At 40.1% G+C, this 144,179-nt stretch overlaps 2 protein-coding genes across 6 annotated transcripts in view; both read right to left on the bottom strand.

Annotated features, from left to right (window-relative positions):
- Positions 1–35,516: 35,516 nt before the first annotated feature.
- Memo1 (mediator of cell motility 1) lies at positions 35,517–136,715 on the bottom strand. Of its 4 annotated transcripts, none has more exons than XM_059248196.1 (10): positions 126,207–126,321; positions 83,485–83,566; positions 79,693–79,761; positions 70,078–70,190; positions 66,909–67,020; positions 58,050–58,095; positions 56,784–56,926; positions 48,002–48,078; positions 37,441–37,545; positions 35,517–36,070 (listed from the first exon to the last, which is right to left on the bottom strand). In XM_059248196.1, exons 3-10 carry the CDS (start codon positions 79,757–79,759, stop codon positions 35,939–35,941), a joined length of 795 nt encoding a protein of 264 aa, XP_059104179.1. In that variant the 5' UTR covers positions 79,760–79,761; positions 83,485–83,566; positions 126,207–126,321; the 3' UTR covers positions 35,517–35,938. The 4 variants fall into 4 exon arrangements, with proteins under 4 accessions (XP_059104179.1, XP_059104180.1, XP_059104182.1 ...); XM_059248197.1 differs by having other exon boundaries at positions 79,693–79,753; XM_059248199.1 differs by lacking the exons at positions 58,050–58,095; positions 126,207–126,321 and adding an exon at positions 136,303–136,715.
- Positions 136,716–141,644: 4,929 nt separating this feature from the next.
- Dpy30 (dpy-30 histone methyltransferase complex regulatory subunit) overlaps positions 141,645–144,179 on the bottom strand; it is a 19,443-nt gene continuing 16,908 nt past the window's right edge. For both annotated transcript variants that reach the window (XM_059248570.1, XM_059248572.1), the window contains exon 5: positions 141,645–141,974. In XM_059248570.1, the coding sequence (XP_059104553.1) occupies positions 141,902–141,974 (73 nt within the window). In that variant the 3' untranslated portion in view covers positions 141,645–141,901. The remainder of the gene's footprint in view (positions 141,975–144,179) is intronic.

The following is a 144,179-nucleotide window of genomic DNA, read 5'->3' as shown; positions in this document are numbered from 1 at the left end:
TTTTAAACTACAGCATTTGATGCCATAACTCGCATTCGAACCAAGATGGCTACAGCCACGATGCAGAGTACTAACCACTATATGATCATGGTGAGCCATGTGCCTAGCGACAACATTCGGTGCCGTGCAACATTTGGTGCCCTGCTCAAAACAGAGACCCTCCTGGTGCTTTCTCCTGCCTGCTGGCAGCCTGAGACATGCTAGGACCCCTGGAACCTTCAACACTCACTTCATCCAAACACCGGCGTAATTGGTAAGCTCTACCTCCACAAGTGAGGCCTTGTCTGTCTCTCGGGCTTTCTGTCCCTTGGGCTGAGCCCTTTGGCCCCTACGTCTCTGAGGAAACATTGAAGAAGCCTGTGCCGGCTCTGGGACCTCAGCATCCTTCAGCGCCCCGCCCCCTCCGCCCTGTTTGACGAATCGCTCATCGGCTTGCGTCCTAATTGTTCTGCCTCACTCCTGAGAAATAAGCCTACCGCCAAACCCCTATGCTTAACACCCTTTTTAAAGGCTCCTCATCCGCCTTTACAGTCAGACTTGGTCCCACACCCCTTATCTTTGCAACTGCTGCCAGAGATCCAGTAGATCCCAGGATTCCTGGGCTATGCCCACCCCCCCCACCCCCCCCACTGCTGCCGACACCACTGCATCAGTCTCCTGTCTCGTCTTCGCTCAAAATGTCCAGTGTCTCCTTCTTCCACCTGTCTCCGTCTGCTCCTCCCTCTTGTGGCCAGGGGAAATGTAAGACCTGGGCTTGACTGTGCTTCCAGTCCGAGGAGCCAGCTGCTACTCTGTTTCCCAACTTCTCCTCCTTCCTGCGATGCTGCCGCCGCCGCCACCGCTGCCTACTGTGAAAGTTTCCCGGGACAGTTTGGTCCGTCTTTCTGCTTAAAAAAAGGTCTATTCCGTATGTGCAGACGAAAACGTGTGACTGAGGTGGCCACATGACTGTTTCTGACTGATTTTTGAATGCTTGAATTTATGTGTTCTCTGGTATGTGTTCAGAGGTATGTGTCACCTCGGTCTTGGAAAAAAGAAAAACGCGTGACCATGTGGGCAGGTGCCATCTTGACTAAGGTCATTTGGCTTCATCGCCATCTTTGATGAGGCTGGGGCCTGCCTCTCCCAAGTCCCCGCTCCGACACAGTCTTTCACTCTTTTGCTCTCAAACCTCTTGCACGAACTCTGTTGCATGGGGCATGTTTGTTTTGAAGGTGTCCACTTCACGCCAGGACCTCACTCACCTGCTCCACTCACGGCAGATCTGCTCTCGTCTGCCTGTAACAAATCTCCTTTCTTGTTCACTGGCAGCTTTGCCTTCCATTCAATACCAGCACTCAGGTCTCTGGCGGGGCTACCCACCTCTGAATGTGAAGGCCTAGACTTAACTTTACAGGCTCAGGAATGTGCCATGATAACTCGAATGGATACAGAGCAGTACCCTCCTGCAGACATCCTGTTTATACAGGAAAGGAAAGCTTAACAGGATCCTGTCTGTGGTTTATGGCACTTGGAGATATCTAGATAATCCTGCTGAGCAGTCCAGATAATCCTGTTCAGTGAGTTGTGGTTCCCCACCAAAAGTCTAGACCAATAGTTTCAAAAAATGACCTTGCCTCTTCTACCCAATCCCAAGTTGCCAATTCCTGGCTTGTGGTTTTTCCCTATAAAAACCCTCCACACCTGGGCTCGTGGCCATCACCACATTTCCTTCCATCTGCTGTGCAGTGGCCCAGGTTGAACCTGAATAAAAGGACCCTTGTGTGCTTGCATCAGAAACGGGCTCCTTGGTGGTCTCTGGGGGGTTTCTCAAAACGGGTACAACATGATCATCCCCCTGGATGTGAGATTGGCCTCAGTATTTCTTTGGGCCAGACAGTCGGGGAACCAAGAAAGATTTCCCCACTTTCTTTTTCTTTTCCTCCAAAGACCTGCTTATGTCTGTCTGTCTGTTCTCTCTTTAAATGTGGCAGAACAGCACGCCACTGAGCTACAACAGCTCATCCACCCATCTGGTTCTGGTTCTGGTTGGGAAGTTTTGTTTGTCTTGTTGAAAAATTTTGTCTATTTCTCGAAAAAGTTGTGTATGCTTGTTTTGTTGAAAAGTTTTGTGTGTTCTTCTGGTGTGTTCGTAAGTTTTGTTGCAAGCATGGAGCTGAAACAGAAATGGTTTGGATATGGATAATGTTCAAATTGTTCTATGCTGTTCTTCATTGGAGAGCTGGCTCTAGAGTGGGTGACTCCCATTCCGCTCTCCGAGCCTGGGGTGATGCTGCAGGTAGCAGGTAAGTCCATTGACTTTCTACTGGACTTGGGAGCTACCTACTCTGTTTTACCATTTCCCTCACCAAAACCTGTCACGGGGGTGGATGGGATCCGCTCCATCCCATTTAAGAGAAACCTGGGACGGCCTACCTACATAGCTGAAAAGCTGTCTCACTTCTGTTCACTTACTTATCCTTCTCAAATCTGTGGGTATTTGGCAGTTTTACAGCTCTCCCCCAACCTCAAGGCTACAAGCACTCTGGCAGCTCATTAATAAGTTTCCTGTTAAAAGTTCAGACAGGTATGCCTCATTCACAGACTCCATGGTACAGGATAAACTGGTTTCAGATGTAACTTCATAGGTTCCAAATTTTAACACTGATAAATGCAGTTTTGATAAACTGATAGAGCACTGACTACAGACAGTCCTGGGAGCCCTTAAATTTCTGTGGACTTTACTGGTCCCAGCTTTTAGAGACAGGTTAGCATTAGAGAGGGTGTGGAAGCCTCCCTCACTCATTCAGCCACTTCCATTCAGTAAATTTCCTCTGGTTATAGATTTAAAGATGTCTTTCATGGGGCTAAAACCAGGTCCTAGAAAATGTTCATACATTTTAACCCAAAGCCATAGCTTTTGCTATGACACCAAGATGTAAATCTGTTCCAGTTGTTTTATAGACACTTGCAGGTTCCTGCCAGACTCATGCCAAGGTCAGACCCTCAGAGGCCCTCCAGATGCACCAGCAGCCGCTGCACCAGCTGAGGATATCAACTGGGCAGATATTGTCAGGATGGCTTCAGCCACAGGCCTGCTCATAAAAACTCCGTTATCTCCTAATTCGTTGACACTTACAGGACAGATAGAGGCATTTTCCCCCTCCAGGGACAGCAGATGCTATGGCTCCAGTACCCTTGGAACACATCATCCTTCGATTTGGCATGCCATCTCCCCAAGCTCCTGGGACTTCACTGCTGGTAACACCTCTCCAGGCTCAAGTGGGCACCTACCCAGCAACTGGAACCTGGTTTTCCAAGATGTCCCAATGAAGGGCATATCTGCTCTCATGTCTCGTTCATTCACTCTTGCCTACTCTATACAACCAGGGTACTTCTCCAGTCCACTCTTGGTGGCAGTTATCACTCTTCCCATGGCTAGCCCTGCTCATGAAGCCAATGATAACAATCTATGTTTTTCCTAGCAACCTGCCTTCTCAGTTCCCTCCAGAATGACAGCTAACTGAATGCTTCCTCACTCACACTTCCTGCCTCCCTACTTCTTCCCAAAATCATCAGGAAGCAGCCTCCCAAATTCAGTGCCCTTATCCCTTCCCCACTTGCCATCCATAACTCACCTTTTTATAATAATCCAAAGGGAGGAATGTCAGCATTCAGACCTGCCCCTTAGGGACGCACTCAGCATCCTGACAATGTCATCTTATGTCAAGTCCTCTTTAAGACAAACCCCTCCTCCTTCTCTCTCTCTTTTTCCTTCCTCTCTCTTGCCACCAGAGCACATGCACCTCCGCTCTCTCTCTCTTCCTTTCCCTTCCTCTCTCTCTCTTTTCCTCTCTTCCCCTTTCTTCCTTTCTCCCTTCCCCCTTTAATAATAAAAATTTCATGTGAGTGCTATCACATGATGGGAGTGACTTTCCGCCATGCTCCTTGGCTCTATTCCACCAAGGCTGCCACCATGCCATTTTTTAAAATACAACAAGAGCGAGACCATTTACTCCTAAAATCTTTTTCCTAGCTTTGCAGTTCCAGAACTCCCATTTCCAGCCCCAAGCTGCATATGCCCCCCTGAAAAACCCACCCACACCTAAAATACTCAAACACATGTTGCAACTATATCTTTTTTTCACAGTTTTCTTGAATTATTTTTTTTTTGTTTTATGTGCATAGGTGTTTTGCCTGCATGGGTATCTGTTGGAATTCCTGGAACTGGAGCTACAGGCAGTAGCGAGCTGCCATGTGGGTGCTGGGAATTAAACCTGGATTCTCTGGAAGAGCAACCCATGCTCTTTTTTTTTTTTTTTTCTTTTCTTCTTTTTTTTTTTTTTTTTTTGGTTTTTCGAGACAGGGTTTCTCTGTAGCTTTGCGCCTTTTCCTGGAACTCACTCTGTAGCCCATGCTGGCCTCGAACTCACAGAGATCCGCCTGGCTCTGCCTCCCGAGTGCTGGGATTAAAGGCGTGCACCACCACCGCCCGGCCGCAACCCATGCTCTTAACCACTGAGCCATCTCTCCACCCCCTCACAGTTTTCTCGAAATGCAACGATAAACTGCACTGTTTTTAAAAGTGCAGTTTGAAAAACCAAAAAAAAAAAAAGTGCAGTTTGCTATGTTGATGTAATATAAACTCATGACGTCATCATCATCACAGAATAGTAAGCGGGTAGGTCACTGCCAAGTCTCTGATGGACCTTTGTGGCACCCCCTTTCTTATTTCATTTGTTTTTTAGGGTTTCTATTTATTGGAGGTTGGTTGGTTGGTTGGTTGGTTGAGATGTGGGTTTCCATATCTATCTCAGGCTGGCTTGGAGCTTGAGATTCTACCTCAGCCTCATGAGTGTGAGGACTCCAGCTGTGAACCACCAAGTCTAGCCTCTTTCACCCTGCTCTGTCCTCACCCACGCCCTCAAATGCCCTTTCTAGACAAATCAATCTGCTTTTTGTCGGTATAGACATATTTGCATTGTCCAGCGTTTCATGTGAATTGAATCATACAGTACATGCTCTTTTTAGTTGACTTCTTTTGCTCAGCATGTTAGAGTCTTTCTCGGTCATCTATATGCATTACAGGTTATCTATATGCATTACATACAGTAGTATGTCACAGCAGACTTTAATCTGCATTCCTCTGATGAGTGATGATAATGGAGATCTTTTCATGTGTTTGTCATTTCCTTAATGAAATGAAACAGGTGCTGAAACAAGGTTTTACATTGGATTGCTTTTTTTACTTATTTTATGATTATTTCACCTGAAGGTATGTGTGTGCACAACATGTGTACAGGAGCCCAAGGAAGCCAGAGGGTGTCAGATTCCCAGACCTGAAGTTACAGATGTTGTGATCCAACTGAACGTGGGCTCTCTAGAAGAGCAAACTGTGCTCTTAACCTCTAAATTGTGTCTCCAGCAACTGGGTTGTCTTATTATTGCTGAACTTCAAGGGTCTCTCTGTCTTTGTGTGTGTGTGAGAGAGAGAGATTCATTTTTTTTACCTATATTCTCAGTGTTATCTTAGAACAAGGCATTAAAAATTGAGCTGGGCATGGTGGCATGCCTTTAATCCTTGGCACTCCTGGCTGAGGCAGGATGATTTATGAGTTTGAGGCTAGCCTAGTCTACAGAGCCAGTTCTAATCTATAGGCTAGACAGAGAAACCCTGTCTGAAAAAAAAAGTCTGTTGAATAAACACAGTGAATTAATGAATGGCCCATATACACCTTCCTATCTAGATTGTAGGAATACAAAAATCAAATAACCATACAAAAGCTTTTTGTGGTGTGCTACATAAATACTCTTTGTACTTTTAAGCAATATTTATGTGAATGTGCATTATTTTCACAAAGCCAAATAAAGAATGCCAACTCATTCAAGATCAAAGATCAAGAAAAATACCTGTGTTTTTCATATTTTAGTCCTAGCATAGCGGCACTGACTAAGACATGAGAAGCCCATATAATACCAGCACTCAGAAGATTGAAGAAGAAGGAGCCTGAGTTTGAGGTCATCTTGGGCTTCCTAGTGAGAACTTACCTCAACAAAACAAAACATAAGAAACAAAAAATGAGGCACAATACCCTACAAAGCTAAATACTTTAGAACTTTCAAATTTCTCATATCAAGAATTAACTAGAGCCAGGCCTGGTGGTTCATGCCTTTAGTCCCAGCACTCAGGAGGCAAAAGCAGGTAGATCTCTGAGTTCAAGGCCAGTCCGGTCTACAGAGCGAGTTCCAGGACTACACAGACAAGCCCTGTCTCAAAAACAAAAAATAAAAAAAAAGAAAGAATAAAAGAATTAGGTTTTTTTTAAGTCTTCAGAATACTAATGTTTCAATTTTTTTTGTTCTACTATAAAACAAATACACAAGACAACTCAACCTTGAGTTAATAATTTCTCAAGCTGGTGAAGAGGGCTCAGTGGGTAAAGGCACGTGCTGCAGAAGCCTGGTGACCTGAGTGCCAGGAACTCATGGAACAGAGGGGAGAGGGAACTGACTTTTCACCAAACTGTCCTATGACCTCCACATCTGTGCCATGGTTTGTGCACACTAGCAGTCACACACAAAAAATAAATGATTTTTTAATTCATAATTTCTCACACCCCTCCCCTCAAGGCTTGGAGATCTATCCAGAAGAGGGGAAAAAAGAAAGTAAGAGTCTGGGACTCTTGCCATGACAGAGATGACATAAGGAAACAGACTCCTACTATGACAGAGATGACATAAGGAACCAGACTCTTACCACAACAGAGATGATGTAAGGAAACAGACTCTTACCATGACAGAGATGACGTCAAGCAAACAGTGCTTTCCAGACACAATAGTGTGTAGAATATTATTTTAACTGGGCAAAGATGTGTTACATTTGTTTATGCTGCAGAATATTACTCAAACTATGTAAAGGTGTGTTCCTTTTATTTATGCTGCATTTGCTTATGAAAAGCTGTTTTACTTTGCCTGACTAAGGCACCTGATTGGTCTAATAAAGAGCTGGATAGCCAATGGCCGGGCAGAGAAAGGATAGGCGGGGCTGGTGGGCAGAGAGAATAAATAGGAGGAGAAATCTAGTCTTAAAGGATGAGAGAAGAAGGAGGAGAGAATGAGGGACACACCCTGGGCCAGAAGCCAGGCAGACATAGAGACAGCAAGAAAGTAAGAAAAGGTAAACAGCCCCCAGGTAAAATGACCATCAAGAGAAACAGGTTAATTTAAGTTAAAAGAGCTAGCCAGAAAGGTGTCTAAACTTGACCAAGCACTCAAAACTAATAATTAGTCTCCGTGTCATAATTTGGGAGCTGGTTGGTGGCCCAAAAGAAAAAGCCTGATGCACAACAGGGCAGAGGCACATACAAATTCACAACGAGGCAGAAGACGACACGAGCTCAAGCCAGACCACACCCCAGCATGAAGGACCGGAAGTACTCACAAAGTCCCAGCCCTAGGCAAGATGCTACTCTCCCCCCCCCCCCACCATAGCTGCTGGGAGAGGGAAAATCATTTTCTTCAGTGGAGTGACATTGGGTATATCAACCACACTCCAGGACAGACATGATCAGTAGTTGGCCAACACAAATCAGATCCCATGGTTTGGGATTTTGTTTGATTGCCTGGTTATAGGGTTTGTTTGTTTTGTTTTGTTTTTTTTTAAGAACATGAACACGAAGTTAGGTGGGGAGGATCTGAGAGAAGTTGGGGGAGAGAAAAGAATCTAACTGAAATATATTGTAGCAGGAGCTAGAGAGATGGGTTAGTGCTGAAGAGCACTGGCTGCTGTAGTGGATACCTGTTCTACCTACCCATGACCTTGGAGTACCAGCCCCTGGGGCGTGGCCTCGGGATACCTTTAAGACCTGAGACGCACAGAGGCTGCTCTCTTCTCTCCCTCGTGGGATTGGATGGTAGGATAGGACCTCAGCCTTCCAGAACCCTGCGACGATTCGCCTATTCTGTTTCGTGAGTTGTCTTTTCCAATTTATCTCCTAATAAATTCCATAAAACTCTTAAGCAGACTCCCTTGGATTCCCTGTTATAGGCTGCTCTTCCAGATGACCCTGTTCCTTTCCCAACACCCACATGACAGCTTCCAACAGCCTATAACTCCAGTCCCAGGATATCTGACACCCTCTTCAGGCCTCCTCAGGCACCAAACATGCATACAGTGTACAGACATCATGTAGACAAAATACTCATACACATAATTATATATAATATATATATATATATTGAAAGTCTCAAAGAAAAAATTAAAACATTAATTTCTCATTAAGATCAAAGTTATTTACCTGATTGAGGGGCCAGATCCCATGTCAATCTAATTCTTGTACTGGCGAATCTTTTCTATGACTCCTCTTTAAAAGATTTACAGAAGTGGTGAAAATTCTGAACAGCATAATTCCCTCTTAGGTGACTTAACAACTTTAAACCTCACGAGCTCTTGATTTATGTCAGCTATTTATTGATTCCAGTCTCGTGCCAAGTAATTAGATGATCTAAGGAGTTCCTGCCTTTTCAGAAGAGATATTTCATTTCCTCTGAAGTTTTGAGATCTCCGGATGAGAGAAGAGAGCTGATAAGACCGAAGCCCTTGAAGTCCTTCCCAGTTCCTCTTGCTGCCAGAACCTATCTCAGGATGAAAGGTTAAGGACAGCCGAGTGACATCTTTCAAGGGAAGCATTTAAATGAGCAAGTGAGCAGAAGGAGTTAATCTTGTCTACAAAGGCCTTGTCCTTACCCACGAGGTTTTCATAAAGCAATCCCAAAAGACAGCATGAAGTTGACATTGTGCTATTCTCAGCACACACTTATAAAGCAACTACAATTCTCAGGGAGCAAAATTTGACTTCTTAGGCCAGCCTATAAAAGAGCCTGTCCGCCGGGCGGCGGTGGTGCATGCCTTTAATCCCAGCACTCGGGAGGCAGAGCCAGGCGGATCTCTGTGAGTTCGAGGCCAGCCTGGGCTACCAAGTGAGTTCCAGGAGAGGCGCAAAGCTACACAGAGAAACCCTGTCTCGAAAAAACCCAAAAAATAAAATAAAATAAAAGAGCCTGTCAAAGTCTCACTGTGTATCCCTGGCTGACCTGGAACTTACTACATAGACCAGACTGGCCTCCAATTCCGAGATCTTCCTACCTCTGACTCCTGGGTGCTGGGACTGAGAGAGTGTGCCACCACACCTGGCCCAATTGAGTCTCTTTTTCCAATGTCTAGTATATAATGGATCCTAAGTGACTGGGATATGCATGTTGGCTTTCTTCACATGCAAGTTTAGACCCATGAGTCCTCATAAAAAGAATGCTATACTAAATATCACTGCAGCTAGGCCAAATACTCAACTTAATTAATTATTGATTGGCAGTCTATGTTAAAGAATTTAAAGGAGGGGGCTGGAGAGATGTCTCAGGGGTTATGAGCACTGGCTGCTCTTCTAGAGGACTGGGTTCAATTCCCAGCAACCACATGGCAGCTGGAGTCTATTACCAGCTCCAGGGGATTCGACACCCTCATACATGCATACATGCAGGCAAAACACCAATGCACATAACAATAAAGAATAAATCATTAAAAAAAGAATTTAAAGGTGTTTTTTTCTTCCATAATCACTCTGTAAATCAGTGTAAGCATTGTGAAATACTTTAGACTAAACTGAAGATTAGTCCTCTTGTGCAATAGGACTCTAAACAGTGTTTCGATAATTTCAATCCATTCACTTTGTCTTATTCAATGGAAATTTTACTTATAAAATTTGAGGCTTGGGGCTAGGAGGCAGGTCCTGCCAGGCACATGCTTGCTTCCAAAGCAGGAGGGTCTGAGCCTGGCTCTCCATTACCCATGTGCTGGGCACCTGTACTCATAGCACTGGAGAGGCAGAAACAGAATCTCTGGGAGGCACTGGTCAACAAGTCTAGCTAATTGGTGAGCTCCAGGTTCAGTAAGAGATCCCTTTCCAAAAACTAAGGGGAAAAGTAACCCTCAGGAGACACCCAACCGGACTCCACAGGCACACCCATAAACACATAGACACACACTATATATACACAAAACTATATACACAAAACGTTGAAGCGTCAAGCTGCATGTGGTAGTACATGCCTGTAATCCCAGCACTTAACTATGTAGTGAGTTCAAGTTCTCAGAGCAACTAAATTCTAAGTCACATCTTCTCCCTCCTTTACTTTTTCAGGTGTGTGTACATGGTGTGCCTCCACGTGGGAGCACGTGTGCTTACACGTGGAAACCCAGGGCTGGTATCAGGAGCCTGCCTCAATTGCTCCTCCACCTTGTTCTTTGAGGCAGAGTCTCCCGATCAAACCCAAAGCCCCAGGTACAGCTCGTCTAGCTAGCGAATTTGCAGGGGTGGGAGAGAAAGGGGTCCCCGGTCTCAGCGAAGAGGTGATATGCCATGCCCAGCTGGCATTGCGTGGGTGCTGAAGACCGAAACCTGCCATCTTGTTTGTGCAGGAAGCACTTTTTAACTGCTGAGCCATCTCCCTAGCCCCTACTTTTTTTTCTCTCAAAAAAATATATGGACTAACATTTATTTCAGTAAGGCCTTTTTCAAATGTGTATTTTATTCTCCAACTGACCTTCTGATTAGATGAGCACTACAACCTATTTGGTAAGTAGTCAAGACATGATTCCAACAATTCTTCTGTAAGATTCAGAATCTAAAGGTGAGAAAAATGCTGGCACCCTAGATGAAGCTAAGATTGGTCTTAACTTCTGGTCTAGGGGGTTTCTAAAGACAGCAGATACCAAATAGGGTAGGAGGCTTATTTTCAACAGACAGCTAGTTTGGAAAAGTAACTGGAGCTTAGTAGCCTATGCCAGTACCTTGCTGTGTCCTCCTTTTGCTGTTTTAGGTTTCTGATCTCCCAGCTCTGCTTAAGTACTCTTCTATCCCAAGCTACTTCATCTTGGATACCCTCTAAGTAAAATTAGAGTAGGCATTGAGCACTTTATTTGAAGCACAACGCTGACACCTAGTGTAATGACTGATTTCCTTCCCTCCTTCTGTCTTCTCTCTCCCACTGTTCTTTCCTCCTCCCTTGCTCTCCCCACCCCTCCCTTGGGGCATAGTTTAATAATAGTAAACATTAGTGGAAAATGCACCGGCTAAGTCTGTGATAGCGCTTTAAATGCATCCTTTTATTTTCAACTACGGACACCACTTTTATCACGTCATTCTTTATCACGAATAACAGAGCCTTGAAGAGTTTAATCAAACTTTATTTGGGAGGAAACTAGAACTTAAATCCGGATCTACCTGATTTTTGATCGGATAATGATCATTACCTTGAAAGGAATCGAGTATGGCCACGTTATTGGACAGCTTAGTTTACACTTTTACAGACTTCAACGTTGCCGATATGGCTTCAGGTAAATGTCAAAGACCTGAGGCTTGTAGCTTTAGCATTCTCCCCTCCCTCTCCAGACAGGATGTGAGTCTTAAGTTTCTCCGGACTTCTCTCTCTCTGAAGGCTGAACAATGTCCCTGGGAAGGTTCTGGGAACATTTGTAAGCAGTCTGTCAGAAGGTAGTTCTTGGAAGAAGGGGAGGCTAGTCATTCCCGATGCTTTCTTGTTTGCTCTTGTAAATGCTCCAGGAGACGAGAACTTAAGACAACATACTTAGTATACAGCGGGTTCTCTATCATGTGTGAAGTGCACTGGGCTATGCTAAGAGTCTGTATTTTTATTATTGCCCTTGCACTCTACTTAAGATACGTGTAAGTTCAGCTGTTTACTACCTAATGCTGAAAAGGCTGCTGCTCAATGCCCCAGTGAGCTCATTAGCTTCTCTGTGAGAAAACAAGCTCTTCTCTAGGGCTTGCCAGTGTCTCCCTGCTACACTACCAACTCTACCCAAGAGCTCTTTCAGGAGATGCTTATTTCCCTTATTAGTTAAGATGGAAAAGGGGAAGGGACAAGCTCACAGCATGTTCTTAACGTGACCGAGGGGCTGCAATCCTTTGAAGGCCCCTGGGAACTTCCTTGGGTGACCTTGTACTTAGATTCTTGCTCTCAAACCTCACGAACCTGTTGAAATTCCTCTAGTTTTTCCTGTCCATGTCTATTTTGTAGCATACAATGGATTCTTAATGACTGAGATTTAACCTTGGAGAAATAGAAGGCAATACTCAAAAAACATTTGGCATATGCAATTCCACACCGACAGTGCATACATTATCTCTTCTCAGAATACAAAGTAAGCATAAATCTAACATACTACAAAAGATTCAGAGAAAGTAGCTCATCCCAGGTGAGGTTTCACATGAACATCGGACTCTAAACCAACACTCTTTACAACTATGAATCCAAAGTTCCCAGAGAAGCCTTCAACTTTTCTTGGTTTGGAGAAGCAATTTTTTTCCAGGCGACCACCAGGAATGGACTACAGTTTGACAATGTCCTCTTAATAACCACATGCTTAGGGAGATTAAGTACCTCATTATTCAACAAGACTCAGGTAGGACTTCCTCTCAGTGCAGTGGTTCTCAGCCTGTGGGTTACAACCCCTTTGGTAAACTTCTATCTCCCAAAATATTTAATTATGATTCTTAACAGTAGCAAAATCACAGCTATGAAGTAACAACAAAAATAATTTTATGGATGGGGGTCACCACAACATGAGGAACTGTATTAAAGAGTCAAGCGTTAGAAAGATAGAGAACCACTGTCTACACAAAACTCTCCCCTAACCTCAACATGGAGTGTCTTGTGACTCCTTCTCCAGAAAATGTGTAATAGGTTAATTAAAATTAAAATGTGACAAATGTGTTTGTTTAATATAGGGACTTTTGTGGAAAGTAAAGGACATTCAGAGTTGATTTTAAATACTATATTGTATCTGCAAAAGTTGAATGAATCCAATTTAGAAGTATGTTACAGAGGGCTGTAAAAAAGGCTCAGTAGTTAAGAGTACACATTATGAAGACCAGAGCTCGATTCCCAGTACCCACATTAGTTTAGTCATAACTGCCTGTAATTCCAGCTCCAGAGCATCCAACACCCATTCTGGTCGCATTTGTACACATGTGCACATCGTCAAAGACACCACACACACGCACGCACGCACACCAGCACACATCAAATTTTAAAACAATGTCTTTAAAGAAGAAATGTTACAGAAAATCAGATTTGATTTTACATCATGAACTTGGAAGTCTGTTCCAAGGAAGCAAACTCCATTGTCTGTAACTGCCCACGTTAGACATTCCATCCTGCTCCCAAGTGAATACATTTTGCAATTTCTATAGTTCTCAAACTTTAATGTGTAAATTCACACAGGAAGCTTGCTCAAAGTTAGGATTTCAGAACAGTCCAACCCAATGCCTGTAGTTTTTGAGCTTAAAAACATAAGTGCCAAATGGAATCCTGAAAGTGGTCCTTGAGTCACATTCTGAAATTTTTGGAATAAATAAAATTCAAGTAAACATTTGAGAAATATTTCTCAACAGTAAGTTAAGAAATATGGCCAGGAAAATGTAAGTTTTTTTAAAAACTAGGTACATCATTACCCTTAAAATGAAAGTTTTGGTCACTTTATTCTGTCATCTAAAAGACTTGCCTACATAGCCTGACATGATGACACACGCCTTTAATCCCAGTACTTGGGAGGCGGAGGCAGGTTGATCTCTGTGAGTTTGAGGTCAGCCTGGTCTACATAGTGAGTTCCAGGACTCTCTCAGGGCTACATAGAGAGACGCTGTCTCAAAAGAACAAAACAAAGGACTTGCCTATTTTTTAGGCCAAGACATACAGCCAAGAGTTTGATATGTCCTCAATAATTATGCAGAAATAATGGCCAAATTATTTATGTGTTTTATGTGAACAAAACTTAGGACAAAGATATTCCATAACAACTTTTAAAGAGATTAGGAAGGGGAAAAAAAGTGGGAAAGGGTATTGCCTAAAGATAGACACACATCCTAAGGTATCTAAATTTCAGGTACACAGAGGGGAAAAATAAAACCAGCTTAATTTTTAAAACCCTATTATTTAAACCCCATAGTAAAAAATGTACTTAATTTCTTCTGGATAAGCAGTATACTCACATTCTGACATTTTGGGGACAAGACAACGTTTCTCATTACATGCCCCACAAGAAGGATGGATATGGAAAAAACACAGATTGAGATGAACCTGTATGATATATTGGGGAAACTAGTTCACAAATTCTTCAAATAGACAAATGCCAGGAGATTTAAGTAACAATAGCAAAAACAAACAAACAAAGAACACTGAAATCAGAAGTAGTATTGGTAAAGTATGGACCAGATATGGAGACAAGACTTTGCTGTTACACAACACAATGTGGTTGCCAAGAGCTCCATCTACGCCTAACTTTAGATGACCTTTCTTTTACCCAGCATTTCTCTAACTTGCCTAATCATTAGTCTTACCCAAGGGAGGTGCCAAGGAGAGGTGTGAGTTCATGTTCCCAGGTACAGCACTCAGCTAACAGAGCCTGGAAATCTAGAGAGGCAGCTGTGTGAAAAGTTGTGGGGAATGTGGGCCTCCCTGGAGTTATTCTTGGCTTCACTGGCGTTCAGGTAAGAACAAGAAGAACCCTGAACGTCTGTCAAGGCTCTAGCCCACTCTTTTTGGTGTAATAACCTCAGACTCAGACTTGAGTAACTCCCTTTTGTCCTATACTCCAGGGCTTCCCATAAATTAACACTTTCCCCTCTAACCTTAAAACAGTTAAAATCTTAAAAAGGTAACCTTAAAAGCATCTTTCTGACATGCTTTTATAAACTAGTACAAACATAAACACAATGATTTTTTTTTTTTTTTGAGACAGGGTTTCTCTGTGTAGTCCTGGCTGTCCTGGAACTTGCTCTGTAGCCCAGGCTGGCCTCAAAGTTAGAGAGATCCACCTGCCTCTGCCTCCAAGTGCTGGGATTAAAGGCATGCGATACCATGCTCAGCCAGGGCCTTTTAAAATAAATTTTATTTTGTCTTAATAATCTTTATGTAGAAAATACAAGTAAGACAATAAATGTTAGAAATGTTCATAACCCCACCCGTCTTGTTAACACCTTGGTATAGCCTTCCTGCCCTCTAACCACGTGCACAACTGGTGTGTTACATGCTGTTCTGCTCCTACTTAGTATGTTGTCTGTACTCTCCTTTATACATACAACCATCATACATGTGCACATTGTATGAATGTGGCATGATCTATCCACTACTCTGTTGCCTTTCCTATGACAGATATTCAGTAACAACCTTACAGAACAGGTTTTACACTTTCTTGGTCATATCAACCAAACACTGTATACAATAAATACATCATAAAAATAAAATCTTCTCAAATTGAAATTTTTCACTTCCATCTTGCTATCTTCAAATAACATGATTCTCCTATTCAGAAAGCCCACTATTTCTCTCTTCAAATATTGTATTCAGAAATAAAGAGCCCGTGGGTCAAAACTACATGTCTACACATGTCAGGCCTACCTGCACGGATTTTCAAATGCCTCATCATGCTACCTAAGCATCTGATAAAAAAATAAATAAATCCATCTTTCCAGATGTTCCACAAAGATGGCTTAATTATATGCTTTGGCATTTTTTACCTAAAGGCCTTTTGTACAAATTCTTCTAAAACATGACAAATTTAGTCATGCTTTTATCTACCTCCTTCACACCTATTCACCTTTCTGCAAGAAAACATTATCTTTAAAAACCCCTGACCTGAGAGATCTGATCATCTTCCTTCAACTCACCACATAGGGCACAGATGTCAACGACGAGGTGGGGCCTCAGTTAGTGGAAGTCTTTACCTAACAATAAGGACACTAAGTTTTCTCTCAAATTTTTAGATGTCTAAGGTTTAGGTCTACACTTAATTTTAGTACGTATGATAGGAGGTTGCACCTGAGATAGTTTTTTTTTTTTTCCCCTTCACATTTAAGTTCAATTGATGCAGAAACTGTTAAGTCACTACCTCCGGTGAATTTTTGGCACATTTGCTGAAAATCTAAAGTGTAAGTCTACTTCTGGACTCACTACTCTGTTGCATTATAATTTTACAATACATTGAATGGTCTGGAATCAGGTAGAATGCACTCTTATTTTAATAAACATTGCTTTGACTATCCTATCCTTTGCTTTCAATGCTGTGAAATCACCTCATCAATTTCTACTTTTAATAGAAGGGTTGTGGGTGTACAGCTCTTGTCTAGCAATCACACGGCCCTGGGCTTGAGGTCTATGACTATAAAAGCAGTCAACCAATTAATCCACTCTGCTAGGTCACCAAGAATGCATTGATCTGTACGTAAATTTGGGTGGAGTAACATCTTAGTAATACTGTCATCTAATCCAGTATTTTCATGTATATACCCATCTCTGAATTTCTGCAAATTAAAAACCCTGTTTTCAGTGCAGAAGTTTTGCAGCATTAACTTTACCCACATAAAATAAACACTACGTATTGACTTTGTGCCCTAAACATTTGCTAAACTGTTTTGGTTGTGCTTTTCCCAAGATCTCTCTGGATTTTCCAGATGATGCCATTTACAGAGAGAGATAATCTCTCCCTCTTCCTTCCTAACCTGTATGCCCTAACTCCGTGCCTACAGCATCATCAAAAACATTCAATACAATGTACCATATAGGAACTTAAAGAGACAGAGTCTTTCTATGCAGGCCAAGCTGGCCTTGACCTCAATTTTCCTCCACCAGCCTCATGACCGCTGGAATTGCAGGTAAGCAGGTCCCCCCAGCTGCTACCTGACTTTGAGTGACTTCAGCAGTTGTCTTTTAGACTTGCCCTTTTTAATCTACCTCAACAAACTCACAGGATGAACTAGTTGCACTATTTCCCTGTTAGCTTTCCTGTCAACTGCAGTATCTGTAGTAACATCCCTTCATTCCAGAGAGCTTGTCACTTTTATCTGGTCTACTGACTAGGTATTAATAGGTTGAACTGACCACTAACATCTTTTTCAAATCAGTACTGAATCCACTCATAGGATTTATATTTGCTTTTCACCTCAGACCATCTCTCTTTTCTATTTCAGAAGTAGAAACTAAGGCTAATTTGAAAGGTTTATTTCCTAAAATATATTCTTCTCAAGAATACTTCAGCCTAACCCCATTTTGTTCAGTTTTCACATTGCTTCTATTTTTTTCTTGGGCTGGTTGGAATTTGACAGTGCATCAATTTCCAAACAGTTGAAATTTATCTAGATAGTTGTCAACTTTAATTAGGCTAATCCCAGAGAAAACATTTTGGGGGGGATAAGATTTCAACCTTCTAAGGTTCACTGAGACTTGTTTTAATGGCCCATCATATGGTCTAGCTTGATCAATGTTCCATGTGAATTTGAAACAACTGTGTATTCTATTTGGTGAGGAGGTCCATAAAAACACATTAGGTTAAACTGCTGTTCAACTCTTCTGTATTTGTCTCAATCCACTCTGTAAAGAGCTCTAAAATGTCTAGGATCATAAATCTGTCTAGACATTTCAACTACGCAAGTAATTGGATACTGCTCCATTCAACAGTTGGGAAATCCAGGTCACTTTTCATAATGGAAGTACGGATAGAGTTGAACTTAGCTTCATAGCTGCTTGTCCTATGACCTCTTTCTTTCTTCACCTCATTTCTTTTGGGTCACTAATCTACTTTTCTTTTTCATGAGTCCAATTTATCTCCTGTATTTCCTAATTAATTTTATTTAGCCCTAGAAATCACTAGGACTTCTAGTACACAGCTGATCTTCAAACACACCTCACACATGACATAAAGGCATTACAAATGTCTCATTCCCACTTTGTGATATTTTCAGGTGTTTTATTAATGACTAAATCCCTTTTAATGATTCCAGCATTATTTCTTCTTTGTATGGGTTTAAACTTTCTTCTGGCATTACTGTTGGAAAACCTCACTTTCCAAGAAAAAAATTAGTAGTTTGGGGGAGGCATCTTAGCAACCCCCTTCTTCCCTTTTTATTCATCTACCAACAATGGATTGTCACAGCTTCTATTTATCTAGAAAAGTCTTCCAACGTCAAGTGTTTCCTTTGGCCAAAAAAAGGTGTATAAATTTCTTTCTCCTTTATTTTTCAATACAGATAAACGCGGATTTAAGGTAGTTTTACATTTTTTTACATTTATGTGTATGGGTGTTGACCCTGAATGTACATCTGTTCTGGTTCCCATGAAGGCCAGAAGAGGGCATTTGATCCCCTGTAACTAGAGTTACAAACAGTTGTGAACTGCCATGTGGGTGCTGGGAATCAAATGCAGGTCCTCTGGAAGACCAATAAATATTCTTAACTGCTAAGCCATTTCTCCACCCCACCCCCCTTTTTTCTTAATTGTATAGTGATGGGAAACAATATGCACTCAGCAGAAATTGTACTTCAAATTTCTCCCCTTTCCCAGGCTAGTGCTGTATGGTATTATGACATTCTCTCATGATAACCAACTCTGGGGTGCATTTTACATATTCTGAATGTGTATGAAGTTGTTAGGACTACTTTTTAAATGTGTAAAAGATATTCCCCAAAACAGTAAATACATAAATTGTATTTATTACTGTATGTATCTCATTGGGTAATTGCAAGGTAAAACCATTACAAAGATTTATCTAGGTACAGTGGTGAGCACCTAGAGACCCTAGTGATTTGATAAGCTAATTCAAAACCAGCCTGGGCAACAGAACAACACTCTACCTGAAAACAAACAAAAGACTACAAACTAAATGATTAGAATGGAGAAAATACAAAACTCTTACACTAAGAGCAACCAGAACTTTGGCCCACTCCTTGTAGTATTCTGAAGGGCAGTTTAGCATTTCTCACAAAACTAAACATACGCTTATAATACAAAAGAGCTGGGGAGATCCATCAGCTGGTAAAGCACTTGTCGTGTAAGCCTGGGGGCCTGAGTTTAACCCTAATACTCATGGAAAAAGCCATGCATGGTTGCACTTGTTTGTAATCAGAGCTGGGGAATGAAGACAAGCAGGTCCCTGGAAGTCATTGGCCAGCCTGATCAGCCTCAATGGCAAGCTCCAGATCCCAGAGGCCTCATTTCAAAACATGAAATAGGCAGCTCCTGATGAATGTCTCCCAAGGTTGATCTCTGGCATCCACAAGCAGCAGCCCACACCCAGGTACACACACCCTGCACAGATGCACACAAACACAAGACACACATACAAAAAAAAAAAGTCCTTTCATAGCATTTTACCAAACAATTAAAACACACAAAAGTCCTAAATATGGGTATAGTAGCTTTACTCACAAATTTGAAAGCAACTAAAGTACATCTCAATAGGTGAGTAATTTGATAATTGTAATAAAATACAGAATGGATTATTCAGCGCAAAAAAAAAATTAAGTACCAATCATAACTACACATTAACATGGGGAAGTAGGCAGTCTGAAAAGGCTGCATACTGTACTACAACTTTGGCTGGCCCAGGGCAGTCTCATTACCTCAAATCATCATTCCTGCCATTTACTTCTAAACTTTTATTGCCTTTCTATGTATGGGATCCTCAACCAAGCACAAAACTGTTGACCATGATGAATGAGCACCTTGCAAAACACTGACAGCATGGCCATTATCCCAGTACACACAGAGTGCTGTATGATTAGCTCATGGAGTGGATGGAATCAGCAAAGGATTTGCTTCTCTTTTGCTTCTCTTTTGGGGAATTGCTTTAAAAGTACACGAGTAGCAGTACATCATGGGCAGAGACAAGCGACCAGTCATCAGTTCAGAGTTTTTACAAATAACCTAGGTGTTGGCCAAGGGACACGACCTATCCAAAAGTAACATTTAAAAAGGACAACCACAGTTTTATCTCTTCTGATATAGAATAAAAGAAATCCACAGAGAAATACTGTTTTAGGTTCGCAAAATTTGTTGTAGCACACACAAAGCAATCTCATTCAAAAATAACTTGAAAATAATTTTATTAGTAATTATAGAACCATACAACATAGTTACATGTTTATAAACATTTCTACAAAAGATATTCTTTAAAAATTTTTGACAAAACATTAGAACATGATTTGCTGTAAGGAGTGAAACGCAGTACGTTAAAAAATGATATTTCCTTGGGAGGCAGAGACAGGTGGATCTCTGAGTTCAAGGCCAGCCTGAACTATAGAATGAGAGCCAGGGTTATACAGAGAAACCAAACCAAACAAAAACAAACAACACATTATTTCTTCTACCTTATTTGTTAAATCCAACACACTGCCAGCTAGATCCCTTTAAATATCAGTGATACGTGGATGAATTTACGCTGGAATGATGGATGATGGCAGTGCTGGCAGGAGAAAGAGCTGAAGTCATGAGTGCTAATTAAGAGTATGAAATTCAATTGCATACCTGAGTTTTTCTCTCTGCTGTATCTCAAAGAAAGAAAAGGCAGAAACAGAAACAGGATTGAGAAGGAAAAGGGAGAAGGAGGAAGTGTTTATCTGGGCTGAACAGGAAGCACAAAGCATCCTAGATCTCTATTACAAAGAGAGAATGTGCCGAAAACTCTCTCTCACACACACAGGAAAGCCATGCGTCGGGCATCTGATCTCCTTAGCTCTGTGCCCACTTTAGTACGTCACTAAGGACACCAAACAGTGAATGCGTTCCCTCCTCTCAGAAACCAGACTTGCAGCTAGCTCTCCAGGTGAAGACTAGGTTCCTCAAGCAGACTCCTGCTGTTGTTTCCACTGTCTTTAAAGGAAGGGGAACAGCACGAGCTCCCTGTTTTCATCTTTATAGCGTTCTGAATGCTAAAGGAAATCTTTTTTAATGTAAGCAGGTAATATAACATTCTTCAAAGCATTTAACCAGCAATACTACAACTGTCGAATATCTGCATCAATTAACTTAAAAGAGGGGTGCTAAGATACATATTTTGATATTTACTGTATTAAATATAAAATCACTAAACTGTATTTTCCAAGGGATATGTAATTTAATTGATCCTGCTAAAACCCTCCACTGTTTCTATTCTGTTACTACAAGAGGGTTCCATACAACTAGGAGAGGTTCATTTTTTTCCTTTGGGAATAGTCAATGTCATGGGGGGAGTAAAAAGGATCTCCTCATAATAGTGTTCATCTTGGGCAGAAAGACTAAAACTCACTGTTAAAAAGAAACAAACCCCTTCATTCCCAAAGCCCAAAAGTCTGAACTGGGAGACATGGCAGTGGAAAGACAGCCATTGACTGATGGGGCAGGGGAGGAGAGAGGAGGGGCGGGGTGGAGGGGAAAGAGCTACCAAGTTCAAACAAAGAAAGCTTTTTGTTATCATGAAGGATTGAAAATACTCTAAAATTTGTGAAGATGTATTTGTCTAAACCACTTTATTCTGTTATATACAGTTGGCTCTTCAGTTAAAAAGTTTTTAAAAAAATTTAATTTTGCCGTATAAAAGCTACTTTTATATACTGAACCAAGCAAAGTGCTTTTCAAGTAAGAAACTAGTAATGGCTTAAATACTCTATATTTATCTGTATTTCTATAAATGAAAATATTAAACATGCATTTTAAAAAAGCATAAATTTTGAAAATTAAAAAAAAAAATTACAGCTGGCCATTACTACAAGTAACTGGCAACAGGAAGCTAAGGCGGGGACCACAAGTTTAAGGCCAGCTTGGGTTTACAGAGTGAAATATAGTCTCAAAAAAAGCAGGGAAAGCAACCTACCTGTAAATTGCGTAAATACCTCATTACATTTAAAGTATCCATTACAGTCAAGCAATGCTGGCCTTTAGATGCAGGTACAAACTCCACATAAAATGCCTTACTTAAATGTCAGCCTCAATTATTTTAGTACCAACGAGCGGTTCAAATTTCAACCTTCAGCAATATGAACACTTTGTTAAAATTCACTCTTTCTAATCAGCAGCTGTCTTATATACAAATAATAAACGTGGTAAGAAATCTGCAAAGCAACACCACTCACTGCTGCTTCAAAACAAAACAAAAACTACTTTGGAATAAACCTAAGGCAGCAAAAGCATCCACAATAAACACCTTAACCCACTGAAGGAAGCAGTCAAAGGATGCACTAGGAGATAAGGGAAAGGCCAACTATGATCGCAGGCTGGAAGAATTAATGTTGTGAAAATAACTATACTACCAAAAACAATTCACAGATTCAGTGCAATTTCCATCAAAACTACAATGCCATTCACAGACACAGAAACACACACGCACACTCACCCTGAAATACAAAAGATCCCAGAGAGTAAATCTGAGCAAAACAATCTTCCATAAAGTGTTACATCTCACTTCAAGTATAGGGCAAAGCTACAGTAACAAATCAACATGGTAGCTGCACAAAGACGGGTATAGGACCAGGGGAGTACAAGAGCAGTCACAGATGACATCTTCAACAATGGGTATCTAAATGTAGAATGAAATGAGACTGCTGTCTCTTCCGGACCCCACAGAAGCCTGGAAACTCTGAGGCTGACAGGGAAACCCTAGGAAATGGAAGCACAAGAAAGCAAGTCCTCAACAGGAGGATTACAGTTGCTCTGGAAATAATGAAAAGCAGCAAATGGGGCAGAGGAAACAGTGAACTGAGTGAAGAGATAGCCAGTCTTACATACACAACAGGAGAAAATCTTGGCCAGCTACACATTTGACTGAGGACTGAGAGAATAGCAAAGAACTCAAAAACCCAAACAATAGAAACACCACCCCAATCAAGAAAGGTAATGAGGGGGAGGGAGAAACCTCAATTGGTTAAAGAACTTGCTTGGCAAACAGGACCTGAGCTCGATCTACAAGTCACAGTTTAAAATAAAAAGCCCAGGGCAAAGGGAGGCAAAGCACAAATCCCGGGGGCTCACTGGACAGCCTAGCTGAGCTGGCAAGTTCCTAGGCCACTGAAAGACTCTGTTTTAAACAAGCAGACAAAGGAAGGTGACCACCACCTGAGCAATGACACCAAGGTTGGTCACTGCCTCCACACACATATGTACCAGCACACACACACCCATGCACATAAGAAATGGGTCACTGATCTCGGTGTGGTGGCACGTGCCTTTAAATATTTAATCTCAGCACTCTTTGAGTCTGAGGCCAGTCCTAAAGAAGGAGAAAGGGAGGGGGAGATGGGCTACTGAATCCTAAAAACCAAAAAAATCTCACATAAATGGGCAATAAACATACGAAAAGGTCTGCATCCTCACTAGCCCTCAAAGAAATAAGATTCTACCTCACCGTTCAGAATGGCAGCCTTGAGGAAAATAAAGAAGCCTGAAGTGGGAGCCATGCCTACAATTAAATGATGGAGAGACTAGAGGACCCACTGAAGAGTCACCCTGGTCTCCATAGCAACTTCCAGGTCAGTTAGGGCTAGATAGCAGGAAGCTGTCTAGAAAGGCACAAAACAACAAACACCAGAAAGAAGAGAAACAAATCAACAACAAAAGTTGGCAAGGAGAATGGGTATAAAAGGGAACCTCACAGGGTGCCTGCAGTAACGGAAAGCAGTAACTTCTTTTAAAAAATAAGAACAGATCTCCTCTACAATCCAGCTATGGCACTTCCGGGCACTTCCCCAAAGGACTCTAAATGTACATTTTCACGTCAATGTGTATTGCAGCACTGTCTACAGATGCTAAATTGTGGGATCAGCCTAAATGTCCAAAATGAGAAGAATAGATAAAAAGAAATGTGGCATAAAACACAACGAAATTTTTTCAACTATAAAGAATGAAGTTACCAGGGATAATCATGTTAAGTGAATGAAGTCAGTCACAGGAAGATAAAAAAAACCCTGTTCTCTCTCATTTCATTCAGATTTTAAATAGATGTATATATGTCATAAAAGTTGTCTCAACTGCCTGAGGAACAGGAGGTACACTCCTGAAAGACTATTATTCTGGACTGTTTCTCAGAAGTTATCATCAGAATGGTCATATTTAACACTCAACATTACTAATACTTACCACTTAAAAACTTAGCTTCCAGATAAATTATTTAAAGGCCATTTCCTATTTTTAATTAATGTATCTTAATATTTCCTTATAGAAAGAATTTAGTGTTCAGAAAATGGGCTAAGTATAGATAGGTTTTAAAATTCGCGTGTGGTTCGTATTAGATCTTTGATTTCCCATAATGAGCTACTTGAAATGGAAAATCCTTATCTAAGAATGTTGTAATAAATCAAGTAGTTGTTGGGATAAAAAGTCTGAAAAGTAACAAGCTTAATTTTTCTCTACTAACACAAGTATATGTACAAAGAAGCAATGCCTTTACCAAATTACAAGCTTATTCCAATGGGGGGGGAGCTTTTTTGTTTTGGTTTGTTTTGTTTTCTTAGCAGTGTGACATGTCCCTTGAGAAAAGCAGATTTTTTTTCCTTTAAAACTCATTTGTTGCCAGGCGGTGGTGGCGCATGCCTTTAATCCCAGAGCACTCAGCAAGCAGATCTTTGTGAGTTCAAGGCCAGCCTGCTCTACAGAGTTCTAGTACAGCCAGGGCTACGCAGAGAAACCAGGTCTGGAAAAGACAAAACAAAATAAAAACTCATTTGTTTTCTCCCAAATTGTATTATCTAGCTCATCTTTGATCATTTCTGTCAAATACAACCTCAAAGTCAAGAAATATTCTGTCATAGATTCAGAAGTATACATCAGAGTCTCAAAGGTCCAAAGGCAAATTAACAGCATCTAGTCAACATTTTCTGGTATTTCTGATGAAAGACTGACAGATGGATAAACAACAGGTCTAACATACCAGAAAAAATCAACTGAAATATATTTTTCAATGTGCTCTTATGGTTATATTTGTGTCCATACTCATCTTAGGATGGTCTACAAACGGAACAAAGTATTTACTTAAATTTCATCTATATTCAAACCATAAAACAAAAATCAATATATTGTTAAGACACATATCATAAATTTTATAGTAAAAAGGCTTAACTATATATCTAACATAAATACAAATGTTCTACATACTCCTTCAGTCGCTATTAAAATCAGCATTCTCATATTTAAAAGCAGCTATCAAAGAACTAAAAATGATGCAGGGAAACAGAAAAGGCAGTAGCAGAATATCTAAAGAAGAGTACATAAAAAACTTGGAATCGACTCTTCTTTTTTGAACCTAAAGATACATGATATTATACATAAGTAGTCCCAAAAATTCTACCAGGGAACTCCTACAGCTGATAAACACCTTCAGTAATGTGGTGGGATACAAGATTAACTCAAAAAAATCAGTAGCCCTCCTATATACAAATGGTAAACAGGCTGAGAAAGAAATCAGAGAAACATCACCCTTTACAACAGCCACAAATGATATAAAATACCTTGGGGTAACTCTAACCAAATAAGTGAAAGATTTGTATGACAAGAACTTTAAGACTTTATAGAAAGAAATTGAAGAAGATATCAGAAAATGGAAGGATCTCCCATGCTCATGGATAAGTAGGATTAATATAGTAAAAATGGCAATCTTACCAAAAGCAATCTATAGATTTATTGCAATCCCCATCAAAATTCCAACACAATTCTTTACAGACCTCAAAAGAACAATACTCAATTATATAGAAAAACAAAAAACCCAGGATAGCTAAAACAATCCTGTACAATAAAGGAACTTCTGGAGGCATCACCACCCCTGACTTCAAGCTCTACTGTAGAGCTATAGTAATAAAAAACAGCTTGGTACTGGCATAAAAACAGACAGGTGGATCAATGGAATCAAGTCGAAGATCCTGACATAAATCCACACACCTGATTTTTGACAAAGAAGCCAAAATTATAGAATGGAAAAAAGAAAGCATTTTCAACAAACGGTGCTGGCATAACTAAATGTCAGCATGTAGAAGAATGCAAATAGATCTGTATCTATCACCATGCACAAAACTCAAGTCCAAGTGGATCAAAGACCTCAATATAGATCCAGTTACACTGAATCTGACAGATGAGAAAGTAGGAAGCAGCCTTAAATGCACTGGCACAGGACACTATTTCCTGAATATAACACCAGGAGCACAGACACTGAAGTTGACAATTAATAAACGGGACCTTCTGAAACTGAGAAGCTTTTGTAAGGCAAAGGAAAACAAGACAAAACGGCAGCCTACAGAATGGGAAAAGATCTCCACAACATTGCATCTGACAGAGGGCTCATCTCCAAAATATATAAAGAACTCAAGAAACTAGACATCAAAATACCAAATAATCCAATTTAAAAATGGGATACAGATCTAAACAGAGAATTCTCACAGAAGACTCTCAAATGGCTGAGAAAGACATTTAAGGAATTGCCCAACATCCTTAGCCATCAGGGAAATGCAAATCAAAACAACTCTGAGATACCATCTTACACCTGTAAGAATGGCTAAGATCAAAAACATATATGACAGCTTATGTTGGAGAGGATGTGGCGCAAGGGGAACACTCCCCTACTGCTGGTGAGAGTGCAAACTTGTACAGCCACTTTGGAAATCAATATGGCAGTTTTTCACAAAACTGGGAATCAATCCTCAAGACCCAGCTGTACTAATCTTGGGCATATGCCCAAAGGATGCTCAATCATACCACAAGGACTCTTGCTCAACTATGTTCATAGCAGCATTACTCGTAATAGCCAGATCCTGGAACAATCTAGACGCCCCTCAACCGAAGGATAGATAAGGAAAATGGGGTACGTTTACACAATGGAGTATTACTCAGCTATAAAAAAAACAATGAAATCATGAAATTTGCAGGCAAGTGAATGGAACTAGAAAAAAAATCATTCTGAGTGAGGTAACCAAGTCCCAGAAAGACAAATAGTATGTACTCACTCATAAGTGGACATTAGGAGTAAAATATAGGACAACCAACCTACAATCTATAGCCCCAGAGAGGCTAGCTAACAAAGAGGGCCCAAAGAGGAATGCATGGATCTCCCTGGGAAGGGGAAATAGATTTCCTGGGTAAACTGAAGGCAGGGGAAAGTTGAAGGAAGGGATGGGAATGTGAGGGAGTGCGTTGGGCGGGTGGGATACAGGAGGTGGGTTGGAGGCAGGACAGAGGGGGAGAGTAAGGAAAGAGATGTCTTGATGGGAGAGAGGAATATTTGAGAGTTAAGGAGAAACCTGGCACCAGGGAAACCCTCAAGAATCCACAAGGATAATCTCAGCTAAGACTCTTAGTGGAAGAGAGTGCCTGAACTGGCCATCTACTGTAGTCAAATTGGTGACTACCCTAATTATCATCAGAGATACTCTATCCAGTAACTGATGGAAGCAGATGTAGAGACCCACAGTCAAGCACTGAGCTGAGCTCCGAGAGTTTTGCTGAAGAAAAGGAGGAGGGATTGTGTAATGTCATGGGCTTCATGATGGGGTAACCCACAGAGGCAGCTGACCTGAGCTCGTGGGAGCACACGGACTCTGGACCAACAGTTAGGGAGCCTCCAGAGGACTGACCTAGGCCCTCTGTATGCGTGATAGTTGTGTAGCTTGGTCTATTTGTAAGGCTCCTGGCAGTGAGATCAGAACCTGTCCCTAGCACTTGGCTGGCTTTTGGGAACCTGTTCCCCAAGGATTACCTTGTCCAACTTTGACACAAGGGGAGGAGCTTGGTCCTGCCTCAGCTCGATGTGCCATGCTTTGTTCAAGCCCATGGGAGGCCTGGCCCTTTCTGAATGGAGATGGAGTGGAAGAGGACGGGGTAGATGGGAAGCAAGAGGGTTGGGGACAAGACTGGGAGGAAAAGAAGGAGGGGAAACTGTGGTCGGTATATAAATAAATGGAAAAATGTTATTTAAATAAGGTTTTTTAAAAAGATTTGTATTTTATGTGTATAAATGTGTACCTGGCACATCTATATGAGCACCACATGCATGTCTGGTGTGCATGGAGGCCAGAAGAGGGCACTGGCTCCCCCAGAGCTAGAATTACAAACAGCTGTAAGCTGCCACGTGGGTGCCGGAAACTGAGCCAGGTCCTCTTCAACAGCAGCCGGTGATCTTATCCTCTAAGTCATCTCTCCCGCCCCTTAAATGGCCTTTAAATTAAACATAGAGCTCACTCAACTTCTAAAATGCATATCCCTTTTCTTTAATAGCCTACAGAAAGCCACAGTCTAACCAAGCTCACAGAGTAAATTCATCATCACGGTCAACACTACACAAGGCTAGGCCTGACCCCTGGTTAAGTATAAACAGCAGTGAAAGGTGTGAAAAAACTGAATCCAACTGGCACATACTGTCTGACCATGACCATACCAAGTTCCTTGTTCTGCTTCAATTTCTACCAAATAATCCACTTTGTCCATATTTATATGACCTCGCCATACCTTTTTAAAAGCACAAGTAGAAAAATCTCTTAGAGTTCTAAATTCATTGTAAGACCAAACTAAAGAAATTAAATTGAGTATGGATGTGATAAGACAAATTAAGATGTTTTAGATTTTTATCCAAAATAATTTTCTTTTTAACATATTCCATATATAATATGAACATTTCAAGTAAGTCCCAGAAAATAAGACTCAGAAATAGATTCAAAGCTAAGAGGCTTATTTAGGAGATAATCCCAGAAAATGCCTATACAGGAATGGAAGTGTCAGAGGAGGAAAAGATGGAAGAATCTGTATTTAACAGTTTCTTGTTGTGAACAATGAGGACCAGTCCTCTTCTGAGAACTCTAGGAAACAAGCCTCCAGACCATCCAAAAAGATGTAAAGACTGGAATCATCATCCACTAATTCCCATCCTCCTCAGGCACTATTTTCCCAGCACTCTACTGTGCTGTGTGGGCAGCTGAGAAACTCCATAGAGTAGCAGGTGCTTGGAGAACACTTTATAAAGGACCAGAACGAAGAGCTGGGCGTCTGTCTTCATCTCACCAGCACTAAGACTCACACACACAACTGTTGTCATTGTCCCATTACATAAAAGCAGCATGTGGCACATACGCACTAGAGCAGAATTCCAAAATTGTAAAATAATCCCCCAATAACAGAATATAAATGTCTGCAATTAAGGGATGTGCTGTGGGATGTTCTGTATGGCAAATGTGTTGCTGATTAGTCAATAAATAAAACACTGATTGGCCACTGGCTAGGCAGAAAGGATAGGCGGGACAAGGAGGAGAATAAAGCTGGGAAGTGGAAGGCTGAGTCAGAGAGACACTGCCAGCCGCCACCATGACAAGCCGCATGTGAAGATCCTGGTAAGCCACAAGCCATGTGGCAAGGTATAGATTTATGGAAATGGATTAATTTAAGCTGTAAGAACAGTTAGTAAGAAGCCTGCCATGGCCATACAGTTTGTAACCAATGTAAGTCTCTGTGCTTACTTGGTTGGGTCTGAGTGGCTGTGGGACTGGCGGGTGAGAGAGATTTGTCCTGACTGTGGGCTAGGCAGGAAAAATCTAGCTACAGGGATGTGAGCCCACAAAAGAAATTACTTTTACAAATTAAGAGGCGTTTCCATAAATGGTTTTCACTAAATCTGCAAAACCCCTTACTTTCTAAATTCAACACCGTACAACAAATAGCCAGTGCTAAAAACCAAAATATGGAATATGGTATAATGTTCAAAATACACAAAACTAAAGAACCGGAACCCAATTCTTGCCCTAGCTATGTCCGGGAAGAGGTGCTCATCGCCTAATGATTTGTTCCAGGAACCCAAAGGGATTCACCTGCAAAGCTGAAATGGACCAGTCGGGTGCTTCTAGCATGCCAGTGTCCTACTACAGACAACCTGGTGGCCCTGGTCAGGCAGCCACAGCTATTGCAACTAACTTTCAAAGTCTTTCCAATATTATGAGACTAGGATATATAACATGGGATACTGCATAAAAGTAAAACGAGCCAGGAGTCACGAATCAACGGTTCTGAACACACCAGACACTTCACTATCACTCAGTCCACTTGGCAGGACATATACTTAACAAAATAATTCTGCCCTCCTTTGATTTAGTTAGAAACTGGATTTCTACAGTTAAAACTGAAAAATGGAAAAAGCTTCCAATTAAAAGGTTTATATTGTAGAAAACACTTTATTGTATTCTTTTCTTCTCTATCTTTCAAAATTCACATCACCAGAACTGAACACCACCAGCTGAATGTCTATTCTGTCCTATATTCAAATAAATAAATTCCAAATAAAAAATTCTCAAAAAGAATTACGTTTATAAAAGTTAAGCTTAAAATACCTTTATTAAAACTGATTTTACAGTTTTTAAGTATTTAATTTTAAAACACAAAATTCAGTCAGTCAATATATTCTACTTCGCTTAAATTGTGTTTTAGTTCTTTTTTACTTAAATATATAGTATCATACTGAGTGAGGAATTCCGAATATCAGCCAGTAAATTTTGAATATTTTCCAGAATTTTTATATTGGCAGATTCAAAGATCAGAGAACTCATGCCCTGCTTATATGGATGAATATAGTTGGCCTTCAACTGCTTTTTATAATGGCATGTATGTTTTCTTTGGTTTCATTATTTGGGATAACAGGAATAATATACATGATCATATCACACAAATTTGACTTGGCATTAAGCAATGTACACATGAACGTAACTTATTAACAAAAAACCTAATTGCATTATATTATGGCTTTCAAAATTAGAAAAATTGGTTTTAAATTTTTTCCCATTGTTTTATAGGGTAATAGCCAAAACCCTGTATTGAAATTTAAAACAGCAACCCCCGCCCCCAAACACACAGGAAGGAAAGGAAAATAGAAACACAATAGACCCTAGATATAAACCAGTCTGAAAACACCAGTGAACTCTAGAATAAATGGTATTGGGAACATTCAACCTCTTAACACAGTACTAAAAACTCAGGAAGGTAAGGCTAGGCAAACAGAATTCATCCACAGCAATTTAAATAAGGCCAAGGTCTCAGATACCAGCATTACTGGAGGGGCCATTTATAAAACAGGATGGTCTCTGGTGATAATATGCCATGCAATGTGATCCTATTTGCAGGTATATGCTAGCCATAACAGGAAAATGACAGGAAAATTTATTTTCCTTTCTAATGTTAGTTCCTCTAGTACTTCATTTCAGTACACCATCCTGACACTGATAAAAGTTGATCTTCAGTTTGAAGAAGTGCCTGTTTGAGAAAGCAGCCATTTAAAAAATAAAAAAAATAAAAAATAAATAAATAAAAATAACAACTTCAATTTGTATTAGGGACTGACAGAACTTGCTTTGTATTGACATCTTTACATGAAAGAATTAGCCTAAGGTTCTAAGTATCATATTAACAATTCATAATCTGTTAGAAGTTAATATAGTTTAAAATCTATTTTGATTTGAAAATAACACTTCATACAAACTTCTATTAAATTATACTAATTCCATTGTCTTTTGTCCCTCCAAATGTACACACACATACACATACACACACACACACACACACACACACACACACACACACACAAAATTATTCATAAAATAGTTTCAATTGATATCACTGCTACTTTGAGAATCACTGATCTAGCTTTTATTTGAGTATTTCTAGTGATTTGAGAAGAGAACCAATTTTCATCATCAGAAATGTTCACATACCACATTTAATGTGGACCAGAAACTTACACTTCTTAACTCCTCTTTTTTTGGAGACAGGATTTCACTACATTGTCCTGGCTAGCGTGGAACTTGCTACACACACCAAACTGGCTTCTAATTTACAGAGATCCAGTTGCCTCTAGACCCTTGTGCTAGGATTAAAGACAAAAAAAGGTTTAACTTACAACAATTACACAACAATTCTATTCCTTTTGAGTGGCAGTCATACAAATATTTGAAGACCTCTTCTCCTTAAACTTATCCTCTTAAAAAACAAATGCCCCCTATTCCTTCAACTACATCATGTTCCACACAGGCCTGTTTCTCTTACTGTGTAGACGTTCAGATTTAATCCAATGATGTACAATTTCCAGTCTAAACAATAGCATGTATGTGGCTTATTAAGTCTCCTCCATACAGTTTGTAATGATTAGTTATTATTAGAATAACTGGCATCTCTGTAGGGCTAACAGCACCACGTGATGAGGTGTTCTGTGACCCTCAATGATGAAATAGTAGTACAACTAAAGTTATTTGAATTAAACTTCTCTCTTTTACTCTGAGTTTATTAGAAATCATTGTTTCAATAAAATAAGAGTGATAGAAAAGGGCACTTTTTCAAGTCTTTCCTAGTGACCTGAAATACTCATGTGAAACAGTTCACTGTAACAGGCCTAGGGGTACACACCTGAAGTCCCAAAACCAGGGAGCTAGAGGACAGCCTTGGCTACACAGCAAGGTCAACAATGCATCACTTCCACTCCTGATTAGTTTACAGCAGCAAAATAAACTCAATGTACTTTAGCAAATACAAGGATTTCAAGGTGCTCTGACAGGTATCTGCAGGAGTTCTTAATTTTCCCTACTTCGCACTTACCTTTGTGAGCATTCAGTAAGAAATTCAGCCAGTGACACTGCATCCAATTAAAAGAAGGCTCACATGGCAGAAACATATAACCACCTGTTGTATACCATCGCTAGATCATTAGCCAACTTTAAACTACAAAGGAATTATACCACCTAGGATAAGAATGTTAAATTATGGTCTGCAGGCCAATTCCAGCATTCCATCTTAGTATAAATTAAATTTTTATTAAACATATACATATGTTTGGTTACATGTTGTCTATGGCTGCTTTTGTATTACAATGGCAGATCAGAGACCACTGTGGCATATTAAGTCCAAAATAATTATCTGGTCCCTCACAGAAAACATTTACCAATCCCTAATCGAGGGGGATGAACTACATGCTTCCAAAGCAAACTATGATAACTATAATCATAACCATTAGCTACAGCTCAGGAAATAACATCCATACTGGAATATACAAATATAGGCATTGGATTTTCACTAGTTCTTTATTCTTTATATGGGCTTCTTATTTCCAGGGCAGAGTACTTACTTACCTGCTCAATTAGCTTATCTCTAGAGTAACATTTCTTAAGGACTAACTAGTGGGGGAGAGGGGACTCCACAAATACTATTTTCTGTGTGACCTAAGGTAAATAAAAGGTTGCTGAAAATAATTCATAAGTTCTTAACAAAGGAACTGTATTATAGAACTACATGATAATTTCACATTTTATATCTGAAATACAAAACTTTTAAAGGCACTTAAAATAGGAAGGCTAAGTCCAATAATTTAGATGTAAAGTGAATTAATTCCTGCTTTCTCTGAAATAACAAGGTTTTTACTTTCATTTTCATATGTAGAACTGAAATAAAAATATCTAAATCAATTATATATCTATCTAACATGTCACGTCAAAATCTATTAAAAAATAAAGTCATAAAACCTGGCACTCTGAAACAAGAAGGTGCTTAAGAGGTCATCTGCACCCCGCACAGACAAGGAAGCTTCAGCATGACACGGAAAACACCACTTCAGAGAATTAACTAGTGGCAGAGACAGAACTAGAATGGAACACAGTATCAGTTTAGAAATGTGTCTACTCTAAAAACAGGTAATTTAAAAAAACAAAAACAAACAAACAAAAACCCTGCTCATTTTAAGAAAGGACAAACTAATGTTGGAATATTCTAGTTTTAAAAGTGCAGTCCAAGCTAGGCACAGTACTGCATGTCTGCAGTCCCAGCACTTGGGAGGCTGAGGAAGGAGGCTCAGACATGAGTTTTGAGGCCATCCTGGGCTATCCAGGTGAGCATGGTCTACACAGGCAAACCATGTCTCAAAGCAAATAAATGAACAAACAAAAATGTGCAGTATAACACACTCTTAGGACTAGACATCTTTCTTATGTTGTTTCTCAAAAACCATTCTAAATTTATAGAAAGATAATAAATGATTAATTTGAAAGAAACTCAACAAAGAAATAACCAATACTTCTTTAACGATTTGTCAAAAGTTAAATGGATGCTGATGAGGGGACACTGTTATTTTGGTACAATTAGAAACGTAATTTGGCATATTCTAAAGGGTCTAAGAAATTCTTATCATGTAAACCACTTATTTCATTTTCATGATTGTATTCTGGAGAATGGGTCTAATATAGAGTTCAGACTTTATATAGAATGGCCTTCCCATTGTAAAATTGTGGAAGATTAGAAACAGCCTAACATTCAAAGAGAGAACTGATTATTTCCATACAGTGTTAACATATCAGTTAGCCATTTTTTAAAACCGAGTTTTCAAAAACATAGGTAGTAAGTACTTAGAATAACAGGGCATAACGCAACCTTATGAGCACTAGAATCTCACTCTGTTATTGCGCGCACACAAACACATACACACTCATAAACAACACAAGACTAAAAGTAAATACAGAAAACATTAACAGTGTATCTCTGGGTAGTAAGACAGTAGGTAATCTTTTTTCTTCTGAATTTTCAGTATTTTCAAATTTTATACTCAGAAAACATTTTAAAAATTCACTATTGTCAATTCAGAAATTTTTATAATCTATATTAAACAAAGGATAAATATTTATAGTACTCAAAAGCATATCTAAATAATGGAAAATAAATCACTAATGTATAAGAGTATAATCCCTACATGTATAAGTAGATAATTTTGAATCTAAAAGGTAGTATTATTTTTCTCTCATTCTTGAGTATATAAAATTGATTATTTAATAAATAAGAAATGCAAATTTCCAAAGAAAATTGGTGCAAGGCATCTAAAAATTGTGCTACTTGGGTATAACACTGAAGATATAAACACTCTCCAATGTGATATAGACACCCAGTGTTATGTTAAAATAGGTATAATGAAGAACATGCATGATGGCTTAATGAATTACACGGTTTTTTTGTCAAAATGACTAGAATAAATCTATGATAAATTAATACAACACCATACCATTATTTTAGTTGGAAGAGCCGCACCAAAAATCATGCCCACCCACCCCCAAAAAAAGCAAATTTGCAGGACTATTACAAGTCCAGTAGGCCTTGTTACTGTTATTGTCAATGAATTCTTGCTAAAAATTCAAGTAAAAGAGTCAAATTGCTTAAAGCAGTAAAAAAATACATAGTGGTGTGTGGTCTGCAATGACGTGAAACACACTAACACTCTTCAATGTTTCTTCATTTGCAGACTACCAAACACAGTACTTGAAGGAAAGGACTAAATCTATTTGTTTTTAAAGCATCCTTGAATTTATATTCTACTACAATATAATAATGACATGAGGGTATGTCACACACAAAAAGGCAAATGACTAATTTTGAAAGTTAACTTTAAAATTATATGACTATGATTTTTGTGATTTAAGAAAAATCACATGAATGTAAAAATAAAATATATTCCAACGTTCTTACATAGGAGCTGAGGCTTGCCATTTCAACAAAAATTCTGAGATGAATTAATAAAAATCAAATTTCCATTTATACCACAAAGCAATAAGTTTAAATCAGACTATTTTGAGTTGTGTAGCCCTTTATTAGCAACTAAAATAGAAGGTATCTGTTGTACAACATGGGTAGTAATTGTCTATAACTGGAGATTTCTTATATTCTAATACAGATCATTTATAAATGCAAGTTCCTTTATTAAAAAGCTTCCACCCTTTTTGTCTGTGTACAATTTGCAAAACTATTCTGAAAGCGGAATATATGTGCATGAGTCTGCAAAGAGTGCAAATTTCGGGTATGCTAAATGCTTTACGAGTCATTTTCGAAAACTGTGTGCCAATTGGGCCTTTACAATGTCATCTTATATTAATCAAAATATTTTGATTTCAGCCTTTCTTCCACAGCCCCAAACTATAAAGCATTTTTAAATGAGTTGAAATTAAGGAGGACTACACCTACTAGAAAAGAAGAGAAGAGAGTTCTGTTAGTCTGAGGTTTCAGAATCCCCCCACACCAGAACCAACATTGTGGTAAAGGCTAGGCTGGACCCTGGACAGAGTATGAGTCTGTGCAGGTGGCGTCCCTGAGGGTCGGAGCTTCAGTGGACCGTGAGTGCTCCAGCTGCATAACTCACTGAACTATCTTGCCAGCTTCTACACTGGCTCGACTGGGCATAATTCAAAAAGGAAAAGCTCATATTCATTCCATTCTTCTGGAGCTCTGTGATAGCCTAAAAAAAAAAAAAAAGAAAGAAAAAGTTGATTATGACAGACATCACATTAAAAAAACGAACACTGTAAATGTTGGGAGCTTAACTTTGCACATTTGAGAAATCAACTTGTATTACTTTATCTTTAAATGTCTGCTGCCTCATACTCCAGAAAAATCTCATTATTTCATTTTCACATGAGTATGTCCTAACCTAGCTTCTTAATAATTGGTGTATATTTTTTTCCGTTCTCTAGATCTCGGCCACCTCTGTCTTAATGTACAAAAGGCTTTTATTCATCTGACTTAGACTGAATCTGAAATGTCTATTTAACTCACAGATATAGAAGTATGCTATAATTTTTACTTTAACTGTGTACTGGTTTATAATTTCATACAAAAAACAAAACAATTCTATTGGATTCAATTCAGACTTTAGAAAATTAGTGCAGCATACGCCAATCTACGTTCCAGAAATTAATTTAGGTCCTTGACAGCCTTTCCCTTCATCAATCTGAACTCCTCTAACAAGATAAAAAGGCTTCCTAAAAATCCATCATCTACAACTGTCAAATCATGTGACCATCAAGCTCCTTGTTTCAACTGTTGGTTCATCCTTTTCTATACCTTGCCAAACCAATTCAATAAGCCCACTGCAGACTCCTCAGAAGACATTTTCTCATTCTTCTTAAAGAATGTCACATTTTCTTTAAGAAAATTCATGTTTATTTATTAGGAGGTAAACAAATATAATTTAGCTTTCTAAAATCCAACTAAACCAAAACTTCTTTCTTGAAATTCTTTTTTGTTTTGTTTTGTTTATTTTGAGACCAGGTCTAAACTATGTAGCTCTGGCTGTCCTAGAACTCACAATGTAGACCAGGCTGGCCTCAAACTCACAAAGATCCATCCACCTGCCTCTGCCTCCCCAGTGCTAGGATTAAAGGCATGAGCCATTATGTCTGGCTTCTCATGCACTTTTTAAATAAAGTTAAGTTTTATCATTATTGTTTAAGAGAAAAAGACACACACACAAAATCTATCTGTGCTTGTCTATGTATATGCACCCACATGTCTGCACAGACACACAAACCCAAAAATCAATCTTCTGAGAAAGAAAAGCCTATCAGTGCTGACTGAGTCAAGAGAAGATAAGGCAATCTTCTAAATAACTCCGTGTTAACAAATTATTGACCTATATCCCAGTGATAAATTTATTCAAATAAACAAAATAATATAAACCTATAATTATGTTAAAAGTTACCAGGAAGAAACTGATGCTATGTACACAAAGCCAATGATGCTATCGATGTACTGAAATGTAACCTTTTAGATATTCTGAAATAAGACAGCAATAGATGCTAAAGGTCAAGACTTCCTAAGGATACTCACATTTAATAACACCCCAATGGGATGTCTTCCACATATAGTATTATGGTATTTCTTCAAATAATTGCTAAAAGATACAGGATCTAATTGTTCTATAATACTCATACCCTAAAAAAAAGAAAAGAAAAAGAAAAGAAGACAAAATTTATTATTTAATTACATTTTAAATTTAGTTATAAGTTTCTCAATTAAAAATAGACAATATACATTAAACGATCCTTGGAAAATATCAAAATCATTCATGAAATGTAATCTCATAATAGTTAACCACTGGCAGAAAAAACTCCAGGTTTTTTTCTAAGTTTGGATACTTGCAAATCACCTTTACCAGTTGACATTTACCTCGCACCACATTTCACAATATTATGTTTTCCCTACATAAAGAATAGTTACAAAAGCAAATCTGTGAAATTTTCACACACAAAAAAATCTGAAACGAAATTTAAAGCTGTTTGAAGCTGTAAGCTTGAGTTATAGCTGTGTAACATTTTAAACAGTCAGAGGTTGTGGAGGTATCTGATAAAATACCATTGAAGAACATATTAACATAGTCTATTTCAACATTCCTAAGGCTGATGATGGGTTGAATGACAGATAGGTTGTTATAAGCCAGTTCTAAGAAGGAAAGCTTTTCACTATTTTAAACCAGTGTCTTTGAAGATAATAATTAAGTAATTTTAGAGTACTGCTAAACAAACCACCATGAACTGAACACTTGCTTATACTAAATTTTGCAGTCTCCAAAAGCATTAATATATTTTAATTTTTTGATATTTATTTGTGTGTATGCACACATGCACAGATAAGAAACTACAGCCATTCACTTGCCATGGCAAGTTGTGGGAGTCAGTTCTCTCCTTCCACCATATGGGTTCTAGGGACTGAACTTAGGTGGGCAGGCCTGGGTAGTGAGCATCTTTACCTACTGAGTCATTTCACCAGTCCACAGAACATATTTTTAATCCACTAAAACAGAGCAACTTTGTTCACTGAAGCAGGCAAGTAAATCACCGAATCTAACTAATTTGGACACTCAACAATATTATTATTTTATTCATATCAACTCCTTTTTATATTTGTATTTAATACACTAGATTAATGTCTGAGAGAAATGTAAGTGGTCTTAACTGACAAATTCTATGTGACTACCAAAGTCTATTCATGTCTTAACAGTCTAAAAGCACAGAGAATAACAGGATAAACGACTCTAAATGAAGTCATCTGGAAAATGGCAGCTGTCAATAGGTGACATAAAGCTTTACAGTGGAAACTTCAAAACCTTAACTATATAAGTTTCAAAATACCTACATCTTCCATAATCATTATCCAATGTAGAATAAGACTTAAGAATACAAGTATAGAATCACTTTGCCTATATATTAATTAGCCAATCTGTAACTAGTTTTTAATGTTTATTGGTTTTCTCCTGACTTTTTCAGGGCAACAACAACATTTGGTACAAGCTTAGAGAAATATTAAAAGTTAAACTTAATATATACAATAGGATGCAAAGAAACAGTGTAATTCTAAACCAGTTAAGTAGTAATACTAAGATGGAATTATAACTCTCTTCCAGAAACATGGATAGTCAAGATATAAATTTCCTATGCATGAAAATGGGCATAAAAAGTTCCTAATCCTAGGCTCTGTCTCAATAATCAATAGCTTTATCATAGTATAAAAAGAATTACACTAATGATTTCTCAAACATCGATGTAACTTCAACTGGTGTACACATTATGAGAAGTTTAGTGCTCCTGAACAAAGGCTAGGACAGCTAGCCATAAACAGAATCTACTTTAATAAACTCTAGGATGAAAAGTTCCAACATACATTTTAGTAATAAAATCTCCAAGCACATTTGGAACAAGCATCATACTTATATACTGATACGAATTCTAAGAGAAGAAAATGAATTACATTTAAAGCAACGAATTCTAAGTAACTGGCCAAGAAACCCTTAATGAAGAGATAAAATAATACTAATGTAGAGAAGACACTACTAAACAGGAGCTCAAAATAAAGATTAAACTGGCTCAATCATAAAGATTAACTGGAAAATACAACATGAAAAAGTGGAAGTCAAGAGATAAAGTGTGTTAAAATTTTAATTCTTTAAGTGTATTAAGTGCCAACTAGATAGAAACTAATTCCATCCCATTAAACCCTCTGACAAACATGATGATTTAATGGCATATCTTTATAAAGAGAAGACAGAGGAAATAGGAGCTTTTCTCATGAATGAACCTCTCCAACACAGAAAAGTTATGAAATACATAAATAAAAGCATGAGGATAAGATTATAAAATGGAACACCAACTGACTAGTACATAATAAAGACAAACATGTCACATATACTTGATGATAAGCGTAAAATTACTGGTACTAAAATTCAAAAAAGACAAAAATGCTAATTCAATGCTATTATCCAAACTCTAAGGCAATGAAAAACAAAATGCTTCCCAAATATGCCTAGGTAACTTAACTATTCTCAACAACCCTAGAAGATATGATTAGTGAGTCTAAAGACCAGGCGACAGAAAGCTCCCTAGGGCCCCGTAATTAAAAACTTGATTATTTACATAAACCCCATATGCAATGAAATGATTCAACACTTATTTCAGCTTCAAGTTAGAAAGAGATATTGGAAACACCAAAGCCTATCTATCCCTCGAGCATGGAAATACTTCCTAATTTGGCAGTTTTAGCTAGAACTCTGCAGAATACATGCCAAGTTCCTAACTTTGGGGGTAGGTATTGAATTAGCATTCTGCTGACTCTCTAAGCAATGGAGAAAAACCTGTGATGTCACGTCCCAAGGGTCAATCTGAAACTGAACGGACGATACTCAAAGAGCTGCAAATTCAGAACTCGGAGAACTACCTTTCCACTTGTAAAAAAAAAATTATCTGCATTAAACAAAATAGCTATTGTTACAACACAGAAGTAAATCTTATTAAAATAGCAAACAAAAAGACTAACATATTTTACATGCATTTATAAATAAGAAGAACCATGCCTTTTTAATAATGAACACATAATTAATAAGCACATCATCAAGTATCAGAACTGTAATCCATTCATTTGAAGATAGATACACGTTAGGGAAAAGGAAATGTCTGAGTTTCCTAAAGAGGAATCAAGATAAAATTTTAACAGTATAAATAATTCTATGCCAAAAACAAAACAAATCTTATCCTAAGGTAGCAGTGTTAAGAGTCAATGCATTAATAAGTGGCTACCTTACAGAGAATGCTACCAAACCTAATAAAGTAGGCATGGTATAAATTCAAGAGAAAGAAGCATGACTTAGTAAATTCTAACAATTTTTCCTTTCAAAATAGTAGGAAGAAAAGAAAGTAGCTGATATTCAAACTAAACAAAGCTATTAATAAAGTAATAAACTGAATGGCTGCGATGACATTTTCAGATTCTCCCTGCCAAATAATTTGCTGATGTCAGTAATGAAAGCCCCTAAATTAGCATAGTAAAAGGGTATACTCCCAAAAATTAGCATAGTGAAAATGCTACATACTACATATGGAAAATACATGTAAATATGGCTAATATTTCAAGAAATCAAAAATTTACATGATCAGTGTCTTAAAATATATTTGGTTTGTCAGTATAAACACTGAAGTTACAAAATACTATTTACCAAAAAAAGAAAGCCAATAAAATCATAAGACTTTCAAATTCAAAAAAAAAAAAAGAAAAAAAAGACTTTCAAATTCTACATATTCTATACTATAGTTATTTTCCCAACTATAACACTAATAAGACATAATTTTCCTATAAACATTTATCTTTCTGTGTTTTTCATAATTAGTTTCCCACACATTCAACAGTTACAGCTGTGAATATTTTTCAGAAAGAACAGGTATGCTCTTTTGCAACTTAAAAATAGCTTACTTTCTAACATTTTAACAGCAATATTAAGATTTTTCCAATTAAAAATCAAACCCAAACTTGACTAACTCAATAATTTTGTACAGATATAATTCAAACTCTTATAGATTTTTTTAGACTACTGATTTTGAAAACGGATAGCTCTTATAGGTTGAACATCCTTTAATCAATATTTGACAACAGAAATGTCTTGGATTTGTTTCTGGTAGATTTTTGAGTATTTATATGTAAATAAAATATCTTGGGGATGAGACCAAAGTCCTAAACACAAAATTCAATAATACTTCACGTATGCTTTATCCATTTCATTGCCTTAGGTGACACCTTTAACTGTGACCTGTCACATGAAAGCAGGTGTGCACTTCTCACTGTGTCAAACAAGTAAAAAGTCTCAGATCACTGACACTCAACTTATAGTATACTCAAAATTACTAACATTTTTATATGCAAAAAGCCACTTGAGTTTATTGAGAGCTAACCATTATTTTTTATTCATATACTCTAAGAGTTAGCTTATAAATCAAATATGGTAATAAAGGATAAGACACATTTATGAGCCTTTTTTAAATTCTACATAGAAATATACTTCAACAAGTGCACCACAAAATCAATCCAAGTCAAACATTACTGCAAATACTAAGTTCAGACATACTAATATACAACAAATACCCTATTTATTTTGAAGTTCTATTCCATGCTTTTTTAAATAAAAGTTTCAAGTAAGGTTTTGGTAATCTGCCATCTAATGGAAGGAAATCTGGGGAGGACTTAGAAATCAGCCTGGGCTTACTGGTTCTCCATATATACAGCCACTCATGTAATTAACAAAATGTTCCTTCCTGAACTAAACAGGAAAAGTTCTAAGAAGCCTGCCCACGATCTGTGTCAGCAGACCAGAGAGTTAACACAAACTCACCTATAGTCACAGTGAGAAAGATGCTGAAACTCTGAGGCTACAGAAGGGGAGGGTATGGACAGCTCTATTCTCAGGGTCCCATGAGTGACTTCAGTGTAATGACAGGGTTGTTTAACTAGTCTTACCACGGGCAATCTCTTCTTTGGCTGCAGCCTTACCATCATCAGTATGACAAGACTTCCCAAACTCACACCTCCCTGAGCTGCAACTAGTGAAGAGCCTATTAGCAAAGGTTATATATATTTATATTTATATACAATATTACCTCTTGCTTATAAATATCTTAATTTGATCCATTTCTTCCCAACTCCACTGCCACCATCTCTAAATTATCATGTTTCCCCCTAAACACTGCCAAATGGCCTGCTGTTTGCTACACATGCTCTTGTAGAATCTGCTTTCTGTCCAACCAACAGAGTGAACTTCAAAACCATGTAAATTATATCAGTACACTCTGTACTTCACATCAACTTTTACTGTGAATTACAATATAGATATATAGATTATAGTGGATGGATGGATGAGATACAGTCACCAAACAAAATCAAGAAATGGTAAGTATACATAGCAGTAAGTATTAAAAATAGAAATAAGCCGGGCAAGCTGACACCACTGTTCATAGGAAGACTATAAGCAAATAGGATGCACAAATTTTTGGTTGTCCCCAACACCAATATATTTTGAAGTTTGGTAGGCTCTAAGGAGGCTGATGTAGTAAAATTCCATACACAAATAACTGTTTTCCACCCATAAAACTTTCGATATGTAATTTAGGTAGAACTTCTAATTACCTGTACCATTTCCACCTTGTATAACAAGAGGAAAACAGTTTTCCATGGTTTTAATAAAGAATGAATTTCCCATGGATGAAATCATCATCTAAAGTGAGGGAATATTATAGTTTCTTTTATTTAAAAGTTGTATTTATTTACTAAGAATTATTCACCTTTTGGGGGGAAATCAAGTCACCCAGCAATGCCACATAATAATTTAAGCAACAAAGGCAATGGCCACGTAGGAGTCTGTGCTTACTGCTGTTTTAGGGATACTATAGATATACATGGATCCTACTCCTTCATTGTGTCTTCTAACATAGCTGTTTCTGAACACTGACATTTAAGACATTAATTTATTATAAATTACTTTCCTCTTATCTCACTTTCATATTAGTGTTCATATTTTTAACTGTGTATATAGGAAGATTATTATATTCCTTCATTTTAAAAACACTTGAGTTTTATGATCTAATCACTATTCTAGGCCCTTTGAATACACTAGAGAAAAAGTTGAAGTGCTTGGCTGACAGAAAATATGGGTCTTACAAGTTAACAGTGAAGCAGACTAAGGTAGGTAGGGACAAATACCAGAAGGGTCAGTGCAGAATGTAAAACTGAACAAGGGGCCGCAGACCCTACCGGGAGGGTTAGGAGCTAGATAAGAAGCCAGGCATGGTGGGCATGCCTTTAATCCCAGTGCTGGGGAAGCAAGAAACAGAAGCAGAAGCAGGTGGATCTTCGTGAGTTCAAGGCTAGTCAAAGCTATAGAGTTGGACCCTGTTTGAGGTATGTAAGTGAAACAGTTAAGTACAAAGAAGCAGAAGACAGACACTGGACACGGGGGGTAGTATCAAACAACAGTCTGTCCACGGCAAAGGGAACTACGTGGAAGAGGGCTTGAAAAACTCGTTGATCCCTTTAGGTTTTTCGATGTAAACAGGAGGATTTTACTGAAATAGGACAATATTACAGATTTGGGCCACAAGAATAACACAATATGCTTTGAGTTTTCACAAATCTATTGGGGGGGCAGCAGTGGTGGAATACATCTTTAATCCCAGCACTCAGAAGGCAGAGGCAGGGGGATCTCTGTGAGTTTGAGGCCAGCTTGGTCTACAGAGCAAGTTTCAGGACAGCCAGGACTACAGACAGAAACCTTGGGGGGGGGGGGGGGGGAATCTGTTTGGGCTTTATTTTCAGCTATTTGAGATTGAAAATGACAATACCAGCTGAGAAAGTATAAGCCACCATCAAATGACTTAGACTAGTAAAACAGACTTTTGTCAAGAGAAAATCGGAAGTTTTAACTGTTGCCATGTTGAGCTTGAAAATTGTTTATATAACATGCTAGTGAAAATACTAAGCTAGTACCTGGTATATAAGGAATATGAGAGGGCAGTCCTGGATCAAGATATTTTTACTGGTTTTGACACTAAAAATACTGTTTCATAAAATTAAATACAAATTGTTAGACATACACACAGCACACACATACATACATACATATATACATACATACATACATACATACACACACGTACGTTTGGTGCTAAAGCACCTTTTGAGCCTGATGTTGAGGTGTTCTGGCATATGTCTATCAGGCTAAGGCCAGGAGGTCTGCAAATCTGAGGTCAGCCTGGCCTATAAAATTACTTTTGAGTAGTTCAATAAACAAATGAAGACAATTCTAACGAAAAGAAAATCTTCACATGCACACCACTAATAAATAATTCTGATTTCACACAGACACGGTCATTTCTTCCTTATAGATATTTGTGGGGCAAAGGCACATACTAGAGCTTGTGCACCCTAAACATGTTGCTCTATTACTGAGCTACCAAACCCCAACCCCTAGATAGTCATTCCTAAACAAATAGAAGAAATGAAGAAGTGTGAAATGAAAACCACATGAGTGACAATATTTTGAGAGTCAAAAACTAAGATTTAGTGATTAATGCTACTGGGGATTTTGAAATGATCTCAACTTCCATCTTGATTTAGAATGCAAAGCTAGGTATGAGTAGAGACACACTTTTATATCACTGTTCTATAAAGGATGGCTTATTGTCCAAGGAGAGTATAGGAGTTGGAAGAAGAGGGAAAAGACAGAGTCCTTCTCTGACTATGCTCAGTGGATCAGCTCATCCAAGCCAGATAAGGCTCCAACACTGTTCCTTTGTGTCAAACTGACAGAGAACATTCTTGCCAATTTGACACGTCTCTGTTCCAATTTAGCTTCTAACTTAAACAATTCTTCTGAAACTACTCTTACAAAGTTCGTGACTTGGTACTCTTGTCCCCTGCTAGTTGAAAGCCTTTTTCTCTCATCACTCATTCTTAGTTCTCCTAAGCACAACCTAATGGCTGTCCTCTGATTTCCTCACCACTCTGACCTAACTATCCCTTTCTCCCCTCCATTCTCTCTGGACAATGGCAGTGACCACCTTCCTTTCTACCTGCCCTCCACAAAACAATGACTTTTAAATGTATACCTCCAGCCAAGTACAGTAACTCATGCCTAGAATCCCAGAACACAAGAGCAATTCTCTGAGTTCAAGGTGAATCTGGGTTACATAGTATGTTTCCAGCCAAACAAAGCTACAGAGTTAGACCTACCTCTCATATAATTTTTAAAGAAAACAAATGTTTTTTTAAATATTTATTTACTTTATGTATATGAGTGACCTGTCTTCATGCACATCAGAAGAGTGACTCAGATCCCATTACAAATGGTTGTGAGCCACCATGTGGCTGCTGGGAATTGAACTCAGGACCCGATGAGCCATCTCTCCAGCCCCAAAGAAAAATATGTTAATGTTTACCACCATCCAGACATACCTTTGTGCTCTAAACCAGAAATTCACAATTAAAATATAATATAGACTATATATGTAATTTTAAAAATTATAAAAATTACATATATGTAATTAACGTGATTAATTACCTTAGGCTTATTATGCATTCCTCATACCCTGTCATCCTTAAATCACTTTCAGGTCCTGGTCCCAGGCTACACTTTGAACAATTTAACAGGGAAAGGAAACTGAAAGTCTAACCACTTAAGTAGAGGGAAGATTTACACCCCACAGATATTTCCAGAATAACTGTATAACGATCAATACTTTAAGAAAAAATAAGAATTGTATTTTTTTTTAATTTCACATTTAGAAAAATAAGATAAAATTCAACACTGAAAAGCCTAGTAGCCAAAAAAAAAAAAAAAAGTAACATAAATATCTACAAAAAAGAACAAAAGACAAAAGGGGAGAAAGGCAAACTGTCTGTACTTATAACAAGCAATCCAGTCTTAAGATACTTTCTGTAGTTACCTTTGTTGTAGAATATTATTTAAGATGTGTTGTATTTGTTTATGCTGCGGAACATTTCTTTAACGCTGCAAAGATGTATTGCATTCTTTTATGTTGCATATGTTTAACTCTGTGAAGCTGTGTTACTTTGCCTGTCCAAAACACCTGATGGTCTAATAAAGAGCTGAATGGCCAATATAGAGGCAGGAAAAAGGACAGGCGGGGCTGGTAGACACAGAGAATAAATAGAAGGAGAAATCTGAGAGGAAAAGAAGAAAGAGCAAGAGAACAAGGAGAGGAAGAAAGAAGGGGCCAGCCACCTAGCCACACAGCCACACAGCCAGCCACAAAGTAAGAGTGAAAGTAAGATTTACAAAAATAAGAGAAGGTAAAAGTCCAGAGGCAAAAGGTAAATGGGTAAATTAAGAAAAGCTGGCTAGAAACAAGCCAAGCTAAGGCCAGGCATTTATAATTAAGACTACGCCTCAGTGTGTGATTTATTTGGGAGCTGGATAGTGGGCCCCCAAAGGAATAAACATCCCAAAGAGTAGGAATAAAAAACCAACAACAACATTTTGGCATTCCAACATGGAGCTAAAGTAAAAGAAAATCCAACAACATACCTTAGTAGACATAAGCTAAAGACCACAGACATTTCAAGTTCAAATTGAATATGATAAATGAGAATTGAAAATACAATTCAATACATAACAAGACTTAAAGGAGGTTTTATAGAAATACACCAAAACTCAAAATTACAACATTTTTAAGTTATTAATTTCACTAAGGTTAAATTCACTTTAGGAAGTTTTTGAAAAATCTAGAATATGGTATTAATTCCTAACTAAATATTTCTGGAACTTTAAAAACTTAAAAACATTAAAATGATGTAGTTGTAAAAAATTCCTGCAGTACAGCAGACAAAATTTAAGTTTGCTAAATTACTAAAACCTGTCATCATAAACTTATGTCATCCGACTCGAAACGCAGCTTAGTGGGAGAACACTTGTCCTCTACGTGCAAAGCCCTGAATTTAATACACAGCAAAGCAAAAACATAAAATGAAAGAGCTATAATGTCATTACTTCCAGAGGAAAAAGGTGATAACTGAAAAACTGGTGTTTCAATTAGACATTTATGATTTTAGGTTATATACTTTATCAAGTAGTTCATAATATCTTCAGCATCACAAGAATAAATCTGGCCTATTAAGAAACCATATCTAAAAATTAAACACTAAGTTATTTAATAAATTTCAAAGAACGGTAACATAGTTCAGAAAGACTCAAAATAAGTTACTTCAGATGGCCATCAAGGAATTATAGCCACGTATCCCACCATCTCCTACCACTGCAGCTTAACAGAAGTAGTAGCATTAACATGCCACTGCCCCTTAAACCAAATACTTCTCCAAAAATATAATTAAAATCTGTATCTAAGTGCTATTAAATATTCTCACTAATCAGTAAGAAGTATGATAAAGGAAAGTTCTTAGAGGAATTATCCATTCAAGGACATACTGCAGTTTGTACTTTTAATTCAAGAAAGGGAAAGAACTGTTAGCCCATTGTATATTTTAACATAGTCAATCTCAAATCACTAATCTAGAATTAAAGATTTTTAGAGCATTAAAACCCCACACCTGAAAGACTTACCATTTTATCTAGATGTTCAATGGATCTATAAATCTCCCCCTGGGATTCATCATAGTAACTGTAACGGAACCTTTGACCTTGAAACAAATATCATGTACAAAATAAAATAGGGAAAAATTAGAAGCTAAAAAGAAAGCAAGCGCTTACCAAATAATTTCAGTTCTCACAAAAGGCAAAGCACAGCTTAAGCCTCTGCAAGAATCAATTCCCAAGAGCCCTCAACATAAAGAGGCATATTTGGGAAGGTAATAAAGAAATGACATATCACCAGAATTTTAAGATGTTAAAAACTATTTCATACTGCAGAAACTTTAAAATCACCAGCAATACAAGAATAAGGAAACCAAGAGCTTAAAATTAGAAGCATTGTTAAACATTCTCTCAGCCTATAATTGACGGTAAACCCCAAGACTACGACTCAAGAAAACTTCAGGAAACTATCTCAGTGGGGTTATCACTGCTGAGCTCTCTGACAGAAACAAATGTATGTGTCAGCCATACTTGAAGCTTGGGCGATTCTTACGGCCATTATTTTTTAAGGAAAAGGACCGATACACGTGCCTTATGCAACGTGAACAGAACTCACAAAAGAATGAATCAACCGTCCTACACTGACATGAAATCCCAGCTCAGAGTACAAGCACAAAATAGTCAATGTTCAGCTGCTCTTCAAATAGCAGAGATTACAAAGAAATTTTTTAAAAAAGAAAGAAAAAGAAAACAAAGATTCAGGAAACAAATTGCTTCCTAGTGTGGTAATATGAAATTCAAAAGGTAATATCCATAACTAGTTACAGACTAACTATGGTAGATGTGAGATACCTCTAACATGGCTTTCAGCAATGCTGTTCTTCTTTACGTTCATGTTTCCTTTGTAAATCTGAATTGTTTTTATGTGTGTGGGTGTTTGCCTGCATGTCTGTTTACCACATGCATGCCTGGTGCTTGTAGAGGCCAGAAGAGGGTGATAACGGGAACTACACAGTTGGGTATAAGCCATCAACTGGGTGCTGGGAATTAAACCTGGGTCCTCTGGAAAAGTAGCCAGTGCTCTTAACCACTGAGCCATTTCTCAGTCCATATTTTCCTAATTTTTAAAGCTCTGCCAAAATGTGTTTCTATTGGTGTCTGATATACTCATCATGTACACACAACTGTGCCTTAGGCATCATGTCTACAACTATAAATAAGTCCAACTTCTAGCCTCACAACTGAGAAAGCAGATTCCATTGGAATTTTATGTTATTTTTAAGTTTCCTGTTCATCTTATTGAAAACACTATCATACATATAATGATCAGTGCAAAATTATAAAACTCTCTTTAATATCTTCTTAAAAACCATACCATGTATCTCATCTGTGGGTGCTAATCTCTTTTTACTTTCCTAAATGCACCCTATTTCTTAATTTTCTTATTTTCCTAAAATGCACCATATTTCTTAATTTTCTTATTTAACTCCTAATATTTAATTTATCTTCTAATGCCACTCAATATAGTAACTATTAACTTCCCAAAGAGCTATTATTAAAGTTCTCTTATAGCTGGTATCCTAGAATTGAGCAGGCTGTGAACTAGTCTGTTCTCTGAATTTAACAACAAAGATGACTACATGCGGCTAGACATGATATATTTTAATGTCCGTGCACGTCCAAGTGCACACACATGCGGCATTGAGTGACAGGTGATCATTGTTGTCTTTATGAACCCTTCCAGTTCAGAGACTGTAGTAGATCTCACACCATGAATGTCTAGTCACATGCAGTCATCTCTGTCATTAAGTTCAGGACGGCCTGCAATGTCAGCTCTCTCCATCTACCTTGTGGGTCCAAGGATCACCTTCAGAGTTCAGGCTTGTTGGCAAGCACTTCTGCTCAGAAGCTCATCTTGCTAGCCCTCAACGCCTTTGAGTTAAATAATGCAGCATGTTTTTCTTTATAACTCGGTTTTTCTTCAGAGAAGGCGTATTATACACAGTAATGAGGACTGTCCGACCATAAGGACTGTACAATTGACGCCATTTTCCACACTTGCCAGGTAGTTGTAAGAAGACTACATAAAGGCAAATCTACATCTCAGTCAGCCTAGCCTACTGACTCAACTCACTGGTACTATATTCATGTCTATTTCAAAGTTCTGCCCATCTCCTGCAAAACAATTAAATGAACACCTTAAACAAGGAAATTCTGCTTCCTTGCCACTATTCTAAAAATAACATTCTAGAAGAAATCAAAGTACTCTTGTCTCGATTCTTTTAAAGCTGGACTATTTCAGGTTTATACAACTGTATTCTCTTTTCCCTGCTTCTGGAAATAGCTGCTCCTTTTAGCTACTATCTGTAGACCTTATGCCTATAAAAGACTGCTATTCCTGGTGCTTCATGACAGTTATTTGCTACTCAAAAGTCCTTGCTCACTTCCAAGTGAGGAGTTGTTTTCAAGTAACAACCTTGCCAGGAGAGCAAGAAAGGGGTGTAACAGTGTGTTTATGTGAGGTTATACCATACAGATGACCTTCCAGCTAACTTTAAAGTATTTCTGAAGAAAGGCACAGATGTTTGAAATACTTTAAAATATTGGAATCATCATGTAATTTAATGTAAATGTGAGTGTACATAGGAAACCAATTGGAACAAATGTTTAGGATTTTGCTACCTGTTATTTTTTTGTGACCAACTCACATTTAGTAGTATAAAAGTTAAAAGATAAAGATGAATAGCTCATAGCAATAAAGAAACTAAATTTTCAGTACATGCAGGTACTGAATATTTTACTCATTAACAGCTTATAATGTTTTCATGATAATTTTTAAATTGTACAAGTATTTTCAAATTATTTGAACAACCCATTCTAATCAATACAGAGATACTGCATCTAATCTGAAGTAAAGAGTTGACTTCATCTTACTTTAGCCTGGATGGGTATGTATGTATGCATGCACACAAGCATACGGATGCATGTGCATATACACACAAATATGAAAGTCAACTGCTGCTTGGAAACTGAGTCAAGATATTTCTTATTTAAAAATTAATTTCTCAAAATTTTGTTCATTAATAAAGGAAACGATAGTACTAGCATAATATACTGATCAAAAATGAACCTTTAGTTTTGAATTGTTCATTTAAAATAAATTCTGATTGCATGATTCTCATGAGAAACTGTTTTATTCTGTAAGTTGTTATACTTCGGACTTTCGGGGCAATCGTGAAGCTGACTATGTACAAACAGCTGTCTCCATGACTGGAGGACGGGAATTGTACATTCTTTTCTAAGTATGAATAAAGCATATCACGTAGTAGAGAAAATTACTTACCTGAAACTTATCCTTTCAGAAGGTACACTGGGAAAATGGATTCTTTGAGCCCCTGTTTCAACTTCAAGTATGAGCTTTCTAGCTTTAAGAGCCATGGACACCGCCCTAGGGGCGGGACAAGCTCTGGAACTCCCTAGTGAGTATGTCAGTGGTTTCTTCAGGTGCCTTCCCTCAGTTCTTTTCAAATTCAAAAGATGAGAGGAAAAATAACCCAAGGAAAAAAATCCTGTAAAGCAGAAACCTTACTCTTTGAGGGAAGGAGGGTAGCTCATTTGTGAATCCATTCCAGAGCACGCTTTCTGAGAAAAAGAAATACAGGTAAGTAATTTTCCCATCTCCAAAGGTGACTGGTGACTGATTAATGAGTGGATTCACAGAGTGTGGAGAGGAAGCTCCAAGGATGTCTGTTTAACACACAACAATCAACCAATGAGGACAGACAACGATGGATGGCACAAGAACCAACACTATGCTTGAAGGATCTCAAAACAAAAAGAAACAAATTAAACAGCTCAACAGTAAGCTACACACTAGCCTGCTGAAATAAGCAATGACCTAACAATGTTACTCTGCAAAACCCCCAAAGTATCAGTCAGTAGGAAAGCCCTTCAGATATATGACCAATAGAATCTGTTCTGTGTACATTTACTCTTCACTTTGCTAATGGTGCGCCATTTTTCAAATGTGTGAACCCTTCCACAAATCCAGGAGGGAGATGAGCAGGCCATTCTAAAAGGAGGTCCTAAACCTGGAACACCTAGAACTGAAATCACAGTCAAAGAAAAAAAAAAATATTTCACAAAGAAAATACTATCTGTGTTCTATTAAATAAGATCATTCTTTCTAACAACTAGATGCTATCATCTGTTCATCCTGAATTGTTACAATGCAAAAGGTGAAAACCCTAAACCTGGGATGAAGATGTACAAAGACCTGAGATGACAAATGTATAGGCTTGGATAAGATACATTTTAAGAATTAACTAACATACTCAAACCAACTTCAGACATTAGAAAGTGGAAATATCCTTGCACTAAGAAACTTAACAGGAAAAGGAGTATATATGAATCACTTAATGAACAGCACAGAAGAAATCTGAACATAGTATAAATTTTATAAATGCTTTGGGTTAAGTTACTTTGAATAAGTAGCTCAAGCTTCGAGAAAAAAAAAAAGAAGTGATATGATCTAAGCAAATTTTAAATTGCTAAAGAGACTACCCTAGATTATATTCATATTTTAACAAAATAATGTCATAAACATTTAACTTAGTAAATTGGAACTGATCTGTAAAACCACCATAAAGGCAAATTAATAATTACTTCACTTTCAATTTGTTAGGTCTGATTTTGTTTAAAAATTTGTTAAAAATTTACTAAAACTTATGCTAATGAAAGCTATCAATCTAAACTTGGAAACATAAATTTCTATGAGGACATAAACAAACAATAACAGTATATATGGAGAATATCAGAATTGAAACTTGGGAAATAGAATAAAAGTTTACTAATTAGATCATTGAAAGAGGTCCAGACAAGTTTCTCCTACACTGAATCATCCTCCAGGATGTAGAACTTGGTAAGTATATTAAGTATTAATAGAACTTGATACACATTTAAGATTAAAAAAATCAAAAGCTAACAGGTAAGGTGAAAGAGGATTATTACTATTCCATACTCTGGGGCTGATACATTTGGCGTATGTCTAAGACGATGACAAGATTCAAAGCAGGGACTCAAATGCAGTTCCGTTTTTAGGGAACTCCCCTGAGGGGACACAAAGAGCGAGCGAGGTGACAGAACACAGGTTCCTCCCCCAACCCCATGCCTTGCCTCATTCCCAAAGATTCCCAAATATTCTAGTCTCTCCACTTTTTTCCCTCCGGTGTCTCTCTAAAGATGAATACCTATTTTTATAGAAAGGGACACTGGCTGATAACGAGGAGACTACACTTCCCGAGCATCTCTTAGGAGCACAGTTTTCACCATTTCCACAAAAGCTGGACAAAAAAACAAAGAGAACAAATACCAGGAAGAACAAGGTAGTCACTACCAGTAGCCTAATTCAATAAAAACAAAGGCCCACTATGTATATCTATCTGTAATCAAGTAATACCATAAACCAGTAATTTTACTTCAAATTACTTACTTCAGCTACTCTGAATTAATGAAATGTTTAAGGCCTATGTACTGAAGAACTGAATCACTCCTGGGAAATTACTGACAATTCACTCACTATGATTGCTTTTATATGGTTTAAAAACAACATGTCCCATACCTTTACAAGTAGGGAAAAAAAAAGCGTGGTGCAGTGGTACATGCCTGTGACCCACTTAGGGAGGCTGAGGCAGAAGGATGCAAATTCAAGGTCAGTCTGGGATGGCAAGATTCTACAAGCCGGGGAGAAAGGAGGAGGAAAAAGAAACAAAATATCAACCTTCATAAAGAGCTAAACTGTTGACATGGAATATAAATTTGAAAAACATGAATTTGATTCCTTAAATGGCATAACTTGTAGTTGGGTAATGATTCACCTTAATAAGCATGCAAAACAGAAAGTGTTATGGTTTACAAAGTGACAATTACTATTTCCTGTGATGTCAATTTTCAAATATTATCCACATCACACCTGACACTGCCTGCCATATTGTCCAAATTACCCAGAAGGAATTACTTAGTGCCTTATATAAGTAAAGTGAGCACTTAATGACACTAAGTAATGATGGTGCAGCTATCTATGGAGCGTTGGGAAAAGCTCCATCGCTTAACCACTGAATGTAAACACATAAGCCTGGATGATCTTCACTGCTAGCCATTTACCAGCCTTAGAAAATTTGGAGGGTTTTTCTTTTTTCAATTATCACATGGAAATCCTATTACAACTTAAATATTAACTTTTTTAGAAACAGAAGAAAAACAGTCTGTAACTTTCTAAGAATCTTGGTTAGCTGTAAAAAAACAAATTTATTTTTCTCTCTCAACTGTAGAGTAAGGTATGTTTGCAGTAAGAGTTCTTTATTAACCAGGCAGTGGTAGTACACTCCTTTAATCCCAGCACTCAGGAGGCAGAGGCAGGTGCATCTCTGAGTTTGTGGCCAGCTTGGTCCACATAGTGAATTCCAAGCCAGTCAGGGGTACAATGCAAGGCACTGTTTCAAAACAACAATAACAAAAACAACAGCCAGGCCTTGGTCGCACACACACGCCTTTAATCCCAGCACTCAAGAGACAGAGGCAGGCAGATTCTGAGTTTGAGGCCAGCCTGGTCTACAGAGGGAGTTCCAGGACAGCTGGGGCTACACAGAGAAACCCTGTCTCGAAAAAGAAAATAATAATAATCATAATAATAATAACCATCCTTTATTGGTGAGGTAAAAAGAATGATGACTCACACACATGTAAAACAGGAACACTACACCTATTACCAGGCATGATGCCTCATGCCTGCAATCTCAGCACCCAGGAGAAAGATGAAGGAAGACTGTGAGTTTGAGGCTGGCCTGGATAACACAGTGAAAGCTTGCCATAAAACAAAAACAAAAACAAAAACCAAAACCAAAACAAAACAAAACAAAAAAAAAACACATTTGGGCTGGAGAGATGGCTTAGTGATTAAGAGCACTGGCTACTCCTCCAAAGGTCCTAAATTCAATTCCCAGCAACCACATGGTGGCTCACAACCATCTATAATGAGATCTGATGCCCTCTTCTGGCACGAAGGCATACATGCAGGCAGAACAGTGTATACATAATAATTAAATAAATTTAAAAAAAAAAAAAAGCTTCAAAACTCCACATTTGATGCAGGTTTACGTTGTGGTTGCCTATGTTGCCAACTAAAGACTAATCTGGAGAGCATCAAGAGAACACTTCAAGTGATTCATAAAAGACTTCAAAAATAAAAAAGGAAAAAACACTTGCTTCAATTTTTTTTTTCCAAAACATGAGCATGTCTTGTTCCTGAGAGAAACTCACACACTGAGAAAGGGAGCTCTTCTTCCTAACAGTACTCCTTACTTCAAGATCGACTATGACTAATTTCTCATTCTTGAGACAGGAATTCCCTTCTAAGCTGCTATATGGGTCCTAGAATCTAAGAAATACAGTGACATGAATAAAAAAATTACTTCTGCTAGAAAGAATAATGCAAGCTAGACAGCTGAATGAGTTACTGAAGAACCCAGGAAAAGTCTTTAGAAGGAAGCTCAGCTCCCATACACCCTAACAATGGGTTTCTAACCTCAGCACTATAGATACTTTGGACCTTCATTGGGTGGAGGCAGGGGATTGATCTGTGTACGCTAAAATATTTAGAAACTTCCCTGAACTCTACTCATTTAATAGCAGAAGTGTCATCATCCTTCAAATCACTTCACAGATGTGACAATGAAATCTAAAAAGATTTCCTGCTATTCTCCAATTTTCCCTAGGAGGAAAACCACACTAATGGAGAACTAGTGTCAACAGTGCTAGGAATTTACATATTCTAATATCTACACCATGGAAGACAGTCAAGTGGAGAGTACAACTTAAGAGGTCTACTCAGAGAAGGATGCAAAGAGAACCCAAGCAAGGCAGGTAAAATGCTGACTCAATTCTCACAAGAGAAAGCAAAGGGCTCCCTATATCACTCACTTGAGGATGTTTTCTGGCATTTTGGTGTTTTAATCTTTAAAAGTATGGTTTTATGTTTCCTTATAATAAAAGCAGAAGAGAATGAACTTATTAGGTATGTCTTAAAATAGTGAAGAAATGAGCCAAAGAGATGTCCAAAAATGAATGGAACTTAAGAAATATTCTGAAACAGTTCAAGATAAGTGAAAGCAAACAGCATTCAAAGAACACAAAATCAGTTTCCTAGAAGAGGATAGATAGCCACAATGTATCACTTCTTTACAATCTAGTCACTGTAAAATATCATTCCTCTTAGTTTACAATAATCATAAAACCCACTTGAAGATCACAGTGCTAATAGCCTGTATGTTCTAATATTAGAGGGCAACTCAAAAAACTTACTGAAATTGGGGACAAAAAATATTCACCAAAAGAAAAGAGAGAGACTAATTACAGAAAAGAAAACCTGAGAAGGACCAGGATAGCACACAGTACTCTTCTACATTGTGAAGAATTTGCTCTATCCACCAAACCTGACCTCCAAGACCCTACACTATACATATGTACACAAATATGGGGCTAACAGTTTTTAACTCCCACTAACAGAAGTATTCAAAAGCAAGGATGCCCTCACAGTGTGAATCCAACTGTACCAGTCGCCTTTGGAAATGTGCCTATATCCTCTGCTCATCCTTGTTAAATGACCAAAAGGCTGTTTTATTCACTTTTAAACATGGCTGCTACAAATACAACTTTGCAAAAAGTGATAAAGAATTGAGAATCAGAGCTTGGACTGGAAAGAACCCTTTAAGCACAAATACACAGCATCTAGCGTATGTTAAAATCTAGGACTTACCCCAGTGGCAGAAATCAGAGGAGACCACAAAGAGATTACTAGGATCCGCTAGATATTTACTGAAGAGTTTTCCGAATTCCTGTTCTTTTGACTCACTCAGAGCTCCAACCAGTACAGGAATAATGGTAAACTCATCTTTATGGCTTAAAGAAAACAGAAAAAATAAAAATAAAAATAAAAGTCATTTAAGCTGTTTAATGTTAAAAATATTTTTCCAATTGTGTTGGCATTAAAAAGTGGAACATTTATTAACAATGATAATGATAACAGACATATTTGATTGTTGAATCCTAAAAATCTACAAAAGAAATTTTGAAGGAAGCTGATTTAAAAACAAGTACAAAATACTAAAAGTATCTATTTAAGTTACCAAAATGTGCACTGCTTTAAGTAAACAAAGCTCTTGTACTGCCAGGTACAAAACATGTTCAAAAGTAAGTCCATCAGACCGTCCCCAACTATTCATGAAGGCTAGAATTGCCTACCCAGTCCTACCGTTTTCAGAGCATGAAAGCCTTCCTCATCTACTTCAATTTGATCCTGTAAATATACACCATTTCTGGCACCTATTCTATAAACCTGCAAAGCACAACCTACAGAACTTGAACTTGGCTCCTGTGAGATTCATCAACTGCTAACCCTAACAGTCAAATATATGCCAGCCTCAATACAACTCAAATTTCATTGACATCAAGAGTAACAAAAGAATTAAAGGATATATTCATTTCTAGTACACCCCCCAAAAGACACACGCACCCACCCACATCATTTATGGTATATGCAGTTCCTTTTGACTGACAAATTTATGGAAAGAAACAAAACAGATTAATAACTATGATTTAAGTGACTATGATTTAAGTAACTATAATTTACTGCATTTTACAAATTATTTAAAATTGTTCACTATAACGGAATTTTAATTATATATATATATATATATACACACACACACATATATATATATATATTCAGTATTTATGTATCAATGGTCCTAAGAGTTTTAGAAGCATGAATTATGTTTGTCTAAACTTGTTTTGAATAGGACTTTTAAATTCAGCATTTTAATAACTATTTTTAATGTTAATAACCTGACACAGGACAAACAGACTTCATAAAAGGTGTTTGTTTTGTTTTTAACACTAAGTTTAAGTAATCACAAAATAAATGTTGGCTAAGCTATATACCACTACTTCAGGGTACCCAAACACCTCCCCCATAAGAGCCCCCTTACCCTTGTCAACTGCGAAATAAACAGATCATACAGACCTCCAGTCCCTCTGCAATGCAGGGGCTTCTTGGGCAGAATCTGCATCTATGGTGTAAGGAAAAAAAGAAGAAGCTGGCAGAGGAAGCTGCCATGGGACATCTCATTCTCTGATTCTTACCAGTTTGCCAAGTAACTACACAGAGCAAACAAGGCCTTTTTCTTTAATCAGGTTAATTATTAATTGAAAGAATTTTGGCTTCTAATAAAAATTTTTGGTAACTGCCATAAATTATTCTAACCTCAAAAATTACCTCCAAAAATAAATACATGAAGATCAAAGAGATTGCAAATAATTATGATATGGTAGGGAAGCAGCTGTTGTGCAAATTAAAGGAAGCAAAGGAAAGCCAGAGAGATGGGTTTAAGGACCATTCCTGTGGCACTTGAAATGATTGCCCGTATCTTTAGAAGGATCACACCTAGAAAAGCTATCTGATGAAAGTTATCACATGAAGCATACAGTCAGAAAGTGTCAACTACAGATGGCTTGCTCTGCAGAAACAACAAATCTACTCTTCACAGACCCACCAAACCTTCAAATAATCTCAATGAGCATATAAATCTATATAAATCTATCTCTACAAAGAAAAAAGTCCAGTCCTCCACAGAAACCAAGGGAGTGAATCATGGCTCATCATTTCAGTCTTTCTTGCCATTTTTAAAATTTTACTGTTTCTCTGTCTCCATGAGCATGAATTAGAAAAAAAGAACACTTGACTTTGAAAAATAAGTACTAGGACTGGAGAGACGGCTCAACAGTTAAGAACAATGGCTGCTCTTCCAGAGGACCCAGGTTGAATTCCCAGCACCCACATGGTAGCTCACAACTGTCTGTAACTCCAAAATCTCACACAGACCTACATGCAGGCAAAACACCAATACACATAAAATAAAAATCAATTTAAAAAAAAAAAGAAAAATAAGTACTTTTGAATCTTAAAGGATCTTAAAATCCAAGTTCTGAAGTTGATTTTCCAGTAAAGTATAAATATGCCCACTGAAAAAATTATAAAACTGGATAAAGCTTTTAAACAATGATTTTTGTGCACTTAACTAAAGAGGAGGAAAACAGCGTGTCTCTTCATGACACATAACAACTTCCTGTTAAAACAAGTAGGCTGTCTCCATCCCTGCCCAGTGCCACAGGCAGAGAAGACCCAACACAGCAGAAAGCTGCAGGTCGCTAAGTGCAAACTAGAGAATCTCACACGTTCCTCAGCCTGAAGTATATGGAGCACACCAAAGCCTACGGATTAGCTACAAACTTAATAGGAAGACCCTAGATAGGGGAGGGCCACACACTTGATAAACTGTCCTAAAATCCTAAGGAATGGGACTTTCATCCTCCACATAACTTTGGCTGACCCAAAAGATCCCAAGGTCACTAAAAATCCAGAGCCTCTGAGTATGAGAGAGAAGAACCAGGACATTTGAGGTGAAGTTAATCACACACGCCATGCCTGCATTGCTGGGGGAGTGGCTCAGCTATAGAGTGCTCACACAGGAAGACATAAGACAACTCAAGAGAAAGTCAGAGGGCAAGTAGAAACACACTAAGCTTGTTTGATTATGCTCCCCAAAGTACACGACACTCCGCATAGACAGTGAAAGCATCCTGGGCTCATGATGTTTAAATACAACCTATAAGCAATCATTTGCTAAATACTAAACTACGATCACTGGCGAAGTCCCTGAAAGCTGAGTGAAAATATAAAAATAATTAATTTCTTGAAATAATAGTGAGAAAATAGATTCCGCAGCTGGAATGCATACAAAATGCTAAATAATAAAGCCTGCATGGAGAAAATGAATAAAACCAGAATTACTACAAGCCTACGTAAAATGTACCACTCAAGAAAAAAATATAATCTATGTTAAAAAAAAAAACACCAAACTATGACACTCTATAAAAATAATAGCCAATAAATGTTAAGATCAGCTCAATGCTTAGATTTAGTAAATTTCAAAATTGTTATGAGAAATATAATCAGAGAATTAAAGGAAGGAAGCTATTTAAAACACCACCTTAAAAATGTGCGTGCATGCATGTGGTGTGGCAACAAGATATATCAACAAAGTAATCCAAACTGTTTTTTTAAAATGGATCACTGAAAAGTACAATAACTAAATGAAAACATTTACCTATTGGATCAAAGAAGAGAATTAACCTTTTAATAAGGATGACTGTCTGCAATCAGCAATGGACTCGAGAGGCCAGGTACGGCAGTGCAGCCGTACTAAGGAGGCTAAGAGAAGAGGAGAGCTACCAGCCCAGACCACAGAGAAGAAGACCTTGTCTTCAACTAGGGGACAGGCAAAGACAAAGCTTAATTTAAATCAGTAGCCAAATTGAACAACAGAAAAATAGTGAGGAAATATAAAGAGAATTGGGGAATGTAAGACAATATGAAGCATGCAAACTAGCATCAAACCCAAACAGAGGAAAGAAAAAAGAATAGATGCCAAAAATGTCCTCAAAATCTCATGGAAAACACTAACCAAACAAATCTGATCCTCACCTACTCCAACTAAAGATGAAGCTCGCCACCAAAATAAACTTACAACTTTTGATTCAAATTGTGTCCAAGGATTTTCAGAGGTAAAACTGTAACTCATCTAGTCCAATGGGATCAGGGAACATCTTTTTCTTTCTTTCTTTCTTTTTTTTTTTTTTGGTTTTTGGAGAGACAGGGTTTCTCTGTGTAGCTCTGGCTGTCCTGGAACTCATTCTGTAGACCAGGCTGGCCTCCAACTCATAGAGATCCGCCTGCCTCTGCCTCTTGAATGCTGGTACTAAAGGCGTGGGCCACCACTGCCCTACTGCAAACATCTTTTTAAAGGGACCATAAAACACTTAGGTTTTCTGGGCCATACAATATCCAGAATAAAAATATCCAATATTATTACAGAAGGACAGTGGGCAAAGACAATACAATATACTAGTACCTGGGTGTGGCTGGTTGCCAATAAAATCCTACTTACAAAACAATATATGTTGACACACAGACTTGTACAAGAAATGTTTATAACATTATACACAATAACCATAAATACCAGACTTCATTATTTAAATCGACCATGCAAAAATAAGGGTGTTTTATAAGTATCTCCAAAAAGTTGTCAATCCCTGCCATGATGAACTTTTAAGATTGGAAAGAGCCAATCAAAGCAGAAGATTAAAGAGAGTTACAAAGATGCTCCAAGTGTTCCATTTCTAAAACAATGGCAGTAACAAAACTAACACAAGCTGTAAGGAATCTGAACAGTTGGTGACTTGTGTGTTTTAGTTTTGTTTGGAGACAAGTGTTGCTGTATCACACAAGTTAGCTTTCCCCGTCTTTGTCTTCCTAATACTAGGATTTCAGGCACACACCACCCCATGCCCAGCTACCAATAGTTGACTGTTTTTTTGGTGTGGTTTTTTTTTTTTTTTTTAAGATTTATTTACTCGTATTTTATGTGCATGATGGGTGTTCTGCCTGCATCAATGTCTGTGCACCTTGAACATGCAGTGCCCAAGGAAGCCAGAATAGGATGTTAGATCTCCAAACACTGGAGTCATAGACAGTTGTTTAAGGCCATATGGGTGCTGGGAGCTGAACCCAGGTCCTCCATAAGAGCAACAAGCCAATCCTCCAGACTCAAAATACATTTTTCAATCAAACACTTTCAATGCTATTTTTCTTACTACTTCTGCACATTTTTTAAATTAAAAACTTTAAGTTATAAAAACCAAATAAAGAAAAAAAGTAGTAAATATAGAAAAAAAGGTGATCAAACTATAAACTCCAAATAAAGAACAACTCCCCTCACAGGAATTATGATTTCATAGTAATCTCAAGTTCATTTTTACAAGATATAATTCTTACATATCCTAACTCCTCAAAAATCAATTAGTTCTGTTTGATAACAAAATTTATTATGAATTACACTTAAAAAAATGGGAAAATGAAACAAAACATGTAGGTTTATAAGCATTAAAAATTGCTGGCTGGGAGATGGTGGTGTATACCTTTAATCCTAGCATTCAGGAGGCAGAGGAAAGCCGATCTCTGAGTCCCAGGACAGCCAGGGCTACACAGAGAAAACCTGCCTTGATAAACTCTAAATAAATATAATGTGTGTGTGTGTGTGTCTGTGTCTGTGTGTGTCTTTGTGTGTGTGTATCTCCAAGCAGTATTAAACTACAAGATGGGCCAAGAATGGTCACATAGGCCTTTAATCCCAGCACTTCGGAAGCAGAGGCAAGCAGATCTCTTGAGTTCATGGCCAGCCTGGTCTATAGAGTAAGTCCCAGGACAGCCAGGGCTACAGAGAGAAACCCTGTCTCAAAAAACAAATAACAAAACAAAAAATTTCTATGTATACAAACTTATATGCATGTTAGTGTATTCTTAACCATTTCTACTCATGATAAATAGGTTAAATGGGACTTCCACTGTTCATTTTATCCTTCATGATTCAATTTACAATCTCAAATCATGTCTTTTTATTTTTTTAAGTATCAGAGGAATAAGCTGAGCAATAGGATGAGTCACTTTACATTTTTTTCTTTATAGTCTTTTTTCCAGTCAGTGGAGGGTGGAGCCCAGAGACTTGAGCACACTAAGCAGGCATTCTCATTTTAGTCTGCAGCGCAGACTCCAGTGCTTCTAAGAGGTTCCAGGAAGGGCTGCAGAGATTTTGGTCAGTGAAGTACAGACCTGAGTTTTATACCCAGCACCCAGGTAAAAAGCTAGACATGTGGCACATATCTGTGACCTTGGTTCTGGGGAGACAAAGAGGAGGAGATCCTGGAGATCACTGGCCAGTCAATCTAGTCATGAAGTGAATTCTGAGTTCAGAGAGAGACTCTGTTCCAAAAAGTAAGATGAAGAGCAATCAAGAGAGACATCAGCCTCCAGCCTCCATACCGCACACAAACACCTGCACAACACGTGTATAGACACACACTTTAAACATGCAAAATAAACAAAATCATCAGCTTTTACATTTAAGATAACAGAAGTCAGCCGCACACCTTTAATCCCAGCAGAGGGAGGTGGATCTCTGTGAGTTCAAGACCAGCCAGATCTACAGAGTGAGTTCAAGGACAGCCAGGGCTGTTACACAGAAACCCTATCTAAAAAAAACAAAAAATGAAATAAAATAAACAAGGTAACAGAAGTTGGATGGTAGTGACATGTGCCTTTAATCCCAGCACTTAGGAGGCAGAGGCAGGTGGATCTCTGTGAGTTCGAGGCCAGCCTGGTCTATAGAGCGAGATCCAGGAGAGCCAAGGTTATGCAAAGAAGCTTTGTCTTCTTGTGTGTGTGTGTGTGTGTGTGTGTGTGTGTGTGTGTGTGTGTGTGTGTAACAGAATTACAAATAACAGAAAAAAGTAAAATAGAATTATAAATATATTAGTCACTTTTCAAAAATTATATAATGTTTGTAATAGTAATGGGAGGCAGGGTTAAGTTAAATGTTTAAAAAAATGATTTAGGGACTGGAGAGATGGCTCAGCTGTTGAGAGCACTAGCTGCTCTTCCAGAGGACCCAGGTTCAATTCCCAGCACCTATTTGGCAGCTCACAAGGGTCTATAACTCCAGTTCCAGGGGATCTGGCATCTTTATACAGGCATACATGCAGGCAAAACACCACTGCACATAAATAAAAATAAGTAAATCTTTAAAAGACTGATTTAAAAAGTAAACCAGGTGTGGTGGCTCACACCTACAGTCCCAACAAGAGGCTGAGCAAGAGGACCATTCTGAGTTCCAGGTCATCCTGTGCTACTAGTGTAACCCTGTCTCACAAAACAAAGACAAATAACAACACAAGTCACAAGCATTGTGGCCGTCCCTCCTCAGCCTCCCAGATGTTATGATCACAGGCATATGCTGCTAGCACTGGATACTACTAACTCTTGTGTTATCACACGGAGCAAGAAAAATAACATGCATGTAATTCATGATATGAAAATCATTTTTAAAAAAGCATGATTCTATATTTAAGTTAAAAGTTTTAAATCAATTAATAGCTATCTATTTTCAATAACTAATAACTGAAATTATTTGGACCAGGGCTTATACTGGGCACAGGATATAGATATATATTAGCCTAGTTGCTCCAAGTGGAAAACTTACTAGATAGAGAACTATCATAAAAGAAAAACAGAATGATTTCTCATCCAAAGAGTTATTTAGCTTTATCATCTGCAAAAATAACCATTCAAAATGACTCCCACCTCAAGTTCAAAGTCCTTCCCCTTCAGACGCAGAGACTAAGTTTCCATTCCCTTGAATTTAGACTTGTAAACTGTTTTGAAGAGTAGAACATGATGGAAGGAAAGCAGTGCCAGTCCCAGACCTAGGTTTAGTAAGTCTTGGAAATCAATCTCAGCTTTGCACAACTGCTACCTTCAACTGCCAACTGCAAGTGGTCCAGACTAGCGTGAAGCAGGAGGCCCCAGGGAGAGAGAAAGCCTGCAGGGTAATGGCAAGTGGAAGGAGATGAAGACCAAGAGGAGAGCTGCAAAACCTCAGAAGGCACTCAGCACCACAGCTCCAAGATGGGAGGGCATTCTGCAGCCTCCAGCCCATATCACACCACCTCAGCTGAAAATGGAGCAGACAAGTCATCGACACAGCCTCTGACCAAACTAAATCAAAACAGTAAGAAGACATGAGAGCATGGCTCACTGTGCATACCAGACATGGAGGAAAACAACCCTCTTAGCTGGAGGCAGAGTTTAGTGTAAGGTACCTAAACATCTCACACAGGCCTTTGGCACACAGAGTAAAGAGAAGCTGGAAGAAAACGGTGACTGTGGAAACTGAAGGAGCAGTGTAACACCTGCCACATGAAGCCACAAGTGTAAGGTACACTACACACTAGAGAACGATCTGTAACTGTCACATGAAGTAACCTAGAAGAGTAAAATACACTGAATGAATCTGTGGATCGGCAGGTTTCCCACCAAAATAATCAAAGTGTTAGTAGCTTTTTTTTTTTTTTAATACACACATACCAGAAGGTATGAGGGGAAATCATGAGCTTGGTAATCTGTCAAAATTCATAATAAAGGATTTCTGGATTGGAAAAGAACTCATCACTAGCTTCTTCAAATGGCAGAAGACTATCACAGAAAACATCGTGGGGGCTGGAAGAGATGGTTCAGGGGGCAAAAGCACTCACTGGGCAAGCATGAAAGCCTGAGTTTGAATCCCCAGCACCCAAGTAAAAAAGTCAGGCTTCATGTACTTGTAACCCTAGCATGCATTAGGGGACAGAAACAGGCAAGCCTCCCTAGCCAAAATGGTGAGCTTTCAATTCAGTGAGAGAACCTGCCTCAAGGAACTAATAAAGAGATGCAGAGAGGAACACATGCAACATCTTCCCTGGCCTCCTCATGTGCACACATGGCATACACACTTGCACACTCACACGCACTCACCACATATGCACAGAAAATAAGGAAAACTGGGGAGAAGAGGAAGAAGGGGAAAGAGGGAGGGAGAGAGGGAGGGAGGGAGGGAGGGAGGGAGGGAGGGAGGGAGAGAGGGAGGGAGGGAGGGAGGGAGGGAGGGAGGGAGGGAGGGAGGGAGGGAGAGAGGGAGGGAGGGAGGGAGAGAAAAGGATAAAGATAAAAGCCAGCACGGGGACACGACTAGTCAGAGAACTGGCAGTGACATGAAGTGCACCTCTGAGCTCCCTTCTTCAGAACTTAGGAACACATGCTTGCAGAGCTTCCCTGTCAACTATAACTCAGGGTCCAGAGGAGAGAAAAGCCAGTCTCAAAAGAATCTCAGGTGGCATTTTTTCTTAACAGAATACCGCTCTTATTTGATATACAAAAAACCTACAAAGTGCTTGATCAGTCTGAACTCAAACACTGAGTTACGCCTCTAGGCTTTCAAACAACACACTGTGAACCAAATGGAAACTTAGGCACAAAACAGGACACCATCACCACCACCACCCCTTTTTCTGTTTTTGTTCTTTTCCCAATCTTCTGGTTTGGAATTGTTTTTAACTCCCTTCCCCCCCCCCCCGCCCCCCATTTTTTGTGGCTAGCAGGGTCTTCTTACTCTATTGCCCACACAGGCCTCAAACAATGATCCTCCTTCCTCAAGCCTTACAAATGCTAGGATTACAGGCTTGCGCCATGCCAGGCCTAAAAGTCCATTTCTTAAGGAAAAGTAAAGGAGCCCAAATGACCCAGCTAAACAGTTAAAAACAAATGAGGCACTGAAAAGAGAAAACTCTAGAGACAGTTTATGCTTCATTTTACCAAACAAATCAACTACTATGTGTTGGGCAAAAAAGTGGGCACAGATGCATATGGTAGAGAGCAAAACAGATCCTGCCCTTTCCTCCTATTACTTATCATCCAGGGGCACTTTACCACAGGAAGACCTTTAGCAGGTACCACACATCATCTTCATCCTCAGTTAAGTGTAAGAGTCTCATGTACCTTTACAAAATTCTGAAAAGAGTGACTTTCAAAGCTATTTCTAAATTTAAAGTTTTACAACTACAGCACTGTACTAAAAATAATGATTATTCTAAGACACTGATATGTCAATTGGCTAACAAGCAAACCAAAATACATCAACCCAAACACACGTAGGGGTTGTTGTCTTAATTTCCACTTGAAAAAAAATAATCAGATCAATTCATATATTCAACCTTAATAGACAACTAGTTAAAAATCAACTTTAGTCATTATAAAGACACTGCAATCTCCAATTTTATTTCATTTTAATTAAGAAATTTTTAATTTCCTTGCTTTGACAAATTATCCTAGGCTAAAATAATTCCAAAGACATTAAGCTCTGTGACTTCTCTAGGAGTTCTTATATTAATCATATACCTTTCCATGGCTTTAGCTGTATAAGGCAAATGCATTTCAATACTGTGTTCATCTTCATCTGTCTGCAGAGACATGCGTTCAAACATTCCTGTCTTCCATAGCTCTCCATAAACTAAAAAAATTTCAAAATATATTAAAACAAATATTAATGCATACATTTATTTTATGAGCTTCCACCCAGCAACACAAAACTATAAGCTATGGCAAGAAACAAAAACACCACATACTCCATTTTTTACTATAAGTGAAAGACACATGACTAATTTTATTACATAAAATAATGCATGTAAAGACTTACCATTTGGATAGTAACACAGTACATTTTTCATCAGTTCCTTTTAATATTTCTAAAATAAACTCTGGGTCTAGGCTATTCTTTGGATTTTAATCTAAATGTTCTAGCCAAAACAGTTCACTAGAATTTCTACTATAACAGAGAAAAATCACCATCTATTTATATATAATATTAACAATATAGCTTTATGTTTGTTTTGTTTTTTTATAATAAATTGTGTAGTTTTATTATTTCACTTCATGTTTCTACCATACCAACATCATAAAATTCTCACTTCCAAATTTTTTCCAAATTTCAATTTTTTTTTTTTTTTTTTGGTTTTTTGAGACAGGGTTTCTCTGTGTAGCTTTGCGCCTTTCCTGGAACTCACTTGGTAGTCCAGGCTGGCCTTGAACTCACAGAGATCCGCCTGGCTCTGCCTCCCGAGTGCTGGGATTAAAGGCGTGCGCCACCACCGCCCGGCAATTTCAAATTTTAACTTATGGCAGAAATCATAAATCCACCACAGTATTATGACAACTTAAAATAATCTAGCTATCTGGATATCTCTGATGAACTATACCTAAACCTGAAGACTACAGACCAAGATATGAAACTTAGTATGCCAAACACAATGGGCAATAACTCAGAGTCAGGTCTGCGACACACACCAACAAACCTCGGGCCAAAGCAGGAGGCTCATGAACTCGAGAGCAGCTGAGCTACAGAGAGGGGATCAAGGTCTTGTTGCGTGCACTTAGCAAAATGCTTTCTCAGGAAAAAAAAAAAAAAAGAAGAAAAAGAAAAGAAGAGGAGAAGGAAGGGATGAAGAGAAGGAGGGAGGGGGGAGAGAAGGAATGAAAGAGAAAGAAGGGAGAAGCGGGAGGAGGGGAAGAGGAACAGAGGAGAAAGAAAAAACAAAGACAAAAAATGGTAGTTAAGACCTCATTTCTACAAAACACCTTTTAAAAAATTATCCATTTCTTTGCTTTGTACCAAATAAGGTTTTTAAAAGCAAAGGTTGGGCGGGCTGGAGAGGCGGGGCTGGAGAGCTGGCTCAGTAGTTAAAGCACTTGTTCTTGCAGAGACCCAGATTCCCAGAGCCCACACATTGAGCCCACCATCTACAGCTCCAGTTCCAAAGAATCCAAAGCCCTCTTCTGACCTCCTCAGCTACTAGGCAGGCACACAGTGCAAAACACTCATACCCATTAAATCAAATAAACAAATCTAAAAATAAGAAAAAATCAAAGTGTGTCCCTTAAGACATCTCAATCAGGAAGGCAATATTCTATTTTGATTAATAAGATCTATTCAAATAACACTGCTAATATTCTATAAGACAACCTCAAAGTATAAAAATCAAAGTCTAAATAAGGCCTAAATGAGCTAACCATCTTTTACCGATGCTATCTTTTATTTAATATAAATTGCTATAAACTTTAACAAAACAATAGCATCCCTTATATACTTAAAATATAATTTAATGAACTGAGGGATACACTCCCAAGTTCATAAAAAGTGGTTATGATGCAGAAAGAAGGGAAAATTCAGTGTAAACTGTGGTCAATGAATACATCAATATTAATTGTTCTACTCTGTATACTGTTTTGTTTTGTTTTTTACATGACATACATTGTATAAGAAACAAGTGAACAAAAAATGACATCTGGGGACTGGGAAGATGACTGCTCAACCTGAATTGGATTCCTAGAATCCACACAAAAATGCCCGACATGGTGGTGCACACTTAAGTTTCCATGGGAAATGAAGACAGGGCTCCTTGGCCAGCCAGCCTAGCCTTCTAGGTGAGTTCTAGGCCAGCAGATACATTGTCTCAAAAGAAAAAAGTCGACAGCACAAAAAAAGGAACATACAGTACCCAAACACAAATGTCACGCACTCACTTACAGGAGAGAACACACACACACACACACACACACACACACACACACACACACACACACACTTTTTTTTTTCCCTCTAGAAGGAAAATCAAAACAGACATGGGAGCTGGACAGACGTCTTAGCAGGTAAAATGTTTACCACAAAAGCTTGACAACTGGAACTGGGATCTGAGAATCCATGTAAAAAGTTGGGCAGGTATGGTGTTCCATCTGTAACCTCAGTGCACAGAGGCAGAAGGAGATCCCCAGATTTTATTTATATATATATGGCAAGCCAGGTAAGCCAAAATAGCAAGTTCTGAACTCAGCCAGAGACACTGCCTCGGTATATCAGGTGGAATGCTCAAGGAAGACTCCCGATGTTAGCCTCAGGCCTCCACATTAGCACACACAAGTACCTTTACATAACACAGACACACGCACACACCTATAAATATGCAAGCCCATATGCATGCATGCATGCATACATACGTACACACACACACACACACACACACACACACACACACACACACACAATAGCACATGTTAAAACAAAATGTATTTAAAGTTTCTGTACCACCTTTCAGAGCCTCAAAACCTATAGAATAATTCCCCATAAAAAACAATGAGAGGAAATGAAAGTATTATCACCACCATTTAAAGTGAAAAAAAGTGATACACATAAAAATAGAGTAAACCTGCCAAGTCTTTTATCAGGCTGTCATGTATACTAATTTCTTGCTTTACAGCACAATACAAAAAAAGTATTTCTCTAAATATTAATGTAACCACTATGGTATGGGGCCAAGTGCCTTTAACATGTTTTTGTTGTTTTGAGGAAAATACTACTTTTTTTATCTGGCTTATACAGATTAGTTACAACCAAAAAAATTTAATTGCGACATTATTTATGATATTTGTGTCTTTAAATGTTTTTAAATTAAACTGCAATCCTTGTTAAATGAGCTTTAGGTATGTAAAAACTACATGATTTCTATATACTTACTCTTTTGGTCAATACGCAGGTCATACAGAGGAGTCCTATATATATCCACACTGGAGAGTGCACATCGAGACAGGGGCACATGATGGGAAGGCCCAAGGATGAAAATTCTCCGGCTGGGAGATACACAACAGAAACACAGAACAAATGTACTTCTACACAGATCTTATCAAAGAAAAGGAAAAGTCACTTTAAATCGCACTTGTTTTTCCATGCTGACTATCTACTTTCACCACATTCTGTGAACAGAAGAGCTAAACTATGGTCTCACTAAAACTCATATACTGAAGCTCCAACTTCCCATACCTGACTGCCAATTTGGAGATAAATTTTTCAAGAGCTAATGAAGTTAGAATGAGGCCCTTAACATGTGACTGATGAACTTATACAGAAAGACTTCAGAGCCAGGAGTGGTGTCCCATATAATCCCAGAATTTGGGAACCCTGAGGCAAGGACTGCTTCAAGTTCAAAGTCAACCTGGGCTACATAGTGAGTTCTAGCCAACCAGGATTACAGAACAAGATCCTGGAGTAGGGGTGGGGGGACACACGGGACACAACCACGACACATGACTCCAAGGACATGCTTAACAGTCATGCAGTGGGAGGCCTAGCAACCAAAGAGCCTCAAAGCAAGCCATGACACAGGGTTCCAGCTTTCCAGGCCATGACCGCCGGCTCCACCCTTCCAGAACTGTGAGGAAATAAGATTTCTGCAAGCTAAAGCACACAGTCCTTGGAATTCCACAACAGAGCTGACTGGATGGTTTGCTCCTCGGAATTAACATGCTATACATAAATCATTTCTACATGTATAACTAGACACACTTCAAAGAAGACTATCAGTTTAAATATTTCAGCTATGAAAATTTAAAAATTCTAAATTTTTTTTTTTTTTTTTTGAGACAGGGTTTCTCTGTATAGCTTTGTAGCCTTTCCTGGAACTCACTCTGTAGCCCAGGCTGGCCTCGAACTTACAGAGATCCACCTGCCTCTGCCTCCTGAGTGCTGGGATTAAAGACATGCATCACCACTGCCCGGCTAAAAATTCTAAATTTTTAATAAAACTAAATACTGGTACAAATTTCTAAATATCTATGTCAAACAGCATTACAAAGAAGCATTCTGACAAAGCTATTTCGACATTATTGGGGGGTTTTTTGGAGGCGGGTCAAAACAGGGTTTCTCTGTGTAGCTTTGGAGCCTATCCTGGCTAGCCTCACTCTGTAGACCAGGCTAGCCTCGAACTCACAGAGATCTGACTTGCCTCTGCCTCCCAAGTGCTAGGTAGGATTAAAGATGTGTGCCACTACCACCGGGTTGGAAATTATTTTTATAGTAACAAAGAAATAGAACATCTTGTTGAAAAAAAAATTCTATATAATCAACTTTCTCTATTCTCATTCAAACACAAGTCATCCTCAAATACAAAGAAACTTCATAATGCATTATCTGCACTGTCCACTAAGGAAAATAACTGGGCTAAATACTAGCTGGCTATAATCTTTACAATCCTTTTGTCTCAGCATCAAAAGTAAAATTAGCTTACTATTATTTCATATCAAACATCCAAATTTGTCCTACAATCTGAATTCTGAAAACTATGCATTTTCTATTTTCTAAAATTCAAATAAACCAATCTTACCATACATAAGTAAGTTATGAATGCAAAAAATGCAAAACTGTGCAAAAAAAAAAAAAAAGGAAACTGGTAATGGGCTTAAGTACCTAGAAAACAATGACCTAGTTCTTCCACCGTCAGATACTTGGAGAACAAGGACTGTGTGCTGTAGCAATACATTCTGACAAAAGTCTATTACTGCACCAAGTGTGACAGCATTTACCTACATCCCAACACTTAAGGACCTAGGATGATCAAGAATTCAAAGCCAGCATGGTCTACAAAGATCAGACCCTATCTCTAATCCTAGCACACAGGAGGCAAAGCACAGGCAGGCCTGGTATGCAAGATGAGACGATGTCCACAAATGAATGAATGAATGAATGAATGAATGAATGAATGAACCAATGAACCAACCAACCAACTAACCAAAATCTATTACTAAGGTAAGAAAATTAATTTTCTTTCTTTCTTTTCTTTTACTTTTTTTTTTTTCTTTTTTGAAGACATGTCCCTCTAAGTTGGGGAAGGAAGGGATAAGGAAGTTTTGGATTGTTATTCTTAGAGTCCCCAAATTGGATGAAATCACACAACACAGGAAACTATTTTATCCTTAGGCTAATATGGGTCAGAAATAATCCTTCTACCTTTCTCTTCTACATCTCTTTTTAAAGATTTTATTTGTGTATTTTATGTATATGAGTGCTATGTCTAAATGTATGCCTATACACCAAAGAGGGCACAGGATCCCATTACAGATGGTTGTGGACACTGTATGGTGCTGGGAATTGACCTCAGGACCTTTGGAAGAACAGCCATCTTTCCAGCCCCTCCTCTCCATTTTTTTAGCACTGTAATCCATATTTGTTTTTTGTTTTGGTTTGGTTTGGTTTGGTTGTTTGTTTGTTTGTTTGTTTTTCAAGACAGGGTTTCTCTGTGTAGTTTTGGTGCCTGTCCTGGATCTCACTCTGTAGACCAGGCTGGCCTCAAACTCAAAGAAATCTTCCTGGCTCTGCCTCCCGTGTGTGGGGATTAAAGGCATGCACCACTGCTGCCCTGCGCAATCCACATTTGTGTATCATCAGTAACATGGAGAAGGGTCTAATTTAGATTATTAAATGAACAAAACCAAAAGATACCATTTTGCTCTACTACAGCAGTATACAAATATTAATTAATTCTTTGATTAATGTCTAATGTGAAATATGTATAAAATGGTAACCTTGGGAATGTTTAAGTCACTTGATTAATGCCAGAGATTAATGCCAGGAACTAAAAATCAATGACACTTTTCCAGGCACAGCAGAGCATGTCTGTAGTCTACATACTCAGAAGGTTGATTATCAGTTGAGCTCAGGAGCAGAAGACAACATAGTAAGACCCCACTTACAAAAGAAAAAGGAAGAGGAAGAGCGGATTAAGCAGGGAAGGAAAGGGAAAACTCAATACAAAGGGGTGTGGCTCTGGTTGAAGAATCAGTTTCTATGAGAAAAAAAGCTTTGGGGAAACTCTAAGGTATATAGTTAAAATATAAATGATACTTTTAAAATGTCAGGTGTGGTGGCACACACCTTTAATCTCAGCACTCAGGAGGCAAGGCAAGCAGATCTCTGTAAGTTCCAGGCCAGCCTGATCTCCACACTGAGTTCCAGGACAGCCAAGGCTACAAAGAAAAGTCCTATCTTGACAACAGCAGCGACCACACGTCAATCTGAAGACATATATTAATCTACTAGGTCACAGTGAGCGCTGCTCCAGTACAGTGGTGGTCTAGGTCACAGTGAGTGCTGCTCCAGTACAGTGGAGGCCTGGATGCTTTCTTTGCTCACCTGTTGTCAAGCCAGCCTATACAGAAGAGTCCCTACCAACCGAAATTAGCCAGATGTTTTTCCAATACATTCTTTCTAGTTTGGTAAAAACTCACCCACAATCAACCTAGCTCAGTTCCAAAACTGATTCACAGGAAACAAGGAAAAAACTGAGCCATCAGTACAATATCCTTAAAACTGACACACACACGAAACACAGAAGGGCAGACATTACTGCAACAGTTAAGGGAGCATATTAAGGCAATAGTGACCTCAAAATAGGCCTCTGTGTTAGCTAAAGTGCTAACACAAGAACATTAACAAGGCACATTGAATTTCATGTGTTTCCTCCTCCTTTCTTTGCTAGACCCATAAACAGCAGAGCCACTGCAATAGTTTGGAGGGAAATAAGTAAGCAAGCCTATGTCCTTTCCTTTAATTAACTGCAAGTTGTTTTGCCTTTAAAGAAATAACCTCAGTATTAGTATTCTGGCTATTACTAGATCGGAAAAAGAAACCTTTAATACTAAATATCAGAGTGATGGTAGAGACTCACATTTTCCTAGAAATATAGTCCACACACTACAGCTCCTGAGAATTCACCTCTGTGAAATTACTATAATGAATACGGTATATGAGCACTTGCTCTCATATTTTTTCAACTACCTATTCCAACTAATGGAATGTAATTTTTTTAAAGATGTTTCACAGGGAGGAAAAATATTTTAACTTAAAGACTAAAACTGTCCTGAGTTTTTACTTTTTGTCCTGCAAAGCTTTTTGAAAAATATAAATTAAATTCAAATTTCTGCCTAACTGCCTGTTGAATTTCAGATTTTAGTTGTTAGTTTTGTTAGCAGCCAAGAAAGACTTTACAACTGTCAATATGAAAAGTAATTTAATGAAATGTCCCATTTTTTAAATGTTCTAACAGCCTAAAATAATTTTTTGTAACACAAATCTCATCATTTCGCTTACTCTTGCCTTTCCCCCCATCCTCCTTGGTTTTTCAAGTTTCTCTGTTTAACAGCCCTGGCTGTCCTAGATCTCACTCTGTAGACCAGGCTGGCCTAGAACTCACAGAGATCTGCCTGCATCTGCCTCCCGAGTGCTGGAATTAAAGCTGTGCACTACCTCACTCTTGCCCTTATTTTAAAAGCCCTCCCTAAGCTGAGCAGTGGTGGTGCACACCTTTAATCCCAGCACTCAGAAGCAGAAGAAAGCGGATCTCTGAGTTTGAGGCCAGCCTGGTCTACAGGACAGCCAGAGCTACAACAGACAAACCCCATCTCAAAAAACAAAAAGCAAACAAACAAAAATCTTTCCCGGCTTTTCATGGTTATGAAGTCAAGTAAAACCCTTAAAAATAAGTGGGAGTTTGTGGGCTATTTTTTCACCTAGGGTATGTGTATGGTTGGGGTGTGGGTGTTTAGAGGCATAGATGCAGAATGGGGGCACATGCAGAAATCAGAGTTTGACAACAGGTGTCTTCACAGTAGCGTTCCACTTTATATTTGAGACAAGATCTCCAGCAGAAACTAGAGCTCACTGTTTCAGCTGGACTATATAACCACCGAGTCCAAAGATCTTCCTGTCTCTGTACCACCGACCCTCCCAACTCCATGCTCTAGGGTTTCAGAGGCACACCACCGCACTGATTTTATAGGAGCGCTAAGGATCAGAACTCAATTCTTCATGCCTGTGCAACAAACATGACCACTGAGTCCTCTTCCTGTCCCTAAAATGGATTTAAAAGGCTCAAGTGACCTAGCAATTTCTTGTACTCCTTTCACACCCCTTAACTGTTAACATTTTATGAATACACTAGTCCTACAGCCCTGGATGAACTAACAAGTTTAAATACACTCTGTCATTCCCTTTGGTTGGTTGGTTGAATTTAAACACCTCAATGAAGCTTTCCCAATTGGCCTTTCCCGTGCCTGAAATCCAATCATCCTTTGAAGGTCTATCATATCAGCTGTCACAGTGTGATCTGTACGCTCTTAAGAACAACCCTGTAAAGGAGTATGCAATTCAAACTCATCCCGAAGAGTGAAAAGGAAGGCCCCTGCTTTCTTCTCTGCTGATCTACACCTAAGCTGCAGAAACAAGAGTAAGTCAAACTGTCAGCATGACCTCCAGGGCAGAGAAACCAACACTCGTCAAGAGTCCTCCACTGCTACACTGGTTTTGGTTGTTGTCTTTTAAGGCAAATTTCATCAGAATTCTTGACCCTTGCGAATACACTGAATGACAAAAGATATTCAAACATGGGAACAGATTCATAAAGCACTTCTGCAGATGAACATTGTACCTCAGGGAAAATACCTATGTATTAGGAGCTGAAAGCGAAACTAGACACATTTTTCATGGAAAACAATTTTCACTTAAAAAAACAAATAGGCATTTGGGAGAAATTTTCTCCAAAATAAACAAAATAGGCCTGCCATTTCAAGCAAAACAATTGACATATTTGTTGTACAGAATAAAACTGAAGCTTTCAAGTGAAAATTAAGTCCAATACATTTCAGATGGTGGTATGAACAAACGTAATTTTTAAAGCTGTATAAGGAAACGTCATTTGAAAGATCTGCACTGAGCCTCAAGCCACTCTTTTATTATGTTCCGGTTTAGTGTTAAAGGAACCGTTTCCAGTGAACGGGAAAGGTGGTAGAGCTGCTCCTCTCTTTGAAACTACGTACCTGTGTGAGCAAATGGATCGGAACAAACTGAATGCGGAAGCAGACATGAGCACAGAGGTGGCTTCTAGTTAAATTATACATGAAGCCAGCGTCTGACAAGGTAGCACACACTGTAATCCCAGCACTGCAGAGGCAGAAAGACTGCTGTAAACTCAATGCCAGTCTAGGCTGCAAAGCCAGATTCTTGTCTCAAATATAAAAAAATGTACAGCAGACTTATGTATAATAAACATAAAAACATATTAATACATTTATACATCATAATATATAAGTGATATAAAATTGTATACATATATATGTTTTGTTTTTTGAGACAGTGTCTCTCTATGTAACCCTGGCCTTCCTGAAGCTGACTATATAGACCAGGATGCCCTGGAACTCATAGAGATCCTCTTACCTCTGCCTTCCCAGTGCTAGGATTAAAGGTGTGTGCCACCAAGCCTGGCTATAGTTTGTAATAGAAATGTAAAAGTGTAGTAGATTATTATTTTAGGGTGTGTTACATCTGTTTATGTTGCATTTGTTTAACTCTGTGAAGCTGTGTTACTTACTGTGCCTGTGTAAAACACCTGATGGTCTAATAAAGAGCTGAATGGCCAATAGCAAGGCAGGAGAAAGAATAGGCGGGGCTAGCAGGCAGAGAGAAAATATAGGAGGAGAAATCTGGGAGAAGAGTTGAAAGAGTCAGAGAAGGAGGAGGACTCCAGGAGCCAGCCACCCAGCTACACAACCAGCAACCGAGTAAGGTTTACAGAAGAGAACAGGAAAAGCCCAGAGGGAAAAGATAGATGGAATAAGTTATGGAAAGCTGTCAAGAAACAAGCCAAACTAAAGCCAGGCATTCGTAAATAATAAGCCTCCATGTGTGATTTATTTGGGAGCTCGGTGGCGGGAGCTGGGTGGCAGACCCCTCAAAAGAGACAAAAAAAGAGCAAAAACAACTAATAACATAAAAGCAATGCCTCTTTTCCTACTATCCTTCACTATGATATGAGGAAACGTACTTGTTTCTCATTTAATGTTTCATTTAGTTCATGGTATTTGGGGACAATAGTAGAGGGCTTTCTTAGCATGTATGAGATCCTGGACTTGATTTGCATCATTACACAAAAGTCACTTTCATTAATATCCAATTTTTATTATTTTAATAAATAGTTTTAATTGTTTATTCTAATTTCTTCTTTAACTTTTTTATATGTATGATTATTTTGTCTGCGTGTATGTATGTTCACCACCTGCATGCCTGGTGCCCTTGGGGGGTCACAAGAGGGCATCTGAGGTCAGAGGAGGGCACCAAGTGCCTTGGGACTGGAGCTACAGACAGTTGTGAGCTGCCAAGCGGGAACTGAACCTGGGTCCTCCAGAAGAGCAGCCAGTGCTCTAACTGCTGAGCTATCTCTCCAGCCCATACAAATATTTCCGTACTTGTAAAGTTTTTTATTTTTCACCATGAAAGTGATTTGACAATTCTTTTTTAAATTAAATATTATTGTAAAGGGTTTACTTTTAATTCTAGCACATTAAGACATTTTTAATTAAGTTTTTTTCATGCACTATATTCTGATCATGCTCCTTCCTCTCCCCAATCCCTCCCAGATGCTCCCCACCTCTCTACCCACCCAACTTTGTTCTTTCTCTTGAAAAAAAGAAAAGAAAGATACCAACAAAACACAGAAATAAAAGCCAAAATAGGCAAAAGACCAATATAACAGTCATGTCCATTATTTTTAATATTTTATAAATTCTTTTGAGAATTTCATACATTTTTATTATATTCACATCATCACCATTACTCCCCAATTCGTCCATTCTTTATATAAAAATGGTCAAACATACACTATCCTGAGGAGCATTATGGTATTATAAGCATTTAATGGTTTCTGGGGAAGAGGGAGTCATCCTCAGTGATATGATCACTGTTAAATTACCATGCACCAATAAGGAAAACTGCACTCACGCTCATGCAAGCAGCCCTAGGTAAGCTCAGTCAGTTAATAAAAAGAAGGGGCTTCGTGGGATGGGGTAAGAGTACAAAATAGGGAGCGAATACAAAAGACTTTATATACATGTGTAATATTACCAAAGAATTAAAAATTTTAAAGGAGAACACATACAATATATCATCATCCATAAATAATTATGGTTTTTAAAAATACTCGCCAGGCGGTGGTGGCGCACGCCTTTAATCCCAGCACTCGGGAGGCAGAGCCAGGCGGATCTCTGTGAGTTCGAGGCCAGCCTGGTCTACAAAGTGAGTTCCAGGAAAGGTGCAAAGCTACACAGAGAAACCTTGTCTCAAAAAAACAAAAAAAATAAAATAAAATAAAATAAAAATAAAAATACTCATATGAAAAATCTTGCTTAATATATTACATACTTTCTTCTCAATTCTGCACAAATTTATATCCTCCTTTTAGTCTATGATGTAATACCTTCTAAAATTACTACAATGCCTCATAGTGAATTTCATCATTTTATTTAATAATGGTCTTACAATGTAGCTCCAGCTGGCCCCAAACTTGTTGTCTCTTAGCTCAGCCTCCTCACTACTGGGATTACAGGCGTGCATCACCATGTCTGGCAATAATCATTTTTAATATCTATAAAATATTACACTAATTAAGCTGTCATTTTTATTTAATTCACTATTCAATTTTGGATATTAAAACATAATGCTATTGTTGCAATCTTAATGTACTTACTAACCTTTTGCGTTTTAGGACTCAATAAGATAGAGTCTTAGAACTTACTTAAAATTTAAGCCACCAGTTATCTATTTGATTATTATTCAGCATATATTGACCATTACAATAATCTGATTTCTAAAATGCTAATATACACTCTACTATCAGTTACACTTGTCCTTCTCCTCCTCTTCCTCCTCTTTGTCCTGTACTCTCAGCTCTTCCCTCACCCTTTCCTTCCTCCTTTGCCTCTAACTTCCCACCAGTGTGCTTAAGGCCCACTTCGTACATTCCCCAGCACAGACTCGATCCTGAGTTACAGACTCCTAAAGCAAACCAACTCTGAGGCATGCCCCTAGCATATAACATCATCAATAAAAATTCTACCAAACAGAAAAGTTTAGAACAAGGTATTATTTAAAATAACCTTTATTATGGCTTACTCTCAAACAAAGGTCAAATAAAAAATCTTCTAGAATCTTTTCAATTTAATTTCTCTTTACTGTTATAAAATTTTTGCTTTTAGTAATTACAAAGGAAACTTCATCTTTCTTTAAAATGTTCACATCTAGGTTTTTAAATGAAAACTAAAACATAAATATTTAACTTGTAGTACTTTCAGGATGAAACATTTGACAACTAAAGACAAGGTAAAAAGTAAATGCTCAAAGAAAAGATATTTCCTAACCAACACATGGTATGACAGAATTTCCAAAAAGTCCAAGAAGAATGAAATATGACTTCTATGACAAAGCAACCATTATGGCATTCCCAAGCTGTTCCTAATTAACTGCATTACTTACGTAATAGATGGATCCACTTGTTTGTAAGCATGGGCAGCACAAGAGCCACAGTACGTGTATCCTGCATGGCTACAAACAAAACAGTTTTTAATTTTAATCTCCACGTTCAAAATCAAGATAGCCTAAAGAAAATAAAACTTACAGAAAGAAATGTAAAAACTATGATATATAAAATGGAATTGAATATACAGATTAAAAAGCAATATAATTAATGATGCAACTTCTAGACAGCAACAGAAAACCCATAGTTGTTTCATAGTATATTATTCCAATTATAAACTCCCAAAAACATTTTAGGTGTCGGTTATGTAGCTCAGTGGTAGAGTACCTCCTTAACATGTTTAATGTCTTGGGTTTAACCCCCAGCACCAATCTGGGGTAGAGGAAGGGGGACCAAGAGACAGTTTGGTTTTGGGTGAAGATATTCAAGGCTTACTCTGAGCTGCTAATTTCTGATACTCCTCTGTAGTGAAATTAGTAGACTATTATACAACAGCACCAAAGCAAATACCCTGCAGGGATTGTGCTCCCCTCTGCCTTTAGCAGTAAAGAAGCTGACTTGGCTTCTCCGTATCATGCCTCTCATTTTCTCTCCATCATCCTTCTCTTTTCACCCTCTGGCTTCAGTATTCAGTCAATTCTCTTATCACCCACAGAACAGCTTTGTTCTCTGATCATTTTTCTCTCCTGAATCATTCCTGCTACACGAGTCTAGACTTACTTCTTTTAGACAGTACAGAAGGGCAAGAGTGACTCTAGCCAGCCGAAGCATGCAAACACGATTCTGGCAGGCCTTGCCCTTCTCCCCCATACCCTCTGCCTTGCTAAAAATCTGTTAGATTACATTCCTAAAGCTAGCCACCAAGATCTACCTCGAGGCTGACTACCAAGGTCCAGCTATCAAAGTATTGAAGTGCAGCAATCAAAAGCCCCCTTTGGCTCACCTACTTAACATGACCAATTAAAATTAAACACCTTATCTTTACACCAGGTTTCCCCTCATAAAAACCTTTATAAACCACCATGTGCCTATGGGCCACCGTCTGTTTCCTCTCTTTCCAGAGGCAGTCCTTTGTTTCCCCACTCCTACCTCCCAGGACAAATATCCCTCTCCCCTCTCCATTATTCCCTTCCCTTTCTCCCTTGTCCTCTGTCACATGTCTTTGTCTCTTATTCCTTGCCCTTTGTCCCTCTGGGGCACATAAATCTCCTTTGTGCTGAGAAGTTGGTCTTGGGGCGTCCTGAGCCAATACCAGCCCCTTTTGGATACATCACTGGTAGATAGTATACAGCCCATGGGGTAAATGTTTTAACAACTGACTCTGAAGGAAATGAAAACTGCACATTCATCTGTACATAAATTTTTATACAATGCTACTGAGATTTAACAATTTATGAATAATGATAATTTCATATAGCCTATTGATTTATGTTCTGTGATATTATTTGTTTAACTCCTATAAACAAGCTATGACTGCAATAATAAAGAATGGATGACTGGGTGTGATGGCATAAGCCATGAATCCAAGCACTATAGAGGCAGAGGCAAGCAGATCTGTGAGTTAAAGGTAAGCCTGGTTACATAGTGAGTTCCAAGCTAGCCAGGACTACACAGTAAGATCCTGCCTCTCACACACACACACACACACACACACACACACACACACACAGACACACACACCAAACAAAAAGAATGGAACAAACCCAGTAGTTCCACATCTGGTGAAACCAATATATCATAAGAAATGTCCATTTTCACTGCAGCACTATTCACAAAACCAAAGGAAGTTCTGTAATCAACCCAAGTGTCAATCAACAGATGAATCTATAAAGAAAACATAGTACACAAATATATTCTACCTTAAAGGGAAAAAGTCACAAGGACTAGGGAGATGGCTCAGTGGGTAAAACTGTGTGTCAAACTATAAGGACTTGAATCCCAATCCCCAGAACCTGTGCAAAGCCAGATACAGTGAGTGGCACACACAATCCTGGTAGTCCTCAAGCAAGTTTGGAAGTAGAGACAGAAGAATCCCCAGGAGCTCCAGAACCAGTCACTCAAGTGTAAGCAGCAGCAGCAGCAGCAAAAAGAAAGAAAGAAAGAAAGAAAGAAAGAAAGAAAGAAAGAAAGAAAGAAAGAAAGAAAGAAAGAAAGAAAGAGAGAGAAAAAGAAACAAAGAAAGAAAGAAGAAAGGAAAGAAAGAAAGGAAAGAAAGAAAGAAAGAAAGAGAAAGAGAAAGAAAGAAAGAAAGAAAGAAAGAAAGAAAGAAAGAAAGAAAGAAAGAAAGAAAGGAGAGAGAGAGAGAGAGAGAGAGAGAGAGAGAGAGAGAGAGAGACCCTGTCTCAAACAGGCAGAGGGCAAAGACTACCCCATCAAACTGGATAGTAGGCATGTCTGTGAGGCAGTTTCTTTGTCAATGTCTGACAAGGGAGGGTTCCTAGGTTGTGTAAGAAAGCAAGCTGGTAAGCAGCATTCATAATCTTTACACTTCAGCTCCTGCCTTGAGTTCCTGCCCTGACTTTGCTCAGTAATGGACTTTGATCTGGAAATGCAAGACAAAATAAATTTTTTCCTCTCCAAGTTGTTTTTGGTCACTGTTTTATCATAGCAACAGAAAAAAACAAACCAGGGTACCATCCCACAACATACACGGGTTTTTCTAAAACCACAGAACTCACAGACTGCAGAAGCATAGTTAAGGGGAATACGGTACCGATGCCTCAGTCAAAGGACTATGTGATGAATAGCAACAGCTGAATACTTTGTTTCAACTTCACTCTAGGCTAGACATTACATGTTACCACTACAGATGTCCAATGTTTCAAGTGATGGATGGACTGACGGGCTTGGTCATCTCAGGTTGCATTCCTAACTGTAACATCACTCTGCATCCCGCCCACAAATATGTATCATTTGTCAACTTCAAACTTTAAAGTGCATGGAACAATGAAGACATATGCATGGAGTTCAGTTGTTATGAACAATTATACTCAGTTTGATGATCAGATAATAGTTTTCCCGTACTATAAAAACTTTGCTGGGGGCTAGAAATGTGGCATGGTGGTTAAGAGAGCTTATTCTTCTAGAGGATTGGAATCTGGTTCTCAACACCCACATGTTGGCTAACAACTACCAGTACCTAGTTACTGGAAGTCCAACACCCTCTTCTGAACTTCGAGAACATGAGTTTGACCCCAGCAACACATTTTTTAAAAAATGTCTACAGGGAGGTATCAATTAGGACTGTATAAAGTGAAGATCAAGAGATTAAGAAACTTGCATGCTACAGCTTTTTAAGTGGTGGAGTCTGACATCAAGTCATAAACGAGTATCTTACAAACTATTTGGCATATAAAATGCTTATCAATATCATCCAAACATTAATCTAGGTTCTTTGTGTGTATGTGAGGGCTGAGTGTATGTATGTGCATGCACATACGGAGACCAAAGGTTGAGTATCTACCTCAATCACTACCAGTTTTTTGTAAGATGTATTTGTTCATTTTATTTTATGTATATGTATGTATATGTGCCTACTTGAGTGCGTGCAGATGCTCACAAAGGCCATAAAAGGGTGTTGGATCTCCTGGAATTGAAGTCAGAGGCAAATGTAAGCTGCCCAACACAGGTGCTGAGAACCAAACAGACCCTCTGCAAGAAAAGTAAGCAGTCCTAACACAGAACCATCTCTACAGCCCAACATTTGGTTTTTTAACTTTTAGTCCAATATACACTCATTTTTATTAATCATGAAAAGTCTAAAGATTTGGCAAAAGACCTCTAAAACTTACGGTGCAATAATGGCTCTAGCAGGTCTTTTCGTAGACTGTACTTGTGAAAGCCAACCTTCTAGCTGGGCATTCAGCTGAGGTCCTATGAAAAGACAAATGGAAAGGAGAGTCAGCAAAGCAATGTATTACAGATAACCAACCTTGTTGCAATGTCTTCACTGAACCTCCATAGTATTAAAGTAACTTATTGGGCAACAGAATCATCAGTCTGGATGTTTAAAGTTTCAATTTCTCAAGTCATAGGTCCCTACCAAACCATATGACAGGGCTGAATATTGACAGAAGTAAAATTTGTTTTTATCCACCTACTTCTTAGAAGTATCTTCATACAGATCAACTTGAGGTGACATTTAAACAAAATACAACAGGAAGTAGAATACTCTTAATTAAATGAAAAGTGTAATTAAGTGAATTTGTTTTTTCACAGCACAAACTATGACTTTACTTGATCACTGAAATGGCATCCATGTAGTTGAAAACTCCCACACTCAATGATCTACCTCATCGGTTCCACCACCTTACTCCCCTATCAGAACTAATAACTTCATCACCTCAACAACTTCCGGTGCCAACAACTCACGCTCTTCACTTCCTATCTTTCCAGTTTACTACTCTCGGAATCCACTGACTTCAACAGCTCTCAAGACTCTTCAAGTCCTTCATCCTCTCTTTGTTCACTTCTTGCCTTGTCCAAGGTGAAACAGCCATTATTACTATACTCATCCCCTTTCATATGAGAATACAAATATAAATAATATGAATGTATCAGTCAAAACATACTTGTTAAAGTCAACTTCCACTTAACACAGTATCTGTACCTGAACTGAGTGAAGCTGGAGAGACAAGTGCTTCCCAAACACACGTGGGGACCTGAGCACCAATCCCCAGAATCCAGTAAGACAGCAGCGGTGGAATGTGCCTGTAATCCCAAAGCTCCCACTGAAAGCTAGGACCTAGAGACCGAAGAATTCTCTCCCTTTTCAACAAACTGCCCTCATTCCTGTCAAAAGCCATACACACTAAAGCACACTGAACCCCACTATGTTTTTCTTACTCAAAAACTCTGCTCTCAGCCGGGCGGTGGTGGCGCACGCCTTTAATCCCAGCACTCGGGAGGCAGAGCCAGGCAGATCTCTGTGAATTCGAAGCCAGCCTGGGCTACCAAGTGAGTTCCAGGAGAGGCGCAAAGCTACACAGAGAAACCCTGTCTCAAAAAACCAAAAAAAAAGAAAGAAAAAACTCTGCTCTCAACTGTTTCTAATCTCCTGCATCAACCTTGTCCCTTTTGGATTTGACTCTTACCACTAAAATCTAAGCATACCACTGATTAATTTTTTCTTCTACTAAAACCCATTTCTCTGTGCCACTTCTGCAGCAACTATGAATGGATATCCTTAATTCCTTCCCACCATCTATCCATTCTCTTTCAAGTGTTTTTTTTTAATATACTCTTTCTTATTAGACATATCCATTTTCTTCAAAGTATGTTTTGTTTGCATATATGTATGTATATATGTATGTATGTATGTATGTATGTATGTACCACATGTATGTCTGGGGCCCACAGAAGTGAGAAGAGGGCATGGATCCCCTGGCACTGGAGTTACAGATGGTTATGTGCCACCATGTAGACGCTGGGAATCAAACCCAGGTCCTCTGCAAGAGCAACAAGTACTCTTAACCTCTGAATAATCTCTCCAGCCTCTTTTTAAACTTTTGAAAAGCCCAGTCTTGCACATGCTAGATCTGTATTCTAGATCAGGCAATGGTGACAAAAGAAGTGAGTTTTCTTGTCAGACACAAGTTACTAATACTCAAAGAACAACTACTGTCTGTCCTTAGAGGACGAATCAACTTCACCACAATCCTATTACACTGTACCATGCTACTGGCTTAAAGTACCTTGTGGTAAGATTTTTAGATGTTCTAACATTAAAGCTTGTAAATTAACCAAACACACAGAATCCTAATTCTTCTTCCTGAAATAGTCCGGAGATGGCCCACACACCAGAATCACCTGACTTGTTCACTTCAGAAAAATCTGTTGGTATTGCCAGAGTTAAGTTGGCATGACCTCTGGGGATGGTGCTAAAAAATTTTAACAAGCTCTCCAAGAGACTCTCATAGACATTGAAATGTGAAGCATTCTGCCAATAAGGGGTTATGTACACATGCTATAATGATTTCATTGGTGAGCCACATATCTGAATAGTTCATGACTGAAATTTTTCACTGTAAATCATAAATTAAAAATAAATGAGCACATCAAATTTACCTCCAAACTATGTTGAAGTCTGAAGTGACCTACATTATTTCTCAAAATTTACATGTTCACTTTTTCTTTTTCTTTCTTTCTGAGACAGAGTCTCACTATATACCCCTGGCTGGCCTGTTTTTTAAAAAAAATTAAGCAAAATAATAATAATAATAATAATAGGAGGAGGAGGAGGAGGAAGAGGAAGAGGAGGAGGAGAAGAAGAAGAAGAAGAAGAGAACAACAACAACAACAGTGGACAATGGAACGTGGTCCAGGAATGGAGTGGCAGAAATTCTCAGTGCTTGTGAGAACATGCCAAGAAAACAAGAGTCATGTGACCTCAGTTTCTTCAGAACACGGAATTGTTCTTGGAATGTGTTTTCGTGCTCCTCCCAGGGATAGCAGACAGGAGTGAGTTCACTTCACTTACTCAGTATTGCTTGCTGCTGTTATGCAATTAAATGTTTAAACCATCCTTTATATGCCTTTATGGAAAAACACTGTCGTTGTGATTATATACAGCTTTAACTCATGAGAACTTCACTCAGGTGTTTTTTTGTTTTCCTGATGCTCTGAATAAAGTTGGCACTGCGTGAGCCTTTAGTCTGCCTCATTCATTTATCAGCTCCATTCTCCCAGGTTCCACGGCATCTAGAGTGCTGACAAAAGACTAGCTTTAAACAATGTTGTACACATTATCCATGCAAAGTTTGTTCTAAATGAAGACTCTGGGACTGGAGCGAAGGCTCAGTGGTTAAGAGCACTGGCTGCTCTTCCGGAAGACCTGGGTTTGGTTCCCAACACCTACATGGAAGCTAACAACTGTCTCGCAGTACCAGCCCCGAGGGTCCAGCACCTCTTCCGGTTTCCATGGTGCTGCACTCACGTAGTACACAGGCCATAAGCATATACAACATCAATACACAGAAAACAAAAAATAAATTTTAAAAAATGAAAGAAAAAATATGGTGCCAGGGTGGTGGTGGCACAGGCCTTTAATCCCAGCACTTGGGAGCCAGAGGCAGGTAGATCTCTGTGAGTTCAAGGCCAGCTTGGTCTACAACGCAAGTTCCAGGACAGCCAGAAATCTTACACAGAGAAACCCTGTCTCAAAAAAACAAAAATTAAAATAAAATACTGATTTGAGACAAAATAAATTATATTACATAATACTGGATGATGTTCAGGTGGTAAAGGGTAAGACTCTTTGGGGCAGGAAAAGGACTTGAGAATGAATCACAGATTTGAGTCATTTAAGGTGGTACAGTCAAGAGAATGGGTAAGTGGGGGATGAACAGATGACGGCGGCACAAGTGTTAAAACAGATCAAGAAGCTGGGCATTGTAGCATGCGTCTGCAATCCCAGCACAAAGACCAAAGAGAATTACGGATTCAAGGCCAGCTTAGAGCACATAGACAAGGAAAGGGAGGAAGAAGAGGGGGAGGGAGGGAGATGAAAGTATGTAATAAGATCGACACCTGGACACAGAGCCAAGAAGATGTGCCAACCAGAGAGGAGACTTGGGCGGAAGAAAGTAGGTCCAGAAATCTTTGTTCAAAGCCTTATAAAATTAGCATATAAAAAAAGAAAAAAACCAAGTAGGCAAAGAAACAAGCTGGAAACCAACCTCAGACAGAAAGGATGACTAAAATTGCCAGTGATACAGATGAGAGGCATTCCAGTGTGTTCAAGGATGGCCTTGATACACCCTTGAGTAGACAGTAGTGAGATATGCATGAAGTTACTACAGAACCACAGGTAACACATGCGCAGGGAAGCCTGAGCTATCCTACCAAGCCAAAAGCCCCGGCTGAACTAATATACAAACACCAACTCCTTGTACTCTGGCGCCCTTTGAGCAGCTGAAATCTATCCTTGGTTTAGCACACTTCTTCCTCCACAGTAGTGTAATGTATCTTCATTAACTGTCTCTGCTCTATTCTGTTCACAAACAAAAGGAACTGGAACTCCTCTAGAAATTTGTATCTGGATTATCAGCTGATATAAAAAAGCAGCAATTCACGAGATGAAGGAAAACACAGTACAAACAAGGCAAAAATACATCTTCAGAAACATTAAAAGAATCCAAAACTCTGTAATGAACAGCAACACAGCCAGGACAGGGAGAAAAAAATCACTTATCATGGATTCTGTGATTATGGAAATCAGTTAACCTTGCAGTGACTACTTTAGGGATGAAAAGCTCTGTGTGCAAGTACTTACAGACAAATAGATTGAGAGAAAATAGAAAAAAGCAAATGAAAACCACTCCAACAAGGACCTGAAAGGAGTTTTTCAACATATCTTAACATGAAACTTGATGACTCCTAAGCTTCAGGTAGGACAGATTAGCCTTATGAGCACAACCTTGGGCATTAACAATCACATTTTCACACCTCACGGCAAGGAAAGCTATCTATCAATATCATGTGAAAACCAACATTCAGAGATTTAACGTTTCTAAAACAGTATCCATATAGACAGCAAATAACCTGAATCTAAAACTGCATTTTTTGGTACCAATATAATTACCTTCAACGTACAGAAAAGATGAGCATTTTCGTGGTTAAAAATTAAGTCAGGGATAGAGACAGTTCAGCTGTTAAGAGGACCTGTTGCTCTTGCAGAGGACCTGAGTTTGGTTCCTAGAACCCACATAGTGGTTCACAACCATCCATAACTCCAGTTCCAGCAGATCCTACGCCCTCTGTTGACCTCTGCAGGCACCAAGCCCACACTTGGTACATATACATACATGCAGGCAAAACACTCACACATAAAATAAAAATGAATAAATCTAATTTTAAAAAGCAAGGTTAAATATACAAAATAGTTTTTATTTCTATCTAGTAGCAGTAAACATTTGAAAAATAAAATTTTTTAAACTTATCTAAATATCCTCAAATAATACAACCCAACCCCCTACCCCCCCCCCCCAAGCTGAGGACCAAACCCAGGGCCTTGCGCTTGCTAGGCAAGCACTCTACCACTGAGCTAAATCCCCAACCCCTACAATTTTTAATTTTTTAGAGTGTGTGTGTGTGTGTGTGTGTGTGTGTGTGTGTGTGTGTGTGTGTGATGGGGGGTATGCACATGTGTCACAAGCGTGTGTGTGGAGGTTTAAAGGACAACTCTGTGGAGCTGGTTCCCCTTCCATCTTCATATGGGTTCCAAGGATTGAGCTCTAGTCACCAAGCTAATGCAGAAAGTGCCTTTACTTCCTAAGCCATCTCATCAGTTCCAAATAGAAAATTTTTAAAGATAAATTTTAGATATAATTATTCATCACTACACTTGGGGGGTAGGTCGGGATCATTTAATAAAATTCAACATCCATTCCTAATCAAAATTCTTTGAAGAGAAGGGAATGTCCTAAATAAAGGTAAACACATCTATGACAAATCTACAGCTCCCACCATATTTAACAGTGAAAACCTAAATTCTATTATCCTAACATCAAACGAGGATGTCTACTCAACTCTTCATCTATTCATTTGTAAGCAAACGGATCTTGGCTCTATGTTTAGAGAGGGGAAAAGTGCACTTTTGAAGGACAAGCAGTTTCTATAATTTTCTCTACACAATCACATTAAGTATGTATTACAGGCTAACAATCCTATAGTTAGCTCTACAAAACTCAAGCCAGTATTTCATGCTAAGGAGAGTATAATTAAAACACTGGCATTTAGTTTCCATAGCAGTTTCAATCTATGGATATCAAAGCAACCTTTAAACATATTAATTATAGCCTTTCTGAACTGTCCTGGTGACTATTAACAGAATGCAAGCATGAACATGATTCTACTATACCAAGATTAGACACAAAGTCTGAAGTTAACCTGTGAAGGTCCATAATTAAACACTCTTTTGTATGAAGTTCTGAGAGAGACCTAGCTTTCCCTAAGTACTGGGCAGTTAGTGAAACACTACAAAAAACCACTACTAGTGGGACTGGCGATGGCTCAACTGCTGTGAGAACACGTTTGTTCTTGCAGAGGAGCTGGGTAAAACACCCATACACATAAACCTAAAAATAAAAATCACTGCTAGTATAAATGCTAAGTTCTTCATCTTCATACTGTCAATGCAACAGTTTCTGATGTTCACTTTCCTGCAAATAAACAAGAACATTAGGGATGGGCAATTGGACTCCTTAATTAGCAGCTGCTGGACTCTTCCTTGCTGCCCTGGCTGCCTTGAAAAGAAGACTATCAGTTTCACAGCCAGCTGGACTACTCACCAGCCCCAGCCATCCTCAACACTCCATGAATACCTTGAAACAACCAGGAAAAGACGGCGGCTGACTGCCCTGGCTCCTGAAGGCACAGCGCCAGCCAGAATTGTACCAAACAGTTTGCACCAAATTTTTCCTTTCACAATCCTGAATGAAATCTAGATGACCTTGAAAAATCATTTCTACTTTGGCCAGAGAGGAAGCACTTTCCCCTCAGAGGGACTATAAGAAGCAAGTCATGATTGCTCCAACTCAATGACTACTATGGGTACTAAGAGATAATGCTAAAAATTAGCTCAAATGAGTGGCCGGAATGGTCCAAACAGCCCTTCTGGGGCTACATAAGGCCGGTCAGGAGCAGTGAGCTAGCTGGGAGACAGCCTCCTGTGCCGCTTCCCCTGAAACTGAAGCACCGCTTTCAACACAATGCTTCTCTAAGTGGTCCTTTCTTGCCTCCTTTCGGAAGTGTGGCTGAAATAGTCAGAGGGAGCTGGGAGAGGGAGAGCAGCGGCAGCAGCAGGAATAGCAGAGAGCAGTAGCGAGCAAAGGGAGAAGCACCAGAATGGCAGTGGTGGTGACAACTGAGCCTGACAGATGCAGAGGCTTAAACAGCTGAAGCAGCAGCTCTGGTGCTGCCTGTAGCAGACCTGGTGGTGTGCTCTAAGCTCCAGTGGTCCAGCCTCTGAGTAGCTCTCTCCCAAACAGCCCACTCTGCACCCGAGTGTTTTGTTTTGTTTTGTGGGGAGGGGGTACGGACAACTGAAGAAGCAATTGAACAGTTCAAATGGACAGGAAAGAAGAAGAGAAACAGAAAGAGAGACATGCATGACAAGACAAAGTGGAGCATAAGAATAAAAGGTGTGTGGGGCTAAAGGTGAGACACTTCAGGTTACCAGATTTTCACACCAATGACCACTGAATGGCTAAGGTTTCCAATACCCCAAAACTGCATGAGGACTATAACCCTACAGGAGGCCTCCTCCTCCTGCTGCTGCTGCTGCTGCTGCTGCTGCTGCTGCTGCTGCTGCTGCTTCCTTACGGCCACAACTCGCAGATGCAAGACACCAATGTACACAACAGCTGCTTAGAGATCAACATCTGAAGAGTTTCCCTTTGCCTACACACAACTTCTATCTGGACAGAGAAAACTACTCCTCAGGCAGCTGACTGATAATGGTATTTCATTATGAAAAAGGAAGGCTAGTGGTATAGACAACGTCCTTGCTCAGCATATACAAGACTGTGGGTTCAATTCCCCAGCCCCACAAAATTAAACAATTAGGTAAGAAGGGCCATCATAACAAAGTGGTGTGTAACATTGAGACCTGAGAGCTGACAAAGGCAGAGTGCCCCAAATTCAAGGCCAGTATAATGAGATGAGGCATCAGCAGGACCACAGAACTGGGGGGTGGGGGGTGTTAAAATCTTCTCAACTTAAAGGGCTGGAGAGCTGGCTCAGTGGTTAAGAATGCTTGCTGTTCCTGCAGAGGATCACAGTTGGATTCTCAGCACCCAGATTAGATGGTTTACAGCCACTAAAAACTCAAGCTATAAGAGATCGGGCACCCTCTTCTGGCCTCCACAAGCACCAGCATTCACATGCAAACACCCTCATTCAGACACGTTTTTTAAAAAGTATTTTTAAAATTGTCTCAGTTTAAACTCAATAACTGTCATCCAGAAAAATTCAGAAAAGAACCAATTTTTTAACTCTACTAGGTAAAAAAGTAGGCTAAACAAATAATATGAACAAGACATCAAAAACAAAAACAAGCATAGTATTTTTTTCAACTAATTTGGATAGATCTGACATTCAAGACTGCTAAAAGCGTGACAGAAACAACTGCTAAGTGGAAGTAAAGCAGAGCACAAAGGCACAGGAACAAGACGCAAACCAAAGGTCACTGGAGGCTGATGCAATCCGCAAACTACCCAGAAGTACCCAGGACCAGCCAACAGAGACATGGGGCTAGCCTAGTAAGATTGCTGCTCCCACCATGGACCTAATGCCATGGTGTATCTGGAAAACTTCACAGAAGGAGAGAAATGAAGGTGAATCCTATTCTTGGGAAAATCCCTATCCTTTCCTAGAATTCCACACACCCCTTCTCATTAACCCTAAGTAAACACACATCCCTATATAAGTCTGTCCACAATGAACTATACCAAATCCCAACTCTCCAGTCAAGGTATCTCACCAGCAAACACCAAGAATTTCAGCACAATTAACTGCTTAAGGCCTCTCTCCCTTTTCAGCTACAAAATTTCCATTTTTTAGTAATCTCACCAAATATCCAACTTACAGGCAAAGGAATATACAAACGCCTTGTGCTTCCCAAGTGACTCCTAGTTTCACCTTCTAGTTTCACCTACAGCATCTCCAGAGCCACCTTTTAAACTTGTTTTAAAAAGGAAAAGGAGGCCAGTGTGATGGCACAGTGGGGAAAGGTGCTTGTCACTAAGCCTGACAACCTGAGTCTAACCCTCAGGACCCACATGGTTAAAGAGAATCAACTTCTACAAGGTGTCCTCGGATCTCCAAATACACACCAGGGCATGCATGCACCCACACACATACACATCAATAACTAAATGTAATTTTAAAGAGGAGATAGGGCACAGATTATCATTTTTCTCCATTGAAGTTGGGCCAAGGCATGCGGATGCCTTAGCAGTTAGGCCCACAATGTGTTCAAAACTGAGCAGTCTCAGGACTGGAAAGATGGCTCAGTGGTTTAAACCATTTGCTGTTCTTGCAGAGGGCTAGCGTTCAGTTCCCAGCATCCGTATCAGGTGGCTCACAGCCATCTGTAAATTCAGTTCCAGGGGATCCAATGTCCTCCTCTGGCCTCTGTGGGAACTATTCACATGTGATGAACTTACTTACATGTAAGCAAAATACTCCTGCACATTTTTATGACTTAAAAAACAAAAAACCAAGCAGTCTCTATAAGGATTACTTCAGTCTCCCCCTAGTTCCTACCCAAGACCCTTAAAAGGCCAGTGGGGAGGGCAGCAATTAGTATTCCTCCCTTGGAATCTCTCCCCTCTGACTTCTTTCTCTTTTTTCCTTAATAAATCTATTCTGCTCATTCCTTGTCCAAATTCTTCTTGACCATGAGATAATGAATTTAGAAGCCACTGGCTAAGGGTGGATTGGGTGGCCATTGATCACCTAGCACCCTAGCTCCTCAAGTTAAGCTTCCCAAGAGCTGAGAAAGGCCTGTCATTCTTTAAAGAAAGATAGACAGGCAGGTAGGCAGACAGACTGATGGATGGACAGACGGACGGACGGACGGATGGATGGATGGATGGATGGATGGATGGATGGATGGACGAGTGAATGAACAAACAAATAAATAAATAGGACATGTCTTAATTTTCCACTATTCTGTCTTAGGAAAACAAGCAATATTTAGTATATCTTTCTTTCTGAGTACCTCTTTCTCCTTAAACATCCTACATGAGACTGTATCATACTATCTTTAATAAAATCCTCAACTCTACTTCATTATACTGGCTAGTCCTGAAATTCTATTCAGCACTCAAGACAAAATTCGGTTTTGTTTAAACTAAGGTGCCAAAGGCTAAGGAACTCCTCAGGCTGCAAAGGGTAAGAGCCTGGATTATGCCTCTGTCCCCTTGTGTTTAACAAATTAACAAAAACCCATGCTTTCTTCAAGGTCTTGTAGCTGCTAAATGACAACTATGGGACATCAATGTGACTCTGCACTGTGGTACACCCACTACTAACAACGACCACGAGGCAAGCAATCCAGGATCTAGTCCTGGACCACTAAACAGATGGATTATTATTCTATGCTATAATTTATTAAGAGGTAGAATTGTTTAGGTTCATATTGGGGAGAGGGGAACATGCAGTAAAGTTCCATTAAGGGAAAACTAAGTCCTTCTGGTCAAGAGGATGAAATCTTTCTAGCTTGAGTGGAGACCTAACATTCCAAACTACTGAAAATCCAATGAGGCAGTCAATCACCTGGCAAAGGATTTAACCCTCAAGAAAGTGAGGCCACCCTAAAAAGGTAGACTAACCTTAAGCCCTGATAAAAAGATAAGTAGAATAATTATCCCTGTAATGAGACATTGTACTTTTTTTCCTTTCCAGAACTCTTGTCCTGCCTAATACAGTCCCCGTAAGGCGCCAAGAGGCTTGGCTGGATTTGCCTATCTCAACAGAAATAGCCAACTCTTCCTTTTTCTTTCTTCTGTCTTTTTTTTTTTTTTTTTTTTTTTTTAGTTCCTTGACAATTTTTTACAATGTGTTTGTATTATATTTGCCTCCTCTCCTACAACTCTTCTGAGATCTATCTCCCTTCCCCATGCCCACAACTCTTTGTGTGTGTGTGTGTGTGTGTGTGTGTGTGTGTGTGTGTGTGTGTGTGTTGCCTCCATGTATGTATGTGCGCAATGTGTGTAGTTGGAAGGTTTCTCCAGTCTCACTCAGCCCCAAGGTCCCACAGGCGCTTATAAAATAATCACTCAGAGGCTTAATATTAATTACCAATTGCATGGCCTATGGCAGGCTAGCTCTTATAACATGACCCATTTCTATTAATCTATAAGTTGCTATGCAGCCATGGCTTACCAGTAACTTTACATCTTGCTTCTCCTGGCGGTGCTGGCGTCTCTCTCCCTCTCCTTTCTTCTTCCTGTCTCTCTCTTCAATTTCCCACCTAATTATAACCTTACTTGCCATAAGCCAAACAGCTTTATTTATCAACCAATCAGAGCAACACATATTCACAGCATACAGAAAGACATCCCACAGCACATATGTTTGAAGTGTCCACCAGAAGAAGATGTCTGATCCCCTGGAAATGGAGTTACAGACAGTTGTCATATGGGTGCTGGAAACCAAACCTCAGCCCTCTGCAAGAACATCAGAAACTCTTAACTGCTGAGCCACCTTTCCAGACCCTACTCTGTCTCTCTCTTTTGGATGCTGGCCAGACCCCTAGCACTCATTTCTTCCTGGTCCTTTGGGCTTCCTTACTCTTTCTCTACAGCTCTCTTCCCCTCCATGTGACTGATCTCCATGACAGCTGAACTCAAATGCTAGAGCCTTTCCCCTTCTCTTCCCCATTCTACTCTTCTAGACAGTTGCAGAGATTTACTGCTTGCCTGCCCTGGTGTTTCACTTTCAAACTCTTATTAAAGACAGTCCTTAAGCTTCCATTTGAATCTATTTTAAAATTGTTTTACTAATGAAATTAAGAATCTGAAGATAGGATCCTGAATTCCCTGGCATCATCTAGCAACCCAGATGGGACTCTCTCTAGCTCTGGATCTCCTTTTACTAGGAGTCTGCTTCTCTGCTTGTAACTGTCACTTTGAATAAACTTTAGCCCTGTTTGACTTTCAAAATTTTCCTGCCTTTTAGTTCAATCAGTGGAGAAAATGAACCTGGTCCTGAACCTCTAGACAGTATCAATATGAAAGTGTAAGTACTATAATTAATTGTGTGTGTACATACATGTCTTTTCTAGATAATCCCAAATCACTGTTATGAGGAGAGCTGCCTAGGGCAATCTAATTGCATTTTTACCACATCCTAATCTTATTTATCTTAGAGGTCAAAATGCCTGTAGGCCATTTCTTTTTCAGGTAGGCTTGTCACAACTGCTTAGACTAAAATGGAATACCAGAGTGACTGCCAGACCACCTCTAATTTCATTATAACTCCATCCCCATGCTAAACAAATACAGCCACCCACCACCATGACAGCTGACAACTGCCAGGCAACCACTGGACAGAGAGGAAAGGGAGTTGCCACCTAGACCCCTGGACATTCTCCAACCATTTCCAGGAAAAAACAAAAATGAATGTTCCTGCCATTTATCAGTCTATCCCTCCCCTTCATTTTTCACTCAGCATTTATAGCCTCTCAGCCCCCAAGAGCAGAAAAACTGACTTGCAAATTTATCTCCCACCTTATGGTCAAGAATAAAAGTCTACTTGCCTATGCGATTGGTGCCCAGTAATATTACTGATTCCACAATTCTGAGAGGGGAATAAAAGGGCTCAGTTTGAAGGTAAAACTGGTAACACATGCTTCTCTCAAGCCATATTAGAAACTAAGAAATACCAACATGGCAGTAACCGGGTATACATACAGAGCAGGAAAAACTGGCTTAAAGTGAGAAAAGACATAACAACATTACCACCAAAGACAATCTAATGACTTTCATTTTAAAAAAAAAAATCCTTAAGCAATCATTCTGACATAAAGCTTTGAAAATTTATTGATTTCAAAGTGTTTTATCTTGAAAAGATACCGAGAGATACTTATTGATTTTCAAAATTATTTAAGTTTGATTTTTGGGTTTTTTTTTTTTAAAGCACTAAAAATCTTTACTGATTTTCAAAATTATTTGAGAATTTGATTTTTTTTAAAGTAGTAAAAATCAGAATTGCTTGGGAAAATGGTAGATTATGTATCTGTGACAGGGAATGTACAAAATGAGCCTAGTACATTTAACTGGAAGTGACAGCTCATTTTATATATAAACTCTGTCTAGGCCACCCTGTATCCTGTATTTGATCAAACATTATTCAGAATCTAACTTTAAGGGTCTTTCTGGATGAAGTTAACATTTAAAATGCTCTTCCTAAAAAGTGAGTGACCCTTATCCAACTGGGTCTAAATAGAACAGTGGCTCTCAACCCATGGGTTACAACTCCTTTGGGGATCGAATATCAGATATCCTGCATGTCAGATATTTACACTGAGATTCATAACAGTAACAAAATGACAGTTATGAAGTAGCAATGAAATAATTTTATAGTTGGGGTCACCAGAACATGAGGAACTGTATTAAAGGGTCGCAGCATTAGGAAGGCTGAGAACCACTGAGCTAGAACAAAAAAGTGATCTTCCTCAAAGTAAGAGGATTCTCTGGCCTAAGTGCCAAAAAGCTGGAGCATCAGATTCTTCCTGTCTTTAGGTTCAACTGAAACCATGACTGACTCTCCCAGACCGTAAGAGCGGTCAGCCTCAATAATTATAAGAGCCAATTCTTTATCTCAATCATTACCTATAGATAGCTCTCTTCTATACATAGCACATGCTCGCTCCCTCTACACATACACACACACACACACACACACACACACACACACACACACACACACATGGTCAAAAAATATTAGGCTGAAAGCTGGGTTAGCAGTTAAGATCACTAGTCTTCTAGATAGCCCAGGGATCTAGGATAAAGCTAAATACTACTGATGTAAAAAAAGAAAAAAGCAGTGATAAAAATATCCTAATGATATTATGCTATATTATCAGTATGTTGTTCATCCACCATCATGGAACTCCTGCAGCAGATGGGAACAAATACAGACCCACAGCCAGACATTATTCAGAGGGAGAGAGAAATCTTAGAACACTCAACCATAAATGGGAGGTCTCCAGCACATCCCCTCCCCTCAGTGCCCAGGGAACCCCCATGTGGCAGAAGAGGATGCGGAAAGAAAGTCAGAGGGGATGGAGGAGAGCAAACAAGGTCCTCTAACTGGACATGAGCAGAGCTCTTAGGAACTCACAGAGGCTTCCGCAGCACACACGGTGACTGCGTGATATGCACCAAGTACTTCTTCAGTGTGCATTTCATGGCTTCCAGCTCAGTGTGTTTGTGGGTTTCCCGAGTGTGGAAACGACACTCTAATTCTTCTGCCTTCTGTTGGGCTCTTCTTCTGTTGGTCTGTCTTGTACAACTTCCATGTGATAGTTTTTGTGTTGTCTCATATTTTACTATTATATTTTAATATTAAAAAAAAGCACACCAGTCTTCTTCCAGAGGACCTAGGTTCAGTTCCCAGCATCCACATGAGAGCTAACCACCTGAAACTCTGCAGGCACCCAGTATGTCCCAGTGATGCAGACATACATGCAGACATCATACACAAAAACAAATAAAAACCACACAAATTCTTAGTCACGCCAAAAGAACTGGGAGACAATTTAAAAGATTTTGATTGGTTAAAGATGACACAATCATCAAATCTTAAATCTGAGAGTTTATAGAACACTAAGAAGTGTTCTCAGCCCGACATATTGGCACAAACCTTTAATGTCAGAGATTACACTCAGGAGGCAGAGGCAGGCAGCTCTCTTGTGAGTTCCAGGACAGCCAGAGTATATAATGAGACCCTATCAAAGGGACAGATAGAATCATTCAGACTCTCTCAGGAAGGAGGCTTCTGGACTAGATTAACATTTAAATTGCTCTCTCTAAAAGTGTAAGTGGCCCTCATACAAATAGGTCTAAATAAAACAAGGTTGATCTTCTTCAAAGTGAGAGAAATCTTCAGATACGCAGGCTGACAGAGAAATTAAAAACCTACATAGCAAAACAAACAAGTAACAAGATACCATTCAGAAAAATCTTCACTAGCTATACTTTTTTCACATCTATTTATTTATTTTATAAGGAAAAGCTCATACCTTGACATGCAAAGAAATTACAACAAAAAAGTTTATAAAAGTTTAAATATCAAATAAGTTGATGAGTTTATCATCTAATTTACATGTTTATTTATTTATAATGAAATTTTAGATTAATGTCACAGATAATTCAATTTTCCTAAAATTGCCTTTCCCTTGTATCAGAAAAGTTACTACATTCAGTTAACCAATTAATAAAACTATATTAAATACATAAACTTTCTGGCAATATTCCTGATCTCTAACATTTAAACTGCAAGTTGTACATTAGACTTACTGTTAAGTGAATAGACAGGCTACCAAGCTATATATACAATGATCTCATGTTTATACACAGGAACAGAAAAAAAGTTTAAAATTATAGGCAATTTATTTCAGCTTCACATTTATCTATATTCTATAAATCTATAATGTGAATTATTTTATATTTCTTAATAGTAATAAATTTATAGGCAGTTGCAAAGTAGTTAAGAAGTGGCCCCATGTGCCCTTTACCCAGTTTCTCCAGTGGCAGCATCTTACATAAGTGTACAACATCAACAGCAGGAACCCGATGTTGGTCCAACAGCTACAGGAACACGGGCCATCTATGCACATGTAGCTGCACCTGGGTAAGACCCAGGACTCTTCCACCACAGAAACTCCTTCATGATACCCCTTTGGGTTACACCTGTTCCCCCTGCTCCCTTTTCACCAATACCTCACAACCAGTTCTGTTCTCAGTCACCATAATTTTGTATTTGGAGAATACTCATAAGCGAAATCAGAGAACGTGAACTTTTTGTTGTTGTCTTTGTTTTTTCAGACAGGGTTTCTCTGTGTAGCCCTGGCTGTCCTGGAACTTGCTCTGTAGTCCAGGCTGGCCTCAACTCACAGAGATCCACTTGCCTCTACCTCCCGAGTGCTGGGATTAAAGGCATGTGACACCACTCCCCAGCTTCTGTTTTTTTTGTTTTGTTTTGTTTTCTTTTCTTTTTTGAGACAGGGTATCTCTATTATGTAGCTCTGGCTGTGTTACAACTCAGTCTATATACCAGGCTGGCCTCGGCCTCGAACTTACAGATATCTGCCTGCCTCTGCCCCTCAAGTGTTGGGATTAAAGGAGCCCGCCCCACCACCCTTGCCCAATACTTGAATGACTTAAATTTGACTCCAAGTACAAATTAAAACATTTGAACATGCACAGTTCCTATATTCATCTAGCATCTCAAACAAAAAAGCATCAGTAAACACATGAAGTGTCTATGGAGACAGAGTATATCTTTTGATATTACAGAGCCAAATAGTAAACCAACTGAATCTGGTGTTTATCATGCTGCATGCCAAAGAGAGAAACAAACAAAGCTCAGAGAAGCAGACACAGGTAGTGACATCCATAAAGGAATATCATTTCAAAATTACATACATGGCCAGGCATGATGACACACGCCTTTCATCCTAGCACTTAGGAGGCAGAGGCAGGTGGATTTCTGTGAGTTTGAGGTCACCCTGATCAGTACAGTGCATTCCAGGGCAGCCAGAGCTACAGAATGAGACCCGTTCCCAAAACAAGAAGAAAAACGTGCAAGCACTGCACGGATTTGGGTGCAGTGGCACATGTATACTTGTGCACTACTTGAATCAAGATAAATATTTCTTAAGCTACTCTTGCTGTAGCTAATTTCAATTATGTTAATAAGCATTTTTCCTGAAATTAATGTTCTACGACTCAACACTGGGGAAAAGATAATGTAGAAAAAAAAAAAAAAGCAATTCTGAGTTCAAAACTTATAGGGCAGGAGAGAGAGATGGTTCAGCAGGTTAAAGGTTCCTATCACCAAGCTGGTGACCTGAGTTTGATTCCCCAGGACCCACTCCCTCAAAATAGTCCTCAGATCATTGGATGATGGCTCCCTCCCTCTCTCTCTCTCTCTCTCTCACACACACACACACACACACACACACACACACACCCCAAATGAAATTTTTTAAATGGCAAATTTTTAAGGCTGGGTGTAGTGACATATGCCTTTAATCCTAGAAGCAGGTGGATCTCTTCGAGTTTGAAGCCAGCTTGGTCTACATAATGAGTTCCAAGCCAACCAGCAGTACATAGTAAAACTTATCTCAAAAAAGAAAATTTTAAATGGAAAAATTTAAATACAGGGTATAGGGAGATGGCATAGCAGGTAAAATATGACTTTGCAAGTGTAAGGACCAGAATCTGGATCCCCAGAAATGACATGAAAGTAATGCAGCTATGGCGGCCCACCTGTAATCTCAGAATACAGGAGGGAGACAAGATTCATCAGAGCAGAATGGCTGACCAAAAGAGCAGAAAAAGCAAGCTCCCAGGTCAGTGAGAGCCTGCCTCAATACATAAAGACAAGAATAACTGAAAAAGACATTCAACAACAATCCTGGGCCTCCACATGCACGTGTACATATATTTACATGCACACACACAGAATAGAATTTAAACTACCAAGACACTAATGAACAGCACTAGCAAGCTGAAACTAAAAGCCTTCCAGATGGCCACAGCAGCACACTGTAGTCCCAGCTACTCAGGAGACTGAGCAAGGTCAAGTTCAAGACCAACCTGATCAACAACAGCCAGACCATGTATGGTGATTTGAATGAGACATCCTCCATAGTCTTGGTCTCCAATTGATAGCATTGTCTGGGTAGGTTTAGATATGGCCTTGATGGTTGAGTATGTCACTGGGGGCAGATTTTAAGGTTTCAAAAGCTCTATGACACACCAGTTCACTCTCTCAGCTGCTACTCCAGTCACTATGCCTGCCTGCTGCCATGCTTCACCACCATGATGGTGACGTGATGGACTCTTATTACCTGGAACCGTTAAGTTCAAATAAACTGTCCTTTTGTAAGGTACCTTGGCGTTCTATCACAGCAATAGAAAAGTAATCAATACACCATGTCTCTCAAAACAGAAAGTGTAAGAATAAAATTTGGTTACATACATTTCCAATTTAGACAATATAATTCTGATCCATAAAGTACTTAATTTTCAAAAGAGAGGGCCACAGTAGCACAGGCAGAAGGATCAGGAGCACAAGATCAACCTTAACTATACAGAAGCTCAAGGCCAGCTTGGGCTACAGAAGACTTTATCACAAGAAAAAAAAAAAAACTTATTATCAAAATCAGTAAGATGTTTAGAAAACAGACTAAGTATAAGTAAATACAGAAAATTTCTAAAGACTCAACATTTGACTTTACTAGGATTACAAATTGCCTTGATAATTTGCTTAGAAACATAAAATACAGCCTTTTCCTTCTAGAGTTATTGGGGGGCGGGCTGAAGACAGGAATTCTGTGTAGAATTTTTGCTATGTAGATTAGCCGGCCTCACCTTAGGGATCCACCTGTCTCAGCCTGCCACCACACCAGGCTCCTTTAGGAGTTCCAATGTGCCATTTCACAATGAAAGTAAACACCAGACTCTCACTGGAACTTAAGTTCCAAGCTGGGCACAGCACTCAGAAAAGCTGTGGCAGGAGGATCACAAGGTCAGCCTGAGCCACAGGATCAGTAATTTAACAAATACATCACAAAACATGGTCTGAACTCCTAGAAGATCTGATTTTTAGGCTGGCCAGCAGCCAATAAGATAGCTTCACAAGCCGGGCAGTGGTGGCGCATACCTTTAATCCCAGCACTCAAGAGACAGAAGCAGGTGGATCTCTGGAGTTCGAGGCTCCAAAGCTACACAGACAAACCCTGTCTCAAAAAAGATAGTTTCAGGGGTAGGGGGCACTACACGATTTTTACTCAAAGCAGAAATGAGGTCTAGACAAACAGTGTCCAGCTGGCCCTCCCATTTATCTTCATTATGCAGCTTTAAACTGGTCAACAGCATCAATTAAAGGGAGCAAAAACTAAAAATCATGTCATGTCAAAGCATTAGAGCAAAAGTACCCATCAGAATCACCTCTACAATTTTATGAAAACTATGTAAGCTCACAATCCAAAAACTGGAGAAGTCTGACTGATCCACTAGACCTGCTGTGGGGCCAGGACTACGCTCAAGACAGCCTCCCTCCAGCAAGCACCACTTTATCAGTGGAGTAGTTAGGGCTCCCCAGTTCCCTCAACCTACTGTCCCACAGACATCTGGCTATGTGGCAGCTAAAGCTCTGTGTTTCTTCCTTTCCTGCAGTAACTCTCTGATTTATAATCTCAACACTAAAGTATCTCACAGTGTTATCCTCCTATGTATCCAAATGTTAAAAAACAATCACTTGACGTGTGATTTCTGGCAACATTTAGCCTAATTTTCAACAACACTGTGTTACCTATCAATTTCATATACAAACTCCAAATATTCTTCCTTTTTTAAAAATGATTTATTTTTATTTTATGTGCATTGGTTTTGGAAATTATTGAGGTCCAGCCTCTTTGTTTTCCTTCCCAGGGGCCCAGAAGAGACACTACTAACAAACAGCAGGGGTAATCTGGAGGGAAAATAATCTAAGAACACTGTGCTCTCGTTCATCTACTTTATTCCTCAAAGACAAAAGTCTATCTACACAGCTTCAGTTCTGTTCTCACATTCTGCTCCTCTCTGTCCCTTTTCCTCCTGTCCTATCCCAGTTCTAACTAAGTTCTTTTTGCCTCATCCTCATCTTCATTTCTTGGTTCTATCCCATTACTGTTCCAGAACTGGTCTCAGCCCTACCAGCAGCCTGACTCTTACAATACAATACAAAGCTTCCATCCTACCAGAGCTGTGACAGCTTTATTTGCAATCCAAAAGGGGAGTGAATAGAGGAGGTGGGGTCAGATAAGGCCTGGAATAAGTCAGAGGATTTATGTGCTCAAAATATATTCTTATAAGTGATTAGATGAAATGTTACAAGTCTACCATAAATGTGCTCAAACTACAATCTTACAGGTGGTTAGGTAAAAGAGTCTATAAGTCACTATAATAAAACTGCCTCTATTTTCCTAGGACGACATATACTGGCACTTCTGATCAAAGCTAGGAAACCTGTCTCATAACTATATTGCACTTGGTATGCCAAAAGCCCTTTTGTTCTGACTCAACTGCTCTGAAATGCCATTTGTGCTGTGAGAAAAAGGAGGGTCTGAGCTTCATTTGCACAAGAAACAAAGCTATGCCTAGGAGGCAGGTGGTGTCTCCCTAAGGGTGTTTACCTTAATTCAGAAGACAGCATTTTTGACCTGTTTTTTGACCTAGGATGCTTGAGAAGAACTTCAGATAAAATACACTGTTAAACGTTCTTGGGAGGCCAGGTGGTGGTTCATGTCATTAATCCCAGCACTCAGGAGGCAGAGCCAGGCAGATCTTTGTGACTTTGAGGTCAGCCTGGTCTACAGAGCGAGATCCAGGACAGGCACCAAAACTACACAGAGAAAGCCTGTCTTGAAAAAAACCAAAAAAAAAAAAGTTCTTGGGGAAGTTATGAGCACAATTGAAATTCATAGCAAAAGATAAAAAGCCAAATAATACCAAATATCCTTTTAATTTTAGCTTCTCTTGCAGGGGATTCCTTGATCCTTCTAGGTATAGCTTTATCATATACAGCTGAATCTCTATTTCATATTCCTGCAGCCCAAAGCACATTGGTATTTTGCCTGTATGTCTGTCTGTGTGAGAGTGTCAGATTCCCGGGAACTGGAGTTACAGACAGTTGTGAGCTGCCATGTGAGTGCTGGAAATTGAACTTGGGTCCTCTGGAAGAGCAGACAGTGCTCTTAAAAGCTGAGCTATCTCTCTAGCCCTGTTCCTTCTTTTTTTTTTTTTTTTTTAAATTGATTATTTGGGAATCTCATATTATGCACCCCAGGACCCCCTGAAAAAGTCCATTTTGTGTTGTCCATTGGAGCATGGTCAAACTCCTAGTGGCCAACCCCCAAGGAAAGGTGTGTCTTTCTCTACCTGCATCCCCACCAGAAGCCATCAACTGTGGAGAGCCCTGTGGTATTGGGCAAGGGGTGAGGCCAGCTCTCCCACGCCCAAGCACAGGGCCAACTCCCAAGTATTTTCTGCTTGTAAAGCCACAAGCAAAAGCCAGAAGAGAAAAGCGTCTGCACTGACAAAAGTCCATGTCTGAGTCTATAATGAGAAATTTACTCAAGAATAATCTCAAGATTCAATCTCACCAAATTCTAACAAATTTGCTCTCCAAATACACACTAGATTAAGCAACAATTTAGAAAGGAGAAAGGGATTGGGAGGGGGGAAAAACAGATCCAATAACATCTAAAAGAAATTACAAACACACAAAGTTGTTTTGTTTTGTTGCCAGCAGTGAGGATGGAACTAAGGGCCCTGTTCATGCAAGACAGGATCTCTACCAAATGGTTACATCTCTCCAAAGTCTTTAAATAGGCACATTTCTCATTTCTCAAACCTAAAGAAAAAAAATTATAAAAAAAAAAAAAAAAATTTACATGAATATAAGCTAAACAAAAAGATCATAATAGTGTATCTAAATATTCCAGAGCAAATTCTGTTAAGTGTTTAATTTAAATGAGTATCTACTGAAGGGTTTACAACAGCCCCCACGGTCGGGTGTGTTCGCATATGCAGACACTTCCGCCTAGCGAGGTCCAGGTCAAGATAGTCATTTCTGGGTCAGAGCGTCTCGCGTGACCACGATCCGTGAGGTTGCATGGCAATGTAGGCACGCAACGTGGCCATGTGATCTACGCGCTTGCATGGAGTAGTGACGCTGATCTGTGCACGCCCAGCCTTTAAAATCCGGCGCCATGTTCCCGGTTCCTTCTTCTCCACACACGTGTTTCCTACAGGCCTGTTCACTCTCTGTCCCCTTATCTTTAATAAAACTCTTATTAGCAGATTCTGTCGTGTTTCGTGACATTTCCTTGCAGGGTAAGAACACAGCGCAGCCGATTAACACCTACTATATTACAAATAAATACCACTATCTCATTTATTGGGGGGAGGAGCACAAATGTAAAGTTAAGCCACCTTTCCAAAGTTACTATAAAATGATGCTCTGATTAAAAATGCTAAGGGCAGCCAAGTCTAACCCAGTACTGAGGAGCACAGGAAGTAGGAATGCCATGAGCTCAAGGCCAGCCTAGGTTAAGTAAGAGGATCCTTTTAAAAAAAAAGGGGGGGGGCTGAGAGGGAGGGAAGGATGTAGAGAGAAAATGAAGGGGGGAGAGGGAAAGAAACATAAGTTAGGGCTAAAGACAAAGGCATAAATTGTCAGCTATACTCCAGTTGTTAAGTTGTCTCACACAAAGCAATGGTTTGACAATTGTAAACCCGTCTTACATCTGTCAGTGGGTGGAACAAATGAGTAAATGAATCATCAGGATGTGTGTGAGCTAGGTTTCCTACTGTTGAAGATGTTACAGACAAGCAAGAAGTGCTGCATTATAGTTTAAATAATGAGTATAAACTCAGATTTAGTTTAACATATGCACAAATGGATAAAGAATTAGAGATGTTTATGTATGAGATATTGTAAATGAATATAGTTCCTATCCTCTATCCACTATTCAGGCTTCTAAAAGCAGTACATCCTGTATTCATAGTCACCAAGTGCCCAGTTTCTAGTTTCTGAACATTATTTCCCAGTGAAATAACTTCTGGGAGAGAAAGGTTGCAGTGTATGACTAGGGCAGCGTACAAGGAGAACTAGTAGAGTTGAGTACAAGACAAGGAAAACTAAAACTCTAAATGATGCAACACATCAAAGGGATGCAGGGACCAATCTGAAAAATGTTCCTAATAGCTGACAATAGAAAGATTTGAACACAAAATACATACACAAACCTCAATCTATATGACATTAATAAGTGATAGAATAAAGAAGTGGGAGAAAAGCCAGGCAGTGGTGGCAAAGCCAGGCTCATCTCTGTGAGTTCGAGGCCAGCCTGGTCTACATACAGAGCAGGACAGGCACCAAAACTACACAGAGAAACCCTGTCTCGGAAAGAAAGAAAAAAAAAGTATCTAGGTATTTCCCTCTCCAAAGTGTGAGCTGAACTTTAATGACATACATCCAAAGACTAGAATATGGAAATGGAAAGACAGTAACTTTATACAGCAGGGAAACATGGAAAAAATACTCATTACCTAAACCAAAGGTCAAGGTTAACTTCACCAGGACGTGTATTATGTATCCTCAAAATATAATTAAGTAATTTTGCCTCTGTACTATTTATTCCCAAAATCTAGAGCTCCAATCTAGTCATGAGAAGGAGAACCTCATACAACATTTAGCAAAATACTTGACAATAATTCTTGAAAACTTATTCAGGCAAGACAGTACACATGCCTGTAATTCCAGCAGTGAAGTAGCTGGAACAATAGGATCATAGTTCAAGGACAGACTGAGATACCTGTAAAATACCAGTCCAAGATGGGTAGTGGTGGTGGCACACGCCTTTAATCTCAGCACTTGGGAGGCAGAGGCAATCGATCTCTGAGTTTCAGGCCAGCCTAGTCTACCCAAAGGAAGAGCTAGTTCCAGGACAGCCAGGGCTACACAAAGAAACCCTGTCTCAAAAACCCTCGGGGGGGGGGGGGGGGGGGGGGGGTGTTACAGACGGCCGGGACAGGGACTAGTAATAAGCATGACCAGCTCAAAATTCTAGGGTTTTTTAGAATGAGGATAAATATCAAACCAAACATGTACAAGTCCACAAACATACACACACTAAATAAATAAAAATATAACAACAGAAGTAATAATCAAAGTAAGTAATAATCAAAAAATTACTTCCAACATACATATAAACAAATAGCAATAGTTTTATATTTCTTATTTACATGATTATTTTTCATCAGAAATTAATATTCTTTTTTTAGGAGAATAAAAATTTCTTCTTAGGCCATTTTGAGTAACCATTGCCTGGGAACACAGATTTAGGCTACCCAAATTGCAATGTACCAATGTGGAAATAGTTTCAGTAAGTTTTATACAACATAGAAAGTCGTAAGTCAAAGCAAGTTTATAATACATTGTTGGGTACCACAGAGAGACAGTTACAGCAAGATGGAAAAAGCGCTTTTTTTGTTTGTTTGTTTTTCAAGACAGGGTTTCTCTGTGTAACTTTGGAGCCTGTCCTAAACTCCCTCTCTAGACCAGGCTGGCCTCGAACTCACAGAGACCCTCCTGTCTCTGCTTCCCAAATGCTGAGATTAAAAGCGTGTGCCACCACCACCCAGCAAGAAAGCTGTTTATAGGCCTAAGATGCTGAGGACATTCTTAGCTTTGGGGATGATAGAGTCTATAAGTGACAAGATATTAGAAATTAGTATTCTTTATTATACTTCTTTTGAACATATTTAGAATTGTACTTATTCATCTATTAATAGAAAGCTTCATATTCTGGAGGCAAATTTTTAGATCAGAAACCCCAATGTACAAGTAATGTTGAACTAGTAGCTTAGTAGAACAAAACTACTAAAGTCTTTAATTATTAGTAAATATAACTGTTGCCTTTATTGATATCAGGACACCCTGGATGCTGGGAATACAAAATTAATAGTTGTGATGTCACCTTTGAGCAACCAAAATCATGTCTTCCAAATATTCTCCTGACTAACACACTGACTTGAATAGTTTTTACAAATGTCTATGATGTACCAGTGTTATTCCCAGTTATGCAAATGTCAGTGAAGATAAACAAATCTATATTCCATGCAGGTAAACTCCAAAGGAAAACAGGTAGACAGCAAGTAAATACTCTCACCTCGAATTATAATATAAAAACCATTAAAACGGAAAACTGTTTGTCTCACTGCTATTCTGTGTGCAGTAGAGGAAAGGTAACTACTTCCAAAAAGTAAAAGTAGGTTATTTTTAATGAGACCTCAGAGGCTGTGGAAGCATGAAGACTGCAGGGACCCATGTAAAAGCCAAACTGAGGCTCACATCTGTAACTGCAGTCCTAGTGAGGGTTCAGGAACAAGCAGATCCCTGGATCTCATTTGCCTGACAATCTAGTTCAAACAATGAGCTCCAGGTTCAACAAAGGACCCTATCTAAGGCAATGAGTAATTGAAAAAAATATCCAACAATGACCTCTGACCTACACACACATAAGTAAATAAACATGGTGAACCAAGGGAAAGAATGATAAAGACAATTAATTTAAGATAGGCAAGCAAAGGCCAAATGTAAGCTTTAGTCATAAACTTAAGTACAACAGAGAAATGGCTGAATGTTTTAAGGTACTGTCTTAGTCAAGGTCTATTGCTGTGAAGAGACAACCATGACCACTGCAACTCTTACAAAGAAAACATTTCATTGAGGATGGCTTACAGTTCAGAGGTTTAGACCATTATCATCATGGAGGGAAGTGGCGAAGTGCAGGCAGGCATGGTGCTGGAGAAGGAGCTGAGAGTTCTACATCTGGATTGACAGGCAGCAGGAAGAGAGAGAGGTACTGGGCCTGGCTTGAGCATTTGAAATCCCAAAGCCTGCCCCCTGTGACACACTTCCTCCAACAAGGCCACATCTACCCCAACAAGGCCACACCTTCTAATAGTGTCACTCCCTAAGCATTCAAATGTTAGTCTATGGGGGTCATTCTTATTCAAACCACAACAGGTAAACAGTCACATTATCTGATTTATATTTTTTAAGTTTTAAGATATAAAATTATGAGACAAGTACAGTAAGAAAATATGATCTTATAATACATAAACTTTGCTATCACTTATTCAGAAAATTGGTATCAGACAAATAACAACTAGTCAGATGAATCACTATCATTCATAAAGCATTCTGTGAACTCCTGCTCTGTGCAGAAGATGCTCCAGGTGATAGAAATACAAAATTCATAGTGGTGATGTAACCTTCAACTGTGAGCAGTAATTTTTTTTTTTAAAGTAATAACGATGATCTCATCTTCTACTCTCAATAATCCAGTTTTCTTTCTCGAGGCTCAAAGCAGCAGACAGACATCTAACTGTGCTGTGTACTACAACTATTTTTGATTTCTTTCTTCCAAAGCTATCTGGGTCTCACATTTACAGAATTCTACTTCAATGGGTTTCTGATCAGTCTTTATCTCAAGAAGCTGGAAAATATATCAAAATCAGCTGTGACATAAATTACTTTTCTCATAGTCCCTTTGAGAATTATATCAAAATAAGCCACTGTAATTAATGGAAGGAATATGTAGTCTTGCACAGCGTATACTGAGGGAGAAGAATAGAGAAAGATTAAAACTGATAACCATGGCCTGGAAGACAGACAGCTCAGCAGGTAGGAAAACTTACTGCTCTTCAAAAGAACCCAAGTTTGGTCCTACCACCAACATCAGGCAGCTCACTATGCCTGTAACTCCAGCTCAGGAAAACCAACATATTCATATGCATCTACCCACACACAGATGCACATAATTAATTTTTTTTAATTTAAATACCTAAAAAAAAAAAAAAAAAAAGCTGGTAACCATTACAATAAAGAACTCTAGCCAGGAGCAGTAGCACACAGTTTTAATTCCAGCACTAGAGAGGCAGAGGCAGGTAAAACTGAGTTGGAGGCCAGCCTCTTCATAGTGAATTCCAGGACAGCAGGAACTATGTAGAAAAACTGTCATAAAAATTAACTAATTGATTAATTAATTATTAGAAGAGTTCTAAAGGGCTAGGGTTGTAGTTCAAAGGTAAAGTATTTGCCTTTCAATAGTTTTCCATGAGAAATGCCCTCCACAGGCCTAAATATATGAACACTTGTTCCCCTGGCTGATGGTGAGATTATGGGACCCTTAGAAGCGCCAGCCTTCCTAGAGGAAGCATGTCACTAGGGTTGGGCTTTGAGAGTATACAGTTTCACCCCGGTTTGAGTTCTTTCTCTCTGCTTCATCTCTAAGGTTGAAAATGTGATCTCCTCTCTGTGGAATCATAAACTAAAATACTTTCTTTCATAAATTGCTTTTGGTCATGGTGTTTTATGACAGCCAACAAAAAGTAACTAATACCCCAGTATGGACAATCCTTAGCACTCAAAAAAGAAAACGCTGGGCATGGTGAAATACTTTTGTAATCCCAGCACTCAAGAAGCTGAGGCAGAAGGATTACTAAGAGTTCAAGGTTCAAAGCCAGCCTGGATTATACAGCAAGACTTGTTTTTTGTTTTTGTTTTTCCCCTGCAGTGATGGATTAATGGCATGTCTCGGGCATGCTGGACAAGTGCTCCGCCACTGAAGCACATCCCTAACCTCTCTCCTTTCCTTCTATGAAAGAAGGTAGCTTTTTATGGTGGGGGTCAAAACAGGCTTCATCTGTGTAACAGTCCTGGCTGTCTTGGAACTCACTCTGTAGACCAGGCTGGTCTCAAACTCAGAGATCCCCCTGACTCCCAAGTGCTGGGATTACAGGCATGCACCACTACCACCCGGCTCAGAAGTAAGCATTTTTAAATTCAGGGGTTCTCAAAGTATATCTCTTCGGGATCCCCAGGACACTTCTAGGAAGCACAACTTTCGTTAATTATACTACAGGTCAAATTTTTCATAATACTGAAACATTGTGTGTTGCCTTCCCTGGACTGGTATTTGCCCTGACGTTTCCTTGACAACCTTGGAGGACATCTGAACTTCAGATGTCCTATGAACAGATGCAAAAAACTGTAGTAACACTCACTGCATCCTTCACCACCGTAACTTCACCTAACGGTTCACACAGGAAATGTCCTTCATAAAGCTAGAAGTATTACACAGTCAATCTCAATCCTTGGTGCACAGCTTTTCATATTCCACACCCTAAAACAGGAGAGGGCTTTGTCAAGGAAGGCATGACTGAACTGCCAGGGAACTAACCACTACACACAACACCATTTTTCTTGAGAGAACAACTGACAGATGATGGTTACTTCATCTTGGGTATTTAGCAGACATTGCCTTGAAAATGAACAAAGAACCTGTCCCATCAAAGGAAAAACTGACAATATTTATTGCTAAATTACACACTTCAGGCTTTGGATTCTGCAAAACTTGCTCCTACCGCTATGGGTTCAACAGCTTCCCGAGTCAGAAATGTCCTCACGAGAATGGTGATAGTAAAGAGTGATCTCTGACAATGAGCAAGGAATGTGTAAACAATTAGTCGATCTTGTAACTCAAGGAATAAACATTTTCCAAATGACTAAGGCATGGTGTTTGAAGAAAACCTTGGCTAGACAAAAGATTAATTCAAAATAGAAGGCGCACAAACTGATCTTAATAAAAATGAAGTATTAAAGCTCCACTACTGTGGCTTCAAATTCTACCCTGCAATCAATTCTTAAGTAACTACCCTTAGAGTGCACCATCTTGCCTCTGTTGACAGTTCCACATTACACGAAATGCTGTGTAATAATGTCAGTCAACAGGATGCAAATACTAGGATGTTTAAATGGAAACTACCATTGGTTGAGTTTCAGGATGGCATCAAAAGACATGTGGGAAGTCTTTAAAAAACACTTTGCCTTTTCCAAACACTTACCTACATGGGGCCAGACACTACCGACATGCCTCAAGAAAAACAATGTATCACAAGAGGATCAATACGGGAATCCAGCTGTTTCACATTGTGAAAATATAAATTAGGATAAACTCCAACTATTGTTGTCAAGATCATTATTTAGGTTTAAAATGTCATTTCAATTAACAGGTGTTCTGTCATTTCTTAAATACATTAAAAGCAAGTATCTTTGCTGGGTGATGGTGATGCACACCTTTCATCCCATCATTCAGGAGGCAGAGGCAGGCAGATCTGAGTTCAAGGCCAGCCTGGTCTACAGAGTGAGTTTCAGAACAGCCAAGGCTACACAGAGAAATTCTGTCTCCAGGGGAGTGGGGGGGCTATCTTTAAGGTTTTACAGTATTAATTTCTATTGTGATGAAGATCAAATAACATTTTATCTGAATACATAACTGTCTTCCTCTGAAGATCCTGAAAAGATTATCATAAGCAGAATAGATTCCCTATTTATAATGTAAACAGATCTCAAATTATTAAAATTAGTAATTTACAAAAAGACCAAGTTATGAAACAGCTAACTGATTATACTATGTGCTAGAAAGGAGGAAATAATGACTTATGTTCACATATACTTGAAAACACACAAATACCAGACAGAGATCTAATCTATAAAAGCAACCACCTGATAGAAAGAGAACACTGGAAGGGTATAAAAATGAGATGGGGAGGGGAGTGTGCTGGGCATACGGCTCAGTGAGTAAAGTCCTTATCACACACCCCAGGACCCAGGTAAAAAGCTAAGCTTGCTGGAGAATGGGCTTTGTAATCCTCTAACTGGAGAGGGAAGGACCTCCTGAGAGTGACTCATCTGCAAGTGTACTCTCATCAGAGAGCTCCAGGTCCCAAAATGAACCCCTGGGGGTGAGCGGTGTTAGGAGAGATCCTAAGGAACAGTACTTGAGGGTGGGCGACCTCTCAACTTACACACAAATACATAGATGTGCGAGATGTGCACACACACACACACACACACACACACACACACACACACACAAGTGGTTTCTCAATGGATAACATAAAGCATGTATGCATCAATTCATTCATTTTATTTTATAAGTCTGGGTATTTTACCTATATGTCTGTCTGTGTACTACATGCATGCCTGGTACCCACAGAGGCCAGAAGAGGGTGTCAGAATCCCCAGAACTTTAAGTACAGATGATTATGAGTCATCATGAAGATGCTGGGTATTGAACCCAGGTCCTCTGGAAGAGCAGCCAATGATCTTAACTACTGATCCAATTCTCTGGCCCCTAGAATACATTTTCAACTTTTATTTCTTATTCTGGTTTCAGAAAAACAAAAAGCTCAAATCTTCCCCTTTTATTAGATATGACACAGAACACTACTGCTAGCAACTTAATACTCAAAGCGGGAAATAAGGACTTGTCAATCTGAGTTCTAAGGCAAAAGGGAGAGTATTTTTGTTCTGTTTTTGAGCCAGGGTCTTATGTATCAAAGGCTGGCCTCAAACTCTATGCTAATCTCTAGTCTCTACCTGCCAAGCATTGGGCTTGCATGCCTGGTTTATGTGGTGCTTGGAATCAAACCCAGGCTCTTACATATGCTATGCAACCACTCTAAAATCTGAACTACATCCCCAGCCCCACAAGGAAAAACTGGTTTTTGTTTGTTTGGTTGGTTGGTTTTTTGAAACAGGGTTTCTCTGTGTAGCTTTGGAACCTGTCCTGGAACTCGATCTGTAGACCAGGCTGGCCTTGAACTCAGAGATCTGCCTGCCTCTGCCTCCCGAGTGCTGGGATTAAAGGCATGTGCCACCACTGCCCAGCAAAACATTTTTTAAGTATATCATAAATCAGTCATGAAAAACTCAAAACAAGGATAAATTAAGCAATTACTGATAAAATAAGAAAAGCAGTAAGAGCATAAGTTATTTCATCAACTCTTTTATGGCTCAGTTGTAGAGAACACTTGTCTACCAAGAACCAAGCCCTGTGTTCTACTCCCAAACACCACGGAGAGAGGAAATTATACTATGTTATACTATGTTCTATGCCTTCAGTCACAAATAACTTAATCTGACTACTTCAACTTCAGATGAAGCTTGTGTAATATGTAAACTTTCACATCTTTTTCTCAGAGCTGCAGTTAATTTAATTCTTAAATTACTTATGTCACCTTTTCTAATTAAAGGGTATTATTTCTTTCCATAATGATTAACATCCCATGCTATCTAACAGAGTTATTGCCGTATCTTTTTTGTCAATAAAGTTTTATTGAAAAACTGCCACCTAGTCATTTACTTAATAACTACAACTACTTTCACAATTCAAAGACAGAACTGAATAGGTACAGAGGCATCTATAATATAGCCTGCGAAGCCAATGTATTAACAATCTGAACCTTTAGAAAACACTTACACATTCTATTCAACTGAAGCTGAGAACCCTACTACAGAGATCTTATCACTGCTTAGCTCAGTGGCTCTCATCCTTCCTAAGGCTGCCACCCTTTAATATGGTTCCTCATGCTGTGGTGACCCCAACCTTAAAATTATTTTGTTGCTACTTCATAACTGCAATTTTGCTACTGTTATGAATCATTATGTAGATATCTGTGTTTTCGGATGGTCTTAGTTGATCCAAGTGGTCACAATCTACAGTTTGAGAACAAGTGGCTTAGAGTAAGAATTATACTTTGCTGTTCATTCTCGCTCTAGAGGAGGGGAAAGTAGTAGGAAGAGAGAAAACAAGTTTTCCCCTAGAGAAACTTCAGGGTCCACTCATAAGTTGTTATCTCTGGGAAATTGTGTGTGTGTGTCTAAAACAGGTTCTATACAGGGCTGTTCTATACAGGGCTGTTCTATACAGGGCTGGTGACCTGAGTTCAATCCCTGGGGCTTCCATGGTAGAAGGAGAAAAGAGATTGCTGCAAAGTGTCCTCTCATTTCCACAAAGGCACTTTGGCACATGTACACATACACGTACACATACACTCACACACACGCACACTCAATAAATATAATAAAATTTAAGAAGAACGGCTATGTAAACAAAGCCCTGTTATGCATAACAGATGAAGCAATTCCACTACCACCGCCATCACTGTTAAACGTTACTCTCCAGGTGGGTACTAGCCAATGAACACTATTAGAGAAGAAAAAAAATAAAAACTGAAGGCAAAAAACTTGGTAAGTAGGTAAAATTATCACTGAATGCAAATATGACTATATTCCTAGAAAAGTAACAGAACAAAATATCAATTATTAAAAACAATAAAAAAATCACTAAAGTTTTAATACACAAAATGCTTCTATGCATATAATAATTAAGAAAACCTACTGAAGAAAACTGACCCTGTAAATAAGCAATCCTGAAGGGCTAGAATTCTGCTCAGTGATGGAGCGCTTGCCTCGTAGGCCCAAAACCATGGGTTCAATCCCTAGCACTGAAAAAAACAATTAGGAAATCAAACGTCTATAAAAAAAGAGAGAGGGAAAAAAAAAAACTAAAAAACATAATTTCTCTCAAAGTTTCTTTATAAGCTTAGTAAAACCTGAGTAAAAGAAACCATCAACAGGGGGCTGGAGAGACGGACGGCTCGGCGGTTAAGAGCACTGGCTGCTCTTCCAGAGGTCCTGAGTTCAATTTCCAGCAACCATGTGGTGGCTCACAACTGTCTGTAACTCAGTTCCAGGAAACCTGACACCTCACACAGATATACAAGCAGGCAAAACACAAGTGCATATAAAATAAAAATAAATACATTTTTTTAAAAAGCAACAGTGCTTTCATTTTGGTTTTAGTAAGTAGGAAGCCTAATTCTAAATTTATATGTAAAACAAGCAACCAATAATTAAGCTCATAAAAAGAAAAAAACTAAACAGGAAATAACAAGGCATGTTGTTGTACATCTGAAGACCCCATATGAAATAAATAAAAAAATGAAAAGTATCCAGGAAATTCCTGAAACAGAAGAGAAATAATAGTAACTCTACAACTACTATAATAAAAACTGTATTAACAGACCCAAGAATAAGGCAATGAAATCAAATATGCTGTCTGGAGGGAGACACAAACACTAGAATTCAATATAATCATAAATCTAAATTTTCATGTTCAAAATAGAATATAAAAGGGATATTACAGTAATGGCAATAAAGTAGGTTCATATCTGAAATTTAATTATCATAAACTCAAAATGGGTAAAAAGATGGCAATGTAAAAAGTGAATTAATGAAACAATTAGAAGCATACACTGGGAAGCAAGCCAAAAGCACATAATAAGAGCAATTCACACAGAAGCCCTGAAAAAAAATTGCTGAACATCACAAACTTCTTAGAATCATGGAGCATGTTTGCCCATGTCTGTCCTAGAACTCGGAAGGCTATGGATCACTTCAAATACAAGGCCAGCCTACACCACATAGCAGGTTCCAGGCTAGCCAGCAACACAGTGAGAACTCACAAAACCAAGAGGCTGGAAAGGGAGTTCAGCAGTTAAGAGCTCTTCCTGTTCTTCCAGAACTGTGTTCAGTTCCCGGCACTCACAGAAGGCAGTTCACAACCACCAGGTGATCCCACACCCTCTTCTGCCTCCTCGAGGACTGAACTCAAGTGCTCAAACTCATTCATAGACACACACATATACTTTAAATTTTTAAATGAAAGGAAAGCCAGCTGTGGTGGCACATGCTTACAATCCTAGTCTTCAGGAGGCATAAACAGGGCTGGGAAGGTGACTTGAACTCAATCCCCAGGACCCACACGGTATCTTGCAGGCCACAAGAATATATTATATAGATTCAGCTGTGTATTAAAGCCACACCTAGAAATTTCAAGGCATTTTTCTAGAGGAAGCCATCTATCACAGAATATTTGGTGTAACTCAGTTTTTACTATTTCAACTGCCTTCTGCTATGAAATTCTTGTGGGCCCATATAATACTAGACCATTTGGCAAACAGTCCAGCTTCTCAGACCTGCTGATCCTCTAGGTAACTAACTCCCTCCCTAAGCCTAGGAGACAAGTAGTCTGTAGATGCATAGCTTTGCTTCTTGTGCAAGTGAAGCTCAGACCATCCCTTGCCTTCAGGCCTACTGGCACTCCAGAGCAATTGACTGAGGACAACCGGGCTTTTTGCATAACCAGGTGCAGTAAGGACTGGAGCGGAATTCCAGAGGGGCAGAGAGTAGAGTGGCAAGGAGAGGAAGGACAAGACAGTTTTCTGTAGATGGTAAAGTAGATCTCTTGTAGAGTTTATCAGGGCCAGGAATAAGGGAACCACGAAGGATAGATGGAGGACGAAGGATCGGAGGACGAAGATGAGACCAACAGCATAAGGCTGAGTTATTACCAGGGCTATGAGGGGACAGAAAAAGTAGGTACAGAGAGGAACCAAGACTCAGGATGGAACTGAAGCTATATAATAGAATTTTGTCATAGAAGAATAAAGTAAACGGATAAAGAGCATGGTGTACATGGATTCTTTTCCCTCAGATAACCCCACGCTGGACGTAGGATCTTCCCCCAGGACTCTGGGAGGGGTTTTCTCAAGGCAGGCCCTTGGGAAAATTCCATTAATGGTAGAAGAAGAAAACCATCTCCTCCAAGTTGTCTCCTAGGTGCTGCCACACACATGCCACAGCATACACAACAACACAGACAGACAGACACACACACACACACACACACACACACACCAAATAAACAAATGAATGTAATTTTTAGAGAGTTTAAGGCCAGGATTGGTAGGGCACTCCTTTAACCCTAGCCCTCAGAAGGCAGAGGCAAGTGGATTGATTTCTCTGAACTCATGGCCAGTCTACATAGTGCATGAGTTCCAGGCCAGCCAAGGCTACATACTGAGACCCAGGCCTCCCCTGCCAAAAAAAAAAAAAATGTATTTTCAAGAGACACAGTAAAGAGGACCACTCCAGGGAACATGGTGCCACACACCTTTCTATTCCAGCCCTCAGGAGGCAGAGGCAGGTGGACCTGTGTGAGTTCCAGACCAGCCAGAGTAATGTGGTGAGACTAAAACAAGACCACTCCTGGAAAGTGGTGGCTCACGCCTTTAATTCCAGCCCTCAGGAGGCAGAGGCAGGGGAATCTGAGTTTAAGGTCAGCCTGGTCATGGGATGGCCAGGGCTATACAGAGAAACACCTGCCTTAAGGGGAAAGGGGAGGGGAGAAAACTCCAAGATGGAGGCCAGCCTGCTGGTTTACATACTGAGTTCCAGTCTGGAGACCCTAAGTAAAAATAAAATAAAATGGAGCTGTGATTACAGCACAGGCAAGGATGTGCTTAACGTGAACTTAACATGAACTGACTGGAGATGGTTCAGCAGTTAAGAGTGAAACTTAGCCGGGCGGTGGTGGCGCACGCCTTTAATCCCAGCACTTGGGAGGCAGAGCCAGGCGGATCTCTGTGAGTTCGAGGCCAGCCTGGGCTACCAAGTGAGTTCCAGGAAAGGCGCAAAGCTACACAGAGAAACCCTGCCTCGAAAAACCGGGAAAAAAAAAAAAAAAAAAGAGTGAAACTTAAGCAGTTAAGACTGAAAGAGCACTGGCTGCTCTTCCAGAGGATCCAGGTTCAAATCCCAGCACCCACATGGCAGCTCACAACTATCTGAAACTCCAGTTCCAGGGGACCTGAAACTTCCCATGGCAAAACACAAGACTGAAAGAGCACACCACCAGGTGGTGGAGCACCCTTTAATCCCAACACTTGGGAGGCAGAGTCAGGCGGATCTCTGGGTTCAAGGTCAATCTGGTCTACAGAGTGACAACCAGAGATACACAGAGAAAACCTGTCTCAAAACACAAAATACAAAAAAAAAGTTAAGAATTCTTGCAAAGAACCAAATTTGATTCCCAGCATCCAGATAAGGCAGTTCACAACTGCCTGTAATTTCAGCTACAAAGGTCGCACGCCTGCATTCACTGTGGGTTCAATTCCCAGCACCCCATCCTCAAAATACTCATGAAGAAAGAACTCTCACTTGAGTTACTGTTTCCTCCAGCAGGCACAGAGTGTGACATCCCGGGGCTGGAACAAGATTCAGTGATTAAGAGCACTGGTGGCTCTTCCAGAGGACCCAGGTTCAATTCCAGTGTCCACATGGTGGGTCACAACCATCTGTAACTCCAGTTCCAGCGGGTGCAACACCCTCTTCTGGCCTCAGTGGCCACCAGGCACATAAGCTGTGCACAAATATACATACAGATAAAACACCCATACACACAAACACGTAAAAAAAAAATTTTAAGTGTGACATTCCACACAGCAAAACAAAGAACAACTTTTGTAAAAAAAAATAATTTCCAGTCCTCAGAGGCCATAAATCACTGAAGCTACTACTCTCCTGGTTAGAAACATCTCACTCCTATTATGAGAAATTCAAAACAAACCCCAAAACATAATGTTTGATAGAATTAAACAAGTAGGAAACCCAATGTGATAGTATATGCCTAATTCCCAACATTTGGGAGGTGGAGGCAGGATGATCAGGAGTTCGAGGTCATCCTCACTCACAGAGCAAATTTTAGGTTAGTCTGGGATACATAAGACTGTTTCTATTTTTGTTTTTCATTTTTTTTAAATGTAGATGTGGATGTAGTTAGTTCAGTGAAAGGTCCTGGGTTCAAGTCCCATCACTATCAGGGAGGGAGGGAGAGAGGGAGGGACGGGGAGGGGGACAGAGATAAAATCATGACCCACAGCAGAAGAAAAACAATTATATCCCAGCTCAGAAATTATAAAAATGACATTTAACAGAAAAGGACATTCCAATAGCTACTATTTAAAGGACATGATTAAGATAGGGAAACAAGAAAAACCTTGGGGGCTGGGAAGATGGTCCAAGTGAAGGATGCTGCACAAGCATGTGGACCCAAGTTGAATGCCTACAACTGTCATCAAGAGCCTGGCACAGCGGCACAGCTCTGGGGAGGCAGACAGGGCCAGCCATCGAGCTCCACCAGCAAGTACCAAGTAGTGAGAGACTCTCTCAAAAATACAAAGTAGACAGACAGACAGACAGACACAGACACAGACACACACACACACACACACACACACACACACACACACACAGCTGGAGAGATAGCTCTGTGGTTAAGAATTTGTTGCCCTTGCAGAAGAATTGAGTTAGGCAGCACACAGCTACTTTTTAACTCCAGCTCCAGGGATCCATGTCCTCTGGTCTGCATGGGCACCTATACTCACTCACACACACATACACAGGATTAAAAATAACTGAAATAACACATTTAACCAGCACTGAAGGCGGATCTCTGAGTTTGAGGCCAGCCTAGTCTACAAAGTGAATACCAGGCCAGCCAGAGATATAAAGAAGACCCTGTCTCTAACAACAATTATTAACATTATTACTAATTAATCTTCCAAGGCAAGATGTGCTGACTGGTACAATGATAACATGACCGCTTTCTAACTGAATTTGTGGCCTACTACACTGAAGGGGATTGGTGCCTGGTACATTAAACCTGGTCAAACACTCACGGCTGGGAAGGTTCTAGGCTCTAAGAGGAGTTGTTTGGTGTCAAACTGTACCCTCAATGTTTTGTCTAGAGTCATGAATTAGTGCTGCTCTCAGCCTTGCTCAGGGAAGCCTCTTTCGTAGTGGGCAGCAGTTAATTCAGAGTTTCATAAGTGGTCAGAGTGCTGAGAATCAGTAACTGTTGAGTGCTCAGCCCCAAACAGGACATCTATATCACACCCTCTAAGGTTCAGGGACTATCAGGAGGTGGGGCAGAAAGAACTACAAGGTGGAAGGTGGTAGAAGTGATATGAAACACATCTTCTGGACATGACATGGCCACTGTACTCATGAAATTACAGCAACTGTAGTTATCTGCACTTAATGGGACCAAACAACCTCCCATCATGGATTATTGGTTGCTGATGCAGAGGAGTTACTTCAATGATATAGCCACCAGTATTAAGCTGCCCATTCTCCAGTAAATAATATCCCACCCACACTCTTTCAAAGAATTCCAATTAAACTCAGTGGATCACAAAACAAATAAAACAACAGACATGAAAATAAGAGAGTGGGGGCTGGAGAGATGGTTCAGTGGTTGGGAACACTGGCTGCTTGCTCTTCCAGAGGACCCAGGTTCGGTTCCCAGCACCCACATGGCAGCTCACAACTGTCTGTAACTCCAGGGGATCTGACACCCTCAAACAGACATACATGCAGGCAAAACACCAATGCACATGAAATAAATAAATTTATTTTAAAAAAGGAAGAGAGTATTTGTTGGGAAGAATGGATTCAGTGTGGGTGAGAAAGAGATAAGAGAAGGTAATGAGAGATGAAAATTACCAAAATACACAATATACGTGTATAAAATTGTTCATGAAATATTTTTAAATGGATGAAGTTTCTAGATGTGCTACAGTGTGGGTAAACTTTGAAAGCACTGTACTCAATGAAATAAAACAAAACAGAATAGTTGCTGTGGCTGGGGAGAACGAGAAGTCCTTATTTAAATAAAGACAGCGTCTTTCACTTGAGGAAGGAAAAAACATTGTGGAGATGGATAATGGTAATGGCTACAAACATTGTGTGTATATTAAACACCACAGAACTATACACTCAGGTACTGTTTACAGACAGTTTTTACTATCAATGTGATTTACAGAGAATTCTTTTTCATTTTAAAGGTATATTAAGCCATACTGCATCCCCCTCAGAGGGTGGAGGGCAGTTGGTAAATAAATTGCTCATCTCCTACATTTAGATGCCCCACCTACCTGAGTAAACTCCAGCAAACATCCTAAACACCAACATCTAGATGAGTTTCCCTGGAAGCAGTATTTCATACATGTCACATACCACACTACAGGAAGGACAGCAGCCCGCCCATCTGTTTTTCTTGGGCACCACTTCAAGAGACTTCTTTCCCCTCTGCTAATTTTAATCTGTATCTTTCCTCTATAATAAATTGTAACCTTAAGTATAACAGCTTTTCTGAATTCTTTGGGTCCTTCTACCCGGTCATCACACCCTAGGCTAGTCTTAGTGACCTATAGACAGAAAAACATGTATCATTGCTCTGGCTAGCCTTAACTGTCAACTTGACAGCCTGGAGTCATCTGAACCGAGAAGCCTCAACTGAGGGACTGCCTAGTTTAAACCGGCCTACGGGCATGCCTGTAGGGGACTGTCTTGATTACTAATTGATTACTAATTGAGGGTGTGGATCATGATGGGCCATGCCACCCCTGCTCCTGGGTTCTAAAAGCAAGCGAGCTGAGCAAGCCATGGCACACAAACCAGCAAGCAGCACTCCTCATGCCTGCTTTAGTCCATGCCTGAGTCCCCACCCCGACTCAACTCAGACACGACCTTTACCTGCAAATGTGAGGTGAAATAAAGCCGAGGAAGGGGTACTGGGCTAAATAAGAAAGCTACCTAAACACAAATTTGTGAAAACCCATAGAAAGAGCCAGCAAGCAGCGTTTCGCCACGGTTTCTACTTCAGGTTACTTTATGAGTTCCTGCCCTGACTTGCCTCAATGGTGTACTGGAAATACAAGCCAAATAAACCCTTTCTTCTTCTTCTTCTTCTTCTTCTTCTTCTTCTTCTTCTTCTTCTTCTTCTTCTTCTTCTTCTCCTCCTCCTCCTCCTCCTCCTCCTCCTCCTCCTCCTCCTCCTCCTCCTCCTCAGCTGCTTCTGGTCAAAGTGTTTTACCACAGGAACAGAAGAAACTCAGAATAACTATGTAAGCATTACCCATAAGAAAGCTGAACTGGTAACCTAGGCCATACCACCTGAGCACACCCACTCCCCTCTCATCTCAGAAGCTATGCAGGAGTACAGCACCCCTTGGGGGTGGAAGACATGTACTCTCTGGAAAACAACAAAATGAAACAATCAATGAGCAAAACCAAAGTGGGGGACCAAACCCCCAAGTATACTTATAAATTTCAACAGGGCTTTAGGAATACTTAGAAATAGTAAAAAGGAAAATCAACACAGATTAATAATCCAACTTTATCTAATTACAATTAGAGAGTATCCAACCTTACAATTAAAGAAAATATACACTATTTCCAAAAGAATACGGAAGACTCACCAAACAGACTAAGTAATAAGCCATAAATGAGTCTACTGCAAGCTATCAGGGACCAAGAAAGAAAAACAGATGTTACATTTCCTAAACTTATTTGACCATAAATCTTTCAAGCAAAAGGTATCTCCAGTCCTACTGTTCTCAGGACACTGCAACAAAAGCTCCGTTCATTGATTCTTAACATTCCTTCCTACTTTTCCTTCAAAGTATAACAAGATACAGGAGCCAATAAAAATGTCCTTTCCTTGATCAGCAGCCAGAATTAGTCACTCTGCTGAAGGACAAGCAAAAGTCCTACAACAAGACTAGCCTGACATACTAGGAAATGGCTGGGAGGCCAGAATGGCTGAAACAGCACAAAAGAAAAAAAGTGGTGTGATACAAAAGTCACCAAGTTAAACTGAGATCACAGCACACAAGATCTTGTATCTTAGTAAGTTTTACTGTGATTTTCAGAAAATATTACCTGATTTTGTTCTAATTCTTTGTAAAGGTTAAATACATTAAATATGTTAGCTGTGGAGTCCACAGTATTTCAAAACATTAGCCACCTACCTTGCTTCCTCTGCTGCATGACCCTTGTCCAGTCTCTACAGTGACAACAGCTGATGAAAAATTAAGACCCCAGCTGTGTTAAAATAACCACAACTTGTGGAAATAAACCCCCTATTAAGCTCATACAAACACGTTGTTATCACAAATTGTACTACTAGTTGTAAAATGTTACCACAAGTTGTAAACTCCCGGAATATACCCAAGACTTAAATTGTAAAAATTCTTGTCTTATATAACCCACACACTTGTGTCTTTTACTTTAAAAGGGGGCTACTTCCTCTGTTTGGGCTCACGGTGTCAGAACCCAACCTACCCGTGGCCCTAACTAGTTAGAAATCCTGGTACCCCGCAGTGATGGAATAAAGTTACCTCTGCTCATCTAACTTTGGTGGCCTCGTCCTCAATATCTGTGCAACTCCCAAACCCAACATAATGTATTTCTTATATGTATGAGTGCTTTGCCTGAAAGTATGTATGTGTACCACATGCATGCCTGGCACTCATGGAAATTATTTACTTTTTTGTTTGTTTTTTTCAAGACAGGGTTTCCCTGTATAGTCCTGCCTGTCCTGGAACTCACTCTGTAGACCAGGCTGGCCTCGAACTCACAGAGATCCACCTGCCTCTGCCTCCCAAGTGCTGGGATTAACGGTGTGCGCCACTACTGCCCCGCATGTGATTTACATTTTTTAGAGGTCTCTCTGCTTCATCCATGTGAAGAAAATACAAACTGGGCAACCAGTAAGAAGTTGACAGTGATATAAGAGAACACTAAGACCAGAGCAGCTTAGACCAGAATTACATGCATTTGCCAAAGAAAAGTGCCCAGGCAAATCTACATGAACTATGTTGATTGGTTGGGTTTTTTAGATATACTTTATTTATTTTTTATGTATACTAGTGTTTGCCTGAATGTATGTCTGGCACCACATTGTACAGTGTCTGTGGAGGCCAGAAGTCGGCATCAGATCCCCTGGGACTGTGTGAGCTGCCATATGAATGCTGGGAACTGAAACCAGGTCTTCTGGAAGAATAGCCAATGTTCTTAACCACTGAGCCACGGTTCCCAACTGTTGTTTTGTATTTAATGGTACTTAGGATTGAATCCAAGGCCTCACACATGCTAGGTAAGCACTCTACCACTGAACTGCATCCTTAATTGTGTTAAAAGGACAGAGCATTTTCTTTGCTTAAAGACAATTTGTCTCCATACTTCCCTTATCACAGCCTCCTCATGTTAGAAATGTTGTAAGGTTCAGACACTGATGCTCTTTTTTTCTAATCATCTTCACTCCAGTGGTGCTTTATCCTTATCCAGACAGACACTCAACTTTATCACCAATAATTCCCAACTGTGCGTAGTGGTGGTGGCACACACTGTTAATCCCAGCACTTAGGAGGCAGAGGCAGGAGGATCTCTGCAAGTTCGAGGCCAGCCTGGTCTACAGAGCTAGTTTCTGGACACAAGATAGCCAGGGCTACACAGAGAAACTCTGTTTCAAATACTAAAAACACAACTGTACACCTTCCCTTCAACTCAGACTTTATATACTACTGGACTGGACAGCAAATATCTCAAACAAACCAAAATTGAGTTCCTACCCTTCTTTCTCCAGATGTGTGCCTCTTAAATGTCTTCCTATTCAAGATGCTAGAACTTCATTACTGAAACTGATCAGTGATAAACCTTAAGATGCCCATGACCCATCTTTTTCTCAAGAGCATTCTCTTCAAGTATGTCAACCGATCCCAATTCTTCCTTCAAATTATATCCACACACCTGGGGCTGGGTTTAGTGGCATAACCTCCTCTTCGAAAACAGAAAAAGACATACAAAATGTAACCAGGGAGCTGAGGATGTAACAGTTGGTAGACTGGTTGCCTAGCAAGCAGAAAGCCCTGGGCAAGATCCCAAGCACCATATAAACTGTAAACTGGAGGTGGTGGTGCAAGCCTGTAATCCCAGCATGGGGAGGAAGGCGGTGTTCCAAGGTCATCTTCTGCTACACAGTGAGTGTAAAACCAGCTGGAGTTACGTAAGACCCCACTTTTTAAAAAAAAAGTATAAAACTGTTAGTCTCAATCCAAAATCTAGAGCTCATCTTTAAAAATCAATTACATGTTTAACTGAACTGGTAAGACTGCTTTCGTATCATTCTCATCCTCAGCACCACATAAACAAGTGTGGACATGAGAAGATCGTAAGTTCAAAGTCATCCTCGGCTACACAGGCAGGGGAAGACTAGTCTGGGTGACCCTGTCTAAAAACACGGGGAGGTTGGGAGTTAGAAATGGCTCGGATGGTGGGGGTACTTGTTGCCAAACCTGAACTCAGAGTGCAAGGAGACAACTCCTTCAAGTTGTCATCGGACCCCAAGTTCTCTGTGGTGCTAAAAAAGTTTAATTGCTTGTCAATATTTACCTGAATAACGTTCGGCAAATATGGAATGCTTTCATAGCCTCTCACACCTTTGATATTTTGTAATTCAAGATATTTACTTTATAATTATAAAGATACTTTTGAAAAACATTTACTTTACAATCATAAAGATGACAGTCAGGGCTGCAGAGAAACGCTGTCTCAAGATAGATTAGATTAGATTAACAGATAAGATAGATAGATAGATAGATAGATAGATAGATTGATAGATGCTTACTGATTCCAAATAGCTGAAACTTCCAAGCTCATATTTTTCATAAAATGAAGTCTCCTCACGTCTGTTTCTCAGCTATAAAATGGCAGGATGGGAGTGATCAAAGGCCCAACTGTCTCAACTGTCCTATACCTAGTAACAAGACTAGTTGAAAGTTTTAACATAGAAGCATGTTTTATAAGCCATAAATGATAAAATGATATATTTCTATATACTATAGAAATATTTGAAATGGAACAGAGACATTTCAGTGTCGGCGGCACCTAGCTCACCAAAGCTCTCTATCCCTAACATTAAACTTTACTTTTATGTCAAACCGGCTCTTCCACTTACTTGTTACACCTTAAACAAGTTACTCAATCTCTCTGAGTCATATCTATAAATGAAAATAGCAACTTGGTAGAATAATGTTGTAGGTTAGAGATTATACACATATACACGTAGTGTACCTGTGAAATAAATCTAATGAAGGATGCTTTAAAGATTACTTGATTATTTTTAATTTCCCATGAAGGCCAGGAGTCGAATTCCCTGGATCTAGAGTTACAGGTGGCTGTGAGCCACCTAGTGTAGGCGCTGGGAATCCGAATCTGGTCCCCTGGAAGAGCAGTACGCATTCCTCATCACTGAACTCTCTCTCCAGCTCCAGGATTTATTTTAATATGCATATGTATGTGCCTGTGGGAGTTTAAGCACACTCCTGAACTGGAGTAGCAAGTAGTTGTGAACCACCCAATATAGGAACTAATTCTGTTCCCTCTGTAAGAGCAGTATGAGATTCCAGGCTTCGGTGACGGAGCACACCCTTAATCCTAGCAGGCAGGGCTTACACAGAGAAACCTTGCATTCAGAAAGGAAAAAAAAAAAAAAAAAAAATGTGTGTGAACCATCTTCCCTGCCCCATGAAAACTTCTTTTAAAGATTTATTTTATGTGTTTGAGTGTTTTGACTGCATGTATACAAGTGTAGTGGATATGGTGCCTGATGCCTGCAGAGGCCAGAAGAGGGTGTTAGACCTACAGTTGCAGACGGTTTAAGCCACCACTTGGGTGCCAGAAACCAAACAAAGGTCTTATACAAGAGCAGTGAGTACTCTTAACCACTGAGCCATCTCTCCAGCCCCAGGGCATTTTTAAATTACTTTTATTTTTATTTATGTGTATGGGTGTTTTGCTTACATGTATATCTATGCAAACCATGAGCACGCCTAGTGCCCACGGAGACCAGAAGACACTGGATCCCCAGGAACTAAAGTTACAGATGGTTATGCGCCATCATGTAGGTGCTATGACTCAAATCCAGGTCCTCTGGAAAAGCAACAAATGTTCTTAACTGTCAATCCGTCTCTCCAACCCCGAAAAGATATTTTTATTTTTATTTTGCTGTCATTTACATCTTCTTCAAACAGACCAAACTGCAGAAGCAGATAAATACACACTACACCACTGAAGTAGAAAGGACTGTTTACTTAGAAACTGATTGTGAAAGGGAAGAAGGAAAAGGAGAAAGAACTAGCAATAACAGGAGTTTGCCTATTCATTTTGTTCTTTTTTGCCTGCTTTTCTCTAAGGCAAAATAATAAGACAAAATGAAAAAAAAAATCATCGAGGTGGTGGTGTATACCTTTAATCCCAGCATTAGGGAGGCAGGAGGGTCTCTGAGTTTGAGGCTTGTGGGGGACCAGCTCCCACTTTTTTCCCAGGGTACTCTTGAGGAGGGAGAAGTGAGAAATTAATTAGAAGGATAGAGGGAAGAGAGACAGATAGAAACACAGGGTAGTTTGGGAGGGCCTGGACCCTAATCCATCAGCCCCTTCTGTCTCTTCTAAAGGGCTATTTATAGGAATGCTAAGGGGTGGAGCAAAGACCTCCCCCTAGGACAGCCAAGTGCCAACCCTTCCAATCATCTAGTAACCACACACGTGGTCAAGCAATCCTCTAGTCAGCTCTGTTGGGTAAAGCAAGCTCAGATCTCATTAGGAACCTTTGTGGGCCTCCACAGAGGCTACCCTGGCCTACAGAGTGAATTCCAGCACAGTCAAAGCTACTCTGTCTTGAAAGAAAAAAAAAGAAAAAAGAAAGAAAAAAGAAAAGAAAAAGAAAACACAGAAAATAAAAAGACCAACAGTACTGTCTTAGGGTACTATTGCTATGATGGAACACCACCACCAAAAGCAACTTGGAGTTGATTGGCTTACATATCCTCAATTATGACTGTGGTCCACTGAGAGAAGCCAAAGCAGGAACTCAAGCAGGGCAGGAATTGATACAGAGGCCATAGAGGGGTGCTGCTTACTGACTTTCTCCCCATGACTTGCTCAGCCTGCTACCTTATAGAATTCAGGATTATCAGTCCAGGGATGGCACCACCCACATTAAAACTACCCTATAAACTTAGCTACAGCCAAGTCTTAGAGAGGCATTTCTCAATTGAGGTTCCCATCTTTCCAAGGACTCTAGCCTGTGTCAAGTTGGCATTAAACCAGCCAGCAATGGAGCAGGCTTTCTTGGACCAACAGCCCCCAAATCATGACACGGAGTCTTATTGTTAATTATGAATGCTTGGCCTTAGCTTAGGCTTGTTTCTAGCTAGCTCTTTTTCTAACTTAAATTAGCACATTTCTAATAATCTAAGTTCTGCCCTGAGGCTCGTTTACCTCATCTATGTACTGTCCATCTTGCTTTCCTGCTTCCTCTGTGTCTCGCTAGCTGGGCCCCGGCTGGTTGGCCCCCTTTTCACTCTGCCCAGCAGCCCCTCCTCTCCCTCCTCTGCCTAGCTATTGGCAGTTCAGCTTTATTAGACCAATCAGTGCCTTAGGCAGACAAGGTGAAAACAGTAACACATCTCTACTCAGCATGAACAAAAGCAACACACCTTTACATAGTTAAACAATTATTCTGCAACACATCTTTACACAGTTAAACAATTATTCTATTCCACAACACAGCACAAATACAAGCATGTAGAATAACAAACTCTCATGCAATTCTGATGTACAAATTTGCTTCAGAAGGTTCTAGTAAAACAGTATGACTACACCATAGCCTAGTAATTCTCTCAATTCCATAACCAGGAAAGTCACAAATACATCCACCCAAAACAAATATAAAAGATAAAAGCATATACAGCAGAAAAACTACTTAAAAATTAAATGCCCATCAGTAATAGAATGGATAAAACAAGGCATATTCACATACTGCAGTAATGAGAATGAATTTATCTCACAAAAGCCAAGTCAAGCAGAAGAATTTCAATGAAGTACATCAGTGTTGGAGCCTTCATGAAGACCCAGCTGACCTTTTGTCCTTCTCCTGGGTATTATCCTGACTTGGGTCTAATCTTCATCCTGTGGTGGCCTTCAGATGGCTCAAGCCCACCAGGGCCCCAATGAGGCCCCTGCTACCTCTTTTGGTCACAGACTCTCTTTCTCCACCCTCAAAGACAAGAGTTAGCCTCCTAAGTTGAAGCAGGCTCAGGACTTGGGGTGGAAGTGCTTAGGTTGAGTATGAAATGAGGCTGTCTGCTTGTGACTCACTGACCACTTAGAGCCTCCTAGTCCTCTCTCCCTGGACTTGTGACCTCACCCTTGTGGCATCCTCATTACCGTCCTGGGAAGGCCTTCCCTCCCTTAGAACACCACCTGCCACTGCCACTGGGCTGTTTCTGTCATGCCCAGGGCACGGTAAGGACAAGGACTCACTAGGGGAGCAGTGTCCAAAGCTGGATTTGAAGCTGCTTTCTGGCTGATAGTCATGTCCCAAGTGGGGTGTGTTGTTCTGAGAAGTGCTGTGAGCCAAAACACTAGATGGACTGGAGGGCTGGCTATGCTCTTCCCATGTCTGCTAGTGCTGTACTAGCATACTGTGAGCCCCATCATCGGAGCTGGGCCCTGGGCCAGCAAGGTCAATGGTGTGTACTTGCAGAACAGGGCCCCAGCAGAACAGTAAGGTGAACCCCACTTGTTTCTAGCCCAGGCAGTCCTTGTGCTAATGACAGAACTCCTTAGACCCAAAGTATGAGGAATCCATCAGAACAGTTGGTGCCAGGGCAGAGCATGGGTCTAGTGTGAGGAACCCTTCAGAGCAGCTGGTGCCAGCATAGAGCAAGCAAATGGGTGTATTCCAGATTGCTGGAATGGGCCCTGTGCAGCCTGCCTCACCCCTGGTCCACAGTCTCCTTTGTAAGGGGCTCCTAGTCAGGAAATAAAGTTTCAAGTCAAAAAAAAAAAAAAAAAAAAAACTTGAAGAAAAGAAACTCAATGAACATGCTATAAGAATGTAAGGAGCATAGGTAAACTAATGTTTCATGTGCTGGATGCAGGTTAAAGGAGTGTGTGTGTTTGAGAACACTCACCTAGCGATATACTATTCTATTTTTCTTCACATAATTCACACACTTGGGGGAGGTGTTTGAGACAAGGTCTCACTGTATAGCTGATTGTTCTGGAACTCCCTCTGTGGACCAGGGGGTGAGGCAGGCTGCACAGGGCCCGTTCCAGCAATCTGGAATACACCCATCTGCTCCATGCTGGCACCAGCTGCTCTGATGGGTTCCTCACACGACCCAGGCTGGCCTCAAACACAGAGATCCACCTGCCTCTGCTTCCCAGAGTGCTGGGATTAGAGGTGTGCACCACCATGCCCAGTCATCTTTTTTTTTTACATTTAACATTAAAGGGGTCCACAACTGCTATGAGAGTTCTAATTCTTTCCTCCCCCTTCATTATGCTCGAGCCCCTGGCCAGTCCTCTGTCATTTTCACTGCTCTTTAGAACTGACACATGAGTATCTCTCTGAATACATCTATTGCCAATACTCACTATTTGCTAATTACCCACTCTATTAGTTACTTTTCTCGTTACTGTGACAAAATACCTTACAAGAACAACTTAAAGAGTTTATTTTAGCTCACAGTTGTGGGGACACTTTATCAGAGCCAGGAAAGCTGGTGGCAGGAGCTGGAGGCAGCTGCTCACATTCCATCCCCATCAGAAAGCAGAGAGCAAGAACAGGCACTTGGCACTCTCCCTTTCATGCTGCACTGAACTCCAGCACAAGCATGGGGCAGCCCACATTTAGGGTGGCTCTTCCCACTTCAAGGAACCCACCCTAGGTAATCTTTCAAGGACATGCCCAAAGGCTTGTCTCTTCAGTGAGTCTAGATCCTGTCAAGTTGACAATCAACATTAAATATCACATCTATTACACACCAAGCACTTTTAACGCTCATTTGTGTAGGGGCTTGCTGAGAATCGATGTAAAAACCTGTGCGTCAGGCCACTGATCTGGCTCAGCAGGGAAAGGTACAGCCAAATTTGTCAACTTGAGTTTGGTTCCCAGGACACACATGATAGAAAAAAAGAACTCCCCCAAGTTGTCCTCTGCTCTCCCCACGCCCTTCACAACATGCATGCCTACACACATGCACACACCTGTATACAAACTAAATAAAATGCAGTAATTAAATTAAAAAACTATGCTAGGTTATTTGTAGTATCAAAAAATAATAAAACAACTTCCTAGCTTTAAGGAGTCAATAACCTTATACATAATAATAAAAGTACAAAGACACATCCTTGGTGCTACAGGGACACAAACTTATCAAAAAAGGCAAAACATAAAGCAGACCTCTGCGAGGTGTAAACACCCCTAAAGGATGAGCAGGAACTATCCTGTTAAGGACATTTCCACAGAGAGAGCAGTCTGAGCAAAAGGCACAGAGATAAGAAATAGCATGATATTTCAGGAAACAATGAACAGCTGCTAAACGTTGCTTGAGGCTAGTAACACCAAGATGGGCCAGAATGGGGTGAGCTGTCAAGACAGGGAAAGAAGAGGAGTAGTCAAAAGACTTCAACCTCCTGCAAAAGACACCATGGATCAGCAAGGAAATGATCAAAGGAAGTGATTCAGTCAAAAGATTATTCAGGAAGCAATGTAGAGGTGGAATTAAAGGATAAGGCTAGAAAAAAAGTCTAGCTAGTAGAAAATGTTGACTGTCCCAAGAGCAGCTACAAGAGACAAAACAAGATAACTGCTATACCCAGATGGGTGTGGATCCCAGTGCTCAGGAGACAGAGGCAGGAAGAACTCTGTGAAGTTTCCGGACTAGCCTGGTCTACATAGTAAGTTCTAAGACAATGAGGACTACAAAGAGACCCTGTCTCAAATAGGGGGGAGTTGGGGGGAGAGCCACACCTTACCTAAAGAAAAACTATATACAAAATACTGTTGCCTTTAATCCCAGCACTCGGGAGGCAGAGCCAGGCGGATCTCTGTGAGTTCGAGGCCAGCCTGGTCTACAAAGAGAGTTCCAGGAAAGGCGCAAAGCTACACAGAGAAACCCTGTCTCGAAAAACAAAAAAACAAACAAACCAAAAAAAAAAAAAAAACAAATCAAAAAATATTAACAATAAAATAAAATAAATGCCAGTCACACTACCTATTAATCTACCCTAGAGTAAGCAGATTTTCTTTTTATAAAGGGCCAAATAGTGAAATTTCAGCTTTAGTTCCACATAAAGACAGGGTCTCTGTGCAGCCCTGACTTTCCAGGAACTCAATATCTAACTGCCTCTGCCACACCTGGCTCTTTTCTTTTTGTTTTTTAAGCAATCACTTAAAAAATAAAACATCCAGCTCCAGTAGGGATTCAATCCCTTTAGCTTCAGAGGGCGCTTGCACTCACGAGCACATAGCCCCACACAGACACACAGATAATTAAATATAATAAAAATGAATCTTTTTAAAAGTACAATTTAGCTAATGAACTTTTTTTTTTTAAGGTTTACAGGGTGCATGTGGGATGTGAGCCATAGTTAGTTTGCTGGTCTTTGTTGGTAAGGAAATGAGGATTAACCTTCCTATGAGATTAGGTTTCCTAAAATGATACCTGCACCGTATTAATACCCTACTCGAAAATCTCCATAGGTGCTCCATGCGGAACAAGTACAATCCCTATAGCGCCTAACATTCACAAGCATCTCCAGCTCCAATCCACTATCCCAAGCTTTCAAACTGAACCCTAAGACCTGACCGTTCTCATTAAATTGACTACATACACCGACCTGCTTCTGTACATGTGTGCTGTTTCCCAACCCAGTGTTCTTTCCTTCTGCTCCTGACTTGACTAAATATTCTTCCTTCAGAACACATTCAAATCCTACCTCTGCACGACTCCACTCTCCTCAGAACTTCTAAATGCACTATCTCAATTTAACAGATATTTAGTTGATGCTCTGAGTTATAATGTACTTCAAACAAACTCTAAATTCATGGAGGGCAGGCAGCAGTTTACACCCCTCAGTCAATGGATTTTACAACATAACAAACTGTAAATAAGATAAAAGACACATGTGTATGAATGTATGTGATAAGTGGACAACTTTTTTTGTCTGAAATAGCTAGTTAACTGAAGCCCATGTGGTTTTACTCTTCTCTCAATAACTGAATACTTTCATTCTATGTGTACAACCTGACTACTAGACAAGACACAAAATGACAATCAACAAACGCTTATTTCCTCAGTTCTTTTGTTTGTTTCTTTTGTTTTTTGAGACAAGGTTTCTCTGTAGACCAGAGATCCACCTGCCTCTGCCTCTCAAGTGGGATTAAATTCTTCGGTTCTTTTTTTTTGTTTTTTTTGTTTTGTTTTGTTTTTCAAGACAGTCTTTCTCTGTCTAACAACAGTCCAGGTTGTTCTGGAACTCTAGACCAGGCCAGCCTCAAACTCACTGAGATCTGCCTGCCTCGGCCTCTACCTCCTGAGTGCTGGATTAAAGGCATTTGCCGCCACCACCACCACCACCACCACCACCACCACCACCACCACCACCACCACCACCCTGTAAACTTCTCAGTTCTTCATGTACTAGTTGACTAGAGAAACAATAGTAGATACAAATAAAAACTCCCCAATAGTAGGTCATTATTTCAGCATAGGGACACTAGCTTAACACTACAGGTTCAAGTTATCAGACCAATTGTACATTACATACCTATAATTTTGCTTCATTTGTTTTTAGGATACAAACTAAGCTTCTAAAACTAAACTGTTTTAAGTTTTCCCTTAATTCCCTCAATATTAGTCAAATTTAAAAAGTCTCATACCCCTCAAAAAAAATCATACATCTGAATTCCAGTAAGGTATTATGCAGTCCACCCAAATTTTAGAAAACAATAGAATTAGCTATATCAACACTTCTAAGGAAATAGTCCAGGTTTATTTACTACTACTAAGTATCTATAATCAGGATTTTTTGAACCAGATTAAAGGCTACATCTTGTGTTTTGAACACTAAGGAATTCTAAAACCAAGTGTCAACTGTGTCCAATTTTACTACCCATATAAATGTTTAACAATCTAAAAATTTCTCTCCAGAATATTTGCCCAGATTCTAATGTAAGCTACAGCAAAAGTTTAAAACATTTGTAACAAATGTATACTGGGCGGTGGTGCACACCTTTAATCCCAGAATTTGGGAAGCAGAGGCAGGCAGATCTCTGTGAATTTGAGGCCAGCCTGGTCTACAGAACTCAGCTAGGGCTACACGGAGAAATCCTGTCTAGAAAAACCACAATGAATAAATGCCAAAGATAGCCATAATATGAAAAATGTGACTGTCTAACTCTCCAAAACATACTGGAGTGGGGGGGGCACTTATTTATAAGCCTGCTGTTTAACAATGAATAATATTAATAGTGCATTGATTTAAAAAGGAGGAGCCAGAGATGCCAAGGCTTGTTCGATTCCTGTTTTACCACTCTCCTAGTCTTGGGTGCAGCACTAAATCTCTCTGTTTTCCCATATACTGACACAAGAATAGTTTAACTGACATTTTCAGGTTGTGAGAACTGATTAAAAGTATGAAGTACTTCGGGATCATGAAGGGAACCACACTGTAGGGGCATCAAATGTCATACATACTTATCTAACGCAAAAACTACAGCTACCTGTTAGCAGGAGCTCCAAACCCAAATGTAATTCTTTCGTGTCTTAGTAGGGCAAATCCCCTGTGAACCAGTAAGGTGCATGCACTTCAGAAGCTGGTTGAACAATCTCAGAGAAAACCACTGGCTTTCAAATTTTCCGTTTTCTCAAAAAAAAAAAAAAAAAAAATCCATGTCACTATGCAACCCTAGTACTTGCAAAGGACAACATGAAGTTCAGGGCCAGTTGTTGATAAACCTAGATAGACTGGAGACCAGAAGTCATCACGGAGGAACTTTTCTTTGTTACCATACCAGAAAATGTGACCCCTGAAAATCATCTCCAAAGGCAATCCTCATCACGAGAGTTGTGTACTAAAGGGAAAACGGCCCTAGCCTTTTCTTACCTAAAGAACGCCACATGGTTTTGTTTTTTTTTTTTTTTTAAGAGAGTGCAGACAAGAAGGCAGAATTCTCTCAAACGTAAGCTAACCGACAGGTCGTCCAGCACTCGGTGCTGAGCGCCGGGTACTGAAGAGGTTGCTGGGGGGAAAAGTGCTGATGGCCATCTCCAGCTGCCCCTGGATGACAGTTAACAATGCAAACACTGACAAAAGAGCTAGGAGGCCACCCAGAGCCCCTGCCTGGCAGCACCTCTGCCCGAGCCTCCACATACAAAGCGACAAATCCCCTAGAGGCCCTGGGCTGACAGATCTTCCCAGCGAGACCTAGAGTGGCAACATCAAGTGGGGGAGAAAAGTACTGCTTGTCACTCCTTCCAGGGGCGCGGGTGCCTCGAGGGTGAGGGCAAAGGGCTGCGGTCCTCTCGGCCGGCCCCTGGCACGAGGACCGCACCGGCTCCGTCCTTACCCGCGGCTAGCGGCCGTCCTCCGGAGCCCCGCAGCCCGCGCTCGCCCCGGCTGGGATCCGGCCGGGACCCAGCCGGGACCCGCTCGACCCGGCTCCGGCTCGGCGCGGCCCGGCAACATCCTCGCCCAACTCCCGCGGGCGCCAGGCGACCGGCCCGAGCGCCGGGATGGAGGAGGAGGCGGCGCGGCCCGGCCCGCTCCCTTCGGCACGCGGTCCGCGCCCGCCGCCCGCCGCCCGCCGCCCGCGTCCCCGCCCGCCCGGCTCAGCCACCCGACCCGGCCCGGCCCGGCCCGGCTCCCTACCTGAGGCGGTGTACCAGCTCCCGGCGTGGCTGGCTTCCCGGCAGACCACTCGGTTGGACATCTTGGTGCCTGTGCCGCCTATGGTGCACGAGGATGAATGAGGAGGAGGAGGCGGCGGCGGCGGCAGCAGCGGCGGCGGCGGCGGCGGCGGCGGCGGCTCCGCGAGGGGACGAGACGCCGCGGGCCCAGCCCAGGAGGAGGCGGCCGCGGGGAGGGGACCGGCCCGGCCCAGGAGGAGGAGGAGGAGGAGGAGGAGGAGGAGGAAGAGGAGGAGATGGCAGCCGGGGCGGGCGGCGGGAACGATCACCACAAACTCCGCCGGCCGCCGGAAGATAAGGCCCACGGCGGCTTCGCCCGAGCCGCCGGGCCGCGGAGTCGTCGCCGGCGCCGACGACGACGACAACGCCGACGCCGCCGCCGCCGACGCCGCCGCCGCTGCTGCCCTGACCGGGCTGCTTCCGCGAGCCGCCCCCCGGCCCGCCCCGCCGCGCGCGGCCTTGCGAGCCTCCCCGCTGACCCCACCCCCGTGACTCCGCGCCCTCCCCCACCCGCCCCGCCCCGCCCCGCCCCGCCCCGCCCCCACCGCCAGGCCGCCCGCCGGCCGCGCGCCCGCTCGGCCCCGCCCCGCGCCCCGCCGTGCGGCGCGCTCAACGGCGGAAGCGGGGCCGGGGGCCCCGCGCCATCCGGGGTCGGGCGGCCGCGGGCGAGGTGGCGGCGATCGGTGCCGCCACCGCCAACACCATTATCATCATCATCATCATCCCCCCACCACCCCACCCGCACCCCGCCGCCAACCCCCTCCCTACAGCCGGGAGCCGGGGCCTGAACCCGGGGAAGGCAGAACCCGGGAAGCCCACGCGTCCTTACTCTCCGCTCTACCGGGGCCGGCCCACTGAGCATGCCCAGCGCCGCGGCCGGGCCCTCCGAGGAGGCTCAGCGTGCACGCTCCGCTCTCCGGGGTTTAGCGCCAGCAGAGCTTGGAGGGGGGGGGGGGGGAGGTGGAGGGGGGCAGGGCGCGGGGCGCAGGACGCAGCCGCGAGGCGGGGAGAACCCCTTCCCTCCCTCCCTCCTCCCCCAACCCCACCCCCGGCCTCCGCCTGGCTTGTCCCCGCGCGCCGCCGGCTCAGCATGCACACGCGGTCGCTGCCCGCCGGAGTCCGGTCGGGGTCCCCCCCCCCCCCCCCGCCACGGGGCGTCCTTGGTGGATTCCCACCCTCTCGGGGGTGTCGCCCGGGAATGCAAGTTCCAGGGCCGCGCTGGGAAGTTTCATTTGTAGAAACCGGGAGCGCGGCGGAGCGTACCGGGGAGGGGAGGCTGTAAGAATGCAGCCCTCGCTTCCCAGGCTCGTTCCCTCCCTCCTAATAGTGGCTTTGACACAGTTATATTTACTAATTGTATCTTAGGTGTAACTGCAGTGTGGCGAAGATTGTCTCAGTTACTTCCTACTGTGTAAAATGGGGCGGGGGTGGGGGGTTGACATTCGGCAAGGAGGGGTACCTGGGATTATGATGAGTTAATGCTTGCGAAGGGCCGGACATGGTATAAGGCGTACTACAAATGTCACCCTTCACTTACCTTATTAAATCCCAGTATTCCACTAAGTGTCGTCAGCAAAGAATTCCAAGTTGGGTAGAATCAAAAAGGAAGTGGTTTGGGCTTTGAAGTGCAGGATTCCAAAACTAGAAAGTGTAATAGTTGCCCATCTCCCAGAAAATATTTGGGGCCCAAATCATACAACGGGTATATCTTAGTTTCACATAAAACTAGATCCAAAGTAGATGTTTAGCTGCCTAATACCCAAATGCGGTGTTCCTTAACGCCATAACAATATACTTTTTGTTTGGTTGCGTGTTTTTGCCAAGTTCTCAAGTGTTATGAGGAAAGCTCTGTGGTTAATTTCAGTGACGAAAAAATAGAAGGTAGATTGCTTCTTTCTCCCAAGAGCTTGTGTCGCTTAGCAAACTTAGCAAAGACCACACTGACAAATAAAATGCAAGTTCTTGGGCTGAAGAAATGGCTCAGAAGTTTTTAAAAAATGTACTGCTGTTGCAGTGGACCTAAGTTGAGTCACAGCACCCACATTGGACAGCTCCAGGGTGATCTAATGCCCTCTTCTGGCCTCCACAGGCACCTACGATTACGTGCACATACCTCACACCAATATGTAATTAAATGTTTTTAAAGATCTCTAGAATGCTTTCAAGTATAAATTTTGTTGATGGTCGTTTTGCTCTTTGGGGGTCCCTGCCACTCAGCTCCCAAATAAATCACACACAGAGGCTTATTCTTAATTATAAACGCTTGACCTTAGCTTGGCTTGTTTCTTACCAGCTTTTCTTAACATATTTATCCCATCTACCTTTTGCCTCTGGACTTTTTCCTTTTCTTACTTCTGTAATCTTACTTTCACTCTTACTCTGTGGCTGGCTGGGTGGCTGGGTGGCTGGGTGGCTGGCCCCTAGCATCCCCCTCTCTTTGTTCTCTTGCTCTTTCTTCTTCCTTCCTCCCAGATTTCTCCTTCTATTCATTCTCTCTGCCTGCCAGCCCCACCTATCCTCTCTCCTGCCTCGCTACTGGCCGCTGTCCATCTCTTTACTAGACCATCAGGTGTTTTAGACAGGCACAGTAACACACTTCACAGAGTTAAACACATGCAACATAAAAGAATGCAACACATCTTTGCATCATTAAACAAATGTTCCACAGCACAAACAAATGTAACACATCTTAAAATAATAGTCTACAACAGACTTTTTCTCTTCTAAGACCAAGTTTCACTATGTAACCCCGACTGGCCTGGATGGAACACCCAGTGTAAACCTGGCTGTCCTCAGAGATCCACCTGCCTCTGCCTCTGGAGGGACAAATGGCAAGTCAAGTGCCACCACAGCAGATGTTTTGATACAGATCTTCCTATATATCCGACTGGCATAGAACTGAGTACACAGACCAGGCTGGCCTTGAACTTGCTGGGAACCCACATGCCTCTACTTCCCTGGTACTGGGAGTACAAGCACACTCAGCTTATAGCCTCTTGAAAGAAGTCAGTTGAACCTATTCACTTCCACCTCCCTTAAATACTAACTTCATACTCGAGAAGTTTATTACAAATATTATATAATTTTCATTTTTATTTATATTTTAATACATAGTTATCGACAATTTCAGTTATGTACACTAGTGATTTGGGTTATGACATTCTATAAATGTTATTCATAGTAGAGGGCAATGAGAAAGTTAATACTCCATATGAAGCACAGAATAGAAACACCGTCCCAGAACCTAACACTAGTGCAGATAGCTTCCAAAACATTATTTTTGGTCTTTGCTGTAGTAACCTAGAAACAGCAACAGTACCCATCATTAGAACATTTGTATTTGGCTGGGCGGTGGTGGCGCACACCTTCAATCCTAGCGCTCAGGAGGCAGAGGCAGGCAGAGCTCTGTGAGTTCGAGGCCAACCTGGTCTACAGAGTGAGTTCCAGGAAAGGCTCCAAAGCTACACAGAGAAACCCTGTCTGGAAGAAAACAAAACAAAGACTTATATTTGTTTTGTTTTGAGACAGGGTCTTTCTAGCCCTGGCTGTTCTGCACCCCTGAGATCTACCTTCCAATGTTGGGATTAAAGGCATTTGTCACTCCACCCAGCTGGCTCACCTTTAAGACAAGGTCTCTCACCCCAACTAGAGTTTACTTGCTTAGACCAGATGGTCCAGGCAAGCTCCTAGGAGCCTCTTCTGCCACCTCAGCGTTAGGATTATAGGAGACACTGTCATTTTACATGATGTGGAGTATCTCAACTCAGACCTTCATGCTTCCACAGCAAGCAATTTACAGACTGAGCCATCTCCCCAACCCAGTAAGTTTATTTTTAATCTTTGTAGCACATGTGGATGTGGGTGCCTGCTGAGTCCAGAAGCTTCAGATCCTACGTGGGTGCTGGGAATCAAACCCAGATCCTCTGAGTGCTCTTAACTGCTGAGTCATCTCTCCAGACCCTGGATCTGCAGATATAAATGGAAACTACACTATCACTTCTACATTAGTCATAATGAAATTCTTTAATCGCAGCACTCAGGGCAGAGGCAGAAGGATCTCTGTGAGTCTACAAAGTGAGTTTCAGGATAGCCAAAGCTATGTAGAGACCTTATCTCAAAAAGGAAAAAAAATGAATGAATTGGTAATGTAGCTCTGGTAGGCCTTGAACTCATAAAGATCCACCTGCCTCTGCCTCCCAGTGGCGGGATTAAAAGAATGCACCACAGTGCATGGCCATTAAGGAGAATTACAAAAGGTATCGTATTAACATTACCTTCGCATAGGCTTTTAACCTAAAGACGAGATTAATATGCTTCCAGTACAGGGTTTCTCAACTTTAATACTATTCCTGGCTTGAACTAGGTGACTAAGAGGAAATGATGGGCACATGGACTGTCCTGTGCCTTCTCAAGACACTTAGTATCCCTGTGATGACAGCAGAATCCCACCTCACTCATTGTCCATACATTACCGAAGGGGCAGACTTGACTCTCATTTGAAAACAACTGTTCTAGTGAATCGTGTTCCCTAGCTTTCATGGCACAACTTTCTCAGAGCCAGTGAGGTATCTCAATTTCTTCATAGGGGACAATAGGAATACACACAAAACAAAAATACTAAAAGCCGGGCAGTGGTGGCGCACGCCTTTAATCCCAGCACTCTGGAGGCAGAGCCAGGCGGATCTCTGTGAGTTCAAGGCCAGCCTGGGCTACCAAGTGAGTTCCAGGAAAGGCGCAAAGCTACACAGAGAAACCCTGTCTCCAAAAAAAAAAAAAAAAAAAATACTACATATTTCCTTTTAATGTTATACGTGTAAATGTTTTGCCTGAATATATATATATGCACCTTACTTATGTGTGCCTAGTCAGAAGAGAGGGTCATATCCCCTGAACTGGAGGTACAGTTGTGAGCCACTATGTGGATGCTGGAAATCAAATCTGGGTCCCCTGAAAGAGCAACAAATGTCTAAGACGTCACCTCTTCAGCCCCCTATCTTGCAGAGATGCGACAATACTAAGGAGCAGAGTACTTGTTTAGTTATGAGAACACTGGCGGAACTGGGTTGAATGCCCGCCCACCGGAGCACTTCCCAGCAGTGTTGTCTGAAGCAGGCTGTTAACCTCTCCAGTCTGTCTTCTTGTCTGCAAAATGGGAAAGAGAGCTCCTCTGCAGAGGTCAATTTCAGAGATCATTAAGTCAAATACTGCAAATGTGGTAGCGTTACCTGATTACTACAAAGCTATATCACATTCAAAAGTACAAGCAGTTAGTTCATGGAAACAAACACAAAAACTATACAGTAATGGTGTTTTAACGGTTTATTTTGAAGGTCTTTTCAAAAAGTAAAAGACAATCTGAGAAAAAATTGCACAGATGATACTCATTAAATAAGTATGGTGATTAAATCAGACAAGGGGATATGTTCTCTTCTGCAACTCCAGAAGAGAGTTCTGTGGTCTTGAAGGTTCCAGAGGGGGGAGGGGAATCATGGCAATTAAAGCTGCCTCGTAATCATGTAAATCTACAGTAGCAACCAAATGTTTCTTTTCTTCCCAAGTAATCAATTTCGATCTTCAAACTGTGCCTTATTTTTTAAAAGATAAGATGCTAGAAACTCAATGGGATTTGGCGGTCTGTAAAGCAAAAGAAACACCAAGGTCAGAAAGGTTCTATATGTACATTGATTTAAACACACCTTCTTTAAAAATGCATCTGTTTCATTTTCAATTCACAGTGAATGGCTATCTGTAATAAACATGGTAAAGGAGGCAGGCAAGCTAAGGAGCCAAAATTAAAGTTTAAAAAAGGACTAAAAACTGTTTTATAGCTTAAAACCAGTTATGAACTCAATTCTAAAACACAAAGGGTCCTGTTTAGTCTTTATTTATTATTATTGCGTGTATGCATGGCAGGAAGAGATGCCTCACCCACTCGGAGGTCAAAAGACAACTCTGGAAACCAGTTCTCTCCTAGCACCTTCACATGGCTTCTGGACACTGAACTCAGGTAACCAGGTTTGCTCTGCTCAGCAAATGCCTTTACCTACTGAACCCAAAAGCACAAGCTGAGGAAGTGGAATGCTGCTTGCCTCGGGGAGACTTCTAGGATAGGAGCAGTAGTCAGCTTCATGATCTTAGTGTGTATTGCAAAGGTGTTTCGTTTCAAGCTGGCTCATCGTGATGGTATACACCTTTAATTCTCAGCACTCTGGAGGCAGAGGCTAGCCTAGTCTACATAGCCAGTTCCAGGGTAATCATAACAACACAGTGAGAACCTTTTTAAAAACAAAAACAAAGCCGGGCGGTGGTGGTGCACACCTTTAATCCCAGCACTTGGGAGGCAGAGCCAAGTGGATCTCTGAGTTCAAGGCCAGCCTGGTCTCCAAAGTGAGTTCCAGGAAAGGCGCAAAGCTACACAGAGAAACCCTGTCTCAAAAAACAAAACAAAAACAAAAACAACTTCAAGCTGTATGCCTACAGAATGTGTAATTTCTTAAGTATTATCCTTCAGCAAAAGAACAAATAGCCGGGGCGGTGGTGGCACACGCCTTTAATCCCAGCACTTGGGAGGCAGAGCCAGACAGATCTCTGTGAGTTCGAGGCCAGCCTGGTCTACAGAACAGGCACCATAGCTACACAGAGAAACTCTGTCTCGGGGGGAAAAAAAAAAAAAAAAATAACAAATAAAAAATGGACGTGTCGGGGGCTGGAGAGATGGCTCAGAGGTTAAGAGCACCGACTGCTCTTCCAGAGGTCCTGAGTTCAATTCCCAGCACCCACATGGTGGCTCACAACCATCTGTAATGAGATCTGGCACCCTCTTCTGTATACATAATAAATAAATAAATCTTTAAAAAAAAAAAAAAGCCGGGCGGTGGCGGCGCACGCCTTTAATCCCAGCACTCGGGAGGCAGAGGCAGGCGGATCTCTGTGAGTTCGAGGCCAGCCTGGGCTACCAAGTGAGTTCCAGGAAAGGCGCAAAGCTACACAGAGAAACTCTGTCTCGAAAAACCAAAAAAAAAAAAAAAAAAAAAAAAATGGACGTGTCATTAGCAACATCAGCACATGTGAACTCACAGATGACTGGTCAAAGGCACTAACATTCATTTAGATAGCCTGCTTTAACTTTTCTTCAAATCTTTTATTACATTTATTTTTGCGAGAGGCATGGCACTTGTGTAGCAGGGTCCTGGGGAATCAAACTCAGGTCGTCAGGCTTGGTGGCAAGCCTCTTTACTCACTGAGCTATCTTGCCAGTCAAATTTTTTGAATTAATATTTATGATGCTACAACAACCAATTCTCACCTGAGAAAACCAGATAAATTTACAAGGTATAACTCTGTATTTATCACTTAGATGCAAGTTATTCTTGCTGAAAATCTGTCTAAATATTCAAAATTGGGTAAATGTCTCAACTCTACTGCTTCAAAAGGCATACAAAAAACTGAACATAATGGCATGTCTGTAATCCTAGCTCTAAACCAGCCAGGTTTATGTTATCAAGTTCAAAACCAACTGGTACAAAACAGCAAAGTTCTCCCTCCCAAACCCTCCCACGCACAGCACAGTGAGTGGGGAATGGTTCCCTGTGACCAGTAATCCCAGGATTTGGGAGACGGAAACAACAGGGTGACAGCATGGGCAGAGCCAGTCTCTACAGAGATGGGTGCTGCCGCTCATGTGTGTAACCCCAACATCCAGCACTGCAGGACAGGTGCCTGGAGTTCAAGTTCTTTGTATGTGGAAAATCTGAGGCCAGCCTGGGCTACACAGAGACACACTCTCTCAAAAAACTCCAAGTAAAGGGATGGAGAGGCAGCAGAGTACTGGCCTGGCGT

The sequence above is a fragment of the Peromyscus eremicus genome, chromosome 22 (genome assembly GCF_949786415.1).
Source record: "Peromyscus eremicus chromosome 22, PerEre_H2_v1, whole genome shotgun sequence".
Taxonomy (NCBI): Eukaryota; Metazoa; Chordata; class Mammalia; order Rodentia; family Cricetidae; genus Peromyscus; species Peromyscus eremicus.
The sequence above is the reverse complement of the archived record's forward strand: the minus strand, read 5'-3'. Positions and strand labels throughout refer to the sequence as shown.

What these genes read in the sequence shown, in the direction of transcription:
- Memo1 (XM_059248199.1), bottom strand. Translation starts at nt 136,363, where the DNA reads ATGTCCAACCGAGTGGTCTGCCGGGAAGCCAGCCACGCCGGGAGCTGG. An exon ending in CAAGTGGATCCATCTATTAC is followed by an intron (nt 70,191 to 79,692) that starts GTAAGTAATGCA and finishes TGTATCTCCCAG; the next exon opens with CCGGAGAATTTTCATCCTTG. An exon ending in TTGAACATCTAGATAAAATG is followed by an intron (nt 37,546 to 48,001) that starts GTAAGTCTTTCA and finishes TCTTTTTTTTAG; the next exon opens with GGTATGAGTATTATAGAACA.